General features: G+C 43.0%; 1 protein-coding gene across 1 annotated transcript; it reads right to left on the reverse strand.

The window, feature by feature from the left end:
- Window positions 1–52,372: 52,372 nt before the first annotated feature.
- Window positions 52,373–110,107, reverse strand: ELOVL4 (ELOVL fatty acid elongase 4). Its single transcript, XM_060236413.1, has 6 exons — window positions 109,739–110,107; window positions 81,881–82,068; window positions 78,016–78,096; window positions 61,106–61,277; window positions 54,408–54,535; window positions 52,373–52,713 (listed from the first exon to the last, which is right to left on the reverse strand). Exons 1-6 carry the CDS (start codon window positions 109,824–109,826, stop codon window positions 52,438–52,440), a joined length of 933 nt encoding a protein of 310 aa, XP_060092396.1. The 5' UTR covers window positions 109,827–110,107; the 3' UTR covers window positions 52,373–52,437.
- Window positions 110,108–144,179: the final 34,072 nt, after the last annotated feature.

The following is a 144,179-nucleotide window of genomic DNA, read 5'->3' on the forward strand; positions in this document are numbered from 1 at the left end:
TCACATGCTAGTGAGGTCATGCGCAAGATCCTACAAGCTAGGCTTCAGCAGTATGTGGATAGCAAACTACCAGAAGTACAAGCTGGGTTTTGAAGAGGAAGAGGAACTAGAGATCAGATTGTCAATATTCACTGGATTATGGAGAAAGCAAGGGAGTACCAGAAAAACATCTACTTCTGCTTCATTGATTGCACTAAAGCCTTCAATTGTGTGGATCACAACAAACTGTGGCAAGATGGGAGTACCAGACCATCTCACATGTCTCCTGAGAAACCTGTATAAGGGTCAAGAAATGACAGTTAGAACTGGATATGGAATAACTGATTGGTTTAGAATAGGGAAAGGAGTACAACAAGGATCATATTGTCAACCTGATTATTTAATTTATATGCAGAGTACATCATGTGAAATGCTGACTTGGATGAAGCACAAACTGGAATTAAGATTGCCAGAAAAAACATCAACAACCTCAGATATGCAGACAATACCACTCTAATGGTAGAAAGTGAAGAGGACCTCAAAAGCCTCTTGCTGAGGGTGAAAGAGGTGAGCGAAAAGGTTGGTTTGAAACTTAACATCAAAAAAACTAAGATCATAGCATCCAGACCTACCACTCCTTGGCAAATAGAAGGGGAAGACATGGAAGTAGTGACAGATTTCATATTCTTTGGATCCAATATCATTGTAGACAGTAACTGCAGTCATGAAATTAAAAGACACTGCTCTTTGGGAGAAAAGCTATGGCAAACCTAAGCAGCATAGTAAAAAGTAGAGACATCACATTGCTGACAAAAGTCCATATAGTCAAAGCAATGGTCTTCCCAATAGTAATGTATGGCTGTGAGAGTTGGACCATAAAGAAGACCGAACACCGAAGAATAGATGCTTTCAAATTGTGGTGCTGGAGAAGACTCTTGAGAGTCTCTTGGACGGCAAGGAGATCAGATTAGTCAATCCTAAAGGAAATCAACCCTGACCGTTCCCTGCAAGGTCATATACTGAAACTGAAGCACAAATACTTTGGCCACTAAATGAAGGGAGCACTCACTGGAGGGAGCACTCACTGGAGAAGACCCTGATGCTGGGAAAGACTGAAGGTAAAAGAAGAAGGGGATGGCAAAGGATGAGATGGTTAGACAGTGTCATTGATGCAACGAACATGACAACTCCTCCCTTCAATGGCCTTCAAAACAAACAGATAAACAGGTATAATTGATCTTCTTAAATCAACAAGACTGCTTAGTAGCTGAGGCTAGTGCACACATACTTAAGGAAAGAAAAGCAGAAAGGAAAAGAACATCAAGTATACTGGACTAGCTGGACTAGTTGGACTACTCCAGCTGCAATTAATCCCTATCTCAGTAGTCCTTTCTCTCCTTTCCCATACTGGTTTGTCCTCCTCCTTCTCCTGGAGCTATAGCAACATGTCTTCAAGGAATCATCAGGATTCCTTGAATGGTTTCCCACAAAACGTTTTTAAGCAATTTCTTTGGACTTTTAAAGAAGGTGGATGAAGCCAAACAGGAACTGATGGAGGATTTGTGAAAGAACAACATCTGATTTCTTGGGAATAACATCCGGTAGAACAGCTACAAATTTATCTACAGTCAAAATCTGTGATAAGGCTGTTTTGTTGACGCTGAGACAACTGAATCTTATGAAATATGACAGTGAAAGATCAATATAACATGATAGTCTGTAAAGTAGGATGTAAATACACCAGTAAGGTCAGCTTATTAATTGAGATCATGGTGCAATGGTATAGCATCTGTTTTACATACAGAAGATCCCAGGTTACATCCCCAGCATCTCTAGTTCAAAAAATGTCAGGTAGGAGGTGATGGAACAGACCTCTACCTGGAGATGTTCTACTGGTCAAAGTAGACAACAATGGTCTTTACAGACTAAGGGGAACTAACTGGACTAGTTGGACTACTCCAGCTGCAATTAATCCCTATCTCAGTAGTCCTTTCTCTCCTTTCCCATACTGGTTTGTCCTCCTCTTTCTCCTGGAGCTATAGCAATATGTCTTCAAGGAATCATCAGGATTCCTTGAATGGTTTCCCGATGTGGGGATTCAGGGGCTAGCCTTACAATGGCTTTCCTCTTTCCTTGAAGGTCGGGGACAAAGGGTGGCGATTGGGGGTGAACTGTCCCAGAGACACACGCTTGATTGCGGGGTGCCTCAGGGGGCGGTGCTCTCCCCGATGTTGTTCAACATCTATATGCGTCCCCTTGCCCAGATTGCCCGAAGGTATGGGCTGGGTTGCCATCAGTATGCTGATGACACCTAGCTCTATCTACTTATGGACGGCCAGCCTGCCTGTGTCCCAGAAAACTTCGACCTGGCGTTGCAAGCCGTGGCTAAATGGCTCAGACTGAGTGGATTGAAGCTAAACCCTGCCAAGACAGAGGTCCTTTGCCTGGGTCGTCGTGGCCCAGGAAGGGAAATCCCCTTATCAGCCTTTGACGGTGCGCTACTGACAACGGTGCACAAGGTCAGGAGCTTGGGGGTACTATTGGAGCCTTCCTTGACAATGGAGGCTCAAATAGCAGCCACTGCCAAGTCCACATTCTTTCATCTTAGGCGGGCGAGGCAGTTGGCCCCTTTCCTGGAGCATGACGATCTGGCAACGGTGATCCACGCAATGGCCACCTCAAGGTTGGACTATTTTAATGCCCTCTACATGGGGCTGCCCCTGTGCCGAACCCGGAAGTTGCAGCTAGTGCCCGGCTGCTTTGGGAGCTGGTTCAGTTTCGAATTGGGTCTGGCCTAACGGACAAGGTAATACCTGTGCTTATCCCAGCACAGAGCATCCTGGTTTGGCAGGTTCTTTTATGAGCACACCTTCCCCTTATGGGATGGTTCCTTTTACATCCTTGCCATTTGGGGATGTTGCCTTGCCGTTAGGGGACCACTTGCTTCCTGCAACAAGGGAGAAAATTCTGAAAGGGGAGTATGTGGACATTTTTTCTCTGCTCTTTTGAGAGTTGGAGAAAAAAGATAAAGAGGAGCTGGATGAGAAGGAGAAGGAGAAATTGAAAAAACGGAAAGTGGACAGGACCTGGGCGAATTGGCTGCCAGGGTTTTGCATTTATGCTGGGGTTATCGCCCGGGCACAGCCGTGGTGGGCAGCTGCCCTTTTTCAATATTTAGATATAATTTATAAGGGATACACGGCATTAGTGGCCCTGCCTGGTTGCAATATGATCAGGAGTTTCGGATGAGGGCTGCTTTGCATCCGTCACTTCCATGGGATCGTATTCATCAGCAGCTGTGGCTGCAGGTTATGTCCCCGGCTAGGCCTAATTTGGGTGATCGCTCTGATAGCGGTCATCTGGTAAATAGGTCAGCGGCATTGACTTTGGCTTCATCCAGCTCTCCCCACGGTTCAGCGGGGCAGGCGGTTCAACCCCACTTGCTCTGCTGGGAATTTGGCTCTTTGGGAGTGTGTAACAGGAAGGCTTGCCAGTTCAAGCATGAGTGCCCCATGTGTGGGGGGTCACACTCCTTTGATAACTGCCCCAGAGCGAGGAGACAAAAAAATGCAAAGAAGCCTGGTGGGGGTGGTGGATCCTATCCAGCTACTAAAGGGACCCAGCCCGATAAAGGTGGGGCCCCTTGAGCGTTGGCTGTCAAGGTATCCTTGAAGGGCTGACAGTTTGTATTTGTTAGAGGATTTTAAAGTTGGTTTTAGGATCCCTTTTCAGGGGCCTCGGGTTTCTTTTATGTCTGGGAACCTTAAGTCAGTTAAGGGTTTGGAACAAATTGTTAGGGACAAGATAGCCAAGGAGTTGGCGGAGGGTAGGATCTTGGGTCTTTTTCACATCCTCTGGTGGGTACTCTTAGGGTTTTGCTGTTAGGTGTGGTGCTGAAAAAGGCGCCTGGTGAATTTTGTTTGATTCACCATCTCTCCTTCCCTAGGGGAAAGTCTGTGAATGATGGGATTCCTGAGCATTTATGCTCAGTCAGGTATACTAGCTTTGACCAGGCGGTAGCCATGGTGAGACGCTGCGGGGTGGGCGCAGAGTTGGCAAAATGCGATATTAAATCTGCATTTTGCCTTCTACCAGTGCATCCTGATGATTTCGAGCTTTTGGGGTTTTCTTTTGAAGGCCAATTTTACATGGATAGAGCATTGCCAATGGGCTGCTCTGTGTCATGTTCCGCTTTTGAGCGCTTCAGCACATTTTTGGAATGGGCTGTGAAGGAGAAAGTAGGTTTACAGGATGTTGTTCATTATTTCGACAACTACCTTTTCGTGAGTCCCGAGGGGACGGAGCGTTGTGGGCAGTTCCTGTCAGGTTTTACTGAGCTGGTGGCAGAGCTTGGGGTCCCTTTGGGCCCTGAAAAAACGGAAGGTCCGGTCGAAAAACTGACCTTTTTAGGGATCAAGATGGATACTGTTGCACAGCTGTCTAGGGTACCTTTTCAGAAGATAGTTGAATTGAGGGCTAGGATTTTTCCCTTTCTTCTTAAAAAGAAGGTTACCTTGCTGGAGTTACAACAGCTGGTGGGGCACCTCAACTTTGCGTGCAAAGTGGTTGTTCCAGGGAGGGCCTTTCTTAGAAGGCTTTGTGATGCTATGGCAGGGTTATGCCTGCCTCAGCATAGAACTCGGGTTACCCGCAGCATGAGGGATGATTTGAAGGTTTGGCAGGAATTTTTGGAGTCCTTCAGTGGAGTCTCCTTTTGGAGAGCTGAGCTTCAAGTCATGTCTGATGCTGCTGGGTCTTTGGGTTTTGGAGTCTATTTCCGTGGACACTGGTGCGCAGATAGTTGGCCTGACTCCTGGGTAAAGGTTGGTGTGAACCGAGATCTTACGTTTCTCGAGTTCTTTCCCATTGTAGTTGCGGTTTGGCTGTGGGGGAAGGATATGGCCAATCACACTGTTCATTTTTGGTGTGATAATATGGCAGTAGTCCACGTCATTAATTCCCTTTCATCCAAATCTCAGCGGGTGATGAAGTTGGTGAGGGCCTTCACTCTGCGCTGTTTGCAGCTTAATATTTTGTTTTTAGCCAAGCATGTTCCTGGGGTGAGTAACTGGGTGGCTGACACTCTCTCTCGTAAACAGATGGAGAGGTTTTGTCAGCTGGCCCCAGATGCCGACAGAGAGCCGGTGCCAATGCCCCAGGAGCTATGGCTGATTGGAGAGCCGAGGCCTGCAGAGTGATAGGCCTAGCCACTGTGCCCAGCGCCAGGAAGTCTTATGAACGGGCTGTGCGGCAATTTGAAGACTTTAGGGCTGAGGTAGGGTATTGCATTGTTTGGCCCCTCCTGGTGGAGCAGTTGCTCCTCTACTGTGTTTTGCTTCAAAGTAAGGGATTGGCCATGCGATCCATTAGGGAGCGCCTGTCAGTATTGGTTTTTGCCAGTAAGGCACTGGGTTATAGGGAGGAGACAGCTGACTTTCGGCTTTGAAAGATGCTGGAGGGGTGGGCCAGAGAGGCCGGACCCAGAGTGGACACGCAGAATCCTATGTCTCCGTCGATTCTGCGGGGTTTGAGAGGGGTTTGGGACGTGGTGTGTGCTTCTGCTTTTGAAGCATGTTTGTTTCATGCTGTGTCCTTAGTGGCATTTTTTGGGGCCTTGAGAGTCAGTGAACTGGTGGCACAATCCAGAAATGATGTTTCTGGTAAGGCTCTATTATTGAGGGATCTGAGGCTATCTGAGGGTGAGGCGGTGATTACTGTCCGTCGCTTTAAGACGGATCAGTTGCAGAAAGGTGTTGTACTTGAGTTGGGTAGTTGCTCAGAGCTTGAGCTTTGTCTGGTTACTGCTTTGGCTGCTTATTTGGCAGCCTGGAGGCCCGATGAAGGGTTTTTGTTTTGTCATCACGATGGTAGCCCATTGACGAAACATCAGTTTTGGGCAGTGATGTCACGGGCTTTAGGTAAACTGGGTTTGACGGGAGTGCGGTTTGGGACCCACTCCTTTAGGATTGGGGCAGCCTCAACGGCTGCCACCATGGAGTATCCTTCCTCTTCTATTCAGTGCTTGGGCCGTTGGCGTTCATCGGCTTACTATTCTCATGTTCAACCGTTTCTTAGGCCTTAGGTAGCTTGTTTATTGGTTGCTACTGGTCATGTGCCTGTTTAACTGTTCTTTCTCTTTAGATGCTGTTGTTCCTGGCCAGAGGAGCCGAGTTCTCATCTTTGGCCATAGCCACGTGTTTTGGGCCGCTCATCAGGTGCGGAGAACTTTGGTCGGCTCTCAGCTGGGACTCAGCCAACATGTTTGTATTGGATGGTGGGGGCGCCGGGGCCTTCAGTGACCGGGCCTGCTGCCTTTGTTATTTCAAGATAGTGCGGGTCCTCCTCCTCAGGTTTTAATTGTTCACCTGGGAGGCAATGATCTAGGGCTTTTGAAGGGCAAGGCCTTGGTTTGGCAAGCCCGTGACGACTTTCAGCACATTAGGGAGCAAAGGCCTGGGACCATCATAATGTGGTCAGCCATGCTGCGCCACCGGGTTTGGCGTTGTGCTTGGGACCCTGCAGCGATTGAGAGGGCCAGGTATAAGGCTAATAAGGAAATTAAAAAGGTGTTAGAAGGGGGATTGGGCCACTATTTGCTCCATCCAGACATTTCATCAAAATTTCCTGACCTCTACAGAGGGGATGGAGTGCATCTCTCAGAAAAGGGTAATATGCTTTTCCTGAGAGATTTGCGGCAAGGGTTGCGGGTGGCTTTGGGCCTCCCGGTGGGCGCTAAGCCCTAAGTAGAGACTTGGCCTTAGTAGTGGCAGGTTTTTGGGGTTTAGGGCACTATGCAGCTAGGGGAGGACTGTGAAGCATCCCCCTTTTGGGGAATTAGGGGTCTGGCATGATCAACCTTGGGGTTTGATGACCCGGGGTGTGGAGAATGCAGACTGTCCTGGAAGCTCGGCTAGAAGGTGCCTTCCGTCGAGACGTGCATCTGGGTTTGGGCCTTCTGGTGTGCGCCTCCCTGCTGGGCCTGTCTGTCGGGAGGGGAGCGGTCCCGGTGACCCCTAGCCCTGGCCAGGCCGCTGGTGGGGTACCCTTGCCGTGGATTATGTTGTTTAATAAAAGTGGCCCAAGTTTATTCCAATACATTGTGTCCAACTCTTTATTCTGACCTCAGGGGGCAAAGCCTTATCTTGATTGCAGAGAGAGCTGAAGCTGTTCTGCCAGATGCTATTTTTAAGAAATCACCGGTCAGCAGGCACCAAAAAAGGTGTCAACACGCACCATATTGGGGACCTGGGCTTTAGACAATAGGCAGAACATTGTGAAACACTTATGACAGTAAGTGCATCTTGTGGATAACTCATGATGTGAAGATGGTTCTGAAGGGTATCTTCTCAAACAGTGAACAAGCAGAAATTATGAAAACTGAATATTGCCCATGTTATTTGTGCCTAGTTTACACTTTCAGCAAATGTCCAGAAACACAGCAATGTAATAATATTCCTATTTAGATGTCATTCAGGAGGTTGCACCATGCTGGAACAGTATGCTTGCTGTGAAAGAGAAAGTCTGTGAGCAGCTGGATGTGTGACTGAGATCAGTGCTGAAGTCAGTAATTACCATTACCTTATGCCATCACAGTTGTTCATGCTCAAGGACATAGTCAGTGTCCCTTTAAGGGAAAGAATCCAGTTAAAAGAATCAAGTTGTAAATGATGTGAAAGACCTTTAGTTAAGCTGCTGCATGTTTAAGCAAATCTAGACTGTGGTGGTATGATCTCACCCTCTTGCCTCTCTCACACACAAGATTTTCCCTTCGTTTCTTCTTTCTTTCTTGCTGCACAGCCCTTACATCTAATTTCCTCTTATTTGTTGGTCTATCACTGTCCCACCCTATCACATTATTATATATTTTGATGCTCCCTTTTCAGCTTCAATGGGATCTCCCATGATCCTCCCATTCCTTTTTCATACTCCTTCCCTCAGTCAATGCTAACCTCATCTTCTTCAGCTGTCAATTTCCAACTGTCATTTCTTAACTGATGCTCTCCACAGAAGCATTTGAATAACCTGTCATTCAAAGATTCTCTGACTCTGCTAGGCATTAATCCTTGACAGTCTGTCACAGATAGAATAAAAGTTTGATTCTATATAACAGATTCATATATATGTATTTAGTGGCACACTAGGGCTGCTTTTGTATGGTGATAATTCTCCATGCAGCTTTATTTACTACTGTGAATGCATCCATGCAGCAGTTTCCTTACACTGTCCTTACCACAGTAACATTCTCATGCCACCAGAGGGCTTTTTTTTTACAGGACAGTAGACATGCTGCTATAGCATTAAAACTATTATATCTAATAGTCAAGTGTAGCAACCCACCAAAAGTTGCTGGGGGTGGAGGGGTGGGTTTTCATGCTAGTGGAAAACAAGAAAGTTGGCAATCCTGCATGGAGTAAAACATGAATTAGTTTTTTTTATTAATTATTGTTATTTTCCAAAACATAATAAACAAAATCTGACAATGCCTTTTCTATATACAGCAAACTGATTCTACTAATACAGTTTGCATAGGCAATTTAAAATAAATGTTCAACTAAAATAATTAACAAAATTTTAGTTATCTTAAAAGTACATCATCTTTCTATATAGAGGATTACTTAGTATAATGTAATAAGACAAGCTGGAACATGTTCAGAGGAGGGCAACTAAGATGATGAGGGGGTCTGGAAACCAACTCCTATGAGGAAAGGTTGAAGAAGCTGGGTATGTTTAGAGGAGAGAGGAGATGACTGAGAGGTGATATGATCACTATCTTCAAGTACTTGAAGGGCTGTCATACAGAGGATGGCGCAGAATTGTTTTCTATTGTCCCAGAAGGTCAGACCAGAAGCAATGGGTTGAAATTAAATCAAATAGTTTCTGGCCAGACATTAGTAAGGACCTCCTGACAGAGTGGTTCCTCAGTGGAACAGGCTTCCTTGAGAGGTGGTGGGCTGTCCTTCTTTTGAGGTTATTAAACTGAGGCTAGATGGCCATTTGACAGCAATGCTGATTCTGTGAACTTAGGGGGAGGTATTTGAGAATTCCCTGCATTGTACAGGGGATTGGACTAGATGACCCCTGAGGTCCCTTCCAACTCCATGTTTCTATGAGTTATTAGGAGATACCATACAGATTCAATTTTTTTTTCTCATAAAGGCCTTTGGGTGCCCCTGAAATATTATATGCCATCTTACTCATGATGAACTGGTCCCCATCTATTTTGCCATTGCTCAATCATTGGTAAGTATTGTAGACCCATTTGGGTGCAATGGTCAATCTAGCAGTTGCTAGGATTGAAATTAGCTCTGCTTTATTCTTGTGAACTTTAAGGTCTTTCCAGTTGCTTATTAATAATTTGTCTGGTTCTAATGGAAGATTAATTGAATTAGTTTGGTTTGGTTGTTTTTTACATTATAAACTTTCCTAGCTAGAGCATAGTAAGTAGAGCAGGAATTCTAAAGAACATGGAAAAATTTATGTCATTTTGGTTGGTCCTATTAAAAGGTATTGTATGGATTGTGTTCTAGTTTTTGCATCTTACTTTGGGCCCACATAGTTGCCAACACTTCTGTATACTTTCTTTAGTCAATAAATATTTTAGAATGAGCACTAATTAAGCAATGTTGTGCTGTTCTCATAACATGCTAGCTGGTGAGTGATATTCCACCAATGATTTTGGTGCATAAAACATTACTTGCACAGTTGGAAACAATAGTATTATCCCTCACTGTCTGCTTGCACTGAGTGAAAGCAATTAGGGATGCTTGAACTCCTTCAGGTTTGGTTCATGTTTTGATTGTCACTCACAATTATTACCATCATTATTCTTTTTATCAGTTAAAAACATCTTCACCGTTTTGCATGCTAATTTACTACCCACCCTCTGTGGGTATGACTGATTTTCCTAATTCCATTTAAATGTATCTGAAGAAGCGTGCATGGACACAAAAACTCGAATAAAATGTTGTTGGTCTTAAAGGTACTACTGGACACTAACTTTGTTCTATCAGTTTATCAGTAACTGTATTGAGATCTCATCAAACTACTCACTGGAATTTGCTAGGTGGCTCCTCACTGGGGTTTTCATTGGAATTTGCTAGGTGGCTCCTCACTGGGGTTTTCATTGGAATTTGCTAGGTGGCTCCTCACTGGGGTTTTCACTGGAATTTGCTAGATGGTTTTCATGCATGCACATTATCTCTGTCAACCCAATGGCACTGGAAGACTTTTTTGCTCTGCAGCCAATTGTAAATGTATCACAAATGCATTAGACAATAAATTACTTTTGAAATAGAGTCTGCCCAATTAATAATTTTTGATTGCTTGCAGAGACCAACTCTAAGTGATTTGGTGGGGTTCTCATGGACACATGGCTTTGCTAAGGGCCATGGGAATGATTAGTTTCCTACCATGTGTGATGTTTGGATTTTTGACCTCCCCAACATCACTTTTTAAAGGTGCATCCCCTGTGCTTCTGCCCCTTGTTTGGTAGTTGCCACATGAACAGTTACAAAAATTATTTTTTAAATTTACCTTTGAAATAATTGGTTGGCTAAATGCACATATACAATTGATAACCGTACAAGCACAAAAGCAAGCAAAATGTCGACATATGTAAGTATTATAGTGCACGTGCACCAGGACACCCTAGTACACAAACAGACTGAAATTTTTGTCAAGCAAACAAGCAAATTGCAGAATTGACTTGCTGCATTTCTCATTCATGGAAAGTTGAACTGTTGAATTCACTCACAATGAAAACCGGAGCATCCCTAAAAGCAGTGGTAATCCCTACTGTCTTCTCCATGATAGAAAACATAGCACAAGATATTTCTTTGGATAGAATTTCAAAACTAAATCAAATGAAATCATGTGAACCATCTGTTGTACTTTCTATTTCTCCATATTTATATTATTTCATTATGAACTATCTTACATATGTTGTTGTAGCTGTTGCACGACTGCTTGCTCAAGTGGAATATCATTTGCTACATTTTTGTTTCCACTTATGCATGTTTCCAACCCTACATTTCTGCAAGACCAGCTTACCCATCCATCCACCCATATGATTCATTCAGTTCTTTCATCATCTGAATTCTGTGTTCCATCATGTGCTGTTCTCAGCTAGTTCTTTTTTTGAACAAAATATGAGGGCATTAAGGTGTTTTCTTCTTGTTTGTGTCTCATTCTTGTCAATGTGCCTTATGCTTATTCTAGGCAGCTACCATTCATCAACTGTCCTTATGCTAAACAATTAATATGGGCATTCCCACATTTTCTGCTAGTCACCACCAATCACAAATGGGCTGCATCAACATTTGCATTATGTCTATGTATGCACAACACCTTTACAAGAGTGCAGTGTGAAAATACGCATATACGTTATGATCTGTTTTTATAACCAATGCTGTGTGGGATAGAAGTTGAATCAAATAGACAAGCAAACAAGTCTTTGAACAACGTATTTGGAATGGTTTTAGAAATGGGTTTCACAATATCTGGGGGGAGAATGCAAAGCTATTATTTAACGTCCCTAGTTGCGTTGCTTTTGAATTATTTTATTTGTCCTGGCCTTTCTCTAAGGAGTTCAGGATTCTTTATGTCCCCATACCCCTCAAGTTTTTGCCTCAGATGACAATCTGTTTTGCAATTGTGATGGCCCTTTGATCTTATAGGCATATTTTAGTGAGACTCCTGGCTTGTTGTAATCTGTTTCTGATAAATTATTGTTTTTAACTGCTTGATTGTTTATAGGGTTTTATTTTTTTGCAAGGATTTTGTATGCTGCCTTGGGGGTTACTTTGATGTCCAAACAGACATAAGTATTTTAATCAATCAATAAAACCATTCTGTAAGATAGATGAATACCAGGTCACTTCATCTTGCCAGTGGGGGGATCTGGAGTGCATTCTGGGAGTGGGCAGAGATGTCCTCAATGCGCTGATGTCACCCAGAAGTGATATCATTGCACTTCCTACCAGGCTCCCACTCTTTCCTTTTCCCTCATAATACCCCACTTTCTCCTCAGACATTTTAAAAATCAATCTTGAGTAAGCAACCATAGCCGCTAAAGGAGCACTGAATGTCTTTTTTCCAAACATGGTAGCTTAAGTGGGGATGTATGAGAGGAAGTGCATGTGCTTTTCCCTCATAGGCAGACCAGCCAGAGTGCATTGCAGTCCCCAGTTACTCCAGCTCCACCCCTTCCATCAGCAGCCTTCCTGCTCCTCCCTTATGCCCGTTAATGTCGTGACAACACTGATGACCACGAAGCCTTCCTTTTAAATTATTTTTTTAGGGGTTAAGCACTAGGTGAGCACATACATGCAAAGAAGTACAATCCTAAACAGAGAGAGGAAAGCTACAGAGAAATCTGATGTCAGCACAATGAGGACATTGCTGTTTGGGGTGGGGATTCCCCTGCTGGCCAGCTGGCTGTGGTGGATAGAAGCCCCCCAAAACTCAGGATTCTCCATCCATACCTGGGAAATGGCAACCCAATGGTGAGGCTAAGAACTGATAGCTAGTCCTAGTCACCCAGTGAGCTTCTTGGCTGAGTGGGGACTTGAACCATGGTCTCTTCGAAAATACTAAAAGAGCCCCTTGGTGCAGAGTGGTAAAGTTGCAGCACTGCAGTCAGAACCCCTCTGCTCAGGACCTGAATTTGATTCCAGTGAAAGCTGGTTCAGGTAGCCGGCTCCAGGTTGACTCAGCCTTCCATCTTTCCAAGGTCAGTAAAATGAGTACCCAGGTTGGTGGGGAGAAAGTGTAGATGACTGGGGAAGGCAATGGCAAGCCACCCTGTAAAAAGTCTGCCATGAAAATGTTGTGAAAGCAGCATCACCCCAGAGTTGAAAACGACTAGTGCTTGCACAAGAGACCTTTCCTTTCCTCTTCAATACTGGTCTGAAATTCTAGCCATTCTAATTTTTTAGCATCAGACTTAACCTAATTTGATTTTTTAAAAATGTATATAGTTTTATTTAACACAATTCAACCAAGTAGGCTGCCCTCATGTATATTATTTTTGTTACTGTATGCAGAGCTTTTTTTGCAGCAGGAACTCCTTTGCATATTAGGCCACACACCCTTGATGTAGCCAATTCTCCTGAAGCTTACAGTAGGCCCTGTACTAAGAGCCCTGTAAGGTCTTGGAGGATTGACTATATCGGGGGCGGGGTGGTGGTGGCCTAATATGCATAGGAGTTCCTGCTACAAAAAAAGCTCTAACTGTATGACTATATATTATGAACTTTTAATGAGAAAATTTGTAACTTTTTAATATTAGCGTACTACTAGTGAAACCTGCAAGGACTTGTTAGAAGTATCTCATTTTCCTCTCACTCACTATTTCTTCTTTCCCCTTTGCCTTTCCTGAAAGCACCCATAGCCTCTCCCCTTTTCCTGTTTCCTTCTCTCCTTCCCACCCAACAGCCAACCTTCATTTTTCTGCCTTTCTGTCTTCAGCTTTCCCTCCTCACCCCAGCAATGTCTACTGAGGAAAACTATAGCACAGTTGTGTAGTGTTGGCTGCTAGGCCAGGCCCACTTGTATAGTAGGGAACCCTCAAAGAATTGTGAGGGGTACCTCACTTACCCAGAATCCCCCTCCTTGCACTATTTCCTCTTTCTCTCCTTATGCCAACCCCATATACTCTCCCCTTTCCATGTATCTTTCTCTCCTTCTCAACAATTCACTAACCTACTTTTTATCTGTCTCCCATCTTCAGCTATGCTTATTATTTATATACTTCATTTATACCCCACCTTTTTCCACAGTGGTGACCAAAGCACCTTACATTATTTTCTTCTCTGCCTTTTTCTCCTCACAACAATCCCAGGAAGCAAGTTAAGCTGAAAGTATGTGACTGGCCCAAAATTATCTGTGAGGTTCCACAGCAAGATGGGAATTCAGACCTGGGTCTCCCAGATCCTATTCTGGTTACACCATGCTTGGTGTCAGAGGATGTGGCCTAATATGCAAATAAGTTCCTACTGGAGTTTTTCTAAAAAAAAAAAAAAGCCCTGGATTCAAGTATCCCCAGACTTGGCTATTAGAATACATCTGGGGTGGTCAAATTACAACTTGGGAGCCACATGTGACTCTTTCACACATATTGTTTGGCTCTTAAGGCCCTCACTGTCCCATTGGCTGGCTTGGAAAAGGGATTTCTTTCTTTAAATCATTTATCCAATCCAAGCCATCTGGTGGCTTAAAGAATGTAATTAAAGTTGCTTTCTTCTACCTCTCCCTCCCTCCCTTCCACCTCTCCCTCCCCATATTTTTGTCTTCCTTCCATCTTGCAGCTCTCAAAATCTGATGTTTATTCTATGCGGCTCTTATGTTAAGCAAGTTTGGCCACCCCTGGACTATATGATGACATATGAAGGTGAAGATGATGATGATGATGATGATGATGATGATGATGATATTGGATTTATATCCTGCCCTCCACTCTGAATCTTAGAGTCTCAGAGCACCCTACAATCTCCTTTACCTTCCTCCCTCACAACTGACACCCTGTGAGGTGGGTGGAGCTGAGAGAGCTCTCACAGAAGCTGCCCTTTCAAGGACAACTCTGCGAAAGCTATGGTTTACCCAAGGTCATTCCAGCAGCTGCAAGTGGAGGAGTGGGGAATCAAACCACCAAACTGGCTCTCTATGATGGTCATTACTAGGTTTTTTTAACCATTGAATTAATACACCGGTCAATCTGTCAGCCATCCATTACGGCTACTCAGACTAATGTTGTACTCATTCCATGATGTATCACTAGATTCATCACTAGATTTAATATTATAACCCTAGTGGGGTCTGAAATATTGATCAAATATTTGTTGTGGATTCCAACATGTCAGCTATTAACGTGATATTTTCATGATACAGGTAGATCAGCTCTTGTCCCAAGTACCCATTTCCCTCTTGTGGCTTTTACAGTGCAGTCCTTAGCAGAGTTACACCTTCAAATGGACTTAGAAGGGTGTAACTCATTACTTTCCCAAGAACACTTTCTTTACAGTAAGTCCTGCTGAATAGACTGGAGTAGGATTCTTCGCAGACTTACTTAGGATTGCTATAATAATAATAATAATAATAATAATAATAATAATAATAATAATAATAATAATAATAATAATAATAATAATAATAATAATAATAATAAATTTATTTTTGTATCCCGCCCTCCCCCGCCCTCACCTTTGCCATACTTCTTCAGACAACTGATGTTTATAAATCTTTACCTTACTATGTACTTCCAACCTGGGTGTGTTCAGAACTTTCTGATACCCAAAATATATTTACTTCATACTTTGCATATGTTGGCTTTGACATCATCTTGCTGAGATAGATCTTATTCATTGCTACATAATCCAAGTCTAGGTTAGTAAGACCTATGTAATTATGATAACTGCACCCCACATTTATGATAAGCCTATCAGTGTTTCAATAAACAGCATACACTTGCTTAGGGGAAAAAAGGAATGTAGACTTGATATGCAGTCTGACTCATGGTAACTGTGTAGATAGATCCAAGTGGGCAGCTGTGTTGGTCCGAAGCAATAGAACAAAGTAGGACTCCAATAACACCCTTAAGACCAACAAAGTTTTAGTTATGGTGTTGATGTAGGACTTCCATTATAGAAGCTGCCACTGAAGAATGTTTGAGGGAAAATAGTTCAAAATACAGCAGCTAGACTACAGATTCTGTCTTCTTGATTGTAACCATGTTTACTTGTTGTTGTTCAGTCGCACAGTCGAGTCTGACTCTTTGCGACCCTATGGACAAAGTCACGCCAGGCCCTCCTGTCTTCCACCATCCTCCGAAGTCTGCTCAAATTCATGTTTGTTACATTAGTAACGCTGTCCAGCCATCTCATCTTTTGCTGTCCCCTTCTTCTTTTGCCTTCTGTCTTTCCCAGCATCAGGATCTTCTCCCGTGAGTGCTCCCTTCTCATTTGGCGGTCAAAGTATCTGAGCTTCAGCTTCAGCATCTGACTTTCCAGGGAACAGTCAGGGTTGATTTCTCTTAGGACTGTCTGATTGGATCTTCTTGCAGTCCAAGGAACTCTCAAGATTCTTCTCCAGCACCACAGCTCAAAAGCATCTATTCTTCTGCGCTCGGCCTTCCTTATGGTCCAGCTCTCACAGCCATACATTACTACTGGGAATACTATTGCTTTGACTATATGGATTTTTGTTTGCACGGTGATGTCTCTACTTTTTATTATACTGCCCAGGTTCACCACAGCTGTCCTTCCAAGGAGCAAACGTCTTTTAATTTCATGGCTACAGTCACCATCTGCAGTGATCTTGGATCCCAGAAATGTGAAGTCTGTCACTACTTCCATGTCTTCCCCTTCTATTTGCCACAGTGTGATAGTGCCGGATGCCATGATCTTAGTTTTTTTGATGTTGAGTTTCAAGCCTACTTTTGTTCTCTCCTCTTTCATCCTCAACAAGAGGTTCTTTAGGTCTTCCTCGCTTTCTGGCATTAGAGTGGTATCATCTGCATATCTGAGGTTATTGATGTTTTTCCCGGCAATCTTAATTCTGGCTTGTGCTTCATCCAGGCCAGCATTCCACATGATGTACTCTGCATATAAATTAAATAAGCAAGGTGACAATATACATCCTTGTTGAACTCCTTTTCCTATTCTAAGCCAATCAGTTCCATATCCCGTTCTGACTTGCTTCTTGACTCTTATACAGGTTTCTCAGGAGACATGTGAGGTGGTCTGGTACTCCCATCTCTTCAAGGACTTGCCACAGTTTGTTGTGATCTACACAATCAAAGGCTTTAGCATAGTTAATGAAACAGAAATAGAAGTTTTTTTATACTCCCGTGCTTTCTCCATAATCCATTGAATGTTGGCAATTGGATCTCTTGTTTCTCTACCAGTACTAAAAGCACTCCATTGGATTGCATTTGTTTCTGGGCACTATTCTGACCTTCAGAGTTATATAGGGCTTGAACCAGGGTATCTGAAGAACTGGGTTCTCCCATACAAAACTGTCTCCCAGTTAAGGATGTCCAATGATTCTCTCCTTTGTGTGCTCTTAGCTTCAGTAGGGAAGCTGAAGCTGGAAATACAAGCTTTTTCCAAGATGGCACCACATTTATGGAATTCCCTTTCTACAGATACCTGCTGACTTCTCTATTAGCATTTATGCACCAGATGCTGGATCTTTGAACAGATCAATCTATTTTTATTTTGTTGCTGTCTTAATTGTTGTTCATTGTATTGATTTAATTGTTCATACTCTTCTACGGATGATGCTGTTAAGGATGTTTGAATGTCCAGTGGTCCTGCTTACATGTTAACTATGTGTGAATAGGAATGGGTCTGACTAGACCCATTTATGGCTTGTTCAGCAAGGTGTTTCACTGTATTCCTTCCTAACAGTGCAGTAAAGTGCAAATGGCTTTTTTGCATGTGCATATTCTCACATGGCACAACTGAATTTTCTATCACCTATTGCTGTATGAATATTCTTTTTGGCAGACAATTGTTTAACTACACAGTTAAATTAGCCACAATTGTATAAACTAATCAGAAATAAATGCTGGGGGTTTTTTTGTTTTTGTTTTTAAAAACCCCTTACAATTCAATATTTATTTAAAAAGGTAAATGTAGTCCCCTGTGCAAGCACCAGTCATTTCCGACTCTGGGGTGATGTCACATCACAACGTTTTCACAGCAGACTTTTTATGGGGTGGTTTGCCATTGCATTCCCCGGTCATCTACACTTTCCCCCCAGCAAGCTGGGTACTCGTTTTACTGACCTCGGAAGAATGGAAGGCTGAGTCAACCTTGAGCCAGCTACCTGAACCCAGCTTCTGCCGGGATCAAACTCAGGTCATGAGCAGAGAGCTCGGACTGTAGTACTGCAGCTTTTCCACTCTGCACCATGGGGCTCCTCAATATTCATTTACATAGTCCTTATTTACAGCATTTTTACACATGCACAGATTTTTTTGGGGGGGTGGGGCTGATAAAATCCTGTTTGGCAGACATTCAAATCATTCAGCACAAACTTTTACAGATGATCAGCCTACATCTGACCCATTACATTTGAACCCAGTAAGTCTGACTGAAGTGGGCTCTCTGCCAGGTCCAGAACAGTCACACCAGAGTCCCTAGCAGTCCTGGCAACACCCATCAATCATGGAACAGCAGCCAGTGACTGTCAGGCAATAAGGTTTCAAATCAACCAGACCTTGAATTGTTGCAAAGTTAGGCTTTATTTGATACTCCATATGCACCAGAACGAAGAAGTTGAGACTGATACAATGTAACAGTGCAATGCATACTTAAGAGAACTACATCAAAGATTTCTAAACAAAAGCCACAATTCTAAACATTGCTGAGCCTAGGTGCAAAGGTTCACACAGTCCCTCTCTCTCTTATCTTATTCTTATGGCTCGTCTTCCTGGGATGGCCAAAAGGCTCATCCCTGGAGGCTCTTTATCTTCAAAGGGGAATTCTTGCTTTTGTTAGTACTAAGGAGAGAGAGGTTCACATCAAGCACTGGCAACAATCTACAACATTCTACTTTGATATGCAAGGTCTTTCTCATGGTTAGTCACAGCAGTTCAATATGGCAGCTATTAAGCTAAGCAGTTTACTTCAGGAAAAGCTAGATTTCCTGACAGTGACATTCCTCTGAGTGGAAGAAAGGGCACAGCCAACTAGCACCCACCAATGTAGTCATACCTCCTCAACATAACACCTCCCTACAGAGCACACAGATGAGTATCTGAATTGCAGTGTAGCCAGGCTACCAGCAAAACATAAGACAGAGGTGAGGCTGGAATCCACAGCCCTCAACTTGTTTATTTCTCATAGATTTGGAGTGGAATATAGGGAAGTCACCCCATTTTTCCCCTCACAACAACCTTGTGACCAAAGTTAGGCTGATGTTTTGCTAGTCACAAGAAGAGTTTATTACTGTACCTCCTCATTATTTTGCTGCTAAGAGTCAACACTTCAATCTGTTTTCAGCTTGCAGCACATCTTTAGACTATCAATATCAACTGCTTACATGGAGGAACACTGTTAGTATTATCCAACGGCAGTGTTTTATGGTGGCCCAAATAGCTAGCATGAAATCTAGTTCTGCAATAATGAAAGGATAATTCTGTTTATTTTTCATGCGGACAGGTTACACAGTTGCCAAATAATTGCCAAAGGGCAAAATTACTGCATTGATCTAACTGATGTGTGTTGACAGAGAGTGAAATTGAACATTGCATGTGGACGAGTGTACAAACCTAATAGCCACTTTTAACTGAATGTTCTTTGGGAAGAGGCCAGTGACAACAGAACAGCAGTGTGTGGGATGAAGTGGACTTAGGACACTTTCCTCATCAACAACTTTCAACCACAATCTCCTGGATCAGTTGCATGCGGCTTTTTGGTAAATGAAGTTGAAACTACACATGATACACAGTTGCATATATGTTTTCTCTGCTTTAAATAAAGCAGTTATGGCAGGGGGAGCAAAGGACTAGTAAAGGAAGGAAGAAAAGGCAATTACTAGTAGAAGAAACAGTATCATGCTCGCTCATCATTTGTAGTTTCAACTAACGTGCAGAACTGATCTGCACAACTGATGTGCACAAGGGGTACACATTTAGGCTCCATTCCTGAGCATGAGGATGGACCCTAAGGTTCCTTTACATGTGCTGGTGATGTGCCCATGTCAGGTGAGCAAATACATAGGAGGCCCATCAAGCATGTTCAGTCCTGTCTTGTTTTCAAGGTTACATTCAAATGCAAATCTGGCGATGCATCAGCAGTTGATACTGATGCCTCCTACTGTTGTGTGATTCAATGTTGCTTGATTCAGTGTTCATTGGATGACTGAATTGAGATGTTTGGGACTATCTGTACAATAAATGTATAGATGTTAATAATAATAATAATAAGTTTTTATTTATACCCCGCCCTCCCCGCCGAGGCAGGCTCAGGGTGGCTTACAGAGCATGATACAATATCATGGTACGACAATAACAGATAAAATCAATCAACAATATAAATACAAAATATAAATTGATTCTAAGAATAAGCTAAAACAATACAGTGGTGCTACAGTCTCTGTTTATCCCGGCAGCGTAATATTCGTTCTGGTTCACGTAACAGTTTTGATAGCTTCATACAAAACATTCCAGAAGTATAATTTGATTAGGGAACTAGAATTTCTTGGTTAAAGATCTGCCCTCCTTAAAGATGAAAAGTTTTTAGAATTCCAGCTCATTCATTTATTTTGAATTCCAACTTGTTTACATTTATTAGGCTATGCATATGTTGCTTTTCTCCCCAAAGCAGCTTAAAGAAATTTCTTAAATAACCAGTTTAAACAGTTTAATTAAAAACAACAACCAACAAGACAAAGAAACCAAACATATCCTGGGTGGATCCCTTATTCACTGGGCAGGCTATTGTAGGCCCCAAACAGCAAGCTATGGGCCAAGGACCAAGAACCCTTTGACTTTTGCCCTTAAACTCACCCCTAAGAGCCCTAACAGGCTTAAGTACTGGCAAGAAGAGGAGAGGAGGAAATAAAGTCAGTCTAAATGAGACTCAGCAGCTGCTAGCAGGCTCTTCCCAAATTTTTCCCAGCAGAGCTACTTCCCTTTTCAGCTCCCTCTGACATGATCTTAGGCTGTTATAGATTCTTGAGAGGTGGGTAGGAGGAAATCAGATTTATTTCAGAAATGACATCAAATGAATGTCAGCTGTCAGCCCTACCACTATAGTCCTCAATAGGGCAGTGGGAAGGAGGGGGGCAGAATCAGTCAAAAATCACCTTTGCATCAACAAGATGATGCCTTTTCTGGGGCGAAGCTGGAGATTACATCACATTGGGCGTTTTCGCACTGACCTTCAAGTAGCGCGACCACCCTCTTCACACCGGAGGATCTGCCCGGATTTCGCACAAGAAGCGCCGGCGCACCCAAAAGAGCCGGCTACTTCCGTCGCGAAACCCGCTCAAACGGAAACCGCCAAGAAGCAGGAAAACGTTTGAGCGGGTTTCGCGACGGAAGTAGCCGGCTCTTTTGGGTGCGCCGGCGCTTCTTGTGCGAAATACGGGCAGATCCTCCGGTGTGAAGAGGGTGGTCGTGCCACTTGAAGGTCAGTGCGAAAACGCCCATTGTCAACATGATGGTATCCCTGATGTGCCTGCTGTGGGTGCCAGACATCTCCAGTAAATTCCTTCACATCTTCCCCACATCCTTGGGCCCCGGATACTGGAAATCTTTCTGTTTGTCAGTGACACCCAAGTGGAAAGGGGCATAGCAGGTGAAAGCTACTCATCATGTGAGCCAATAGACAGTCACAATGCCATTGTTGTACTTTCCTGGAGTATCTGTGGTGAGTTTCCATAAGGTCAGAGTGTAATGTCCCTTTAGAATGCTACATTGTCAACATGGGGTCTTTGCCAAGAGTTTGCAGAAGCTTCCTGTGCTTGAAGTAGACCATTTAGAATGGAATTCATGCCTCATATGGTAGCCAATGGTTTTAATTGAAAAAGAAGAAGTAGCAGCTGAGAGAGATGGCTTGGCATTTTTCTCTCCACAGCTGTGGAGGCAGGAGATGAACCACTCATATGATGGTCAACTGTATCAATAAATGTTGGGTCTTCTCATACATGGATAAAAAACCAACACATGTAAGACTGTGGATGCCAATAAAGATGAAAACAAGAGGTCAGATGACAAATGATTATGATCAAAGTGCTGGACTTGCTGTTAGAGGAGGTTTGTGTAACTGGATAATTGTAGAGCAACATAATAGAGCATCACCATGCTGACTTCATAATGCAATTATTTTTTAATCTTGTGTTACTTGTAAAGTTGCAGCCAGTATATATTGCAAATGAGCTATCACCCAGCGTGATGGCATTGTCTACGTCTTTATTCACTTGTTTGTTTATATAATAAGATGGTGAAAGAAAAAAATGCATGACTTTGTATGACTTTGATGCCAAGCAGAATTTTAGTTTATGCTGTTCATTATAACTTGAAGCCCATTTGTTGTCAGTCAGGAGGCCAAGTCCTAAATATTCAGATGTAGTTGTGAAGTTTGTTTGTTTGTGTTCAAGCGGAAATAAATTTTCTTCCAAAATTGTCCTTTCACTTTTATGTGAATTTAAATGTTGAATATTCTACAGGTATTCTCCATTAAAACTTGAATTCTTGTGTGATGCTTTCAGTTGGTATTTGAACCCTTGCAGAATTTGATTTTAGCGTTTGACATCTGACGGTTGTTATTTGACAGTACTCAATCGTCATCACATAATAATATTTCATATTTGTTGATATTCAGTGATCTTTCTCAGTATTTTTCATACTTTCTGCCAGCACAGAATACTTTCCATTTAAATTGTCCACAAGCAACCAACCTAGAGGACATATTTTGCCACAAATCATTCTGGTTTCCTCAAGCAGACTCTGATTGTGTCTTAATCAGAAGACAAATTACTGGGAACTAAGTTCTTGAGTGCCACAGAGGCTCAATTTGGATTGGGATCATGGTAAAGGATGAAAAAAGGCTTCAGTCCTTTTCCCCGCCATCCTTTTACTGACCAGAACCCCCCTTTAAGTGCAGCTCCGAGAGTAGCAAATAACATGCCTGCTGGGGACATTTGGGGTTGAGAAAACAGCAAAGGGAGGAAAACTGAAGCCTCTCCCCTTGCCTTAGTCCCAATATGAATTGGTCCTCTGTGGTACTTAGAAACAGGATGATACTTGGAAAGTACGAACCGAATTATGAACTGATATTTGCAAATCTTGGTTTGTGCCACCCTAACCCTACAAAACTTCTTGGTGGCTTTGGGAGGCTCATGTGGTTCATGTCGGCAGACACACTGGCACTGGTGGCAGGGCTTGGAGTTTCGTGATTTGTGAGACCCCACAAAACTTCAGGAAACTCCGTTTTCCCAGTTTGTGTCCATCACTACTTGGAAACTTAGCTCTCAAAATCTGTGGCTGTAAAAAGGACATACCCCAGACATCAACCAAAAAAATAAAAAAGGAAAGAAGAAGAGTGGGTTTTTATACGCCTGCTTTTCTCTACCATAAGGAGTTCCAAATTGTTTTATAATCACATTCGCTTCTTCTCCAACAAGAGGCACCTTATGAGGTAGGTGGGGCTGAGAGAGAGTTCTGAGAGAATGGTGACTGGCCTGAGGTCACCTATCAAGCTTCATATGGAACAGTATGGAATTAAACCTGGTTCTCCAGACTAGAGAATGCTGCTTTTACCTACACCATGGTGGCTCTCAAAGATGCCCCGACCCTTCCTGGGGACTTGTCCTGCCTGCTTCCCTTTGCCCCAGAACTTCTATCCCACATGGGGGAAATGACCTTCTGACTTGTGTGATCCCCAAGAATTCTCTAAGTGTGTCATGTGACATCTTTGTGAATTCATCCCATTACCTTGAACTTGTACAAAAAGGTTTCACGTTTATGAAATCTCAGGTGGAAAGACTTTTTGATTGGTTGCTGTTTAATATTTCTTCCAGTGCTCCTTAAAAGTAGATACATTGGGAACATGTGATATTATTTGGATTTTCTGAATGTCTACAATGTAAGATGCAATTCTAATCATATTAAAACATTTCTCTCTCTCTTTTTGTCCTATAGAATAAACATCAAGTGCAACAAAGAGAAGGTGTTATTATTCACTGTTTCATTATCTTTCATGTAGCTTCTAGCTGCTTTAGTGTAGAGCTAAAATTGATCCTGTTCTTGTTGCCTTATTATATGTTGCCTTCTTCTCTATGGGCAGCAGTTTCCTTTGGAAACCGATTGTGGAGGATTCCTTTGCAGTTCTGTTTTTTTTTTTTTGCTATGCCTGTTTAAATGAAAAGTTACCTACCACAGAGAATTAAATCAACTTTATTTTTACACTTTCTTTTAAAATTGGCAAGGCAAAACTTTGAAGCCTACACTCATTTGGGAGTGTTTGAACAACAGGATATTTCCTGTTGGGTGGAAGTGGTGTGGATAAGTTCTTAGAGAACTCACATGAGTCCCTTAGAGACCTCTCAAAGGGGAGGAGAGGTGTAGTTTCATCTCAGAGCTCACCCAACATGCTGTGAACAAAACTGTTTTCTATTTGTCCAGGGCAATGAGATGAATTTTCAAAAGAGCTATATGAGCCTCTTAGAAGATCTCTGGTGTGTGTGTGTGGGGGGAAAGTAGTGCAGGGTAGTGCGGCTTGATCTCAAACCCCACCTGTGTGTCCACAAACTCAAAGCCTATCCAAGGCAAAGACATGCAGTCATGGAGTTGCATGAACCTCTTAAGAGGTCCCTTGTATGTCAGTATTGGAAATGGGATAGTTTGTCCAATGTGAAACCAGTTCCTTTTGGTCTAGGATGAATTGGCAAGTTATAGAGTGGGCATACACTGTGAACATGTTTACACCATTCTTTTGAGATCTCTTGCTCAATCTGTTGCTGTGCCAAGAGTATATGTGTGATATTTCCTGAGGGCTGCTCCTGAGCATTGGCAGAAGTACGGTGGAGCGAGCTGCTCTGGCATAGGAGGGGGGAGGAGTCGGGATCGAAGCCAGGCTTAGACAGCTCCCTAAGGACATTGGGCCATGACATACCCCCCCGAGAGGCGTAAAGTTATGTCCATGGAAATGGTGGCGTAACCCATAGGCACTCATTGAGACCAAAAACAAAGGTTGCCCCTGCTGCCGCGGGAGCTCGCAAACCCCTTAGGGAGCGGTGTAATTGCCTCACCAATCCCCTCATGCCCCCGGCTGATGAGCCCCCTTCCCAACAGCCAATCGCCATTCCCCCCTCTTAGAAATACTTCCGTTCTGGCCTCGCACAACTCAGTTGTTAGGGACAGGTACGGATGGTGGGAGGCTCTGCCGGGGAGCTCTCTGCCATGCAGCGAGGGACAGGCACGTTGGTGACAGGCTCTTCACTGTGCAATTGCTTTGACAGTATCTTTGACTTGGAAGGGGGAGAGCTAGGTCTCCCCTCTAGGGCTAACTGCTCTTTTTCCATGTCTCCACAGGTTCCCGGCTCCCGGAGGCTGAGCATGTGAGGACTGTTCCCCATGGCTGGGTAAGTGCAACTATGCACCCCCACTGTCCTCTCGCTCAAGACTGGGTGGTGTGCGAGCGTCTCCAGCACTTGAACCAGGCAGAGGGCTCAGGCAGGGGCCACTCCCTTGTGCTGCTGCCTGCTCCCTTCCCTTGGTCTGTCCTCTGCCGCGGTCCCACCCCTGGTAGGGCATGGGTAGGTGCCTTGATGCAGGGAGGTGGGTCAGAGACTGTCCCTTTAAGAGAGCGCCCGGTTGAAACGCAGTCTGCTCCTCCAGCTGCCACCCTTGCAGGTGTTCTTGACCTCTGTCTCTGTTTTGCAGGTGGGAATCCAACACAGAGGCTTCCTTGTGTGGCGCTCCACCCCCCCTCCTCCTCTCCCTCTGCTGTTTCTGCCCACTGTTCTGAATGGAGCCTCACCCTCGGTGAGACTGCCCAATGTGCACCAGGGAAACCATTGCACTCTTTTCCGGAAAAATAAAGTGTGAGCTGTGTCCTCCATTGTCTCTCCTGCTTGGCATCTGCTGCACATTCCCTGGGTGTCTCCCCCGCTGCCACTCTGTCAGTGGCGTCACTGAGGGAATTCCTGGGAGGGCAGGCACACTTGGTTCTTGGGGGTGGGCGGGGAGAGGGCTATGAGCCGCCATGCTGCCCCCGCAGGGGAGGAGGGATTGCCACCCCTCAGCCTGGCTGGGCTGACAGCCTACCCGACCCCACAGCACTGTTGTGTGTAGGGCACAAAGGGGCTGATGAAGTGGATGCTTGCCCAGCGGCTCTCTCTCTTGAGTTCTGTGGCTCTGGGGAAGGTGTTCCATGAACATAGCAGGGGGCATCCAGGTGACACAGGGGATCTCTGGGAGGGGGGGTGTCTGTTGGACTTGGTGGTCTGCTCACTCCCAGACACACATTCCAGCCACTGTCTGTGGCAGTGAACTCCTGTACTTCGTGCTTCCTGTGTATCTGCCTATCTGCCTGCCATTGGCAGAGTCTCTGACAGCAGAAGGGTGTGAGGGGATTGATGGCCTCTCAGGCACAGGCTTTCCACCCCCTCTCCCAGTCACATGCAACGGGCTGGCCAATCCTGTGGTCCCACATGACCCTGTCCCTCCCCCAGCCCCACCTCGGCAGCGGGCCAATGGCATGGCCATGGGCGGAATCACCATGGTAATAGTTTCTCTCTCACTCATCCACCCGCTTTCCTCCTCCCCACCTGGCGTAATGTCTCCTCTTTGGGAGCCGACTGTGGCTGCCTACGCTAGTTCTACACTCAAGCGCAGCTACATGGTGGTTCTCAGGATTAATAGGTATAGCTAAGATTGGATTAATGCCATTGATAAAACTTATGGATAGCAGAAAAATAGCATACAGATAATAAAAGAGTTAACAGATGTGAGAACTAAGTTCGAGTCCATATGTAATGCTTGAAGAATTTTGTTTTAGTGTATTTGAAGAAGTGTGCATCTGCACATGATAAGTCATTCAGTTCTCACTTATACCCAGTATTAAATTTTATTGGTCTTAAAGGTGCCACTGGACTCAAACTTAGTTCTCACATCTGTTTGTTACCTCTTGGTGGTGGGCTATCCTTCTTTGGAGGTTTTTAAACAGAGGCTGGATGGCCACCTGACAACAATGCAGATCCTGTGAATTTAGGTGGGTGGGAGTTGCAGTATTTGTGAATTTCCTGCATTTTGCAGGGGTTTGAACTAGATCAGGGGTGGCCAACGGTAGCTCTCCAGATGTTTTTCCCAGCATGGTCAATGGCTGGGGCTGATGGGAGTTGTAGGCAAAAAAATCTGGAGAGCTAATGTTGGCCACCCCTGGACTGGATGGACCTGGAGGTCCCTTCCAACTTTATGATTCTATGATTCTTTATTTGTATACTAATTTGCTACTATTCACAGGTCTTGCCAACTGCTTTAATCCAATTTTAGCAATCTTAATCCAATCTTATCATTCAGTTACATTATGCATCTTGGACTCTAGCCCTTCCTGGCAAATACCACCCCCCCCCCCAAAAAAAATCTCTCTCTACCTGTATGAAAGGCTTGAGGAAGTCTGTTTCAATGTTTCTGAAGAAATCTGCATTCACAAGGAAGCTTATACCCAAAATTCAACTTTGTTGGTCTTGAAGGTGCCACTAGACTTTCATTTATTGTTATTGTGGGCCTTGAATCCCAGCTTTTTTGGGGAAAGGTAGGTTTATACATATTTTTAAATAAATGGCTAAATTCTGTCCCCTTCCCTTGGTTCTTGTGTCTCTGGGTTTCCAGCCTCTTACTTACTTTCCTTGCTTTTGGGGAACAGAAGTGAAAAGAGAGTGACAACAAGGACTACTACTATTATTTTTATTACTAGCTTGTCCTGCTGCAAACTCCAAAAGAAGTCATTTGAGGATGCTGCTGCCATAATGCCTTTTGTTACTCAGCCAGTCTTTCCACTCCAGTGTGCCTCCTACTGCCCCTAGTGTGTCAGTTTCACTTCCCTTAAAGAGGCTGTCTGTTAACATTCCTTGCCGCCTGTATCATTCTCACAGCGCTTGGGAGTGTTTGAGAAAGTTCTAAGGGATCCCATCAGCTCACCCAAGGGAGCCTCCCTACCAGATTGCAGGCAGAAAAAGCATCTCTGATGGAGAGATGATAAAAATGTTTCTTACAGAATTGGGCACATGGAGGCATTATAGCATTGATGCATAGGTAAATTCAGTTGGGTAGCTGTATTGATATGAAGTGATACAAAACAACAAAACACAGCTACAATTACAGACTATTCCAATCCATTAAAGTGAATGATGATAGAAATTTATACAAATCCAACAGCATATACAAACAGTGTCATTCTCAAAGATTCACAAGGTGCAGCTCCACACTCATTCTATGCAAATTTGACTCGCCGAAGTCCTGTTGCAAGCAGAAGGATGTACACATTTGCAAAGATTTTACAAGAACCCCAACAGTCCAGGATGTCCTTGGAGGAGCCAGCATCCTCACTCATCATGTGACTCATGTCATATGAAGGATTGTAAGTGAGCACAGACTATACCCCAGTTTGAACATCTGAAGAAGCTTTCCTGTGAAATGGCCAGTTCCAGTCTGCGGTCCTGTTATTACACCAGCCCTGCCACCAACACCCTGCTTTTGTTGATGTGAATAGGAAGTTTCTTGTCTTTTCTCAATGGGACAAAATGTTTGTTTGTGCCTACCAGGGCTCATAGCATCTGAGAGGTCTCATTTGTATAGAGAAATTGTGTGGCTACTTGTTCTTATGCTTTTATATTAAAGTATAATTGAAAATAAGATCTCAAGAAACTGGTCTTCCTCACTCATCATTCAAGTAGAAAGAGAGATGCTTCTTCATCACCAGAGGCTTGTGTCAGGGAGTGTGGCCTAATATGCCAATGAGCACCTGCTGGGCTTTTTCTACAAAAAAGCCCAGCAGGTGCTCATTTGCATATTAGGCCACACTCCCTGACACAAGCCAGCCAGTGCATTCCTGCTAAAAAAAAAAAGCCCTGTTCATCACTAATGAGTTGGATCTGGTGATTCATCAGTAGAAGGCACTGATGGATTAGTGATCTTATGTTGCCCCAGCAGTCTTTTCTGGCCTCAGCAAGGTTGATTTCCAGAGTTGTGATACCCATGCTTGTTAGAGGACCGGAGCAGGTGGAGAGGACAGTTTCCCTCCTTCCCTTTCTTCCATGCAGCCCTCTGACCTTCATGCCTACTAGTTCATACAGATATCAGGAGTTTGGGAATAACCTTATCAGAAAGGACTACTGAGGAGGAGAGGAACAATGGAGAGATACATGATGATCCTTGTGCCCATAGATAGCTGGATTCAAACCAGTGATTTGTATCTGATCCCATTTGTCCCTGCCTTTCTTTGAGGAGAAATATTTGCCTCATCAACCCATCCTATTGTCATGTGTCCAAAGAAGAGAATGCAAGCAATGCCTTTGTCCCTCTGTCCCAGAGCCAGCACTGGGGCTTTTGCCTGGCAAGGCTCTGTCCCTTCAGTGGGGGAGGGCCACCAGCGCCCACCCAAATGTGAACCTGTTTGCATGGAGGTCTCCTCTGGTGGAGCCCTCCCTGCAAATGTCCACCTCCTGCTTGATCTCCCCACGGGGAAGCTGAGTGAGGCTGGATGGCTATTGAGGAGCCCTCTGTGCAAACAGGGCTATCTGGCTCCACTTGGCTTCCCTGAACTAAGGGAAGGTCGAGCGGGGGTATGGGCATGCAAATGACCAAACCCCCGCTCGACCTCCCCGCAGTGTGGGGAAGCCAAGCAGGGTCCTCCCTCCCTGCAAGGGAAGGCAGCCTGGGAGCAAGACCAAGCTGCCTCTTTCCTCTGCCTGAGTCTCAGGCAGAGGAAAGACGCTGCGGGTCAGCTGGTGTATGGGGAAGGGGTGCCTAGTGGCACCCTGTAGGCAACCTGGCACCCTAGGCGGCTGCCTACATGGCCTACTCCCACGCACCGGCCTTGCTCTGTCCTGCAAAGGCATTGCCATTTTTATGGGTGGGTAGATATAGTGTAGTTTGAATATTTCTCTACGACGTTCTCATCACTTGCCATAAAGTATAAGCAAGCAACATATTTGTTCTCTTGCTTGTCTAAGCTTGGGGGAGCGAAGCAGGGTGACCAGCCTCTGCCTTTACTTTTTCTTAGTTTGCAAACCACTGCTTCTATTATCCCCACCATAGTACAACTTTTCCTATGTGCCCAAGCCAGCAACAAACCAGGTAATGTGCAAAACAGGACCTGAGCCTCTATAGAATCAGAGTGCACACACTCAAAGTCAGTGAGGATACAATTGTTAGAAGAAAGTGATAATGCTGGACATAAAATCCTCAGCTGGAGCAATTCTCTTTTGTGGAAACATTAGCAAGTTGTTTTATCTGGATGATGTCACTGTTGTCCCTCAAAGGACTAGTCTGGGACCTTGGGCAAGGTGATGCAGGCAACCTCCTTTCTCAACATCTCACAGCTTCACTCCTCTAGACTTTTACCTGATCTGCAAATAGGATCAAAATAGGTCCTACAATCACATGGAATGTGTGTAATCAAATACTGGCCAGAGGCTTGTCTGGGAAAAGTGATCCTAGAGGTGCAAAGGTCTGGCTTTGGCAGTTCTCTTCCCTCTTTTAAATCCATCAGTCCCAAAGATTAATTTCCAGAAAAGGCAGTACAGCTAACCCATTTCCCCACCTTGCCTGACTTTTCCTTACCTGGTTCATCCTTTGTGAGACTATAGTCAAAACCATTTTAATCCCATAACACCACTTTGTAATAGTTTCTCTTATCCTGTCTATTAGAGGTCACCAAGCACATTAGAAATTTTCACATGAACATTACATTGCATTTACAACCCATGGGAAAGCTATGCAGCTTTCCTGGTTCAAATACATAGTTTCATTCACAGCATCACAGCATTGTTCTAGGAGCAATCACATTGTTGTTCAAAGTTATATCAACCACCCTCTGTCCAAGAGAGAGTCTGTGTGTTTGGACATCCACTGACTTACACCCCCAACCACAAGGCTGGGTACGCTTGAGTGGAATGCTGATTCGTTTTGCTCATCCTTCTACTTGGATCTATGTTTTCTGAATAGGTAATATAGTCCCCTAGGATAAGTTCCTTTTTGTCTCTATAAGCTACTATCTTTATTTTCTGAACTTGTATGTGTGTTTAGAGTGCTCTTCAAGTGATAGCATTTTATTTGTATTTCTTTAGCTTTTATTAATAAAAATCATTTCATTAATTAAGGCCTAGTTCATTTGAGAGTTCTATTGAGGGAAAAATTCCCATAAACATAGGTGGAGATCCTGCTTGTTGCCCCCACTCTCATTGTCTGGGTCTCCTAGCTAATTTCCCCAACAAACTCAGGAGACCCTCACAACCGCTTAGGGTAACATATCAGCCACTGCCCAGGAAACCAGGCTACAAGGCATCACAATAATGGTTGGATTGGAAGGTTTCCTACTTTTCAGAGGATCAGAAATCATTTCCAGATTCAAAGTACCATCAATATTTATGACTGGGGATGGTTAAGGTCATACCTTCATTCATAAAGTTGGTGAAATATACGTCCCTAATAAGTCCAGTGGTGCAGAGTGGTAAACTGCAGTACTGCAGTCCAAGTTCTGCTCATGAACTGAGCTTGATCCCAGCAGAAGCTGAGTTCAGGCAGCCGGCTCAAAGTAGACTGAGCCTTCCATCCTTTCGAGGTTGGTAAAATGAGTACCCAGCTTGCTGGGGGTAAAGCATAGATGACTGGGGAAGGCAAAGGCAAACCATCCCATAAATAGTCTGCCATGAAAACGTTGTGATGTGATGTCACCCCAGAGTCGGAAGTGACTGGAGCTTGCACAGAGGACTACCTTTACCTTTCAAAACCAGTCCTATGGACCAGAGTGGTAAGCTGCAGTACTGCAGTCCAAGCTCTGCTCACAACCTGAGTTCAATCCTGGCAGAAGCTGGGTTCAGGTAACTGGCTCAAGGTTGACTCAGCCTTCCATCCTTCCGAGGTCAGTAAAATGAGTACCCAGCTAGCTGAGGATAAAGTATTGTTGACTAGGGAAGGCAATGGAAAACCACCCTGTAAAAGTCTGCCAAGAAAACGTCCTGATGTGATGAAACCCCATGGGTCAGTAACAACCTGGTACTTACACAAGGGACTGCTTTTACCTTTTTAAACCAGTTACACTGTGTTGCATTGGATACTTGCTGAATATGTTGTATTGTTGCAGGACAAGAGGTGTCTGTCTGGATGATGAACTCAAACCCAGACTTATAACTGGGGGAGGAGGAAAGGAGAGTCAGAGAGAATGGGAGGGAGGGAATAGGAAGCCCAGAGCCATCTCTTGACATGATCAGAAGAAAGGTGGAAGAAAAGCAGGATGGGGAAGTAGCCAACACCAGGGTTGCCTCATTACTGAGCGAGGGCAGAGTTGAGCCAGGAAGGGAGGGAAAGTGTACCAGGGAGCTGACCGTAATCAGTCACAGCTGGAGGGGGGAGAAAGAGCCCGGGCTAACTGGGAGTGAAGGGAAGGTTTGGGAAGGGGGAGTCAGGTGTGGCACGTGGGCCATTAGAAGGTTCCAACACCATTGGTTCAGCTGAGGAGACCGGGGAAAAGACGGGGGAATAAAAGGGGGATTGCTGAGGGAACGTGAGGATTCGCTCTGCGGGAACGAGAGGGGACAAGCCTGTGCCAAAGGGGAGAGAGATAGACCCGGGTCAGGGGGTCTTTCCCCAGAGACTCTGACGCAGGGATAGCAGTGAAGTGTAACCGCCCTGTCAGAGAAGTCTGATTTCCCCAGACAGCAAACCACCTGGTTCCCCACCCTGAAGGTCCGCTTGGCTGACGAAGAACCTGACAGTGTCATGGGAAAAGGAAAGGATTCCACATCTAGGCTTCTTGTAATTGAATCATGGGTGTAGGGTGCTGGAAGGGAAATCCAAGAATATTGCTAGTATTAGGATTGGACCTTTCAGAGGTAAATGGGGCAGAAGCCATAAGAAACTAGGACAGGAATTGACTGCATTTCATGGGCCTCCAGCTGGCCTGATTTAAAGAGTGTATGTCATAAAAAGTATTAAAGCTTATTGCAATCCTGATTGTATACTACTAAACATCTCTTATTCTTATGAAAGAAATAATATCCTAGTAATTTAATTTAAGCTGTTCATAATTAATTTCCCATAACGCTCAATATTCATTTACATTGCAACAACTCAGCCATAAATCTATCCTTTGTTGTTAAAAGTATTTCATTATCATTATCAGTATGTAATGCTAATCCTTCGGTCTGATGCTAATCCTTCGCCGACACTAAAGTACATGTAGATAATTTCCACACAGGTTATTGACTCCTGGTTCAATGCTGTTGGGAAGTGGGTTTTCTCACGCAGATAGCATTGTGTTGTCTTAGTGTACTTCCCAGGGTTTCCCCAGTTGTTCTCCAGTCTTTCTCAAATCTCTATCACTCCAAAGTTTCTAAAGATTGCAGTTTGGAAAGACTGGTTGACTGCTATGTGGAAGGAAAAATCTAGATCTTCCTGCCCACACAGCAGCTATTTTCCCTGACACAGTCCCCATGGCTGCCATTTCCTCCTCCCACCATGGGGACTTTAATTTTTCTTTTTGAATTGGCAATTCAACACCATAATATTATATGTAAAAATTTGTATAACCTGTTAAAGTATTTTTATGATCAAAGATTTCAGGTTTTCACGGCTGGTAACATCATTAGGGTTTGTAGAATCTTTCGGGCTCAAGTGCCTTGTTCTACTGGAGAAAGTTTTCCTTCCAGACATTTTGTTCTCAGCTGCGGAGAACATCCTCAGTGGTGTTGCAGCCGGAGCAGGCGCTCTGACCTTCTTGGCTGCTGTGCATTGAGTGAGGCCGGGGCTGAAAATTCACCATATACTTCCACATGGTTGATCCTTTGAACATTTAATTAAAGATTTTTTAAGGTAATATATACAAAACTTTTAAAAAAAAACTATTTGCAGTGATCTATTTAAAAAAAACAACATCATTTAACAACGTGAAACCAACCCCCTGATGAATTTTGTCCTCTCAGGTTTTCAAACTGGCCAAGAAACACAGGTACATTTAAAAACCCTCTCCACCCTCACAGTATATTCTAACAATAACCCTATGAGGTAGGTTAGGCTGAGGGCTACAGGGCTAAGGGAAATTCTGAAGGAAACCCCATTAGACGAAAAGGAAGGAAGTATAGCTCAGTTAACACTGGCTAGATAGAAAATAAGAGAAAAGAAAGACATAAAAAGAGAATACTTAGATGGGAGGGAGAGGGGGGAGAGAAACAAAGAAAACAAACAGATGGAGGACAGAAGTAGGCTTCCCAAATCCCCCGCCTAGCTGGGGGACCCCCGATTTGGAGCTTTCTCCCGCCACTTGCCAAAACCCTGGAAAACAGGGGGGGGGGGGGATGGTGGCCCTTCCCACCCAGCCCCGATCCCAGCAGCTTCTCCTTGCCCTTCCCTTCCCACCCAGCCCCTATCGCAGCAGTCTTTCTTCAGTTTTCCCAGGCTGCTTCCCACCCCCAATCAGCTGGCTGGTGGGGGGGGGGGAGAGGGAGCCCCGCCCGCAAAGGACCATGTACACCTCTGGAGGCTTGACTTGAAAGGCTTCAATTTAGGATGGTGTGTCTGTGTTTCTGTGAAGAAGTTGGCAGCAACTGGTGAGTAGAGAGGCCGATCCGCTGCTTCAGACTTGCCAGAAAGGGGGGGGGGGAGAGAGAGGGAAACGTCTTCATTATTCCCTATGTGATCGATTTTCATAGGGTATAATGGGGAATTGTTCTGGAGGTTTCGGGGGCTCTGGGGAAGCTGTTTTTTGAGGTAGAGGCACCAAATTTTCAATATAGTATCTAGTGCCTCTCCCCAAAGTACCCCCCAAGTTTCAAAACGATTGGACCAGGGAGTCCAATTCTATGAGCCCCAAAAGAAGGTGCCCCTATCCTTCATTATTTCCTATGGAAGGAAGACATTTAAAAAGGTGTGCTGTCCCTTTAAATGTGATGGCCAGAACTCTCTTGGAGTTCAATTATGCTTGTCACACCCTTGTTCCTGGCTCCGCCCCCAGTTTCTCCTGGCTCCACCCCCAAAGTCTCCTGGCTCCACCCCCAAAGTCCCCAGATATTTCTTGAATTGGACTTGGCAACCCTAGACAAAAGAGAGGGGGAGAAATGTGAAAGAGAGAAGGAGGGGGAAGTAGACATGGATCCCCCACCTGAAGCACCCACCCAGTAGCCCCTGAGCACCCAAGCCACCATGACTGGACTCCACATGGTCTGTGGAGGCAGCAGCCCACCACTGAGACCATGTGGGCTCCACTGGTCTCAGCTTGGCTTCTTGGAGCTGCACCCTACCTGAAGAGGAGGCCCCCAGTAGCCTGGGAGCTGTCGAGTCATCACAGCTGAACTCCACATGGCCTGCAGAGGTGGAAGCCCACCCCAGGACCATGTGCAATCCACCAGGCCCAGCCACTTGGCACCGCACTGCCCCACCTGAATACTCCCACCCCCCATGAGAAAACTGGAAGCCACTCAGTGTGGCATTCAAACTTTCAGCAGCAGCAAGAGGCCGCAGCTGCACTCCCCCCCCCCCACAGCTGGTACTGGCCTGAATGAGGCCTGCTGGGAGCTGGGGGCAGGGCTTGGCTGCCAATTGACAGGGCTTCCTTACTGCCCACCCACCCACCTTTTTGCTGTGTCTGTGTGCAAGATGATGGATGTGAGTAATTGTCCGGGGGGGATTTATTTATTTATTTTATTCCATTTGTATCCCACCCTCCTTGCCCAGGCGGGCTCAGGGAGGCTCACATAGATATGCAGGTGCATGAGTAAATACAGTAATACATTAAAACCATAAACAGTAGAATAATATAAAAACATAAAATACAAAATATTTCGGTGCTATAATCTTAAATCATGGACCACTATGGGCCATGGACCACCAAATTTAGATCTCCTGGAGCACTGCTCTAGAGAGCTCTGTCTCAAAATGAGGCCTACTTGGAAATAAAAAATTGAACAGGACATAAAATGCCGCACACACTTCTCAGTTGTTACTCTGCCCTTGCAAATAAAAAAAAGACAATAAGCATATAATCTGTAGTGCATTTTTGACTGTAATTATAGATAGGAAAAGCAGCATCATTATAGTGGTCCATGACCAATCATCCTGTCCATACAATACTAATATATTATTATCAGTTCCATCAATTAATATGCACATTCAGAGTAGTTTTACAACCTTATTTACATAAAATCAGCATTTCAAACAACTGTTTAGTGGGCTGAAAGTGCTCAACCATTTTAAAGTACAAATCCTATTGATTCTTTTGGGATGTATGTATACATTATAAGACAATATCATGGCCTGCTTAAGATGTCATAGTACAGCCTAACCTCCTCCCAAGTCCTTGGATACTATTGTAACAATAAACCTCCTAAAATTTCAGTCGTATAAATTATACCCTTTAAAGTCCGTTAAGTAAATGGGTGTAGAACAGTGTAACTCTGTTTCAGATGTCAGTGTTTGAAGCTTAAAGGTCTCTGTGCAACATCAATATTTACAACAGGGTTTTTAAAGCAAGAATGAAACAACCGATTGACAGTTTCCCTTTGTACTCATGAGAAGATGAGGCCATTCGGGGCTTTTTTTGAGCAGGAATGCACAGGAACACAGATCCGGCTGGCTTAGTTTCAAGGGGTGTGGTCTAATATGCATATGAATCCCTGCTGGGCTTTTTTTTTACAAAAAAGCCCTGTGTGAAACAATGGTGATGTCGGGGATGTGGCCTAATATGCAGATGAGTTCCTGCTGGGCCTTTTCTACATAAAAAGCCCTGAGGGCCTCTGAGGCCATTTAATTTTTCAGGGCACATGCTACAAGACATAATGCTCTAATACTTAAGAAATATTCCATACATTTCTTTTAAGAAAGAAGGCCAACATCTTGCAACAGGCAATATTGGAGCCTAAACACATTCTTTAAAATACTTAAAGGCTTACATAACTGTGAAAGGGCAATGCCCTGATATCAGCTCCATTCACAATAGTGCTGTATCACAAAGTGGAAGGAGACTGTCAGCAAACGCAGATCCTTCATTTCCTGAGTCTGATCCAAATAGGCTTTAGGTCAGGTGCTCTGTAAGCAGATTTCAAGAGCTCTAAGATGCAGCTGAGTGCTATAAAATGCACAGGCCCATATTGCAAGGGACGCTTCAGGATACAAAATGCTGCATCCCTTTTGAATCTGTTACAGCCTGTATTACAACTGTAATGCATCTATTGATCCTGCTGACTTAGGAAGACAGCTGCAGTCTGGAAAGGAAAGCATGATGCATGTTATTCTTCAATGATCAGATCGTTTCCTTAGTAACTCCTGTGTGTCTAATTAATGCTGCCTTGCATTCTGCAGCACGTCCCTAGCATCTGGCGACTGGAGAGATGTGGCCTAGTTATTTATATATGGTATTATCTTCAAAAGTCAAGCATCAGTTGTTAAAACTGTACAAAATATTATACTTGTGAAGAAAGACATGGCTTTATTTAAAAAGCACCTTGATAAATTGGTGGGAAAATCTGTTAACTTTTAAAACTATTTTCATCTGCATTTTTATTTAGTTATTTATTTTCTTTTATTTATATCCTGCCCTTCCCGCCAGTAGACTCCCGCAAGCAGGTCACAACAATAAATTACAAAAGGCAAAACTGTAATTTTGCAGACCTTGTTAAACTGTAACAGGGCTGTGATCTCAATTGGGAGCATGTTCCACAGGGCCGGGGCCAGGGTGGAAAAGGCCCTGGCCCTGGCTGAGGCTAAGCCAACATCCTTCAGGCCAGGGACAATCAGTAAATGGTGGTCTGTGGAGCACAAAGCTCTCTGGGGCATATATGGTGAGAGGCGGTCCCTCGGATATGTCAGTCCCAGGCTGCATATGGCTTTAAGGGTCATCACCAGCACCTTGAAACAAATCTGGTACTCTGTTGGTAGCCAGTGCAACTGGCAGAGCACCTACTGGGTCACAAAGGCCTGTCAGCAGGCGCACTGCCACATTTTGCATCAGCTGGACTTTCCAGATCAATATCAAGAGTAAGCCCACATAAAGTGAGTTACAATAATCAAGCCTGGGAGTGACCATTGCATGGGTCACTGTAGCCTAGTCATGGGAGGAGAGATAGGGAACCAGCTGCCTGAGCTGCTGCAGATGATAAAAGGGAGACCTGGTGTCAAGATGAGCCTGACATGCTGTTTTGGTAATGTGTTATTCTGTGTGTGCTTTGACAGGCTCTCTGGTTCATGAGAAACCTGATTACAGTGCTTGTCTAACAGACCTCTGAACTCTACAACTTTAGCTCTGACCACTCATAACAGACATAACTATGTAACCACTAAAAATGTGCAGGTGGAAGAGGGAGGAAGATATGTGTGTAATCCATTGTCGTCTAGACAGAATTGGTACTTATCACAATGCTTGGTAGCACATAAGGGGTATTTGGCTGTTGACCTTGATCCTCCAAATAGCCCTATGCAATGCCATCCATGGGAACTAGCCCTAGGTTGGCAGGAGACTTTTTGCACATGGTTTTGACTATAACTGTACACTTTGTTCTTGCTGTTGTCATTTCAGGCTCTGGCTGTTTGCAGCACACAGCAAATGCTCTACATCTGAATCCAATAAACCTTTTTTACTCTTTTAATATGAGAATTGGTGAATTGGGTCAATAACTGGAAGAACCTTACACCTGGCCACTGTGGTGACCTGGGCCTCCATAGAAAGGCATCCAGAGTCACCCCCAGGCTCCTCGCCTTCTGGGCCAGCACCAATGGCACCCTGTCCAGGGTAGAGAGCCTGATTTCCAAAACTAGCCCTCCCCAGATCAGGCACAGGACCTCTGTCTTAATTGGATTTGGCTTCAACCAGCTCTGCCGTAACCACCCAGCCAGTCTCCAAAGCCCTGTTCAAGCTCTCTGGGGCAGAGTTAAGGTTGTCATCCAGCAACAGATTGAATTGGGTGTCATTGGCAACCCAACCCAAGCCCCTAAACCAAATGGACAAGGGGGCACATATAGATGTTAAACAACATTGGAAAGAGGATTGTCCCCTGCAGCACTCCACATTCTAGTGGGTATCACAGGGAGACTCTCTTGCTGAGCACCACCCTCTGTCCCTGACCATGGAGGAAGGAGGAAAGCCCTTGTAAAGCAATGACTATTGCAAAATAAAGAAAACTTCCAAAATATGAAACAAAAGTACTGAAAGGCGAAAAAGCTATTCCTTTTGAAACTTTCATACTGTGATTGATAGCAAGGACTTGAAGTCTACCATTTGGTCTGTTAGATATCGTGCTTCATGGTGAAGACCTGTACCTTCTTGAGGCAACTCTGCTACTTCCGTCAGAGTAGTATGAACTTCTTTGGTGTGATATCAGATAGATTTCACATTGTGCAGTGTTACTTTCCCAGTAGAGTATCAGTATCTGTCACAAAGATGCACTGCAGCACACCAACAAGAGAAGTCGATTCCTTTTTACAACAAATATATTTTATTAATTTTATTCTTTAAAAAAAGATAATACTATAATAATAACAAATAATAACAAATAATGGGTCTATTGTCACAGAATATTGATTAAGTTAGTTTGTACAATTTTAATATTAGCTTGAAGGGAATGCAATAAAACGTTATTTAAAGTAGCAGCCTTTATAGAAGTAATGTTAATATTAACAATGGATAATGTATACTACATTATTTAAAGTAGCAGCCTTTATAGAAGTAATGTAGAATACATTATCCATTGTTAATATTAACAGAAAAAAGGGAAGAAACCCTAAATTTTTATATATCAATACTGGTATACTTAAATAGTACTTTCTAATAGTTTTTCTTCTTGTATTGTGTATAGCTATATAATCTTTTTAAATAATAAAGTATATTAAATAATGAAGTATATTATAGGAATTAAATGAGGAGTATAGCCTATGCTACATCAGATAGCTAAGGAGTATTATCTTGGTCAGAGAAAAAGGTAACAAAAGGGAACCAGACTGACTCAAAATTAGATGCATAAGAACCTGTTTCAGCTTCATGTATATTGGATGCTATTTTAGCCATCATACAGATTTCATTAACTTTTAAAAACCATTTGGTTTTTGATGGTACCATGAACACACTGACTTCGCTGCAGTGCATAATATTGCTATTACTGCTCTCTTTTCTAAGAAATTTTAGTATCGTGCCATAAATCTAATAACATCAACTCCACTGAAATATATATGATATATGATGTTATATGATATGTTATATAGTTCCTCTTGGATTTTTTGCCAAAATTCTTTTATGTATCTACATGACCACCAACAGTGAAAATAGTTGCCTATTAGTCCACAATTTCCCCAACATTGCAGGGGTAATGAAGGATGGATATAACAAGTTTTGTGGTGTCAAATACTATCATGAGATGCATTTATAGAATTGAGTAACTATTGTTGGTGATTTAAAAATTTGAGATTGACATATTGTCTGCCATTGATCTTTGGATAGAACTTTGTTTAAATTCTTATGCCAAAGTTTAGCATAGGAGGATAATTTGTTGTCCCTGTGTCAACAAGACTTTAGCTTGCCATTTTAGAGACCAATAAATGTTCAGATTTTTGTCAAGTCTCTTTGAAGGTTTAATTTAATTTCAGAAGTCCCAATTAAATTATGTATTTATAAATACTGGTACCATTGGATTCTTTCACTCAATTTTGTCACAGTTTGGCTTTAAGTAAGTAAAGAACCTCTCAAAGTTATAGCTGAAATTCTAATTAGATTATGGTCCCTCAAATTTTTATAAGGATTTGGAGATAAGGCTTGCTGAAACCATTCAACAAAGTAAGATACACTGAAGGAGTTAATTTATTTTTGAGTTTATCCCAAAGAGATTTTTTTTCCAAAAAAGGATTATCTTTGATTGAAATTTGATGTTTGCCAGGTTTGTTTCAAATAGTTTCATAAAGACTTTTTGGGAACATAAAAGTATCTTCTATAATCTTCTATAATTTTCTATAAAGTATGTCCTATCTGTGCCATTCTAATTAGTGGTTCTTAAATAGGCTTCCCAACGCCCCCACCCTGCTGGGGGACCCCTGGATTAGCAGCCTAATCCCCCGCTCTCTAAAAATCTGGAAGCAGGGGTGGGGGGTGGAAGAGGGGGTGGAACAGCGCCGTGTCTCTTTCCCTGCCTGGCTTCAGGCTTCTCCCTTCCTCCGGGTCACAAAGACCCGCCCACCGCCGGCCTGCTATTTCCTCCCTTCGCGAAGTGCATGCTGGGACTCGTAGTCCTTGCATCCTCTCTGGCTGCCGGGTGGCATCTCCTCGGGGAGTCTGGCCGGCGGGGGGGGGAGCTCCGCCCCTGGAGGACCATGTGCATTTCTACCTCCAGAGGCTTCAGTCGCTGATTGAAAGGCTTCCTCTTGGGATGGTGTTTCTGTGTTACTTTGAAGAAGTTGGCAGCAACTCGTGAGTAGAGAGGCCAATCCTCCTTCAGAGTGGCCAGAAATGGGGGGGACACGTCTGCTGAGCATTATTCTCTATGTGGAGATTGATTCTCATAGGGTATAATGGGGAATTGATCTAGAGGTTTCGGAGGCTCTGGGGGAGCTGTTTTTTGAGGTAGAGGCACCAAATTTTCAGTATAGTATCTAGTGACACTCCCCAAAGTATCTCCCAAGTCTCAAAATGATTGGACCAGGGGGTCCCATTCTATGAGCCTCAAAAGAAGGTGCCCCTATCCTTCATTATTTCCTATGGAAGGAAGACGTTTAAAAAGGTGTGCGGTTCCTTTAAATGTGATGGCCAGAACTCCCTTGGAGTTCAATCATGCTTGTCACACCCTTGTTCCTGGCTCCTCCCCGATGTCTCCTGACCCCACCCCCAAAGTCTCCTGGCTCCACCCCCAAAGTCCCCAGATATTTCTTGAATTGGACTTGGCAACCCTATTCTTGAACCTACAGGAAAATTACTATCTGCAGGGATAGTGTATGACTCCTTTGCAACAAGACCACACATTCAGGGAGGTTGTTATGTATATGAACACATGTATGTGATGAGCTGGGGGACTGAGGAACAATGAACAGGAGGATCCAAATCCTAACTGCCCTGCTCCAATCGCAGGCCCCTGGCTGGTTTAAATGGCCCTATCCAAGACTAGCGCGGGGACACAGTACTGTATATAGTTGGCCCTACGGGCCTGTTCAGTCAGTTACAAAGTTAAGCCATTGGCATGCTGTATTCAATAAAGAGCTTGTTATCACTACTGCCTCGAGTCCTCAACGCCTAGAATTATATTATAGAGATTTTGTTTTCTAGCTTCCCCTGTGCTACCTTCAGTTCAAATAATACCTAGATAAAAAGCAACACATGGCTTATGGTCATGCATACTTATGTCACAGGCTTTGGCTGGATTTCTCGACCATTTCTGTGGAGATAGAATCAGATCAAACTTCTGTTTATTTCTTTAAAGTATCCTGGGCAACTTCAAGATTCAATCCTTGTAACAATAAACATCCTGATTCCAAATTTGATGCTATAAGGATTGCTTCTTGATGTATTTCTGTTATGTTGCTAGAAGTAGGCCATTTATACCTAAAATCAGCTCAAGTCAGTTTGGTAGAGATAGGTTTCAATAAATGTCTTTTACTTAAAGCCTGCACTGCAAGATCAGGAAATACTAAGATCTTTGAGACCTTGAAGGGTAAAAAACTTTTTCCTCTGGCAAATAGAATTCTATTTTTTGTTCTATTATCAGAAAATTCTGCCGCAATGTCTGTTGGTCCCTTAAATATAGGATGGTTTTTGGGACCTAGCCTATAGGGTGCCACTTCAGCCTCTAGATTCAACATTGATGCTAACCATGTGGCCACAAAAATAGGCAATTCTACATTATTTTCTTCACCTTCCTTTATGCCACAAAACTTCAAACATTGCTGTCAGGTGGTGTTTTCAAGGACAGAAGTTTTTTTTCATGTCCACATTTCAAAGCTTTGAAGTTGCATGATCACTTTCTGCACTGCAAAACTCTGCTGTTTCAGTTTGAGGCACCCTGGGGCATTCAGATAGCCAGGGCTGGTGTGTCCATTAGGCAACCTTAGGCACAACCTAGGGCACAACCCTACGGGGGTACCAAATTGAGTGTTTCCTACAACTGGCAGTGGCTCCTGCCACATCAGAACAAAGGCTGGGAGCCATCCTGTCCCCCTACCTCACTCACTTCCCCCACCACCGCAACAGTCTTTGCAAAGGGGAGCAAGCGAGCAAACGAGGAAGGGACTGAGCGGGCACTCTGGCTCCAAGTTCCTCAGACTATACATACTGCCCTACTAACATGGCTCAGCCTTCCTGGGACTGTGCTTAAGGTGCTATTTATCCTATGGATGGTCTTGGTTTGGGTCATTGCACTTGTGCCTGCTCTTCTTCTCTGTGTGAAATGAACACACGGGACTGTCATCTGTACCAAGCAAGAGAGATGGAAGGTAGAACTATATACTATTTTCACCAAGCCCTTTCAGAATTCCACAGAGGCTGGGTAGCTTCCACTATTTGCAGTTCCTAGACATGATTTAGGAAACAACAACATGTGACGTGCATAAAAATAAGTTGTGAAACTTATCAATTAAATAATTAACATTATTAGATATAAGACCCCCTTTGAGTGTGAGGCCTGGTCTAAGTGGCAGTCTGCCCACCCTGTGATTGCCCTTGGTTTCAGCTATGTTTGCTGGTAAAAGATGGATGGCATTTTCAGAAGATAGCTGGTGGGTAACTGGAAAGGGCACTAAACTTCTAGTATCAGAACCTGATTGAAGAAAGAAACAGACTAACAAAAGGGGCAGCAGGTGGGAACTCGTGAGCAGGGGGAAAGGTAAGCCCTCCTCTTCTTCCTGATAATCTGGAAAATGCTCTTGCACCCTGTGTGTGCCTTCTGAGTAGGGTTGCCAACTCTGGCTTGGGAAATTCCCAGCGATTTGGAGGTGGAATCTGGGTAGGGTGGAGTTTGGGTGAGGAACCTCAGCGGAGTAAAAAGTCATGGAGCCCGCCCTTCAAAGCCACCATTATCTCTAGGGGAACTGATCTTTGTCATCTGAAGATGTAATTCCAGGAGATCTACAGGTCCCACCTGGAGGTGGCAACTGTACTTCTGAAGGAAACACAAAGCTGAGAACTCAGCATTTCCATCTTAATGTGTCGCTTTATCTTTAAGCCTAGTTCATTTTAGTTGAGCGAGACCTGTGGTCTTCTCAATCAAACCATCTCTTAAATATATTGGGCTTTAATAGTTGGCTTTAAAGAATATAAAATAAAGCAATGTCTTCTAGGGTGAGTAAAAATATTTTCTGTGTATTAAAAAGAAATCATACCACAAAAGGGTTCCTGAAATGGAAGCAACAAGTTTAGAAGACTGATTTTCAATTTTGTCTTTATTGATAAGCTTAGACAGATCACACAATGGAATTTTTATAAATGCTACAATATCTTTAGTTAGCACTCCGTTCCACAGCCCTGTTCACTTTTGTGCGCACAAGTTGGCATGTTGATATCGCATAGTACAAACAGTTGTCTCATGTAGCACAATCTTTTAAAAAATAAATAAGGAAATTTACAAAATTTAACCCAAATCTTTATAAAATGACCTGTAAGGAATGTGTCTGCTTCATTATCAAGGGCAACTGCTTTGCATATTTAGATTCAATCCCCAAACACATAGAAAGTATGTTCCCTTAACCCACTCTAACTGTTTGGGTGCAAGCTATCAATGGGGGCTGAAAGACAACTCAGCACACGTAGATAGATTGTGACTATGTAGGAATTTCCCCTCAGAATGGTTTTTAAACTTTGAAAAATTAAGCAATTAAAAGGCAATGCTTCTTAGGTGTTCACACCATCACTCTAGAGAAGTCACACTCTGTTCTTAATTTAAGCAGTCTTGGCTCATAGACAGTTTATAAACTAAAGCAGGGGGCCTTATCTTCATATGGAGTTTTAAAAAGTGGCAAGTATATATACAATATACTCTCATAGTATACACATAAATAAATAAATATCAAAAATAACTGCCTGCATTGTTCTCAGACCCCTGAGATATCTATGAACAAGTTCAAAAATTAAGGAAAAAGTTAAAATACTGGCTTTTTTGCCCTGACTGATCACCTGTGTGCTGCAGATGTTCTTTTCACTATTTTGGTTTACAAAAGGAAGGAAGTACAGTTTGTTTATGGAACAAAGTCAGGGATAAATAAAATTAGAGAAGAGCCGTTAATGCCTCTAGCTGATCATGACCAGTGCCAGTAATTGGCTTGGTAGACCGTAATGACTCTGTCCACGGCAAAGCTATTTTATCATACAGAACTTAAATTAAAATTGCTTGTCTTCTTACTAAGACTAAGTAGGTTTCCAGTTATTATTCATTAATCACAGATACTTGAAACTGCCTATTGTTTCAATATGCATTATCCAGGTTCAATGGGCGCTGTGTTCAGCCAGATTAAAAACTGTGCTTCTCATGTCAGCAAATATTTTTTGTGGGCAAGCATATTATTCACTCATAAATATTCAACTATGTAGCCAGTAGGCCACTTTATAAAAGTGAATAAATAGTATTCAAAGGCACTAGTTCATACGAGAGAATAACATTTTGCTAAAAGAAAGTTAATTGAATTGTTTTCCATAAGCAGTGGGATCTCAAATTGTCAGCCACACTATAATCTATTTCGATATAGCATCATTGTTTGGAACCCGAAATTATCAGATATTCCTGCAACAGTATACTTTTCAGACATTCCTGATTTCAACCCAGCTTTGCATGCATATAGAAAATGTTATGTAATAGATATCATACATAGAGGAAGAATACTGTGGGTTCTTTCTCTGACTTGAAAGAGGTTTCATATATAACATTCAAGGGTTTTTGCATTTCCACAGCCTAAAATGAGCTCATAAAACATACTTTGTCGGGAATGCACTTTTGATGTAAAAACAGATTTGTTCTGTTCCACATTAATAGTTGCGCATGCACACAAACCCATGAGATGGAGTCCAGTGCTGACTTTTTAGAAAGCAGAGACACTTAAAAAAGGGGAAATCAGATAAGAGGACTGTCATGAGGAATGCTTTAACCCTTTCCTGCTCTTTCTCTAAATTCTGCTTTCTGTTCTAAGTATCTCTTCCCTTGCTTGGGTTTCAAATGTCCTTAACCTTTAATGAACTTCTATTTAACTGCGGCCAGACTACAGGCTTAGTGCAGTCTGGCTGCACCTCTAATTTAACCAGTTTACGTTGTAACAGGAAGTTTTGATAAAACAGCATACCCTGAGGTAGCTTCATTGCATGCTCACTCCATGTTCAATCATCCAGATTAGTGCTGTATGCCAACCACAGAGCAAACTGTCCAGCTGGTTTTCTTGAAACTGCCTATTGTTTAAATATTATATTGGTGTAAAAATGGCAGAGATGTTCACACTTCCCAGCTACACAACAGGAAAGTTCAGACATCCAGGAATGGGAGATGAAAATGCTGACATTAGTAAAGACCAGATTTTCCCAAGTGCCTAATAATTCTGCTTTGAAGGTGAGCCAGAATGAGGTACCAGTGATTAGGGAATGGGAAGCAGATGTTGCTGTCTGATTGTGCACTTTAAATCCACAAGGGAAAAGCACCATCGAATCAAACTGCTTATCTGATCAGAGTCTTTAAAAATATGCAACTATGGTACCTCTCATGTCTATTCAGTTGCCCAACAAGTAGCAATATGTTTTATGTATTTTCCCATGCAACCAATTAAGTACTCAGGTCTGTCCTAACTAGATGACAATGAGTCCACTACAGTGAAGAAATACAGATGGAATGTGATAAGAGAAATGGATTCCAATGGTAAAACAATTCTCCACAGTGTATTGGATTGTGTCAAGATAGTCTCATCTATACTTTTCCCCACAAACAAGAGTCTAGGTCATAAGTAACAGAGAGTTCTGTAATTTTTCATAGACTACCACTAATATTGTATGCTAGCTTTAAAAAAAATCTGATTTAACTTTTCCAAGTGTTCATGCCATGGACTCAAAAGACAATGATATAGCTTCTATAGTATGCTAGACAAGCATTAAAAGTTGGCCCTGCCTGAGAATAGAAGAGAAGCTTCAGTCTTTACTGTTCTCAAATATCTAGGGGCCTGGGACCCTGAAGTTCTGAAACTCTTCAACTCAAGAGTTTGTATGATACACAAACTGGATTTTCATCACTGAATGTATATGTCTTAATGCTCCATTTTATAGTAGCTGTTCTGGGGCTTTTTGGGGCAGTAGCAATTTACAGCCTGTTTTCTAAAAAAACACCCATGAAGAACTGCACATAGAATACCTGTGCTTTCTATCACTTCCACAGATATCGCCTATGTTGTGTTGGCAACTAAAAGTGATGCAAAACATGCTGTAAATCTGCAGAAACTACTGGAATCTGTTTTAAAAGCTATAGGTGGTATCCAAGGAGCACTGCAAGTGAAGTTTTAGAGACTTTTCTTTAAAACATGAAGAACTATAGCTGGAAAATGAAACTGCAGAAATTCTGCAACACACACAGATGTCTCTGCACCTGTAGAAAGAGCCTATGATCGATGCGGCACAACTGCAAAGCTGCCTAGTTCCATATAATTTACCTTACTATATAAACTCAGGTCACATTCACAAACAACCACAGCCTCATGGCAGCAGTAACCTGTGGGGTTCTTCCAATAGGCTTCAGGAAACCTCCTGCCCCATCTGCTCTTGCGTATTGAGCAGCAGGGCAAAAGGTACATGTTGGGGGAAGGTTGTGGATGTGACCAAGTTACTTTGGGTTGCCAAGTCAGTGACATTCTAGGAATTGCTCCAATCTCTAGGGTCTTTACCACAGAGATTTAGGGAAATTCATAGAGCATCACTGATGCAGTGATGTCACTTATGGCAAGCGATGTTGCCACATTAGTGACAATCCCTTGTTTTGCCCCCCAAAAGCTCCTGGGGTTTTCTAGCCCTGCATTATTTCCAAAGGGATTTGCATATGTATTTGAATACTGTACCATTGTTTGGAGGGAGTCTAGTGAGGATCTTTTTCATCTACTGTGCATGGAAGCATGAAAGAGCATTAGCCAAAAGGTTGTTCAAGCGGCTATTCCTATCAGATGTATATAATCTTCCATATATTCCAGCTCTTTCTCCAAAGCCTTCAAATGGAGGAATGTAGCTGGAAAAAAAGAATACAGCTGGGGAAAAAATCAGGGTACAGCAATACACTTTGATAGAATTGTAACTAGTTTACACAAAGCAAATAGATACAGATATAACAAAAGAAAAAAACAATGATTGAAAATCATTGATTTTTTAAAAAATCATATGCTCACAAACACAGCCCCATTTAGTTTTCTGTGTTTTATGGGAATGAACCAGCTGCCCTGCTAGTATCGTATAAACAGAGAGACATTGACCTGAAAGTCTTGCTTGAAAATCTGGGGCACATTTCACAATAGTAAAATTATGACTTCTTATTTTATACCTCACTCTGTTTTGAAAAGATTTTCTTAATGTTTGTACTTGCCACATGTTGAAAATGTGCTAAGCAAGTAGCCAGTATCAAATATCTCTTCAGACCAAAATGAAACATGCCAAATCACAATCACTAATCCCAGTAGTGCAAGCCCAAGATATAATTACTGGACTTTATCAAGACAGAATATTTCATTTGCAAAAAGAAGATAAAAGCCCACTGGAGAACTGCTGTGGTATTTGTCCTGCTCCCTTCCCCTCTCACCTATCAAAATAAAAAGTGATTGGACGAGATTCACCTCAGTGATGTCTACAGCCACAAGGCTGATGTTTTAAACAACGGTTCCAGGGTTTAAACCAGTGATGGGTAGTCAAAACACATAATTGCTATAGTCTTCTGAGAACTTTATGACTTTGCAGATAACTCAAAGTCATTCGTAGCTTGTAGCTCCTAAAGTTTTCTAGATTCCTTAGCCCAAAAATTTAACTTTAGGATCTCCAACTGTGCAATCCTAAACAGAGTTACACTCTTCTAAGCCCATTCAATTGATTTAGAGCAGTGTAGTTTGATTTAAGATTGCACTGCAAGGCTAATTAGGTGAGATGCTAAAATGAACATGATGTTACCATTTCCTTATCAATGAATGCTCTCTACCACTAGTTTAGCTATATTTAGGAGAAACCACTGATAGATTTACTTGCTAATGATCTCATCAAATTACATTTTATTCTTTGAGTAAATGTAACTTCCAATAAAAATTGAAGTTAGTGTACAAACTAAGTTATAGCTAAGTGTGGTCCATTTTTCTCCAAATCACAAAATAGTTTTTCATTTTTACTGTTTGGTAGTTGGGTTGCCAGGTCCATGTTGGAACATACCTGGAGACTTTGGGGGTGGATCAAGGAGAGTGCAGGGTTTGGGGAAGGGAGGGGTCTCAGCAGGGTACAATGCCATAGAGTTCACCCTTCAAATCAGCCATCTTCTCCAGGGGAGCAGATCTTTGCCAGCTGGAAATAAGTTATAAAAGCGGGAGATCTCCAGGCCCCACCTGGAGGCTGGCAACCCTATTTGGTTGTACACATTGCCAATAGTAAAATATTTGAAATAAAATCATTTCATTTCAAGATGCCCTCATTGTGTTTCTATTGAGATGGAATTCAAGTGACTTGTACATTTTAATAGCCTGGGACTGAATTCATACAATTCCCTCCAATACCAAAGTTGTAGATTCAGAGAGACAGCATAATGGAATGACCCACAGTTTATAACCATGTGACTTGCTCACAGTGCCAAAATAAAACCCACCAGTAACATACAATGTATCCATGCTCAAACTGCACTAACATTAATGGAACCAAAAGTCTAGAAAGAAGATGCTTTAGGAGATGATGCTCTATCACTAAAGACTAAAAACACATTTTTTTTTGACACAGAAATGAAAAAAAAACAAAACCCCAAACCTTACAGGTAGTATCAAGATAGCAGTATTAATATTGCTTTGGTCGCATTGATCAAAACACTAATAACTGCAGTGGGTTTCCTAGCTGTGTACAAAACACAGTTTTGCAACTGGCATATGTTGTAATGTAATTCATTTTCATGCAGAAATGTAGTGGGTGACATGTCCTTAAATCCCAGCCATTTACTGAAGAGCATCTGCTGCAAAGCCAGGCATGCCAAGGAAGATCTCTTGATCCAAATCTGTTTGTGGGTGCAATATACATTTTTTAAAAAAATAGTTGTAGATCAGTTGGGGCAGAATGGGCCTCACTGCCAACAAATGACTTGTTTACAAGCAGGAAATTGTCTAAAATTCTGGGAGAATGCTCTGGCTGACAAGCAACACAGGTTTACCCTGTATTCTTGGGGATATGAATCTTTAATAAACACAGTAAATGGGGACTTAGATAGCTAGAAATGTAAGATCTTATGAAACTGTATCAAAAGGTGTGGCAAATATCATGCTAACTTTGCAATGGAATATTTCTTAATAGTACTTTTTGAGTCACTAAATGCTTAGATCAACAGATGCATAATCTTAATTGTTTACTTGATCTGGATAATGGTAGAACATCCTACTGTCATGCTGAAATTTTAACATACTACAAACAGGGCAAATTATATGCAAACAAGTTTACTTCATTTTGTTCCTTTCCATACATTAAATGTACAATCCAGGCAAGGTCAATCACATGCAAGTCCTACTGAATTCAGCAGAAATATTAAGCACATGCTGGTTTCCCCCCCACTACTGAAACTGCTAGGACTTCAAACCACTTAACTTTGGTTGGATCATGCCATATCCTTTTTGCTACTTGTTCACTACCAATTTCTGTGCTTACTTTCAAAAAAGCACCCTGCCCACCAAGACTAGCAAGAAAAAAAATATCAGTGGTCCCAAACCAGTTAAGATATGCTGTGCAACCACAGGTAGAATTTTACTACCCAGTTTGGAGTGGACGATTTTGGAGGCCAGTCTTCCAAGTTAATCTATTTCTATGTTCAATGCCAAGGTATCTGTAACTTTTCTAATTACATTTTGGGATCAAATATTAGAGTTTGGATAAAACCATTAAATGAGAGACATTTCAGAAAAGATGTGGCTTTTGTTCTCTTGTTATTTATTACAGACAATACAAGATGGGTAAAAGTAAACAGAATGCTCTATGAACTTCTCTCTCTCAACTAAATATCTTTATTTTCATGATATAAAATACACAGCTAGTGAGAAGTCTGTTTTTTTTCATAAATATATGAGGATTGGCTCTTGTATGCAGAGCAGAGCAAATAGAAAGATCGCAGTTCTAGTTCCAGTTCTGCCTCAACTCACTCCAAGCTGGAGCAAATCATGACTTCTCTCTCCATCAATTTCCAAGTCTCTGTAAATGATAAATCCTTATTGTACTTTCTTCACAGTAATGCAGGATATGTAACCAGTTCATGGTGGAGAAGAGCTTGAGGTACTCTTGACACAAAGTATTAGAGAGAAGCCATAATGGCGCAGCAGAAGGAATGGTGAGCAGAACAGTCATAGAAATTAGACCTAGATCATATTAAACTGATCATATGAAGGAATGGAATCTCACCAGCTAATATTGCCCTTGCAGTGCCATGATTGCAGGAACAATCAGTGCATATGTAAAGTACCTGTTTAACAGATCACGAGTATTATAGTAGTGAGCAGCACAACCATCTTCTGAGTAAACAGTTCACATCAACGCTTTCGTACTACGTTTGCTTATGCCATTTAAACTCTTGGACCCAGCTAAAGTTAACCATGACTAAGTCCCATGAAAACCCAATGGGACAGCAGTCATGACTAACTTAAATGCCATTGCTGGAATAGGCATTGAACTGCAAGACACTCTGTTCTGATGAATTGCTTCTCCTTTTATTTATCATGACTGGTACTAAATAAGAACTGAATCCTGTACTTCTTTCTTCCCTCAGTACGACATCCAACCATTTTTATAAGCATTTAGCACCATGGATTTCATGCAACTGGAGACAATAAACAATAGCTTCATGACATCTTAGAAGTATAGATTGTCTTAGACCATGGTTTGTCCAGTGTTTCATATAAATACCTTTCAAATATGTTTTCCCCTTAGGGAAAGAGAAATATTATGACTCATTGAACAGGAAATAATACTTTTTGTTAATGGAAGCAAATCTTTTCTCTCTCATTAGCATAAAGTAGAATTTATAGTGGTGAACTCCTACAGAAACTGGGATTATCTAAGTTAAATGTTATTTTCATCAAATGAAGAGGTAGGTGTGTTTTCCACACATTAACAGAAGTTGTAACAGACATCAATAAAAAACTAGGACAACCTAATATGTCTGGGCTAAGTGAATACGAACAAAGTTGTTTCCAAGGGTAGGAACAATTCATATTCTAATTAGGTAATTATTAGGTCTAAAATTTGAGAGTATCAGAGGGATGTATAAACTACCTGTTTGTTCGAAGAAATGTTTCTCCAACAAGTCAACTATATCCTTGGTTAACTGTAATATTAACCACCGGAGCATACTATTTCAGCAATTCTTTCTTACATTACCAACACCAGCAGTCTAAAAGTTTACATAGAGATAACCAGGTTCTTAATAATTACATAATTACAACAAAAATTTATGTTGAAGGGTTGTTGTTAAAACAATCTTCATAAATAATGTGTTCTATCTCTTCAGTAACCTAAAGGTCAATTGGTATAGAGAAAATAACGTTTCTTTTTCTTTTACAACCAAACTGGAGATTCCTCACTGCCAACAATGGTTAAGGCCTGGATCAAGTTACTCTCCTTTTGCTTTTTCCTTTTGCTTTTTCTTTCCATTTTCCATAACTAGACCGTTTTCTTGTTTGCTTATACCATTTGCCATAACGCCATTGGTAATTTTGCCGTTCTTTACTGACTGCTTGGGCATCTTGTATGTCCGATAGTAGAAGTTACCAAAAAGGATAATGAAAGAGGTAGCATAGAAAATGACACTCCAATGCATCCATTTAGGAAAGGGACAATCAATATAAATAGAAAAAGCTGTGTGGCCAATAGTCACATGGAATTGTATCTGAAAGGTATAAAAAAGAATATCAAAGGTTCTCATTAATATGGTTTTATTAAGATTATATTTTATCATTTAAGATGAAAACATATCCAAATAGTAACGTCATGTGAAAAACAGAACAATCTGTGTCACAGATGCTAGCTACTTTCCAAAGTTTATGACGATATAGTAATTAAAATGATAATTGCTATTATGCCAAAAAAGATAAATTTCTACCATTTATAGAAATGGAACTGTTTTAATGTTCACTAATTAAACATGAGGATTTGGGAGAGCCAGTGTGGCTTGAGTATTAGACAAGGATCTTAGCGATTCAAATTCCCAATCTGCCATGGAATCTTGCTGGGTGACCTTGGGCTAGTCAGACACTCTCAACCTAACCTACCTCACAGGGTTGTTGTGAGGATAAAATGGAGGAGAAGAGAATTATGTATAAAACTTTGGGTTGCCATTGAGGAAAAATATGAGGTATAAATAAAGTAAACAAACAAGTAATCAGATACAGGAATGTCCACATTAAGACAGATCCCTATAAACCAAGCATTATCACTGAAACAGGAAATCTATCAATAACAACTACTACTAAACAACATCCCCATAGTTGCAGAAGGCAGGTTCTGACCTTGTCATTATTAGCCTGCATAGCTGAATTTAGATCCAATAGGCAAACACAAAACAGATTTTTTTTGTGTGCTAACCCCATTCTTCCTCTGAATGAATGACTTGTTCAATCAGTCAGGTTTTTTTCCTATACAAGTTATTTTAAGATTCATATGCATATAAGATGTACTTTTGGATCCAAACATTACTAGTTGTTTTGCTGGTACCAGGGGTGTGTGTTTGGTTTACCTGAACAACCCTGCTCCAATTTTTTTTCCAGGGGGGTTTAAGCCAAAAAGAAATTAGAGTTTCTTTTCAGCTACCGATGTAGTTGAGCCCAAATAAAAGCCTATATAATTCAGCTTTTATTTGGGCTCAGCTATGAGAAGGCATTTAAAGAGAGTGTGGTCTCTTTAAATGCCTTCTGAGTTCACTTGCCAAGTTGTGCCATGGCGGAACTGCAACTTGGAGAAAGCATTTAAAGATACCGTGGTCTCTTTAAATGCCTTTTTCCCCTTCACTGAAAGTAATGGAGGAAAGGGCATCTTCTTTGAGGGTCCACAGAACTGGATCCCCAATCCAGTCTTTTTAAAACTGAGTGGGGGGTGGGTTTGAGGCAAGGCACTAGCAGCTGTGCTGCAAATTGGGTGCTTCTACCTCAAAAGCAGCTCCCCAGAGACAAAACTATGTTTCCATTATACCCTATAAAAACAAAAATTGAGTTTCCTTAACATTTCCTGAATATGAATACCATACTGGTATTGGGATTCAGGAATATCAGGAAATACTCTTTTTTTCTTTTGGTTCAATATACCGAACCCCCAAAATACTGGTTTTGGGGGGAGGGTTGCATATCACTAGCTGGTATGTACTTCTTGAAGCTACATGTTTTCATATGTAATTCTATTCTTTGCTCTGGAAATTCCTCTGGCTCACAACATTATTATTACTTTTTATATTATGGGCTATTTGAGGGCCATAATATAATCCTTAAATAGAACTTCAGATATGAGTGTGTGAAATCAGTTCTAGCTGTACATTTGCAGGAAATTTAACTATCTATGTACATAACAGTTTTAGAAAGAAGAATTACTTACCAGCTGCATAATGGTCAAGTAACGTTTCCACCAAAGGTACTTGTGAAATTTTGGGCCACAAGCAGCTAGTCCGTAATACATATACATTATAACATGAATAAAAGAGTTAATTTGAGCTCCAAAAAAAGCTGTTGAGAAAAAGAAACAATAATAGATTTTTAAAAATTGCATAAATAACATTACCATCATATTCTCTTTATTTCTATGTCATGGTAACATAAAGTTAAAATCATTTGATATTCAAAGCTGATAATATTTGCATATAATATTATATTTCTATAAAATATATATTTGTAGCCAAAAATTCTTACTAGAAAACATGACTTTAGTCTCTAGAACTAAATAGCTCTATTTACAAGCAGTTGTAGATTGGGGTCCTTTATTTCACAGATGCACTTTTCACTTTTAATTCTAATTTTAAGAACACAATAAGCACAATCTCTCCTAAAGGTTGAGTTACACATTATAAAGATATGTTCTGAAGCTCCATGCCTCCAAAACATGTGGTTATCCAATTCAGATTGGGACCTTGACAAATGGGAGGAAGAAAGAAATATTAGGGGCCGAGCAAGCAACAGAAATAAACATTGTATGACATGTGACACCAAATCCAACTGAAATGTGATATGATGTAATGTAGGTGGATGTGATATAAGTACATCAGGGGACGCTCTGACTGCCCCTGAAAACTCCATGGTAAGCATCATGGAGTTTTTGGGGACAGCCAAAGCATCACCCAATGCACTTTTGCTACATAATATCTACCTCCAGACCTTTCTCCCAGTTCAGTGGGAGCTCTCCTGCCAGAAGTGGGCACATGGCAATCCTAGGGAAGATGCTTAATTAAGCTCCCCCCCCCACACACACACACCATTTTCATGATTTGAAACAGCTTCAAGGGAGCTGCTATTTGTTCCCCTGGGTGGGCCTGTAGCAACAGTGGCACCCCTGGGGTCCTGGCCCCTCTAATTAACCAACCATATAACATTTCTGGCCCCACCAATCAGTCCCCCATTTCTGGTAGGAAAAGGTTTCTAACTAAGGTTATAGACCTGCATCCTGGGACATTTTCCAAGATTGGTTGGTTTTCCCCAACCTCATCTGCCCCTCCTGGTCTTCCCTGATTTACACCCTTGAGCCTCTGTTCTCCAACCAGCTCAGCTTATATACCATAATTAGAGTTGCAGCTGTACAAAATGGTTCACAAAATTGCTTGAATAAATGATTAGGAATGGTGATCTATACTACTGTGTACAGTTTGCTGTGTACAGTTTGCTGTAGGTGGGATCCTGCTATGTCATTTTGTATCATTTAATGTGTCATACTTATACTCTGCTTCAGTAACTGTGGGGAGGACCAGATATTCCCCTTCACTCCCCCCTCCTGCTTCTCTTGTTGGCTTTTTTCTTATCCCAAGACACCCCTCACCCCCAAAAAGCTTATCTTCTGGTGGAGAAAGGGCAAGTAATGTTGGGTTCAATGCTGTCCCACCAGCTCCCAGCCAGGACTCACCATACAGCCCTCTCAGTCCCCAAGCAAGCCCACTGGTCCCAAAACAGATGTTCCCGCACCCCAAACACCTACCAGGACAAGAGACAGAACTCTCGCTGGGCACCAATAGTTATAAAGGGGGGAGGGGCCAAGCAGAAGAGCAAATGGAGGGAGGGCTAAGGAGCCAGGAGGGGTATAAAGGGGCAGCCAAGATAGGGGACTGATGAGGAGTAAATGGTAGAGCTGGAAACTGGTGGAGGGCTGACAGAGAGAGAGGAGCCAGTGGAAGTGCAGCCAGCTAAGAAGGTGGCAGACTGATGGTAACCCAGCCTTCCCACCCACTCTGAGGCCCCCTGGCTGCACCCCAAGGTGGGATAATAATCAATCATCATCATTATCTTTAATTTATATCCCGCCCTCCCCACCGGAGCAGGCTCAGGTAGGGCAGTGCAACAGCAGGGAGAGGCCACCTGAGGATGTGGAACTTGGGTGTGTTTATTTTGGCTCTGAAGTCCTTGACAATCTTCCTGCTGCTCATTTCTGAAATAGCTTCTCTTTAGGGAAGTGTGCCCCCCCCCCCAATGCTGATATGTGTGGCTCAAGACGTTTCCCACCAGCGAAGTGTCTCAGGAATCTTTTTCTATGCTTTCTTGATAACCACTGTGAAAGGTGAGTGCTGCATCATGCAGGCTTCCCTGCTATTGTTGGAGATGCCTATTGTGTAACTGCCTCAGCTGCACTGGTGGTTTAAAACAGGGGTCCCCAACCCCCAGGCCACAGACTGGTACTGGTCCGTGGCCTGTTAGAAACTGGGCCACGGAATGAGGCAGAGACCTTCGCCTACTCCTTTTTTAAAGACTCCCATGGGAGGCAGGGATGGAGTGTGGGCTTGGGGGCAGCCTGAGGCAGCAAAACCCCCACCCTACCCCCACCGGTCCATTGTAAAATTGTCTTCCACAAAACCAGTCCCTGGTGCCAAAAAGGTTGGGGGCCACTGATCTAAAGTAACAGAACAAAGTTTGAGCCCAGTTGCACCTTTAAGACCAATGAAGTTTTATTCAAGGTAGAGACTTTCATGTGCATGCATACAGAATTAAACTTTATTTAGTTTGGATTTTTATTCTGCCCTCTCTGCATTTTTTAGTGATAAATGATTTGTCTGCATTATTTATTTATTATTTTTAAGCATAATAATTAGGGCCCCCACAAAAATATGCCCCACAAAAAATGTGCCCTACCAAATGGAAAATCCTGGCTACCGGCCTAGCCTTGGGGAAACCTAGCACACATGGATGGGCCCACATGTACCTATGAGGCAAAGAATCCCCAAACACATCTTTGTAACAGCCTACAGCTATAGCACCCATAAACATTGGTATAAGTGCACTATCATGTGCAAGTGAGCATCAATTGTGTGCAAGCAAGAGTCAGTTTGGAGTAGTGGTTAAGTGTGTGGGCTGTTATCTGGGAGAACTGGGTTTGATTCCCCACACCTCCATGTGCAGCTGATGAGTGACCTTGTGTCAGTCATAGCTCTGTCAGAGCTTGTTCTCTCAAGACCAGTTTCTGTCAGAGTTTTCTCAGCCCCACCTACCTCGCAAGGTGTCTGTTGTGGGAGAGGGAAGGGAAAGGAGATTGTAAACTGCTCTGAGATTCCAAGTGAAGGGTGGGGTATAAATCCAATCCCCTCCTCCTCCTCTTCTTCCTTCATCACCCATTATAGAGACCTGGAGGTTAATGTGGACTTTCTTTATGTCCATCCAGCTCTTTTCTTTGCCTTAATGCAATAATGGAAGTGCTGTACAGGATATAAGATAGATGCACAGCCTTCCCACTCTCCATGATGGCCTAGCATTCATCTGTGACCATGTGTTTGCTGCAAGGAATTGGTAGGGGGCAAAAATATTTAGTAATCACTCTACATGTGGTCACTGAGCCCTTGCTAGGATGGATTGTGTTCTGTATTATTATTACTATTGTTATTAATATAACAAATGCAGAGACGTCTCTGTGGTGCCACCTTCTTTTCATTACTTGGCCTTTTAAGGTGACACAAGTTGCTGACTCACTGGAGCTCTCGGCTCTTCCACAGGTACCTGGCCTATTTAAACAGATGCTTGGGCTGAGGTGTCAGCCTCTGGCTGAAGGGTGAGAGTGAACGGGTTCTTCCCTTTGGTTCTTAGCTGATGGCTTGTAGCCTGTGATAGAACAAATGTCACATGCCTGTGATAGAACAAATGTCACATGCCTGTGATAAACTGCAGTGGATGAGAGAACCCCCCCACCCCCGCATGTAGAGAGAAGCTGAGCCTGAGATTCCATTTTTATACAGTAGGAAGGGTAAAGGTATGCCTTTATAATGTTTGTTATACTGAGTGATAGCTGGTTGTTTGTTTTATGTCCTGTCCAGAGCCAGCAGAAAAACAACAATACACACTGTGAAGAATGCATCTGCTATGTACTTCCAAAAGACACTTACAGTTCTAACATACATGCAATAATGATGATAACTAGGGCTTTTTTTGTAGCAGGAACTCCTTTGCATATTAGGCCACATACTCCTGATGAACTAGCCAATCCTCCTGGAGCTTACAAAAGGCCCTGTACTAAGAGCCCTGTAAGCTCTTGAAGGATTGGCTACATCAGGGTGTATGGCCTAATAAACAAAAACATTCCTGCTACAAAAAAAAAAGCCCTGATGATAACTATAAAGTTATTTGCCGCATGCAAAAAGTTGTCATAATATATATCTATTATGATATTAAAACTTTAATGAAAAGGAATATTAGCATGATATATATGGGGTATGTTTAAAGTGATAAGACACCCTCTAGTACCAACACTATAAACATACAAATGGTATCAGGAAGTGCCTCAGAGATCAGCATTGTTTGCAATGCCCTTGCCTCTAAATCCTGCCATACCTTCTCAATAGTTGGCAGCTTTTTTCTGTCTGAGAAGCTTTCAACCTCTGTTACAGGCTCCACTTCACCCAGCTCAGATTTCCTCCTTCTATATTCATCTTGATCTCTCTTATCAGCATCTTGTCCAGCTCAGGGGAGCCCCTTTGCCTTCCTTTCCCCTTGGATGAAGTGGAGTCCGTAAGTGGAATATGTAGGTCGGACACCTATCATCTGGAGTCTCTGGGGGTGATCCTTGATGCCTCACAGATAATGGAGGTCCAAATTTCCAATGCTGCCAGTCTGGCATCTACCAACTTTGCCAAGTCAGGAAGCTGCCCCCTACCTGTCTCACCCTGACCTAGCCACCATGCAATGGTCACCTCCAGACTGGATTACTGTAACTCACTCTATGTGGGCCTGCTCCTGAGGCTGACCTGGAAATTCCAGTTGGTGCAGAATGCAGCAGCCTCGGTCCTAATGGGGAGCCCGCACACAGTTCACATCTCTCCTGTGCTGCAGGAGCTGCATTGGCTTCCAGTGGAGTTCTGGATCAGGTTCAAGGTCCTGGTATTAACCTTTAAGGCCCTTAATGGCCAAGGATCCTCAAACCTTCAGGACTGCCAGTCCTGGTATACCCCCAAGAGAGCTTTATACTCTGGCAACCAACATCTGCTGAGGCTCCCCGGCCAGAGAGATATCCGGTTGTCTTTAACCAGGGCCAGGGCTTTTTTTGCCTTGGCCCCATCTGAAGAAACTTTCTGCCAAATTGCATCTGGGCCCTGCCAGCCATATTACCATTCCACAGGGCCTGTAAGGCAGAGATGTTTCACCAGGCATTTGGCTAAGGGCAGCTACTGTTTCATCTTGGCACTCCCACTTTCACTACCCCTGCAAGATAGCAGTGCCACCAGCATTCAGATGCCATCTTTTCAAGTACTGTAATGTGTTATTTTTCTATTTATTTTGGGTTTATTTATTTGTAGTCTATAATTTTGTTGTTAATCGCCCTGAGCCCAGCTAGTGGGAAAGCAGTCAAAAATCTAAACAAACAAACAAAATCTCTTGTATTCGTTTCAGTTTGGACTCTACATTATCAGAAGCTTGATCAGATGGTCCCAGGTTGCTGATTTGTCCAGTTGTGTGGGGAATTTTTCAGCTTGTGCAGTCTGAGGACATGAACAGGATTCTTGGAAGTTTGAGACAGCAGAAAGCACGTGTGTATATTGGTGTGGGAAGGCAGGGTAGGATGCAGCATCAGATGATCAAATCATGGAGCACAATTATATTTTAATAACACACCAGTGCTGATGACTGGATCCAGCTCACTGGATCCAGCTGCAACCCTTCTTAGACAGAAAAAATCTGGCCACTGTGGCACACATTTTTGGTAATATCTAGATTAGATTACTACAATGCACCCTTCTCAGAGAATCTGTTCTCTTATGCCAGCTCACTTATGTGCTGGATCCAGCTCAAACCTGTCTTTCTAAAACATCCATGCCAGTAAAGCAGCCCAGAAAACTGAATTAACAGAAAAAATCATAATTTATTTTCAAAGTGATTATCAGAATTTTAATTTTTAGAAGCACATCACAAGGGCTGCCAAGCTTGGTAAAACTTGCTGTGTTAACTAAAGTTCAGCTATTCTCAAGGATGCATATTGTATCTTGCAGTGTAATTCCCAAAGAGAATTACACCCTTTGAATGCAGTTGGCTTCAATGTACTTCAAAGAACAAACATTTGCTTAGGATTCTCCTGTCAACGACCAATTTCTTTTTATGCAGTATAGTGACTAGGCAGCAATCCTAAGCATACTTACCTAAAAGTAAGTAGCATTAATATCAGTGGGATTTTACTCAGAGTAAACATGGACAGGAACAGTCTGTGTATCACTTAATCACCATGGAAATAAGCAGAGTGCTATCTAACATATAATTAGAAATCCTATCTCTTTGTGGCTGAAGAGGTTTAGATTAAGCAAGGTAGACCTGTGTGTTGCTTCATATAACAAGTACCCTTAAAATACAAAAAGCAGAATCTGCATGCAAAATCTGAATCATACATTCATGCCCATGTGAAACGGGTTTCATAATCCCTGGGCCTACAGTCATATGCTTTTTTCCCTCCCCCTCATTTCCCAGAGAAGGAAGGATATAAGTGCCACGTTCCCAATCTGAGCAAACATCTATCTTATTACTTCAGTAGGAAATAATATTTACAAATCAACAGGAAACAGAATATTCATTTCCACTACAACTTCTTCTTTATGCTCTTTATGAGGGTAGAGAATAGAGATTACTCACACTGTCCTCCTGCAACCCACTTTATGCCAATCCACCACAAGGTAAACATAGTGAAATGGTGATAGACATGAAGGAAACTGATTTGGTTAAACTTCTTTCTTAGGATGAAAAATACTGTATCCAGATACTCAATTCCTTTTGATATGAAGTACCACCACAAAGCCCCAGCAATCTGGAATAGAGAAAGAAGAACACATTTATTGAGTGCAGCCAACATGATGTATAACTCAGTATCCTACATGAATAGACATGAAATGCTGTGGGGGAAGCCTATCAAAATAGGTCAGTTTAGAATAATATGTCCCACCTGCCAAAATTCAGAGCAGGAGAGACTTACTAGATGTGTTTACACTTCGATTTCCCCACACTACTTTATTTAAAGCATGTTAAAGAAGCTTACACATAAACAGAGTGGGTTTTTTAAAGAAAAGGCCCAGCAGGAACTCATTTGCATATTAGGCCACACCCCCGACACCAAGCCAGCCAAAACTATGTTCCTGTGCATTCCTGCTCAAAACTGCTCTGCATATAAATAAAAATGGAATGCAGGTAAGGAGACTCACTTCAGATGCTAGAGACAGGCCCGATGCTAGGGCCTCCAGTGCCCCAGGCCGGCACCTGCCTGGCGACCCCCACTCATGCATGCCCTGCCACCGCACCCCTGCCTGTGGGGAGAGCAGGCGAAGGCACAGAGTACCTCCAAGAGCACACTGTGGAGGTGTTCTCCTCTGAGTTTGGCTTCCCTTGCAAGGGATGCCCTGCTCGGAGAAGCTATGCCAATGGCCCGCCCGGCTGCTTTTGCCTTAAAGGTGAGAGCAGCTGGGTGGAGGGGGCATTCTCCTTCAAGTCAGGCTTCCCTTGTGAGGGAAGCCTGGCCTGGCTGCTTTCACTTTGAAGGTGAGAACAGTTGGGCGGAGTGCATTCTCCTCCAATCCAGGCATCCTTGTGAGGGAAGCCCGGCTTGGAGGAGAGCACACATCGACGTGCTATCCTGCCACTCTCAGCTTCCTGAGTCTCAGGGAAGCTGAGAGCAGCAGGGTTGGAGGAGGGGTGCTCATAGGTGTCCCGTAGGTGAGGAACGCCCCAGGCAACTGCCTAACTTGCCTACTCCCACACACTGGCCATGGTTACAGAACTCAAACTAGTTTTTGATTAAAGTAGGGCACCCAGTCCCAGAGCTCACTGCAATGTCTATTGGTCTATTAAAGTAATTTAAGACTTCTGAGCCTTCATCTGAGGCACAAGGAATACTTAACTGTCATGCACCACAGTGAGCAGTGACTCACAAAAGTTCATTCCCTCCCATAATTTTTTAAAGTATTTAAGGTGCTACTGGACTCTTGCTCTTTTGCACTGCAGAAAATGCAGGTTATTTCTAAATGGAAATTTTGTTGTGGGGGGTTCACTTTTTCCCACTTTAGAAATGAGTTGGATCCACTGTGATATTTTTCACCTTCCCTTACCTTCTGAAGTCTTCCAGCCCCAGCCCCAGCCCCCCGCCCCAAGTTGCCTGGACAGTAGGGTACTCTCGGAAACAGTGCACAATACAGTGTACACGGGACAAGTTGAGTAAAAAAATCAGTGGAAATCATAGCTCCCAATTGTGTGAATGTGTGTTTCTTCTGCTCATACAAGCAGGGCCGGCTCGCCCACTAGGCAAACTAGACAGTTCCTAGGGTGCCAGGAGGATTGGGGCACCGAATTGGGCTCCCCCCAGTGCCTCAGGCAAGCGCCTAGTTTGACTACCTCCTCCGCCCACTGTCACTGTGATCTCCACAGAACCCTCCTTTCCTTTCCCTTCCTGTCACCCCCCCCCCAGGCGCGGTGCCCACCTGCCTGCCCACTCCTTCCCTTCGCACCCCCCCCAGTGTGTTGCCCACTGCCCATGCCTCCTCCACCGCCCACCACCGCTACCAATGCCACCCGCCCTTCCTTTCCCTTCCCTTTGCACCCCCCCAGCACACCGCCTGCCCACTGCCCATGCCTCCTTCATTGGCCTGCTGCTACCGCCACCGCCTGCCCCTCCTTTCCCTTCTCTTCCTTCTTCTTTATCTTTTCTTCCTCCCCCTCTGCGAACACACAGCAAGCTGCGCCTGGACCCCGCTGGCCGCGGTACAGTTTGCAGTATGATCCCATGAGGGGGGGAGGTGACAGGAAGGAAGGGAAGGGAAAGGAGGGGTGGGTAGTGGCGGGCCAGCAAAGGAGGCACAGGTGGTGGACAGGTGGCGCGCTGGGGGGGGTGTAATGGAGCGCTTTGTTGCAGCTCTGGGGGGGGGGCAGCAGCAGGAGGTGCCTGCCTAGGGTGCCACACGCCCTTGGGCCGGTGCTGCATTCAAGGGCAACTTTAAATACAAGCCCAGTACCTCTGATATTTCCAATAAAGAGTGACACAAGGACTGCGCCTAAGTTCTGGCCATTTTGTAACATTAATTGATTGTATTGATAATTTTAAAAATTCAAATACATTCTGATAAATATAAAATGTATTTAAATTCCTACATAATAAGTATGTATAAATGAAGGACCCAGAAAGCCTTGCAAGGGGCATCTCAATCTCCCCCACTACATCCTCTTTCTATTCCTTGAAAGCCCCCATGGTTTCTCCTCTCTTCCTTTCCTGCTTCTTTCTGTCCTTCCCACTCCCAGTCAACCTATCATTATCTACCTACCCTTCTTCAGTTTTCCCTCCTTCCCTTCCCCAGATTCCTCTGTCCAGAAAACCTATGCCGCAGTTATGCAATGCTGGCTGGCAAGTTGGGTCCAGTTGCACAGTGGGGAACCTGCAAGGACGTCTAAGGAAGACCTTATTTTTCCCTGTAACCCCCTCCCCACCTTTTCTTGGTGACCTTTCTCTGCTTCCTTCTCTCCTTCCCAGTCACATAACCACCTACCTCTTATCTGTCCCTCATCTTAAGCTATATTTATTATTTTTTATTTCATTTATACCTCTATATTTTTCCAAAATGTGGATCCAAAGTACTTTACAGCATGTTCCTCTTCTTCATTTTAGCCTCACAATGACCCTGTGAGGTAGGTTAGGCTGAAAATGTGTGAGTGGCCTGAAGTTACCCTTCTGCAACAGAGCAGGGATTCAAACCTGCATTTCCCAAATCCTGTTCTGAAACTCTAAGCGCTACACCACACCAGCTTTTGTGGAGTGGTTGCTACTGAATAGTTGGTAAGTACCCAGGCCATGCAAATTGCATGGTATCAAGTTGTCCAGTGGTTGCTGCCGGGCCTGGTCCCCATGAGCCCTTCCTCAAAGGCCAAAACACCACTGAAAAGGGCCCGGCCCCTCTTCCTGCCTTCTACTGTCAAAAACTAAGGGCTGAAGGCTGACAGTACTGTTCTGGCTGCCCAGCATCCCACAACATCCACTGCAGAAGGTATTCATTTCTTAAAGCTACAGGTACTGATGCTTTTTTTTGGGGGGGGGGGTGGGGTGTAACTTCCCTGTTTTTTGAAAAAAAAATCATGGTTTTTTACAAAACTGGGGCTTTTTCATCTTTGTAGACAGTTCTCTTTTGTCTGTCCATGACTCTAGTATCCTACTTTAATTATTAACAGACTTGACCATGTTGAGAATTATTTATATTTATACCTACTGGTATTATAAAACCATCAGTATGACCATATGTACTGAAGAATAAAATTACATCTTTTGTTCATCATGGATAAACAGGATTATAAACAGTTACAGGCAGGGCTTTTCTTGTAGCAGGAACTCCTTTGCATATTAGGCCACACTCCCCTAATGTAGCCAATCCCGCTGGAGCTTACAGTAGGCCCTGTACTAACAGCCCTGTAAGCTCTTGAAAAATTGACTACATCAGGGGGTGTGGTCTAATATGCAAAGAAGTTCCTGCTACATAAAAATTCCTGGCTACAGGACTGAAGTGAATAGGTACATTTTTATGGTTTAATCTGGGTTTTTTTCAACATGGTTATACAGGAATGGTGTCAGCATGCTAGGGTTGCCCAATCCCCAACTTCCCAGAGTGGGGGACCGTCATGCATGCTTTGCGTGTGCGTGGCATGATGACGTCACCCGGAAGTGACATCATCAAAATGGCGGCACCCATGTACCATAGAGTTTCTCCTCCCAAATGGCTAGAGCGTCCGGGAAAACCATAGAGTTTTCCCAGAAATGCCTAGAGCAGCCCCGCACAGGCACCGCCATTTTGATGACATCACTTCCAGGTGATGTCTTCGCGCCAGTGATGCATGGGGAGGTTCTCTCCATCAGCCCTGGAATCATTCCTGCCATTATACCAAGTACATCACATTATCCTATGTAATTCAACGTGCTGTAGTCCTATAGTAAATGCTTATAAACAGATTCTTATTTCTGGTCCTTTGCACCAGGATCAGGCTACAAAACCTATTCCAGATTATTTGGAATCTGGATCTTGTAGACTAGATTCAAACAGCAGCACTGTCAAAACTTTTTTGAGCTGAAATTGTTTTGTTCTACCCATCTCTATGTTTTACACAGTATTTCAAAGGATTAGTATTGCAGTTTTCCAGGTGTAGGAAGAGTCACAGTTTATTTTTCTTTTCATAAATTGATGCTTGCCTGGCCATTTCTGCCTTAGGGATTGATAAAAATATCTGAATTAAGTTTTGGAGATGAAGACCATGTCAAATAAGCATCAATATATTTCTGAAATTCTACACTGGAAATTTAATAAATTGGCAGAAACTACTTCTCCTGTTGCTCAAATAAATTCTTTATCAAATTCTAAATGTGTGCCTCTTTCTTAAGAAACTTTTTATATCAGTTCCCATTGCAACCAGTGTGTTGGCTTCCTTTTCAGGCTATTACGTCCCCGTATGCTGTTTTGTATCTAGTACTAGCGTTAACAGACACACACACCCAGTAGAAGCAGGGGTTCCCCCACCCCGTGCCAGGCCCTACTTCTTCACTGCTGATCAGCTGGCTGGCAGGGAAAGACTTACCCCCCAAAGAGGGAAAATCTTCCCATGTGCAGCAATGTGTCTACATAACTGCCCACATAACCCAGAAGTGATGCTCAATTTACCACAGAAGTTTTGCCCAAATACCAGCATCACCCTGGTGTCCCAGAAGTGGGAGTGTCACTTCTGGGTTATGTGGGCAGTGAAGTGATGGAGACACATCACTGTAGTTGGATGGGCCTCCCTGCTGCTCCTGGTAAGTCCCCTCCCCATCCTCCAGTACTGAGACTTGTCAGCCTTGTGCCCTATCACCTAGAATGGATTTAGTGTGTTAGAACTCATTTGAATGCTATGAAAGTAAGGCAGAGAATGTGGGCCATATAAATGGGTGAAAAAGGTATAACACTTGGTGTAATGGGATGCTGAAGAGGGAAAAGACAAAAGAGACTCCTACAGAATTAGGAGTTCCCAGGTATAAAGGTTGTCCAAAGTAGTATTAAAATACATATTGCTCAATCTGTAGCTCTATTTGGCTCTAGGCTAGACAGTCATGTATTTAACTCCCACATCAAGGTCTCTTCTTCAATCCAGTAATAACAGCTATAGTAAAGTAAGTACTGAAAAAAATGCTGTACTGATGAAAGCTACACTTTTTGGAAAGAGATAAAAAACAGCATGTTGTATTCATTTTCATTAATCCAGGTGAGCAACCATGTTGGTATAAAGCAATAGAATAAAAACTCTGTTGGCCTTAAAGGTGCCACTGGACTCATATTTTGTTCATTTTCATTAAATTATCAAATGCCACTTAAAACGTTTCAGAATTACAAAATGTGTAAAAATTAATTTAAATTTATATATTTAATAAGGGTTTATTGACGTTAGCATGCTGCTTTTCAAAATTTTTAACAGATTTTTATTAACAGATTTTCAGTTTGCAATAAGTGCGCTGCTGTTCTTACAAAAATGTTGATGTCACAAGCTAGGCTTCCAAGAGGAATGTATACAGAACAGTTTAGAAGAGAAATCTTCTCTGCCACTGCAAGCCAGTGTAGCTTTTATATTGCCAGGTGTAAATGCACCTCCTCATAATATCTCTTAAGAAGAGTTACGGTCACATGAACTTTTATGGAAATTTTACAGAACATTTTTTTTAATTAAGCCTTGACTTTTCATTCTCTGTTACATTCTGACAATCCCTTAACTAAGGAGTCCCCCCCTGCAACCCTGCTACCTTAAACAATTTCATTTAGACAAAATCAGGCTGTGGTCACACATGCTAAATAATGTAGTTGCAATCCACTTGCAATGCACTTTCAAACTGGATTTTGCCAGTTCACAGTAAAATCCAATGGGAAAATGCATTGAGAGTGAATTGAAACTGCATTATTTAACATGTGTGATCACAGCTTCACAGTGCTTTCCTGATCTATCAAGCTAAGTTTTTTTTAAAAAATCTAGTGGTAGTTGTGGTACCACTGTGCACTTTGTAGCAGGCAGTTCTGCACTCCCAAAGAAAGATAATGATGGGAATGATTAAGAGACCTTCAGGAAATGGGAGCCCAAAGATCCTTGATTAGATCACATCAACAAAAACTATTCATTGCTGTATATGACCTAGGCAATTGCTGGGAAGTAAGCCCCCTGGTAGGATTGCCAGTCCCCTGCTTCCCAGAGTGCACAAAGCACAAACACAATGCAATGACATCACCCGGAAGTGACGTTATCGCACCGGTGACACTGCGTGTGGCCGCTCTAGACATTTCTGGGAAACCTCTATGGTTTTCCTGGACGCTCTAACCATTTGGGAAGGGAAAAACTCTATGGTACCTATTGTTTTCCCTCCCAATGTTGGCCAGTGGGTTGAGAATCCCTGCCTGGACCGGGGGCTTGGCAGCCCTACCCCCTGGAGATCACTGGGACTGATATGAGCATATACAGAATCAGACTGCATACTTCTTTCCAAGTGAGGGAGCTCAAGTACACAGTTTACTGATTCACAGTGCAGTCCTAAAAAGAGTTACATCTTTTAATTCCATTGACTTCAACTGCTATAGAGAGTAGAACTGCTTAAGTGTCCTACATATCTGTCATCATTTCTCCCTGGGTAATGTGAAACAACATCAAGATGTTAGTAATTCTGCTTATAAAATTTTTTGGAGAAATATATCATTTTCCTAAAATAAAACTTCACTAAAGGCTGCATTTATCTGGGATTTTTACTGTGACCAGAATGAAATGACAGCCCAGAATGAAAGCCCAGTCCTTCACAGTAGTACAATGAAGTGGCTAGAAGGAAATGAGATACAGGACACCCTACCTGTCTCTATTGCATTACACCAGAATTCAGCACAAGAAGTTGTAACAAAAATCCAAGAGGCAATGTTCTGAAAGAGGTTCCTAATAATAAAAACAGAGACCATTGCCAATAGCTGTGAATAACTGTGAGCTGCAGGAAAGCTCCTTCCTTTTAATGAAGACTTTTAAAAATAAAGAACTACTTGTAGCTATAGAAAGATATTAAATACTACCAGCTGCAAAAGATCTTTCTGCCTAAGAGTGGTAAAGAAATGCTCAGCTTTCTTCCATTTCCAGTTGTAAGATTTACTAGCTATTGAGAAAATATTCAGAGTTCAAAGTGAAATACAAAGTTGTCGTTGACTATTACAGATATGGGTATATATCCATTTACCTAAGGATATATGCACCTGTTTTTCTTCTAGTTCTCATACAGTAAAATAAAATAACTCAAACAGTTTGCCTAAGGTCACAAAGACAATCCCCTCCCCAGACAGAGATAGGTTCAGGGAGTAGCCAGAATGGTCTGAATGGTCTGAATGGTCTGAAGCAACAGAAAGTTTTAGTCCAGTGGCACCTTTAAGACCAACAACATTTTATTCTGGGTACACGCTTTTGTGTGTATCACTATATGTGCATAGAAGACTACGCACAGAATTAAACTTTGCTGGTCTTAAACTTTATTCAGTGACAGAGATGGTAACAGAATGGTTTGCATCTGTTTATGTTATGAGGTAATTGTTCATGGACTGACAGGTTGCATTGTTAGTGACAGCAGCAAAAATGTAGAACATAATTTAAAATTGTACTCTTCAGAAAATAGTTTCATAGATGGGGATACTACTGTAACTTCCTAAAATGCTTAATTTAAAAGTTGCTAAATATAACAGAGTGGTATCAGAAATATGTATGACTATTTCCATTTCAGCAACCTGAAACGTCTAAGTCTGTTAAGAGACCAGATGGCACAGAAAGATTACATTAACAACTATGATTAAAGGGTCAGTGAGAGGTCCAGTTCTGATCGTTGCACACTGTGCTTTAAAGCCAATGTTACATTTATAGTAACTTTTTAAAAATGAAAGGAACTTTTATTGTTGGTCTTTGTTTCCTTTGATCTAGAATAATTGTGCTGCCATTAGACTATTACCATGGGTGCTACCTTGTTTCTGTGCTGGGGCTAATCCGCATGTAGTTAAAAAAACCAACCACAATTGCCATGACACACAACATTCCCACACCCAACACAAGCATGGAATGAGTGTGAACCTAATGTCTAGTGTTCAATTTCATTTTATTTTTACACAGTTGTTATTGATTCGATTTTTTGCGTACAAAAGGTCTCCACTTGTTCTGCTGGGAAGACTCAGTCTTCAATGACGACCCGTGTTAACTAGCTTCCAGCACTAAAATGACTGGATGAGCCTTCCTAGGAAGGATGGAACTTGCTGCTGCTGATGTACTAAAATACCCACATTACCTATATGGCTGACTGATAAAGAATTACAAAAAAAAAAAGTTTGTATATAGTGTTACCTTTTTTTGGTTTCTTCTTTCAAAGTTTGTAAACAAAAATCCTACTAGCTATAGGAAATTTCTTTATAGGTCATACTTGATATTAAAACGTAACTATGTATAATATAAAGATACTGATGTGCAGGGATTACAAATCTTAGCCCTGGTATTTTGCCGGCACGGAATATTATCCCCCAGTTAATATTTTAACCAAAAGATCTCATAAAAATTAAATTCTGATTAACATCCCTGTTTCTTAATCCATAAAAAAGAGCAGTCTTTTATGAACAGTTTTCATGGGTAGTACTGTTGTTTACTCTGACTGCCAGCAGCTCTCTTGGTTCTCAGGTAGTGGTTTCACATCATCTGCTACCTGATCCTTCAGTGGGGTGGGTGTTAAGGATCTGAGATTTTCTGCATGCAAAGCTACTACTGAGCTACAGCCTGACCCCCAAAGCAGGAAGTGGACTATTGATGAAGCATACCTCACCTCACATTTAGTTATGAGTCATCTCCAGTACAATTGCTGGTGTTTTAACCCTATGTGAATAGAAGTTGCACAGTGACAATGGCGACTTGATAACCCCATCGTCTTTCTTGAAGATAAGTATCTTTGAGTATAGGTGAAATTTTGCTGCTTTGTGTGATGTGTTAGAATTAACTACAGAAGGTGCTCCTAGTCATTAGTTTAGTTCAGGGAGGGAACTGAATACATGTTGCTAAATCTCATGATTTTATCACTAGTGTCACGTTACGGCAATTAGAGTTAAGCTTCATCAAAACACCCTGAAGCAAAATACAAGTGGTTCCTCCCTTGGTATAACACAATGCAATGAAAACGCACTGATATGGTTGTCATCTGTTCTGATAACTTACTGCACTACCCACATCCTTAAAAAAATATCATTGCTTTGAACCCGTGTTATCTAAACTTCAGCCCACATGAATTCTCACAAATAATGGAAACCATAACATACCTGGCTGTGAAACATGCACAAAAATTATGGATACGCATCTATTTCATAAATATGATAGCTTCCTATTGCTACACATTCTTTTGAAATCTTTTTTAACGTAATGACATACTTATGTCTGATTCACATATGTACTCTGTGACTTACAGCAAAACTACGCATTAGGTTTAGACCCAAGATAATTTTTAAAAGGCATTTTTTTCTTTTCAAATTCAGCTGCTAGAATTGCGTTTTGCAAGGAATAATGGCATAAGGTGAGTTCTCTAAACCTTGCCTTTTTCCCATTGAAAAATACCAACACCAGGGCTTTTTTTGAGCATGAATGCACAGGAACATAGTTCTGGCTGGCTTGGTGTCAGGGTGTATGGCCTAATATGCAAATGAGTTCCTGCTGGGCTTTTTCTACCACAAAAACCCTGATAACCACCAAGTCACTTTTATTCCTCTAGGGAACAATCAGGGGTATTGCTTAGCTAAAACAGAAAAAAATGCTAAGGCCGAGGGAAAATATTATTGCAGAAGGTATGAAGAGAACTGTCATGAGCCCTGACGAAGAGGAGCTGGAAGGGTTAACAGACGTGGAAGAGTTGCCAGCCAGTTCCTCAACTGAACAAACAGCAGCTGGCCCATCAATCACTCTCCAGGCACCAGTGTCAGCTGTTGACGATCAATCTCCTTCATGCACTCCTCCTCCCATCTCAAGAGTTCAAAGCAGGCTCCAGAAAGAACTTTCAGAGCAAAGACATGAGGCATGCCGATGCTTCAGATCTCTCAGCCCTGAGTTCTAGCAGAGTCACTGCCACCCAGGGAGCAGGCTGATTGAGACTCCCATATAGCTCCCACCCAGGACCTGGTAACCTTGTGGAAACAATAAGTCTATTCTTTGGCTTGCATCCATGCTCCTTCCTGATCCTGACCTGCTTGATTTCCTTGGCACCCTGACCTTCTGGCTTTTGGACATTGACTTCTGATTCCGATTTGTGATTCTGCATTGGTGATTTGACTCCTGCTTGACTTCCTGGACTTTGACCTTGGACTAGCTTTGGACTCCTGCCTGCCTGCACCCTGAGAATGTGACAGATTGCTTCCACCCACACACTCACTCCACAAGATGGATGAGGAGGCAAGTGGAGGCTCTGGGCAGCTAGCAGCCTTGCTCACTCAGGTACAGCACCTCACTCAAATGGTGGCTCACCTGCAACAGCAGCAGCAAGCCATTGTCACTGCCCTACCCAAGTGCCTCAGAGAAGTTCACTGGGAAGGTGGAGGAGTTTCCTGCATTCCTGGCACAGTGCAAACTGTATATTGAATTACGTGCCAGAGACTTCCCCAACAACAAGACCAAGGTATGCTTCATTGTAAGCCTCTTAAAGGGGCAGGCAGTTAAACGGGCTACTCCCTTGCTTCTAGCCCCATCGCCCCTGCTGACTGACTACCAGGGCTTTCTGGATCATATGGCGGTAAACTTTGCTAACCCCCAGCAAGCAGCCACTGCCAATTGGAAGATCCGGACCCTGAAGCAGGGTAGGGACTCGGTTTCCCAGTACTCCACCAAGTTCAAACTTCTGGCCCAAGACCTCGCCTGGAATGAGGCTGCCCTCATGGACCAGTATATGGAGGGGCTGGTGACAAAGTCCTTGATGAGATGGCATAAGTAGACCGACCAGCCACGCTGCAAGGCCTAATCAAGCTGTGTCTCTGCATCAATGGCCGCCTGGAAAACCGCCGCCAAGCGCGAAGCAGCACCTGTCCCTCTCAGCTGCCCCACCGCCTAGCGACAGTGACAAACCTGATGCACAGCAGTCCCAAGACTGATGCCCCGAGCCCATGCAACTTGGGGCTGCACGGCTGTGGCTCACCCCTGAGGAAAAAGCACGGCACCACTCACAGAATCTCTGTCTGTATTGTGGATGGGCGGGGCACTTCTCCCTTGGCTGCTCCGCCAAGTGCACCCAGCCCAGTACCGTGCCACCGCTGCCAGTAAAAGACCAGCCCCAAGTCTGAGTGGACCCCCCGACTTGGGGCACCTAGCCGGGTCCCCTGAACCCTATGTTACCTGCCAGGGCCCATTCCTCGTACTGGTCACACTCGGCTTGCCGGACGGGCGCTGGCTGTTTGTCTACACCATGATTGACTCCTGGGCCACCCGCTGCTTCGTTGACATGGCCTTTGTGAAGCAACACCAGATCCCGGTGCAGGACAAAGACACCCCGACCCTGGTCGAAGCCATCGACGGGCGCCTCCTCTGCTCCGGTCCAGTGACCCAGGAGACCCACCCGGTCATGCTCCAGATCTAACACCATCACAAGCAAGTACAATTTGATGTTGCTCGCATGCCCCGCTTTCCCCTCATTCTGGGACTCTCCTGGCTTGTAAAGCACAACCCCCTTGTGGACTAGGCACAGGGGAAGTTGAGCTTCAAGGACCCTTGTCCTCATCAGGTCTGATCGGCCACCCTGGCTGCTGCCGCAGCTGCTGGTCCTCTACTTTCCCCAGCCTACACAGACTTTGCTGATGTCTTTGAAGAAAAGGGGGCCGACCAGCTCCCCCCGCATCAGCCTTATGACTACGCCATCAATTTGGTACCAGGGGCACCCCTGCCTATGGGGCGGCTCTGCCCCATGTCCAAACCGGAGCTAGCAGCCCTGCAGGGCTTCCTCGCCAAAAACCTAGAACGGGGTTTCATCCGGCCATCCATGTCCCTGCTGTCCACCCCTGTTCTCTTTGTCAAGAAAAAAGGTGGCGAGCTCCGGCCCTGCAATGCCTACCGGGCCCTGAACAAAATCACCGTCCGGGACCGCTACCCTTTGGCACTGATCCTAGAACTACTGGATTGCCTTAAGGGGGCCCAGGTCTATACCAAGCTGGACCTTTGAGGCGTGTACAACTTGGTGCAGATCCGCACAGGAGAGGAATGGAAGACGGCTTTCAGGACCTGCTATGGCCAGTACGAGGATCTTGTGATGCCCTTCAGCCTGACCAACGCCCTCGCTGTCTTCCAAAGGCTGATGAACGACATCTTCTGCGACCTGCTCGACCGCTTTATGATCATTTATTTAGATGACATTTTAATTTATTCCCAAAGCCCTGCCCAGCATGCAGGGCACGTCCACCAGGTCCTGCAACGCCTGCGTGAGCATGGTCTCTATGCCAAGCTAGGGAAGTGTACCTTCGACTTAACAGCATTCGAGTTTCTTGGCCACATCGTCTCACCCCATGGGACTTGGATGGACCCGAACAAAGTCAAGGCGGTCCTGACCTGGCAGACGCTGTGGAACCGCAAGGACATACAGAGGTTCCTTGGCTTTTCCAGTTATTACCTCCAGTTCATCCCTGCCTATGCCGACGTTCCATGCCACTGACCCAGCTCCTCCGGCCCAAAGACCCATTTCACTGGACTCTAGAGGCGGACCATACCTTCACCACCCTGAAAACCTGCTTCACTACTGGGCCGCTCCTGCGTTACCCAGACCTGCAGCTGCCGTTCACAGTAGAGAACAACGCCTCCAGCGTGGCCTTCGGTGCAGTGTTATCCCAGCAGGAGGACCCCTTGCAGCCGCTACAACCCTACGCATACTACTCGCAGCAGCTTACACCCGCAGAGTGCAACTACACCATCTGGGAGTGGAAACTCCTGGCCATCAAGACCGCCTTTGAGGTTTGGAGGCATCACATTGAAGGGGCCCGCCACCCCGTCCAGGTCCTGACTGACCACCGGAACCTGGAGTATCTACAGACTGCTCGACACCTCACCCAGCATCAGATTCGGTGCTTCCTCTTCTTTTCCCGGTTTGACTTCCGGATCATTCCGGGAACCAGAACTACATTCCGCAGAACCAGAACTGGAAAGCGGACGTCCTCTCCCAAAAACCGGAGTACACTGTGCCTCTAACGGAGGAGAACCCAACTGGGCTCATCCTTGCACCCTCGGTCTTTGCTGCCACCACGACTTGCCCAACCTTGGCTGCAGACATCCAGGCCAGCCAAGCCCAAGACCCCTGGGCTCAGCAACGCCTCCTGGAAGTGCAAGATGGCCTGGTCGGGGACATCTCTACCCGCCAAGGTCTCCTCCTGCACCGTGGGTGCCTCTACATGCCTCCGGGGCCCATCTGTGCCGACGTGCTCCGCCTGACCCACGACTCTCCTCCTGCAGGACACTTCGGCCAACACAAGACCCTGCACCTGCGGGAGTTCTGGTGGCCTCGCGTCCGTGCCGACGTGGTCCGCTATGTTGGTTCCTGTGAGGTCTGCCGGTGGGCCAAGGATGTACCAGCCAAGCCCCCAGGGCTTTTGCATCCCCTAGCCACACCTGCAGGACCCTGGGACACCGTCTCCCTGGACTTTATCATCGAGCTCCCCAGGTCCAAGGGGCACACTTGCATCCTGGTGATGGTGGACCTCTTCACCAAGATGGTTCACCTTGTTCCATGTCCCAAGCCGCCCAAGGTTCCTGAAACAGCCCAGCTCTACCTCCAGCAAGTCTTTCGCCTGCACGGGCTCCCGGCACACTTGATCTCAGACCGAAGCCCCCAGTTCACCTCCTGATTCTGGCAAGCCCTGCACTCCAGCTTAGGCACCCAGGTGCATTTGTCCTCAGTGTACCATCCCAAAACAGATGGGCAGACCGAACACACCAACGCCATGCTGGAACAATACCTGCGTTGTTACACCAGCTACCAGCAGGATGACTGGGCCACCTTGCTACCCTTGGCCGTACATGTGTCCACGCAACAGACCCCATTTGCAGCCACCTATGGGTACCACCCTCGCTTCTTCCCCACAGTCCTGCCTCCCACAGCAGTCCCTGCTGCAGATGTGCACCTGCAGGAACTTCGGGCTCTCCAGGACTTGCTCTGAGAGCAGCTCCAACAGGCTAAAGAGACCTACAAGACAGCCACTGACCGAAAGCAACAAGTGGGGCCCCCACTGAAGCCCAGGGACCACGTCTGGCTCTCCACCCATTACCTGCATCGGCCTGGCCAGTCTCGCAAGCTGGACCCTTGCTTCACGGCACCTTACCTGATCATGAACCAAATCAACCCCGTTGCTTTCCGGCTACAGCTGCCGGCCACCCTCCGCATCTACCCAGTCTTCCACCAGTCCCTCCTTGTTCCTGCTACACCACCGGATCCCATCTGGCCGCCACCTCCAGTGCTGCCACCTCCTGTCCTGGTCGATGACAAGGAGGAATACGAGGTCCACCAGCTCCTGGACTCCTGAATCCACCGCAGGGACCTCCAGTACCTCATGGACTGGGAAGGCTATGGCCCTGAGGACCATTCATGGGAATCCGCGGACAACCTACACTCTCCTGATCTCGTGCAGCAGTTCCACACAGCCTACCCTGGCCCGTCTGTGGGGGGGGGGGTCTTGCGTGGGGGATAGTGTCATGAGTTCTGATGAGGAGGAGCTGGAAGAGTTAACAGACCTGGAAGAGTTGCCAACCAGTTCCTCAGCTGAACAAACAGCAGCTGGCCCATCAATCACTCTCCAGGCACCAGTGTCAGCTGTTGACAATCTCCTCCAAGCTCTTCTCCCATGTCAAGAGTTTGAAGCAGGCTTCGGAAAGAACTTTCAGAGCGAAGACATGAGGCACGCCGATGCTTCAGATCTCTCAGCCCTGAGTTCTAGTAGAGTCACTGCAACTCAGGGAGCAAGCTGATTGAAACTCCCATATAGCTCCCACCCAAGACCTGGTAATCTTGTGGAAGCAACAAGTCTATTTTCTGGCTTGCATCCACGCTCCTTCCTGATCCTGACCTGCTTGATTTCCTTGGCACCCTGACCTTCTGGCTTTTGGACACTGACTTCTGATTCCGGTTTGTGATTCTGCATTGGTGACTTGCCTCCTGCTTGACTTCCTGGACTTTGTCCTTGGACTGGATTTGGACTCCTGCCTGCCTGCACCCTGAGAATGTGACAAGAGCACTCAAGAAGCAACTACTCACATAGCAAAGTCTGAGTCCAGCGCGGCTTTAAGACTGACAAGGTTTAATTCTATGTATAAGCTTTCATGTGCATGCATACATCATCAAATATATTGGAAATGTTTTCTTCAAGACTTACATATAGGTGGTGGTGGGGTTAGTTGCCAGGAAGTGTCAAGATTAAGTTATAGGTCTCCTGTGATTGCTCTAGGGCAAGGGTGGGGAACAGTGGCTCTCCAGATGTTTTTTGCCTACAACTCCCATCAGCCCGAGCCAGCATGGCCAATGTCTGAGGCTGATGGGAGTTGTAGGCAAAAAACATCTGGAGAGCAACTGTTCCCCACCCCTGCTCTAGAGATTTACAGGACCACTGGCTATTATTAACTGGTCTCAGTAACAAATCATATATTTCAGACAGGAATTTAATTGTGAATGGTTAACTGATACAAATTTCTATCAAGGATTTGGTATAATGATGAGTAGTTTCATGATTTTATTCTAGAGTAGATAATTTGAGGACTGTGGTTTATGTACTTTCACATTTAATTATATATATTTATATTTATATAATGCTACTGATAAAATGAGAAGTGTTATAATAACTAAGAGACCGAGCTACAAATTACCAAGTCAGCATTATAACATAATAACTATGAGACCTAGCTACAAATTATCAAGTCCCTGTTAGTATCTTGTGTCTGGTAAGTATTCACTGTGTCAGACAAGCTTCAGAACTCCATTTGTAAAGTGGGCACAATAATAATGATGTACTTTACAAAGCTGATGAAAGGATTACAGGCAAATGGATGCAAAGTAGAGTTATCAGGCAATGGGAGACCAGGGTGGTGACATGGCTATCAGTACTCTCTTGATCACACCTCTCTTGATATCGCTAGAAACACTACATTATATTTCTGGCAATTGCTAGGGAGAAATGATATCACTTCTATGTTTCCCCCAGAAGTGATGACACATCTTTGGTTCAATGGCTTTTAAAAAATTTTCTCCAGCTGCCACTCCAAGTGGGGACAGAAGAGCCAAGGGTGGGAAATCCTCCAACCTTGCAGGAGTTTGCCAACTCAGATGTAAAATGCTTCAAACATTGAGACTATTATAGAAATTATAAGTACTATATTTACTCAAAAAGAACACAAATCTGAACGTAGGATGACCAGTCCTTTATATGTGAAAGACACCCCCCCCCCCATTACTGGCATAGTATATTCATCAGTCAATCAAAGGACCAACCAATGGATAGACAACAGGCGTTACTACTCACCCTGACTTCGTATTCATTATCTGAGTAATCCACAGTCTGGCAGATATAGCTGTATCCTCGAGCTTTGGATGCCATAAATAACTGAAAACATTAAGTTCACAAATCAATCTTCCACAAACACTGTAACTATGATTCCTGAAAGCAATTGCATGTAAAGCAGTATTTACTAAAATGCTGCATTTGCAGAGAAGTATGTTTTCAAACAGAACTGCAATTTCACTCTTCCCCCCCGCCCACCTTGTTATACTACATGGGGTATTGCAGAGCAGGCCAGTCACTTCAAATGGTGATCTTCCCATGCATGAATTAAATTTATTAATTTAGAGTCGCCAGAAGCATATGTCTTCCCCATGCTCCTGACACTCAGTTATTCTTAGCAGTAGCAGGAATGGAGCAGTGTACAGCATCTTGGACAAGATGGGCTACTGGATGTTACAAACTAAGATTTACCAAGTTATAGTATGCCGAGCATGGCAAATCCAACTTGAGAAAAAAGATGACAATACAGGAGTGTGTGTGTAGGTTATAGTAGAATCCTTTGAGAAGCGTACTCTCTGTATTAAAATTATGTTATTTGCCTGCAACTAAAATATACTAATTAACAACAGATCTATTTAGAGCTGCCACAGGCCTTGAAAAAAAAAATACCCCATCCCTTTAACAGAGGTTTAATGTGTGGAAATGGGCAGCTGAAGCTTTTTGGCATGGAGGTAAATAACATCACTGATAAGTAACATCCCATTAAGCTTCTGTTAATGGGGCAGGGCATTTTTCTTTGAGCCTGTTAGCAACCCCTAGATCTATCACTTCCTAGCATTCAAATCTAAACCTAAGATACAGTCAGCTGCAGTTCTGTAAATATAAGGAAGATATATATTGCCCATTATTGGCTTAACTGTTAAACAGTTCTGCTGGGCCTTTCACAAGTATATGACCACATATAATGTAAGAGTGTTCCCATATAGAATGGAATCTTAAGTAAAATGGACAATACAATTTGGTTATCCTGTTGGGGATATGTAGTACTTAAAATTATATTCATTATTTGAGACCATTACATTGCTTCACTATTGCATACAATTTATACAGATACTACATCCATATTTTTTTAAAATCTCCAGGATTGAAATATCAGTTTAAGAGCAGTATGTCATTCAGACTATTTCTCATACAACAGATAATTATTAACAAAAGAAGCTAAGTTCAGATAGAAGCTTCTGAAATTGCAGACTGAGCACTGTACGAATAACATGAGTCGGTGGGCTCCCTGATCTGAGAGTTCAGCCTTCAAGATGTATCAGTCTTCACATAGTAAATCATTATTTATACAAAGTCTCTTGTAATATGTTTTAAAAATGCACCAGAACACATTCAAGTTATGAACACAGTTTACACCTAGAATTCTTCAGAGGAATACGCAGTCCATGCAGTGGCTAGGATCCAAGGGAAATTTTCTGAGAGTTGAAAACTTTTCTTGTTGTGTGAAAAAAAGGAGAAAGTTTGGCAATTTTACCGAATTTTCCACTCTTGATGCCTATCTCCCATATTTAATGCAATGTCATTTTAGAGGATCTTCAAACCAGGGAAGCCTATTTGTGAGGTCCAGGATATAACGTTAAAGCCCTTTCTTCTGTTTCTATTTAGCCACAGTCAAAAGGTTGTTTTAGAGATTCAGTATCAGGATCCTGGGGCTTGTCCTATGGAATACTGTAGGGCTTTGTGTCATCCCACATGTTATTTAATACATAAGATTTTATTTAATATATAAGGTTGTCCATTGTTTTGACATTGGATATGCTGATGACATCCAGTTACACATTTAACGGTATACATTTCTAAGCCTCCAGAACCAGCCATCTCTGTCCTGAGCCAATGTCTGTCTGCTGTGGTTAAATAGCTATGTGAGAAAAGTCTGAAGCTTAACCCAGAGAAGACAGAGAACATGCAGGTTGGAAAAGCTGGACTTTGGAGGGAGTTGTGCTGATGGGGTGAGTTTGTCCCTGTTGGACTCAGTCATGAGCTAGAGAAGGGTGGTTTAGATCCAGATCTTTTACTAGAAAAAACAGATCTTTTACTAGAAAAAACAGGATGAGAAGGGAGCAAGTAGTGCCCTTTATAAGTTACATTTAACTCAGAAGATGTTCCCCTTCTTGGAGCTATGAATCTGGCCACACTGTGGCCTCAAGGCTACACAGTTGTAATGTGCTATACATAGGGCTGCCCATGATGACAATTCAGAAACTTCAGCTAGGGGTATGCACTAAAATATTCCCAGACTGAATATATATCAGGTTGTTTCAGGTTGGCTTGGTTTATCCAAAATTATCCCAAACTCTTCTGAAATGCTAAAAGTGCTGAAAACTTTGGGGTTTGGGGTAGGCTGGGAGTAGGGAGGGAGAACAGAGATAGCTGGCCCCAATAGGCAGCTGATAGTCAGTGTCTCTGGTCCCTTTAAATTTTCATATTTTTATATTCTAAGAGAAGACCTGGTCTACTAAAAGGAAAGGAAGGACTGAACTGGCACCAGACTTTCCTGACCAGCATTAGCTCTGCTTGAAGTTTCAGAGGAGGACATGCAATGTGGCCTCTGGAGGCTAGGTCTATCCTCTTTATGAAATAATGACCAACCATCATTCCCAATCATCAGCTTTTAGACAACTCAGCTGTTAGTGGGCATCTCTGAATCCTTTAAATTGTCATTATTGTCTCTGTTCCCTTTAATTTGTAATTTTTTTAAAGTGTCATTATGTTCTATGGGAGCCTAGAACTCCGGAGGCCAAGTCTTCCCATAAAATAGGAGCCTAGAACGCCGGAGGCCAGATCTTCCCATAAAATAGCCCTCTGCAGTCTTCTCTCTCCCCCTCTCTCAAGTAGAAGGAAAACCTAACCCAGGAGATTCTGATGCTTCTTGCATTAGTGGAAAGATCTTTACTCATGAGGAGACCTCTGGTTTTAACAGAAGGCAGCTGTAGAATCCAATTCACTGTAGATGATTGCCATTCACCGAAAGTCAATGGGAAAATAATTGTTTATGATCAACCACTGTAAATATAAACTGCTTGGAAAACAAATTTTAACCAACATTAATTAAAAATATGTTTCAAAAAGCAATTACAACATTAAAAGACTCTCAACTTAAGCCTCAGTATTCCAGTTTACTGTTCTGCAGAGAACAATAATCTTAGTGATTAAAGTATTTTATTCTTAACTATTTCTGGTGGGAACCAGGATTAAGCCTGAATTGTTTAAAATACTTTCAACAGTGCATCTTGTTCTCGCTTTGCCTGGGGCACAGTGGTTAGAAATGCTGAGACAGCTGTACAGTTCTTGGTTGGCTGGCTGGCTCAAGGCATAGTCTGATTGGTTCCTGGTGTTCAGAAAAAGACTTTCTGGGTAACAGTTGTGCTGTGAACTCAGTGTAAGGTGCAGACATTTTATACTCTTTATGGAAATTAAAATAATAAGTTATATGCAGTATAATATGGAGCCAGTTCATAGTTAAGAACAGAATAGTTTGCCACTCATTTCTTTAGATGCAATGAAAACTAAACCTAAAATATAGGTTTTGAATTGTTTTGGTGTTACATTACACTAATTTCTGCTTTAAATAATTCTCTTAAAAGTACATTACTGTAAATATGCTAACATAGCTTTTTCCTTTTTCAATTAAGATATTTAGCACTAATAAAAACAAATGTATAGCATAAATACAACATACTAGTTTCAATTACAATTCAACAGACATAAATATGCATCCTCAGAATATAAAAGAGAATTGTATGATTAATATAAGTGATGCAACTGGAATTCTGAATCATAAGCAGTCACTTAATATAGCTATATATATAAAACAAAACAATGGTACCTCTTTGAAAATATAGAAGTTGAGTAGAACCATTCCAAAGTTGTAAATAATCAACAATGATCGCAACTGGAAAGGTTCCCTTGTCTTCATCCATTTGGGGCCCAGCCAAACAATGAGGAGGTAAATGGTGCTTATCGTCAGTGTTGGAAACGGAGAATGCATCAGGGGCCAGTTGTCAACCCGTTTGTCTAGGAGAAAGCAAGAAGCAGAAAATGACTCAACAAATATTCTCACAACATCTTCATTTAAATAACTTTGCACGGCACTATGAGAACTGCTGTAATGAGTAATATAACTAAATTGTTCTTTGTTTTACTGATTATTCTATATTTTTCTTAACTGTAATGAAAATTACATTACTGAAATTCTAAATTAATTTTTATTTACATTTTTATTGAAAGGTTTTTTTAAAAAGACAAAAAAGTAAAGAAATTACAGAAAAAAAAGAGGAAAGGGAAAAAGAAATAATAATAATAATAATAATAATAATAATAATAATAATAATAATAATAATAATAATAATAATAATAATAATAATAATAATAATAATACATTTTCATTTATACCCCGGCCTCCCTGCCGAAGCAGGCTCAGGGTGGTTTCCAATTTTCTCTGCTGCAAATACAAGTATAATTACAAAATTAACTCTTTATCTATAGTTACTGAAAATTCTAAATTAGTAATATCAGTCTTGCATATCTGATAGTAAGAATAAATGACAAGCATATTCAAAATAGTAAACAGATAATGGCTCCATTTTGGGGAAATTCCAGATGCCCTTGGGTGATCACCAAACACACTGCTACTGCCAGTGCCTTGTTGAACTTCACGTTTGCCTAGAGTGTCATATTCATGATCCCCAGGATCTGCATAATCTCATCTGCATATTATTAATTTCCCCCCTTCCTGATAAGTATCACAAAAAAGGCTGGGGAAGGATTATAAAAAAATCTTTGCTCACACCTGAGACAATAACAAAGTTGCTTGTGAGAGAGAAAAAAGGATCAAGACTCTGTGCCCTCTAGTCTCTGGTTCTGTACCTACAGCGACACAGAGATCTGCTTCTATTAAATGAAAGTGCAAACAGAAGTTCCATCACTGGGAGGATCATGTTTGTTTTCCTCATATTTAGTGCTTGACAAATATGAACTAGGTACATCCACACACCTGCAGTGTTTAGCCTGCATAGAAGTGGACAGTCCTTCCAGTCAGCTGAACTAAAGGCCAAGCTAGACATGACAATATCCTTGTGGTTGCTGCAGCAATGCTAAGGCCACTTGAAAGTGATTTTAAAATGCTGTGAAGGTCTGATCTTGATCAGGCTGAGGTGCTCTTGCCCCCCCCCCCCCTTCAAGTGCTGAAATGGTCATAGACACAGAGCTATGATTGTTTCAGCAATTTAAAAGGTGCAGCGTGTATGAGTAACAGCACTGAGTGGTGGAACTGATCCTGACTGGCATTTTAAAATAACTTTTGAATGGTCATGGTGTCTTCCTTTCATTGGCTTCAACAAAACTGACCATCAGTGAAGTGTGAAAAGGACCACAGCACAGGCTTATAGTTTTATCCTAGCTTATCCAAAAGTAAATCCTATCCATTTAAATGGGACTAGTATCCCTATAAGCATGCATAGTACTGCATCCTTAAATCTCAAGTATCTCCCAGCAATACATAGTTTTTCTGTACAAAAATTTTAAGAAACTGACTACAAAACTAAATACAACTATCAAGGGTTACCATTCCCCAGGTGGGGGTGAGGGATTCCCTGCTTTTGTGGGCTCATGACCGCTGGCCAGTGGGAGGATATTTCCTCCACCCCCACAAAACAGTGACTTGTGTGCAACATGCTGACATCACTGAAAAGTTATGTAGAGTCATTGGTGACATTGGGAGAGGTTGATGCTCTGGTTTTTGGGCAAAACTCTATGGTTTTAGGGCGATTTTATCATCGAGTTTGCCCAAAAACCAGAGCATTATCTCCAATGTCACCAGGTGCCTATGTCACTTCCAGGTGATGTATGGACTTCACGCCATGTCCCTGCCCACTCCCAGAATGCCCCCCAATCCCACCACCAGCATGATGATGGGACTTTGCAACCCTGCAACTATCTTTTGTCACTTCTAGGTAGCTCTAGGAATCAACAGGAACTCTATGGTAAGAACTTCCTGTAAATAGACAAGGCTTTGTTTCTTCTTTTAATTTTTCTCCTTGGATGCTGCCCACCCACAACTCTCCCACCAGTTGTCAGGCAGTGTCTGGCAACTCTACCTGACAAAGGGTATGTTTAGAGAGCAAACCTAAGTAAGTCTACACAGAATCCTACTCAGATCTATTCAATGGGTAGTACCAGCAGAAGAAAATCATGCCAGTGCTTCATGTGAGTCCACCATTAAGGTGTAGAGGGAATGCCAAGCAGCACAAAATGATGTAAAAGGAGTCAGAAAGGTAAAGTAATGTTATATCATAAGAAGAAACAACAGCATTTGCCTATATCTGCAGTCTTGCCAGATCTTTTTCATTACTGCCCTAGATCTAATTAATGTTCACACATTTCTGATATGTGTGCTTCCTTTTCCATGGTCACATTCTGGAGTTATTTTCTTTATTCTTGGATTTGAACAATTTCACATGTATCCATCACAATAAATGTACTTCAAAAACAGTAGATGGAATTCAGGTTTTTTTGTGGGAGGAACATGGGAGAGTACTTATGTATTTATACTAAATCTACAACATTCCTTGGTGGAAAAGGTTCAATTGCAGGAATTCAGAGAGGGGAAATCATTTTTTAAAAACCTCTGATAATGAAGTTGGGAGTGGGGTGAGAATAGGAAAGCCTTCAGTCCAGACCAATAATTCCCTCCACCCCCCTTTTACTACTTGCACTACTTTAGTGACAGCAAATTTTTGTACAAAAAAGCCAGGAAATGTAGTGCAAATAGTGATAGAACAAAAATGCACTATTGACACAACCCAAACATACAATCAGTAGAGGCTAACTGTGCAACCAATGGCTGGTCTGGATGCACTCTAGACTGCAAACCAGTCAGTATATTTGGAAATGCAAAAGGAATTGGCCACATTTAATGAATGTACAGATATCGTCAACTAACTATTCACCGTGTACTTGACAAACAAAAGACAGAAACTCTACAAATCGATGATCAACACTTTAAGCACATCTAGGATTCTGCATTACACAGAATCAAGACACTGTACCAAACAACAATGCTATCTGTCTGAACAAATTATAAAACAGTGTCACGACAGATTGTTAAAGTTATGCATGGTGTAGGGAAAATGAATTGGTATGACTTTTTCTTTTTCTTTTGTTTAATAGTAGAATTCAGGGTAAACTAATGGGCAATAGATTCAGGGCAGACGGAATTCACTATCACAAGATGTAGTTATGGTTACTAGCTTAGCTGGCTTTAAAAGGGGTTAAACAGATTTATGGAAAATACGTATATCAATAAGCAAATTAAGCTCACACTTTTGAATGATAGTTACTGAGAGTGAGAGCTGCTTGTTCTGTTAAAGAGCTTCCTAGAGAACTTTTTTTGAACCATGGGGCAAACATGATGTTGGTCTGATCCAATACAAGTCATTATTCATTCCTATATATTCTTGAAAGAGATATCTATCTTTTTTCTGATTTGGCAAAATAGCTGTAGAAATTATGGCATGGCCTAAATTAAGGTTTCTTTCTATAATTGCTTCAATTACTGAAAAGTCTCATAACAGCCACTCTCAAACATAGTCCAAAAATTCTTCCAATATTCCTACACACATCTTTTTAAGAAGAAGATTTCTCATTTAAGAAACAGAACAGGATTTTTTTTTATTTGGAGATCTCTGAGAATTATAACTGATATCCAGACTACAGTTCCCCTGGATAAACAGGTTATTTGGAGAGTGAATCCTATGCCATTATAACCTGTTGAGATCCCTGCCACCCCCAAAGTGCACACTTCCCAGGCTCCAACTCCAAATCACCAGGAATTTCCCAACTTGGAGCTGACAACCTAGGGATGGGGGGAGTATATCAGGTTTAAACTGCAATTGTTCTTCATTAAAACATATTGCAGCAATTTATCAGTCTGCTTTTCTTCCACACAGGTAACCGAGGCAGGTAACAAACTAAAAATAACACTGAAATGCAAAGTAAAACTAAATGCAAAGAATAAGATAGGCTGTTGCCAACTGCTACATTTCATATATGACAGAAATATCCTATACAGTTAACAAGGAATAAGATAGCCTTCTAGTAAGTAAAGTTGAGCAGCTCCATACAAAGGCTTTGTTACACAACAACAGTGCTGAGTGCAGCACAGTATGCAGTAAAAGGGACAAACTAAGGACAAGATGGGAACATTATTTATTTCATTAGATTTATATCCTTCTCTACCCCACAAGTGGGCTCAGGGTGGTTACAACATATAAGAAAATATAATAAATGCTAAAACATATAATCTAAAAAAACAACAGCGTTAAAACATTTAAAACAAGATGGCAACTAAACAAGCAACTTTAGGTAGTCCATAGTGTCTCCTGCAAGATGTTAGTAAGATGAGCATTAATAGCACATTATTTCTACTGTGCCCTAAGTATGACTTAAGTTTACCAATTCCTCAACAACAACTGAAGTTGCCAGACTCCTTTGGTGAAGGTGGGGGTCCCAGACCACCAGGCCCAATCAGCTGGCTGGCAAGCTGACTTAACAGGAGAAAGAAGAAGTCCCAGGCCACTTTGCCAGTGTCTCATAGGAAGTAATGTCATCACACCAGTGACTTTTGGGGGATGCTCTACTACTGGGCAAAAACTCTATGGTAGAAGCCATTTTTACCATAGAGTTTTTGACCAACTACCACAGCATCACCCAGGAGTTGCTGGTGTGATGACATCACTTTCTTTTGATTTGTATCCCACTCTCCCCCACTAATGTGGGGCTCAGAGCAGGTTCCAACATATAATAAAAAATATATGTCAGGTTAAAACATTTTAATTCAAACAATTCCAACAATGACAACCCTAGGTTTTACAAACTGATTTACAGAAAGAAATATAAATCAAGGTGCTCAGATACCATGAGAACCAATGTAGTTAGAAAGAATGTTATATTAGAGCCTAAAAGTGTCAAGTTTAAATCTACATGCTGCCAAGAAATTCACAGGATGACCTTGGGACAGTCATACACTCAGACTGACTTACCTCACAAAGTTATTGTAAGAATAAAATGGGGAAGGGAGAACCACTGTGCACCCCTCAACACTCCACAGAGCTGGAACAATGTTTCAGACAGATATAAGTATTAAATTCTAGTAAAGAAGCATAAAACTGTGCCTCCCCTGTTTCTATCACAGGCACTACAGAACTGTCTTCTGGTCAAAATAGACAACTGTAGTATGATGCAGACCTCAAAAGACTTATCTCACTATTTTCATTTTCTTATAACAATTTTATGTTACAGCAGCATGTCAGAGGAAGAGAGACTCTGTATATACATCAGATGTAGGGTTGCCAACCTCTGGGTGGGGCCTGGAGATCTTCTGCTTTTACAACACATCCCCAGCTGGCAGAGATCTGCCCGCTGGAGAAAATGGCTGCTTAGAAGGATGGGCTCTATGGTATTGTACCATACTGAGACCCCTCCCCTCCCCAAATCCCACCCTCTCCTGGATCCACCCCCCCAAGTCTCCAAGTATTTTCTAATACAGACCTGGCAACCGTAGTCAGATATCACAACATATACAGCTAAAGTTATGCATTCCTGTCTTTTAACAAAACATTTGTAAACAAAAGTTTATTAAAAATAACCCACATTGACTAGTAGGCTTCCCAGCCTCCTGCAGGTGGTGAGTTTCCCCCCAATTTCAGAGCTGGCCACTGGGGGTGCTCCACCCCAAAGACCACTGGTGCACTGCAATGTGCCTGGTCAATGATGCCACCTGGAAGCAACGTTATCATGCTGGGCACGTTGTTGCCTGTGGGACGCTCCCATCACTTGGGAAAAAACTCTATGATTATCTATGGGATTTAGTTTTAGAAAAGCCCAACACCAATGAACAAGCACAAACCTATATGGTAATGTCTAATTATGCATTTAAGAGGCCAACATGCATTAGTACAATCACTGTAACATAAAAGTATATCATGGAGGCAAAAGTACACCACGCAACGATGTCTTGGTTTTTTCTCTTCAGCCCCACAACCTGTTCTGAGGATAAAACAGAATAGAATTGCATGCTGAGTCTACAGGCATCATACAGACTATGCAAAGAGCAGACTTGCTCTCCATTTGCTGCTTTCATGTTTCGAAGCCTTAAAATGTGAACATGTGATATAAACAAGTTGAAACCCAGGATGAACAACCAAAAAGAACGTGGCAGAGGAGAAAGAGATCTGTTGCAGCCCACTTTGTAGCTCCTTGATACTGCCCAGTCCCTTACAATTGCTTTAACAGGAACATATTCAGGAATCCATACAATCTGAAAAGTTTCTTCTGTGTGCTTGGCATGTTTTATGAACTGACCAAAGACTGATGGCTAACAGGCATGTTGACCTCTAAAGTTACCTTTAAGGTAATGATGAATCCAGGATGGTCTCATTGTGTTCATACTGCTGTATCATATACCTCAATTAGACCAACAACAACCATTCCCACTGCTGCCATTCTTTACCAGCTGAGCTTGTATTCTCCTAGTTCTCTTTTAGGGTTAGGTGTATTCACACTACGCTAAATAATGTGTTTTTCAAGTGGATTTTTGCTGTTCTTATACAGTAAAAATCCAGTTGCGAAATGCATTATTTAATGTAGTGTGAACACATTCTATTGCTTCAGACTAGCATGGCTACCCACCTGAATCTGTCTTCACAGAACAACTCAGATTATCATTACAACAAAAAGCTAACCTCTATCCCTAAATAAACTTTGTGCTTCTACTGAGAATCCTCATGAGACACTTACAATAAATGACTACTGAAAATACTAGACACCACAAGGAAATTTCTAGGTGTCATGGTGCCCTGCCCTGCCCCAAATAGCCCAGGATAGCTTGATCTCATAACATCTCAGAAACTAAGTGGGGTTGGCCCTGGTTAGTACTTGAATGGGAGACCTCTAAGGAACACCAGGGGTGTGACACAGAGGCAGGTCACCTCTGAATGTCTTTCCTTGAAAATCCTATAGAGTTGCCATAAACTAGCTGTGACTTGATGGCACTTTCCACCATGATGGTGGCCCTGGTGCATGGATCTGTTAAATCCTGTCTCAATCATTAATTCTTTTATCCCCAAGAAGTTTTCTGAAGCATTTTTTTCTTACAGATTCCTACCTAGATCAATATTTTTACATAACCAAGATTAATTAACTGATATTTAACTGACATTCAATGTAATTTCCCTGAGGACCACAGGTTAAAAGGAAGGGTGTGCATTCAGCTAAATCCAAGCTGGGAAAAAAATCTGAAAAATATCTTTTTGGTATTTTCCAGATATTCTTTCATAGATAGATTTGGCTATTTTCTGGTTATCCAAAATAGCCAAATCCCCAAAATCCCGAAACTATTTGGAATATAAAATACTGATGATTTTTTTTTTGCACACCCCTAGTTAAAAGTGTATTACTATCACATTTTTTGGCAGGAGCTGTTACTTTATTAACATAAAAAGATTCCTGCTGGATCAGACCAGTGGCCCATCTAGTCCAACATCCTGTTTTACACAAAAGCAAACCAGCTGACCTGGAGGGCCCACAAACAAAGTATAGAGGTGACGACCTGTCCTGATTTTGCCTCCTGGCATTGGTATTGAGATCTTAGTGCCTCTGAATGTGGAGATTGCCTTTAGTCACTAGGGCTAATGTGTATATCCACTGACATTATGATGTGCTTTATTGTATGTCTGTTTCTTGTCTGCTGTCTGCTTATGCTTCTTTCATTTAAAGAGAAATTCAACTTATAGCAAGGACTTTGGTGTGGATTACACCAGGCTAGCTGACCAACTAAAAAAACCAGGGTGATCCACGGAGGATTATTGACAATGCCAGAGAGCATGCCCAACCAGGGCTTTTTTTGAGCAGCAACGCAGTTCCGGCTGGCTTGGCATCAGGGGGTGTGGCCTATTATGCAGATGAACTCCTGATGGGCATTTTCTACAAAAAAGCCCTTTGTGGAACAATGGTGACATCAGGGGATGTGGCCTAATATGCAAATGAGTTCCTGCTGGGCTTTTTCTACAAACAAAGCCCTGTGCCCAACAGATAGGCTTCAACCATCTTTTAAAAGATAGATCATGGACCCATAAAATAACATAACATACATATTCAATTTCACGCTTTTAGCCAGTTCCATTAAACAAATTATTTTAAAGCACTGATGCATTGTTACTGAGATCCCTGGATATGACAATAAAGCTTTCATTGGTTTTAGAAGAACAAAAAGTCTTAGAAACATTCTGGTCAGAGCAGACATTATGGTTCCATTTAAGAATAGGATTTCTGCATCTGGTCACCACTGATGCAGTTCTTGTTCAATATGTCCTCAAGTTTGGGAGACTAAAAGATTGATCTTTTCTGAACTTAATTTAAAAAAAAGAACTCTTACATTTTAACCAACTGTGTTACTAAATGAGTTGTATATTTACTCAAATGTTCCTTTCCACAATTATATGTGGTTCTTTTACAGATGTAGTCTGGACATGGATTATAAAACATAGATCTTGCATTAGAAACAGAGTGACAGAAGCACCTTTGGTGCAACATTTTTTGGACATGGAACATAACCCTGATGACTTTGAAAAATCTGAGGCATGGCTACATGATAAGTGTAATATGTAAAGAAGCCTTTTGGATCCATAGACTAAGAACTTATACTTCATACGTTCTTAAACAATTTTGGAGCTTTTTTTGTTTCTTGTAAAACCGTCACTTTAATTAGTTGGATGCTGGAATACACAGCTGCAGTACTTCAGATTGCAATGGCTTTATAATCGGTTCTTTCACAGGGCAACACCAACTTTAAACGTTTTGAAAGCTGTTTATTGTAAAGAGTGTTGGATTTATGCTCAACAATTGTTACAAATAACTAGAAAGGAGGAGGTGAGTTAGCATGCTCCATTTGATCTGAGTGTTAGGTAAACAGGATTGTGGATATTTTTGATCTTTTCTAGACATCCCTTGGACTGAATTGAAAATATAATGTCAAGAGGCTTCACCATTGCTATTAAAAATGAATATTTTTGTTCTGAAAATGTTGTTGATTTATGCCATATAATGCTTTGAAATTTACTATGTGGAATTTGGTAAGTAAAAGAACTATGGGTGATCTAATCATTATAGAACTGTCATGGTTGATTTAGTAGTAGACTCATCTATGATCTTTTTCAGACTTCCATCATTTTTCAAGCCTTTACCTGAAGAAGACTTCAAAACAAGTGTCTTATCTGGAAACCTCGACTTGGACTATGGAATTTCAAAAAGCTTAATATATGTATTTTTGAGTATGGACTTTGTGTACCTACTATATGAATTTTTTGTACTGTGAACCACTTATGAATGATTTGTAGTAAGAGTATTTATGAGCAGGTAAAGTTATTTGTATTGCAGCTTATTATATTCCTTTCACTGGAACTTACAAGACAAAGTTTAATAGATTTTCACAATATACATTTATTGGTATTTAGTATTTGTAGTGCCTCTTTTTCACAGTAGATTTTTCTTTACGTATACTGCTTCTGCATGAAGACTGAGGGCAGTTTTCTCACTGTAGCAGGACAGGGACTTCCTGCCTCCAGTTTCCTACTGCTGCTTGGTGCAACAGAAACAAAAATTTGAGGGAGAAAAGTGATGTTGTGGCAATGTCACAACGTTACTTTCCAGTTATGATTTCATATGTCACTATGATGTTCATGCAATTCCTCAAAACTCTATGCTAGAGACTGTGGCAACACCATGATGCCACTGATAATGTGATATCATGTAACACTGGCTCTGTCCCCAAAGTCCTCTAGTAATTGCTATCAGGGCTGCCAGATCCATCCCCCCAGCTATCTGTTGGAGATGGGGGGTAGGGTTTCCAGCTCCAGGTTGGGGAACTCCTGGAGCTTTGGGGGTGGAGTCCGAGGTAGACAGGGACCTCAGTGAGGTACAGTATCAGAGTCCACCCTCCAAAGTAGCCATTTTCTCCAAGGGAATATACCTCTGTAGTCAGGAGATAAGTTGTAATTCTGGGAAACACCAAAGTATGGTTGTCAATCCCCAGGTGCGGTGGGCAAACAAAGATGTGCTTCTGTGTAAAGAAGTACTTCTTAAAGCTACAGGTATTCACAAACACTTTAAGCTTAAAAATATATATCTTTAACAAATTACCTAGCACAAGAGTGTTGAACTCATTTGTTATGAGGTCTGGGTCTGACATAAATGAGACCTTGTTGGGCTGGGCCATGTGGGGTTGGGCCAGGTCATATGTATACCTATTTAAGATTAGGTAGCAGAGATAAACTTTATAAAGGACACAAACACCATTAAATATATTTTTTTTAAAACGTAACCGTGCTTAAAATGTTAGCACTCATTGGTCTTAAAGGTGCTTTCTTTGTATTTCTCCCATGGGATCCAGGGAGCTGGGCAAAGGAAGCTGTGGCTCTTTCCTTCCTTCCCCAGGGGACCGGGAGGGGAAGGAGTCTCAGTCAATAGAAGGAAGAAAGGCTTGGCTCAGTAACTCTGCTGTGCAATTGAGCAAGCCTTGCAAAGTAAGCTATTATGTAGAAGTAAGCAAGATATAGGGAGAAGGAAGCAGTTGACAGCCAGTTGCTTGGGGGGTCTGATAAGAGCCCTCTGGGTGCCTGATTCGGCCCCTGGACTACATGTTTGACACCCCTGACTGAGCTTCAAAAGGTAACATATACTTTACAAAACAGAACAATAATCAAGAGAGGGACAATTCACCTATGCCAATATTTCTACATACATAAACAGGTAAGTCCTTTGTAATTTTCTTTTCATTTGAGCTCTAGGTGAAAGTCCAAACTCCCGCAGCTCAAGCAGTGGTGAAGACAGACTTCTGCACGCTGAAGTGAAGAGGCTGACTTCATCCTGAGATTAGGCAATCCTTGGATGCACAGTCATATATTTCAAAAATATTTCATAGGAGCTAAATGACACTATCCAGAACATTCAGACCTTGTTTTCACCCAAAGGCTTTCTCTAAGCATCAATTCACAGCAGGGCACTTCAAAAACGATCCACAACTTCAAACTCTTACAAACCAGTCAGAATATATATATATATATATATATATATATATATATATATATATATATATATATATATATATATATATATATATATATATATATATATATATATATATATATATATATATATATATATATATATAAAATATAAGCTTATAGTGTTTGTGAATACCTGTAGCTTTAAGAAGTACCAACTAGATTTCTTTACACAGAAGTGCAGCTTTGTTTCTCCACCACTTCTATCCATGAGACTCACTCTGGTTGCCAAATCCCCAGGTGCGTGCAGAGGATCCCCCAGTTTGGAGACCCTCCCGCACCTCAGGGTCATCAGAAAGTGGGGGGGGTGGAATTCTGTTGGGCACTCTATTATTCCCTATGGAGACCAATTCCAGTAGGGTATAATGGAAGATTGATCTGTGGGTATCTTGGGGGGGGGGGTTGTTTTTTGAGACAGAGGCACCAAATACAGCATAGCATCCAATGCCTCTCCTCAAAATACTCTCCAAGTTTCAGAAAGATTGGACCAAGGAGTCCAATTCTATGAGCTCCCAAAGAAGGTGCCCCTATCCATTATTTCCAATGGAGGGAAGGCATTTAAAAGGTGTGTAGTCCCTTTAAATGTGGTGGCCAGAACTCCCTTTGGAGTTCAATTATGCTAGTCACAACCTTGCTCTTGGTCCCACCCCAGTGTCTCCTGGCTCCACCCCCAAAGTCCCCAGATATGTACTGAATTGGACATGGCAACCCTATACCAAAGTCCTATCTGATACTGGCATCCCTATTACTATCACCCTTACAAAACATTACAGTGCTTCAAGAAGCAAACATTAGTTATTATTTTTTTTTTACTGCTGTTATGTCCATACAAATTATTTCATAGATCAACTACATTTGTGTCCAAGTAGCACCTTAGAGTCACTTAGTCAGATTCTTTTCAGAATCTAGCTGTTCTACTGCAGACCTACACAGTTACCTTTTGAAACTATCTTCTGTAGATTAATTTACAACTGCTGCCATCAAATAAGATGGTTTGATATAAAACAGACTTAGGGAAAAACAGATTTAGGGAAAATCATGTAAGGGGTTGGACGAGATGACCCTTGAGGTTACTTCCAGCTCTATGTTTGTGAGCAAAATTCATATGATCAAAGCCTACAGTGATCATAAAAACAAACACACACGTATACACACACACATATACATATATATTTATGTATATGCATGTGTGTGTGTCTGTCTTTGATATTATTTCTATATTTCTCCTTAGAAATCAAACATTAATCTCTTTAGCTGATTTCTAACTTCTATTTTATAACATAAAATCAGAACTGATCTTACATTAATTCAACTGCTGCTTAATGGGCAGTACTGGTGACCATCCATTACAGCTGACGAGACTGACAGAATAACTATATATATATATATATATATATATATATATATATATATATATATATATATATATACACCCACAGATACAACACACAAAGAAATTAGCCTTCTCTGAGGTCAAATGTATACAGCTTCTTCATTTCAGAATTACCAGTGTCTTTACCTGATTAGAACTGACAGAGTGACTGAGTGGTTCAGTGGATTAGAGTATTTGTCTTTCAAATCCTAAAACCCAGATTCTAATTTGATCACAAACAAAATGTCCGTATGCTAGGAAACGGCTCAAAAACAAATCTATACCTGGTGACATAAGTTTGCTGAATAATTACAGCCCAGACATTTGCATGTATACTCAGAAGTATGTTCTACCAAGTTCAAAAGGACTTACTCTCAGGTAAGTGTGCACTGGATTGCAATCTACGTTTTGCAATAATACTGACTTCCATAAAATTGAGATGAAGAAATGAACCTTCATTAAGACTGATGGAGGTCAATAGATTTTAAGTTATGAGCCATTCCTTTTAATAATTAAAAACACTAAAACCGTGATGAAATGCTTTAGAAACTTCTACCACTATTTTCAATGTGCTAACCGAGCATTGTAACTTCTTTTTTTACCATCAAGTTGCAGCCAACCTATGGTGACCCCACAGGGTTTTCTGCGCAAGAGACATTCAGAGGTGGTTTGCAATTGCCTTGCTCTGTGTAGTAACCCTGATATTCCTTGGTGGACTCCCATCTGAATGCTAACTAGGGCTGACCCTGCTTAGCTTCTGAGATCTAATGAGATCGAGATAGCCTGGGCTATTCAGGTCATGGTGATTGTAACACAGACTATGAGTAAACAGCATTTTATCTTTTACTATTCAGTGTGTGGAGGGAAAATCAATGATTGCAATCCAGTCAAAGTTTAAGCCCCAATTATTTCAGTGTAAGAGACTAAGCATGCATATGACTCTGCCACTGAAAACCAATGGGATTTAAAAGTGCTACATTTTGGCTGGATGATCATTGTGAATTGCATCCTGTCTTTTTCATCTGTACTGGCTTTGGAAAGCATTTGTTTGCTTTTGTTTTTAAGTTTAAAAATCTTGGTATATGTTCCTTTTATAATCTGAAATCAACATTCGGTTGAATTTTCATGTAAAAAGCAAATTAATTCCTTGGGCATAAATCACTACTCATTAATTCTTCTGGAGAGTGTTACCAAGTATTAATAGCTACACCTGCTATTTTCAGCACAAAGGCACTTACAGGGCCAATGTAGCACATCTCTCTGGCCAATCAGCATCTTGTCTTCTGATGCCTGCAACTGCATTACAGAGGGGGAAATCTTCCCTGTGAATAAATCTTAATAGCCCTTCCCAAGAATAGTTTTCTCTATGATTGCTCTCAACAGTCTTGCATATGCCATTGGAAAGTTTTATATTTGTACATCAACAAAAGCTCTTACATCACTTTAACAGATCACCTCTAGTTTACCTTAAATTTAATGAGGCTTATACACTGCTCAGTTTCAGAACTCAAGGGCAGGACTTTATGTACAAAAACAGTGACAAGATAGTCATTATATTTAGTCTATTCTGAACTGAATAACGCACTATGGAAAATAGTCTGTCATAAAACATCTGAGAGACTGATCTCTCAGATATCAATTATAACTCATTTGATTACCTGCAAACTTGTAGGAATTTTCCTCCTGTTACAAAGTCCATGAGACTCCTGAACAGCTGTTTCAAAGTGCATGTGTGCTGAAAATAAATTCAGATTTTTGTGCTTATTTTTCTTACAAAAACGTTCACAAATATACTCAAAAAGATGTAGATTACTGTTTGCCAGCTATATTATACGACTAGTGTGTAAGGGGTATAAAGACTTGAGACCTATTAGAATTGCAGTTGCCAGTGTGGAAAGTGAAAGAATAGATAATACAATTATTCCAAAACAGCTCTGGATTCATCAGCATACCAGCACCAGAGAAACTCATGTTGCTATTGTTCAAGAATCCACTTATAATTACAGACAAGGAACAGCATAGCCAACAAAAATTGTGACAGGGCTAGCAGAAAACTGTAGTGATACAAACTGTAGAATTTTGCTGCCATCTGAAGGGCTGTAATGGCAATACCTAAAATGCAATGAGCAATTCCAGTTCAAAACTGAAACAAAAAATATTTCAGCTGGCACTCAAGAGAGACCAAACTTATAGTGTCATCCTAAGCAGAGTTGCACTATTCTAACTCTATTGAAGCCAGTGAGCTTAGAAGAGTGTGATGGACTATAAGTCCTGGAGGGTGGTCTCCTTTCCCACTGCAAATATCTGGCCTCCTTACGTACAGTAACACACATATGCATTATGTCCAGCCCTTTCCTCCACCCACATCTTTTCATGAACACTCACATAATGTTGATAGTCAAAACAGATTTTCTAAAGATAAGACACTTGAAGTGATATAGATTCTCTATATAGTAACCATGGTCCTGTTGTAATCCTCTTGCAAATGTAAATTAGGTAGCCTACAACTAGGAAATATACCGGTATGTCCTTCTGTGATTTGCAAAAACACCAATTGGCAGGGAACTTTATTACCTCTTATGGCTATCCAGACCAAATGGCCGAGCCACACTGTTTTATCACCGTCAGTTTGCACTCTTAAACAACAAACTGCATGTATTTCAGCCCACAATACCTGATCCCTTCATCTGATGAAGAGTGCTTATAGAGCACTCGAAAGCTTACGTTCTCAATAAAACTTGGTTGGTCTTAAAGGTGCAAATTGACTCTTGGTTTGTTCAGCTGCTTCAGACCAACACGGCTGCCCTCTTAGATCTATCTACACGATCCTGTTGGTTAATGTAGGCTAATATTTAAACAACAGGAAAGCAAGATGACTGAACCATCCATTACATATATTTTGTGGGTTGACAGCTACACCTGGTTGTTGTGAAATAATTAAATAAGGATTAGATAGAGCTGTGACAAATAGTTCTGCACCAGTGTGGCACAGTCAGTGTTTCCACCAAGGTTGGAATTTGGAACAGAAGTCCAGGGCTCTGGCTCACCAATATATCAGAGGGAGGATACAAAAGCAGACTCATCCATCCATCCACTCACACACTTATGCAAGGGCTTCTAAAAGCACATAACTACAGAACAAAGTTTGAGTCCAGTGGCACCTTTAAGACCAATGAAGTTTTATTCATGGTATAAGCTTTTGTGTACAAGCACACTTTGTCAGGTACCAGTACCTAACTACATCACTGAGCGCAGTAGCTGCTACAGTTGTCAGTTGGGATACTGGAAAATCCAAATCCAAAATTCTCCTTAGCTGTAAAGAAAACTAGAATGCCTCACAGAGTTCCTACAAGGCTAAAATGTATTTTGTGCTCCTTGGAGAAAGGATAAGGAACCCATGTAACAAAGTGAATGCACTGAGCACTACAACTCCCATGCTGTATAGTGATCAATGCATTGATTCCAAGTCAAACAGCATTTTTTTTTAGAAAAAGATATGTAAATATTTAAAAAAAGATAAAATACAGCACACCATATTTTTTTAAAAGTTCCATTTCTCCAAATTAAAGTGTCTATTTCACCCTAAAATCAAACTTGTCAGCATGTGGGATATATGTCCGTATGGTATGTATGTGCTTATGCATGTGAATGCTGCTTACCTTCCAGTAGCAGCTCAACACAGTACAGCCAAGCATTTGCTTCTGGAGAAGTTCTTCTCCCAGCCACATTCTACATTGATAGAATGTGGGTAAAGTACCATCAAGTCACAGCAGACGTATTGCAATGCTATAGGTTTTAAATGCAAGAGACATTCAATGGTGGTTCATCATTGCCTTCATCGGAATTAAAACTCTGCAATTCCCTTTTGGCACTGGTCTCCCAGCCAAATACTAACCAGGGCCAACCTTACTTAGCTTCTGAGATCTGACAAAATAGGCTAGCCTGGGAAATCCAGGTCAGGGCTTATAGTTACCAACTACTCATGCATAATTTGAATGAATAAAAACTGGACTGGGGTAAAAGTCTTGCTGGCAGGCAATGAACTCATGGATGAGGCAAGATAGGGAATGCTGACCCAGTTACCTGGACAATAGGGATGTGTCTCTATATTTATGCTATTGTCATGACTGAGATCACACAGCAAGCAAATCCTTTCAAGTTAGAAGAAAAATGCACAACAGCAATCTGAGGAAACTGATTACAAATATGCAAGGAAAATGCACAAAATAAAGGAAAGCTGTTTTTTCACAGACATACATTAGCCCTCTAGAAAGGAAACTTTTGCATGTGAAATCATAACTATGAAAATCTGATGCAGCATTACTTTGTATAATTATATACATCTGAGAAGAAACAAACAGCAATTGCTGCTTCTAATAAGCACCACTACCAAGTTATAGCCTTTCTCAGAAAAAAAACAGCCAACTAAAAATACAGAAATTTATTCTAGAAATGAATGAAAGTATAAGCACAACTCATTTTTATACATGGAGTTCATTCAAGAAAAATTCCAGGTTCTTGGAGAATTCCCATTCATCTTATTGGAAATTTGCCCCAGGCTACAGTTGTATCTACAACTGGTGGAATAAGAAAATATCTGCAGGAAAGTACCTCAAAAAATCATGAATGTCAACATCTAAAATGCTATATTTTTACTATTTAAACAAAAGCAGTCGTCAGAGATATAGGCATTCTTCCATGAACTTGCTGATGTCTCATATAGTCATTAAAGTCATTCTGTAGTGATACTGTCTTTCCTATAGACAACACATTGGTTTTGACTTCCTTGTTGGGTGGTAAGAAAGCCCCATCTATTGGGAATGTGGAGTATTTTAAAGGACTTCAGAACTCACATGAACTCACATTCCACAAAGAGAGTTTCAGGTGGGTGCTGGTCAACAGTAAAAGAGCTAGATTCAAGTCCAGTGGCACCTTAAAAAGAGCTGTCCACAAAGAGCAGTCCTTTGACATTACAGCAGGTACTTCAATATGACTGGAGCAGTATATTTGCCCATGGGATTTGGTAAAAACTTCTGCTTGGCTGTGTGAGAACAATGCAATGTGTTAATTTTTGAATATTTTAAAGTTATAAATTGCTCAAATCCTGGAAGTAAAAGTCATTATCACCTCATCTCCTTGCAGGATGCTCTAAGCTATTTGTATGAAAACATACTGTTGCAGTGAAAGTTAACAATTTGCAGAACAGCAATCAAAATGATTGCATGCAGGATTGATCCTGCAAAAGCAGAAGTCGCATTTTCATTCAAATGGTTGTGCTTAGAACATGTGGTAAGAAGATGAGTGACCTTCCTGGACTTATGCTTGCCTTGAGCCTTCTAGCAAGAGAGGCAAAGTTGAATCCAGAAGACAGGAATATCTAGGAAAATATACAACTCATTTCAATTCACATTGCTCCCACATGCGGATTTCAGCCCATTTGCAATCATGCCTTCTAACTTCCACTTGTCACAATGTGGCTGTCTTTGAAGTATTATATGTCCAGAACTACAGCCTATGCATTCACAGGGACTTGAATGCAGAATTACCTGCTGTAACATCAGGTAACTATGTATGCTTTAAATGTAGATTCATTCCACTCCAAGTGCTATTGTGATCCTTTAAAATTCTCCACAGCTCACAACAGACAGGTGTATTCTTATCATACAGTGGGGAAGTAGTAACCAATGTCCTAGTAGTAGGAAACAAGGAATGGGCAAAAACTATTCTGTGTTTGAGACACTAGCAAATTAAAAACAACGGCTCTCTTATCTCTCTAATTATATAATTTGCACTTTCAGTCTACAGAACGCTGATCTCATCTTTAACCAGTACAGTTAACATTTTCAGTTAGTTTATTCTGTTGAACTGGCCTTGTGAGTGCTCAGTTAAAGTTGCCAGCTTTGGGTTGAGAAATACCAGGAGATTTTGTAGGTGGAGCCTGAAGAAGGCAGGTTTGGGGAAGGGAAGGACTTCAATGGGATATAATGCCATATAAGCACAATAGGAAGTCCGGCACTAAGTAGACCCAATCAAAACCTTGTCAAGGCAATGATACTAGCGGGGAAGGCGGTTATCGCTTTGGGGTGGAAAGATAAAAGTAAATGGTCAATAGAAATCTGGCACAGCTATTTGTTTGATTACATACAGTCTGACATCGTGGCAACAATCAACAAGGATTCCACGTGGGAAGATAAAGTCAAGGAAATCGAGACCAGATGGAATCCTTATTTAGAGTGGATCTCAGGAGAAACAAGGAAGGACATTCAGTGGAAGATCAGGACTTTGTGCCCTTGGCTGAGGGGAAGACTAAGAGAAGATGGGGAGGGTTGGGGGGGGGTTATTTGTAATTCCAACATTCATATGCTGTAATGGCCAATTGTACAAGAGTCAATAAAACATAAAAATATTTATTTAAAAAAAATAATAATGCCATATAGGGCACCTTTCAAAGTGACCATTTTCTCCAGGAAAGCTGATATCTGCCCCCCATAAATGAATCATAATCCCAGGAGATCTTCAGCCAGCACCTGGAAGTTGGCAATCCTACATGCCCAAATCAGAATTAATTTGAAAAACTTCTACTGGCCATTACTTCAAGTGCATGCAGAGACAGCACAAAGGCAATGGTGAGAAGGCCCAGAATAGGGCTTGGGAAGCAAAAGGCCTTCTTGTGTTTTAACTCACAGCAGCCAAAGTTCTGCAATACTGGTACTTCTGCTAGTCGTGGCTTACACTGCGCACTCTCCAATCTTACAAACCTTCAAATGTACATTCTGCCTTCACCGAAACAGTATATCAACATATCTAATTATTAATGTTACCTTATCTGTAGATACTTTAGATTTAAGAGATTGAGGTCACGAATAGACAAGACAGATCTTTCTACAAAGAAAAGCCTCAAGCTTAGGGTTGCCAGGTCTGTGTTAGGGGTATGCATTCGGTTCGGCCGAACCGAATCAACCGCTGAATCACCCCTGATTCAGCTGTATACGGAATCGCATACAGCCGAATCCAATTGGGGCCCATTATGCAGGAGCCGAGTATGGCTCCCCGTATACTTCCGTATAGATATTCGGAAGTATACGGAAATCCATGGAAAAGGCGGGAAAGGGGCTTCTGCAGCCTCAGAGGAGCTGCTTGCCTCCTTTCCCGCCTTTGGTAGCCTTTTCCCGCCTCTCCCATAGCCTCCCTGGGATCAGGGAGGGGGGAGGGGGAAGAGGAGCCCCAGCAGCCAATCCAAAGTATGCATTTGCAAAATGCATTGCGAATGCATGCTTTGCAGGGCTGTTGTGTAGCTGATCCCCCAGCCATCAGCAACATTGTTGTTCTTTTGATCTTTTGCTTACTTGGGTATCCAAGTAAGCACTGTTGTCTGGCCAATCACAGAGCAGTGCTATTTTTTGAAACTGCTCTCTGTAGGGCCAGAGAACCTTTTTAAGGAGTCTGCCTGGCTGGACTCCTCCATTGCTGCTGTGTTGGTGTGAGAGAGAGATTGTGCTGTGCTGGCCCTTGGCCTCAGTTGCTGCTGCTCTCTCTCAGCCTTACCAGACTAGCCTGGAGTAGAGAAGACGTCTAAGGTAAGACAGTCTTGGGGTTATTGTTTTTATTTTAGTTGGTAAAAGGACTTTTTAAGACTCAGAGTCCCTTTACTTATCCAGATTTGGGTGTTGGGTAGCTTATTTGGGGTTAGGGGGTTCTGCTGGGGCAGGGGCCTGGGGTAGCGGGATTTGCCAATTTGTCCATATCTTACTTTAGTGAGAGGACTTTTAAAAGTGCAGTGTCCTTTTACTTTTCCTGATTTGGGTGGCTTGTATTTCTTGGGGTTAGGGTGAAGTGTTTTTTTTTTGGGGGGGAGGGGTTGGTAAAGTTCCTGTATTGTTAAAAGTTAAGTTTTTTACTGTTTTAAAAGGATTCTGTGTTTGATTTGTTGCTGCTGTGTTGTGCTGCTGTTGTTCCTTTTCTCTTCTGGTTCTAGTTCTTGGGGGGGGGGGCTGTTTGTCCTAATTTTCATTGTTTAAAAACCACTTTTTTAACAGTTGAGTTTCTTGGCCTTCTCCTGTTGCCCCTTTTCCTGGTTCTGTTTTTTTTTGGGGGGGGGAAGCTGGCACCTGGGTGAGAGACCCAGAACCAGCAGGCTTGTTGTGCTTAGCCAGCTCTCCCCATGTTGTTTGGGGTAGGGCTGGAGAGCTGGCATCTGTAGACTGTGTGTTCTGTGGCAGGGAAGCTGGCACCTGGGTGAGACACCCAGAGCCAGCATGCTTGTTGTGCTTGGCCAGCTCTCCCTGCGTTCTTTGGGGCAGGCTGTAGAGCTGGCAGCTGTAGATTGTGTGTTCTGTGGCCGGGAAGCTGCCACCTGGGTGAGAGACCCAGAGCCAGCATGCTTGTTGTGCTTGGCCAGTTCTTCCTGCATGCTTTGGGGCAGGGCTGGAGAGCTGGCATCTGGGTTTGCTGCAGCCAGGTCTGCAGAGCAGACCTTGAGCAGGTTGTGTTTTGTGTGGCAGGGTTCATAGAGTAGATAGATGTATATAGTGCATTTGGGTCCTATAGAGATTCTCTGGTGTGAAGTTAGGTTTGGCTTTGGGTGCCCCAGAAATTGGACCCCCTGGCCCAATCTTTTTGGGACTTGGAGGGTTTGTAGGGGAGAGTCCTCTGCAGGTCTCCTGCAAATTTGGGGGCTCTCCCTCAAACCCCCTCCCCTCCAGGCAGCTTCAAATATACCCTATTTGCCATTGATTTCAATGGCCCATAGGGTATAATGAGGCCGTATATTCGGTAATAGCTGCGCATCTACCGTATATGCGGCTATTCCGACTATGGAATTCAGAAATATACGGGATTCCGTATTCCCCCTCCCCCCCGTATATTTCCGAATCCGTGTACTACCGATTTTTTTTTTTTGTACATCCCTAGTCTGTGTTAGAAAATACTTGGAGACCTTAGGAGCCTCCATTTGTTATTATATTCCAGTGATACAAAGATAGCAAAGACTTGGGGAGGGGATGAGCCTCAGCATGGTACAATGCCACCGAGTCCACCCTTCAAAGCAGCCATTTTCTCCAGTGGTGCTGATCTCTGCCAGCTGGGGATCAGTTGTAAAAGTAGGAGATCTCCAGGCCCCATGTGAAAGCTAGCAACCCTAATCAAGCTGCAGAAAAATATGAAATCTAAACAAACAAACAAACAACTGGGAATTTAAAACCCCCAAAATAACAGAAACATCTGTCATTTTAAGAAACCCATGCTCTCAGTGACTGTTGCTGAGCAACCACAACATTATTTCCAGCCTTCAAGTCTTGGTTTCTGTTAGTAAAAGGCACAGGGGAGGGGCCAAGGCCCTTTCCAGAATTATTTGAGGGATGACTAATTGGAGCCAAGCCCACCAGTGACCACCAGGCTAGCTGTTGTCATGACTAGGACCTGGCTGCTTGCTAGTGCTCAACAGCAGCTGTCCCATAAAAAGTGTGGCACAGTAATTCCAGACTATGTTCTAGGAGACCAAAGTTCCAATCTCCATTTGGCTATGGAAGCTCACTGTGACCTTTGGCAAGACACACTCTCAGCTTAACCTACTTCAAAGGGTTGTTGTAAGGAAAAATGGAGAGAAGGAGAAACATGTAAGCTTCTTTAGTTCCCTAGTAGAAAGGAAGGTGGCACTCAACCTCACTCAACCATGGAAACCTGCCAGGTGACCTTGGGTCTGTCAAAATCTCTCAGCCTAACCTACCCTCATAAGGTTGTTGCTATGAGGATTAGGTGGAGGAGGGGAGAATAGTGAGAAAAGCTGCTTTGGTCCCCAGTCAGGGAGAAAAGCAGGATATAAATAAAAAATAAGCAAATAAATAAGTATATGTGAAGTAAAATATATAGAATAAAAAAATATAACTATGTAAAAGCAGGTTGGACGGAGAGAAGAAAACAGAGAAGTTGCCAGGAGTGGGGAAAGAGAAAATAGTGTGGAGAGGGGAACACAGTAGAAAGTAAGGTAACGCTCTTCAAGTCCTCACAGGCTACCATGCAACTGGGCCCAGCTTAGCCAGCACCACACAACTCTGCCCAGCCCAGCTGCTGGAACCATGCAACTAGGCCAGACTTTTCCCAGGGAGATGGAAGGAGGGAAAGCTGAAGACGGGGATGGGGTGGGTGGCAGATACAGGTAGGTTTGCTGGTGGATGGGAAGAAGAGAAGGAAGGAGGAAAAGGGCTATGTTAGCTTTCAGAGAAGGGACAGAAGAAATAGTGGGGGGAGAGGAAAATGAGATGCCCCCTGCAAATCCTCCATTTGTTATTATATTCCAGTGATACAAAGATAGCAAAGACTCTGTTCTGTCATTTGTTTAATTCAAGCAACAGCTTCCACACCACAATGAAATATAAAATAGCTGTTTGCTGAACAGTCTTGAGGATCACTTACAGCTAGATTCTGCCACTTCTGCTGTCTTTACAAACTCCCTAGTTTCTCATCATGCCAGCTGGACCAGCACAGAGGACTAGAAATTCAACCAGAGGCTCGAACACTACAATCCTAAACAGAGTTACACCCTTCTAAATCCAGTGAAGTTAATCAGCTTAGAAGGGTGTAACTTTGTTTAGGATTTCATTGCTAATCCCATAAACTGTGAATTTAAGGGCTGCCTCATACATTTTTTGCTACAGTACCTCACCTTCTCTCCCCCTTCCACTGCTTGCTATAGAGGGTCATGAAATTTTCTGGAATAGTATACTACACCTCATGAGTGAAAAATGGTTTACGTGCCTCATGCATGCATATAAGTGCGTTCTGCTCTTTCTTGGGGATCTCTGTGGGCAATAGCAAGGAACCTACAGTACTGTTATACTGTATTCCAGAGTGTAAAATTATCATTTTGAACCTAAACCTAAAGACATACTCATTTTTTTTAACAGTCAACACAATATCTGTCCTTATGAATGCCCCATTGCTTTACAACTATGTGCATAAGCAAACCTAACATTCAAGTCTACCTAGGTAGAAATAGATATGCGTGAAGGACCCATGGGAGGAGAAACAGAAGGACAAATGGAATCTCTGACAAAAAGTCACTACCAAGAAATCACATCACATCAAGGTGATAACAGATGTGTGTGAACTGGGAGTTTCTTACATGATTTGAGTTATGAAGAAAGAATACCAAAAAATTTGAGAATCTGCTTTCAGATACATGGGAGTGCTGGAAACAATGAAGGGAAACTGTGTAGGTGTCATAGCGAGAATAAAATTACTTCATGCATTGAGCAATGTTGCCATGTAGTGATGTTTCAATATGGCGAAATGTCATTCATTGAGCAATATGAGCACTCGGCAAAGACTTTATGATACGATTGCTGGGCAAGGCCACAGCACAGTATAATTTCAAGATGAAATGGATTGAGTAATGATGCTGCAGAGCAATGGAAGTTCTGATTTATCTGTGGAGTGGCATCATCTGTGGAATCAAAACCACACCAATATTTGCATACATATTTTGATTGCAAAAGCTTTGGAAAAACGGGTATGGTGTTTTGCCCCATTATTTTAAAAGGGAAAAGAGGAATCAGTAATGAATAAAGCAGTACCATTTCCTGACCTGTGAAAGACTCATCCAGACCCCTGTTGATTTCTAGAACTTTTCAGTAAAGCAGATAACATAACAAGCATATACTGTGAAGCAACATTAGGTTAGAGAGAATGGATTGTCTTATTCTAGTCTTTTTCCTACTCAAAGTTTAAGCAGAGTTAAAAGAAGAACTGGCACAACAGAGTAAGAGCAACATCTGTGAGCCAGAAGTCCCTGGTTTAATTTTCTGCAAAGTCACGAAATGTTACCAGGTGATGTTAAGCATAGTGTTCAGTCTTACTCCTTTGTAACACTGGTGATAATAATATTGACAGAAATAACTTAAAGAGAGCTGTTGTAATGGTTACATAGATAATGAATGTGAAGGACACTGAATGCCCATGAAAAAATCTATAGGACTGCATCTGAAGGTGCTGTTCTGCTGGCAGACTTCCACTTCCAGGCAGAGAAAGGGAAGCTAATTTTTGCCAATGCCTCCTGCCACTAAAGACCCCCATTGTGCCCCCTACACTATTCCTGAAAGTCTCTTGAGCCAGCCACCACACAAGCAGAATTTTGGGACACTCAGTGGGGGAGGTGCAGAAGTCCCACTCCATATATCAAATCCAAAGCATAACTGGACACAGTGGTAATATTTCAGAAAATTAAGTGAGAAAATTGCATTGTGATGTGGTTATTTGAAGTGATGGGAAACAACAAAGCATTGCCATAGCATAACATCCGTTTTAAATAGGGCTTGGGTGGTGATTCCATAATTTCAGCAGCCAATCAAATGAATGGAGTTATGCAACTAGTGTGTTTGAAGGACTCCTCCCAAGGCATTTATGAGGTGATGATATTGTCATGACATTGCATCACACTAACCTAGTGCCACCGATATAAGTAATTATAAAAAGTTATATACACACCTAAATCACTGAATAAACTCAAGCACCCTAACAGCCTGAGCCTAGCCATATTTACTTGCAAGTAATCCCCATTAATTTAGATATCTAAAGAATACAACGGAAGACTTACATTTCTATCCCCACAACTTGCCCTTACCATGCTCACTGAACGATCTGAAACACTTTAGAGTTACATGAAAAATCCTGCTTGAATTTTTATAAATAAAAAAGAATACTTTGCAATTACAGAAACTCAGCCCATATCATGTGGTTGATAACAGGCTACATAGAGAAGCATTTAAGGGAAAAGAAATTAGGAACAGTTTTCTTAGCAATCAAGATGGCATCTGGTAATCCCTCAGAAAACATCTAAGTGACTTCTGTTAAAAGCACTTACTGTAGAAGTCTTGCTGACAATTTACTCCATGCTACTGGGATGGATTCTCCTCATCTTTCAGAAACTATATTTTGTCTGGTACTATTTATTGTACAGTGAAGTACACAGTAGCAGATCAGATATAAATAACAACTATCAAAACACTTCATCATTGAAATCTTTTCTGGGTTTTTTTTTTAAACCTGTTTGGATGTGACTAGTTTAGCAGTTTGGCATTATCTACATGGGAACAGATAAATTGGGGGGGGGGCCTAGTACCAAAGTAATACTGAACATGTACCAAACTAACATTGAACATGTACTTCTTCTGTATCTTACTCCCCCTTTGGAAGAAGGTACATGTTGCATTCATATATCTGAGATGGTGAAATTGCAAAAGGAGGCAGATATGGGTCTCCCTGAACATGAGATTAAGTTACAACTGAAGAAACAGCAGAAAGAGGTGGTGACAGGAAAGACAAGGAAGCTCATGCAGCCAAGGGTCCTAGAGTCCATAGTCAAGGATGCATCCATCCCATCATTCCACACCATGAAAGTGATTCTGTATCGCAGAATCATGTTGGTTTTTGAAAGAACTGGTTGGTTATCGTTATAACTGGATAAAGTCATCTTCACATACAGGTTTTAATGCACACATGAAACATTTTATGGATTTGGCAAGCATGCATTGATAGCTTTCTCTACAGCACAGTTATAATCCTTGGAGCCAGGCTTGGATTTAGTGAAAAACAAGTTTCCACTGCATAACCTGTCAAGCAACCCTAAGTTGCTGCCCAAGTGTCTCTATTATCAACCTTCATCTGTAATCTGTCTGCAACTATGAAGTTGTTCCACTAATGCCAATCTTAAATGCCACCATTCTGAACTATTTCACAATTCATGATCTGAGTCCATGCCTTCCTGGTTACTGCACCTCCAGCTTCTTCGTGATAGTGTTAATCCCACAATTACTGGATCTCAGCTCAAAAATGAAAGAGAAAAAGCCTGATCGTCGACACCATGAAACTGAAATGAGATCAGGCCCTGCAGTATATTTTGCTTAATACTAAAAAAAAAAGCAGATATATTACATAGCATAGAAGAACAAGAGTCCAGTAACACCCTAAAGACTAACACAATTTGTGGCAGGATATAAGCTTTCATGAGTCAGTGCTCACTTCTTCAGATATCTTTAAAGTACTACTGGACTCTTGCTCTTTTCTACTGCTACAGACAGACTAACAATGCTATTGAGCTATTCTGTACAGCATAAGAGAGGAAAATGGCTCACAACATTTAGTTTGCTTAGGGGGAAAAAAAAAACCAGAATGCACCTGTAACCAGTATTCATCCAACATGCTAAGCAAATGCATTGCCTCAGGGCAATGAAAAAATAAATTTGCAGGATGGCCTCCACATGTGCGGTTGAATCAATGGAAGATAGTATGCGAGTCTGCGGATATGCGAAAATCGCACAATTCTCCTTTTCAATGGCACTTATCTCCCGCTACTGTGAGAAACTGCCCCTGTCCAGCGAGCCAGGTGCTGAGAGTTAAAAAGTGGCTGTCAGGAAGTGAGCAGCCAAGCGAAAACCAACACCTATAAGTGATCCATGTTGCTGCAATTTAGCATCCTTTACAATGCATAAAAAAAAAAAATGTTCAGAATTAGTGGCAGGGATCATAGCATTCCTACCTGACAGGTGGACTAAGCCCAGGGCTCAAATGCTCCCCTGCTGTCAAATTTACCGACCTGGGTATTCTTCCTCAACCTAAACTACCTGGAGGGGGGGGAGCATGAAATGGAGAAGGGGCGCTCGCTCCATGCCAAATAAGCGTGAAAGGCAGACAATGGACGGGAACTTCAGCTTCTCCCTGCCGCTGGAAATGATAAGACTCTGGGGTCTCCCCTTCAGGCAAGAGTCACCGCGATGGCTAGCTCCGTCCGAGGAGAGGCGGTGGCGAAAACCAGGCCCCAAGCGGCCCGCTGGCTTTCAGCCCTGCTGCCTCCGAGAGGCCAACCGGCTTTAGACAAGAAGCACCACGGGGCCATTTTGACCGCTGTGTGACAGTGACAGCAGCAGCAGCAGGGGGGGGGGGGGGCACACAAGCAGGCAGGCGGGCGAGACTCGTCCTTCGGTGGGGAACGACGCAGCCTAAAGACATGGTGGGGTGGGGAGGGGGTGGGAGGTGGCGGCAGCTAGCTGTAGACAGTGGAGAAGAGCTGGCAGGTGCAGCCTAGCATGAAGAAGGCAGGCGGGCGGGCTGCAGCGAGCGGGCTCGGAGGAGACTGCCTGCGGGGAGCTCAGCGCCGCCAAGCCTGGCTGCAGGCGACGCGTCGCCGGCCGGCGCTCTTGGTTACCTCGGATGCTCCAGGACCAGCGGTAGAGCTCGAACGTTTCATTGACCACGTTGGCGAAAAGGCCCGGCCCTCCAACGAAGCGATCCATGGCTGGCTGGCTGGCTGGCGAGCGAGCAGCAGCAGCGGCGGTGGACGAGGAGGGCAGACTCCGCAGGGGTGGGGGGGAGGGCGCGTGAGGTCTGTGGCTCTGCTGCGGGGCTGCTGCTGCTGCCGCTGCTACTCCCCTTCTCGACCTCAGAATGAAATTTAAATCTCTGTCACCGGGTGTCTATCTCCAGGCTCCTCCTCGCATCAGCCGACTCCCGTGCCCAAGGGCAGGGAGGGGACGGAGAGGCAAAAGAACAGGCGCCGAGGCTGCTGCTGCTGCTGCTGTGGCACCTGGGATGGTCCGCAACGCTTAGCTCGGCTTGCGTCACGTGGTCCACGCAGACCATTCTCTTTCTTTGCCCCCCCCCTCCCTTCCCTGTGGCATCCCATAGACCAGGGCGCTTGCCGGGCCGCGCAGGCGCGTGGAAGGGCAATTCGCCGGCTGCGTTGCCAAATGAGGGCGTTCCTGCAACCTTCCCTTCCTTGGTCCTGCACAAGGTTGCGGGTTAGGAGGTTACGCTATTTCGTGCTTTCGCATGGAGAGCTGCCACATCGTGCCTGTGTGTGAATTCTTCCGGCAGTACTCGGAAGCTTCAACCTTACAGAACGTTTCTGTTCTGTAATTTTTTTAAAAAAAATTCATAATCCCTTAACGCCGCCCCCCCCCCTCCATCCTTCTGCTTTCCCTTCGGGCTGCTTTCCTCTGCTCCCCCTTCTATCTTAAGAACAAGAGAAGGCCTGCTGGATCAGGTCAATAACTCCCCTGGTCCAAAAACTTATTTCCAGTTGGTTTCCAATTTGGAGTTTTGTTGGGTGATGCGATATATGTGAATAACTGATACTTTGAATATGTTGTAACATTAAATAAACATAAAAATAGAACTGGGGGGAATCTTATTTCCAGCAATGGTGCAAAGGCTGTTGGTGTCCCCAGACGATTGGAATTGTGCATACTACCACTGAAGGTGGAGGATCCAGTTAGCTAGTAGGTCTACTGCTTGCTAATACACCTGTCCATTAGGAATGTGGCTTATCCTTTAAAGACCTTTGGACAAATGGCCATCCATGATACCTTGTGGCTGCAAATTCTGTAGGTTTAATTACACATTGCTTTAAGTGTTTTCTCTTCCTAGTCTTGAATCTACTGCCAAATCAATTTAATTGTGTGATCCCAAGTTATAATACAGAAGAATGAGGAAATCATTTTCTCCACTTTTTGCACACCATTCATGGTTTTATCAACCTCTTTCCAGGAAACAAGATGGCTCTTGCAGGAAGGTTGCCCAGTTTCTGTGCAGCCTGATGAACTTCTTGTCTTTTCTTCCTCACTTTTCCAGTTCAGCTTTGGAGAAGGAACACATAGCATGGGAAGCAGGGGTCCACCATTCCATCCTCGGCTGGTAAATTTATCAGATATGTGTTGGCACATCCCAAAAGTTTAGCTTGCAAAATTAGAAATGTTGAAACTTTAAGTCTGTCTTGAATCTGTGACTCATAATTCAAGATATGTTGTGACTATTGAGTGTGGTTAGAGTCATTTTATACACTGTACAATTATTATTATTATATTATTAATAAGGTTACATCATAATCATCATCATTGTCATCGTCATCATCAAGTTACAAAAACCAAAGAAGATTACAAAAAGATTGGAATCAAAATTAACTTCGACAATTGGTAACAAAAGCACTTGCATGGGCAATATTTGAAAGATATAGAGAATAACATTGATAATGAAAACTCCTGGAAGTGACTCTAAAATGGCACTTGAAGAAAGAAACAGAAGAACTCATTCTAGTTGCACAAGAACAGGCACTTGAAACAAAAAGTATGAAAGCCAAGATTCAGAAGACCATTGTTGACTTTGCAAGACAAAGGATGAACCAGTTGACCTCATGGTCAGTGCCTGCTGTACAATTGCTCAAACGAACTATAAAAAGTATCATGATAGAGTTGCCGCTGTGTTGCACTGGAATCTTTACAAGAAGTATGGCTTACCACCAGCAAGAAATTCATGGGAACACAAACTAGACAAGAAAATGATGAAACAAAGATTCTTTGGGACTTCTGACTGCAAACAGATAAACACTTGGAAGATAACACCCCTGATATCACAGTGGTAGAAAAACTGAGAACTAGGGTTTGGATCATGAACATTGCAATCCCAGGAGACAGCATACTAGAAAACAACAAAGAAAGAACAGGAGAAGATCGTGAAACACCAAGATCTATAAACAGAGTTAGAGAACCTCTGGGAGAAGAAGGTCACCATCATGCCAGTTGTCATTGGAGCACTGCCTAGAAGTCTCAAGAAATGCCTGGACATCAGCTGAGCAAATAACATCAGCTCAGCTCCAGAAGACAATGTTGCTTGGAACAGCAAGAATCCTATGAAGATACATCTGCAGTACCCAAGAACTTGGCTAGATCTCAAATTGCAAAACACCATCCACTAGTCACATTTGACTGTGACAATTCATCATCATTAATTGTTTATATGGTTCCATAGCCATGTTTTTGTGGCAGTCTACAGAAAATTAGAACAATTTTAAAAGGTAAAGCCATACTTTAAAACATCATAAAACCAAAATGAAAACAGCATCAACATCACAGCAATCCACAGTAAATTGGTGTAGCTTTCATAATATAATCTCAAAAAAAATTCAATGTAGAAAAGGCTAAATCTGCCTTTGAATGAAGCCAAGCTATAGGATAGGGGCATATCACTGTAGCAGATAAAATAGGCATCTTTGTAAAACAGAAAGCAAACAATGGATAAGACATAGTGCACAATGGAACAAGGAAACAAAGAGAACAACTGTGTAAAAAGAAATTATACAATTGTACAAACATTTCACACCTTTTTGAACAATAAAATCAGTATATTTTGAATGTCAACATGTGGGCAACGCTTATTTTCACAATGCTTACTGTAGCATGCAGTCTTATAAACAATAGCACCATGACTTCATCAGTACTAACAATTAAACTGCAATGTTTTAAGCATTCATTCACAAAGTCCAAAAGTTTCAATATTCAAATACATCAACTTGATTCTTGGAGCTGGTCCTTGTGTTTCAATAGCAGTCTTCAGATCTCACTACAAGTTGGTGCACTTATCAGTGCATATGCCGTCAAAGAGTACAATCAGTCAAAACAAGTAGAGGATATATAAAGTGTTTTCAAGGTCAATATGATCCAAACCTAATACAGAGAATCACCACTCTGCAAGGTGCATGTGATACTCAGCCTTCAGCACTTTCCATTGTTGGCGTAGATTCTTGCTAATTACCTCTGTCTTTTACCACAGCTCACTTCAAACTCACTTTCCACTTTGAGTGAATTTACCACTAAGATAAGCATCATAGTATCAAATGGGATAAAGTTCACCTACAGAGCTGATGTTGCCTATGTATTTCTACGTAACTATTTGCAAAAGGCAAAAACAAACAAAATGTCCAAGAGATACAGAAGTTGATTTTGGACCAACAATTGCACAAAACTGGCTTGGTTTATGCATGTCTACCAGATAGAAGATTTCACTGTCCTCTGCGACAATTACACAAGAACACAGGATGTCTCTCCTCTCAGCACATCACAGACCAATGAATACTAATGTCTTCTATAATAATAATAATAATAATTTTTTATTTATATCCCGCCCTTCCTGCCGAGGCAGGCTCAGGGCGGCTCACAGGACATGGCACATACCATGATTACAATAAAATACAGTTAAAATACAGTTAAATTACACATTCATAAATTAAGTAAATAAATTAAAACCAGTATAAATTGAAGGTGCTACAGTTCAATACATATATATAAAGATGGCTAGATGTCATTACCAGGATTCCACCTTGAAAGCAAGTTGGAAGAGGACGGTTTTACAAGCCATGCGGAACTGATTGAGGTCCCACAAGGCTTGCACCGCCTCTGGCAGCTGATTCCACCATTGGGGAGCCATTATCGAGAAGGCCTGCTCCCTCGTTGTTTTTAGCTTGGCCTCCCTTGGTCCAGGGATTTTTAGAAGATTTTGAGAACTAGATCTCAGTGCTCTCTGGGGAACATATGGAGAGAGGCGGTCTCTAAGGTAGGCAGGTCCTCAGCCATATAGGGCTTTAAAGGTAATAACCAGCACTTTGTAACGAACTCGGTACACAATTGGCAGCCAATGCAGTTCCCGCAGCCTAGGCCGTACATGTTCCCACCGAGGTAGTCCCACTAACAGCCTGGCTGCCGCATTCTGATTTGGGAAATAATCTGGAAAATGACATTTGGGCTGTGATCACACACACTAAATAATGCACTTTCAATCCACTTTCCAACTATGTGAACTGGCAAAATCCAGTTGGAAAGTGGATTGAAAGTGCATTATTTAGTGTGTGTGATTGCAGCCTTGAAGCCAGGTGCGGGTCACAAACAATTGAGACCTTAATTGCCTAGTGTTGCCCTTTCACCAGCCCCAGACACATAGAAACCCCAGCCTTTTCTCATTCTCTTTATACTTGCTGGGGGTGTTTTTGGTTAAAACACTGTTTTCATTATGCTTTAAATTTTTAGAAAAAGAGATACATTCATCTGAAATATAGATTATACAAAAGGTAGGCATTCACCAAGGTACCATCAGGTAAGAGCTCTATATTACCAGCTCACATGGGTCCTTATGCTGCAAAAATAATCAGCAAGTTATGTCAGTAACTGCAAGTCAAGCCATATCTTGCAAAAGCCATCCGTCACAGGACACATTTTCAAAGAAGTCGGCGTTCATAAATTGGTGTTGTCACCGTTGTTCAATTATTGTGACATCTTATAGTACCATGTGCAGTACCAATAGGTTGTTTTCTCCTCTTAATTCTGTGTTTATGTTGCCATTTGGCACATCCTCTTGACACGAGCAGGAGTGTTAGGTGCTCTACATGTAAATCAACTATTTTAGCTGCAGTAACATTTTAAGAGTCTTATCTGTGAGGCTTTTCTAGGGGAGTTATTCCAGAATCCACTGTGTCCAAAATAACCTGCATAATGGAGAATTGATTACTTGTATCATGAAACATGCTCCTAATTCCTCCACCAACATTTAGCAATTTTTAATGATGTAGGAGGATGTTCTAGATTTCTTCTGTCACCACAGTGATCATTACTGTAGTATTACCATCTATTGATATTGCTTAATGTCAGCTCTGTAAAATCTCACTTATTCATCTCTTGGTTTCTGACCTGACCTGGCCAGTGTTTCCAGGGCCTAGCTAGATGTGAACACTGAATTAGGTGCTGGGGTTTTTGGGGTTTGTGTGTGTGTGTGTGTGTGTGCTTTAGGACCTCACTGGTTCATATAGGAGGGGCAGGAAGCACAGAAAAATGCATTTATTTTGCTGGCTGCCCAGTGATTGCATTTGTAGTGGCTGAATGGTGTTGTGTGGTGTTTATAGTGTTGGGAAAGCCTAAACTGGGCTTAGCAGTGATTACTTGCATCAAGAGCCTAGCACATCCTTGGGCTGAGACTGATACTTATGAGGGAGGCCACGGGTTGAAGCATGGGCAAACAATTCCTTGTTAAATCCAAAACCAAAAATCCTGTAATACCTTAATGAGGTCCTAATATTCCCTCTAAGCTGCAGGGTTTTGTGAGCAAAAATTCTACTTTATCAGCTACTGGCATTAAGGTTGTGAGCTACTGGCATTAAAGGTGTGAGCTACTGTATAAATTAGTTTGCTCTAGGGCCATTTTTCCTGAGCTGAGACAAAAATATGTGAGTTGGAGGCTAAAAATCGGTGAGCTAACTCACGCTAACTCAGTTTAGAGGGAACAGTGTCCAACCAAAATAACAGAGGCTGATTCCACATGATGAGAATTCTCTGCATTGCTTTCATTGCTGCTGTGAAGGCATATTGGTGACAGAGCTTCCATATGTGGGAAGTGTCTGTGTACTTTTGTCTTTTTATAACTTTCCCCCACAGATGCAACAGTGATCCTGTATTGGCTTTGTAGGGTAGTACCCATGGCTACAGCAGTCACAGCTACAGCATTGCCCTTCTTGTGTTCGTTTCTTCATGCATGCACTGCAGTGTTATAATGGTTCTATTAAAATTAAAGATAAATAAGTGGCATTGATTGCTGCTTACCTACTTTGAATTTTCATAGAACCATTATAGAAATAGATCATTATAATGCTATAGTGCTACATGTGCTATATTGTGGTTACAATCTATTGCCACTTCCATTTCAAGCTTTAATAGAACTGTTATAATGTTATAAATATGTTATAATGCTGTAGCAATTACTGATTTTGAAAAAAAAATCTCAAAACAAAAATACTTGGACAATGCCACTTACGAGGGAGTGACAGTAGGAAAGCAGCACCAACCTGGGCAGAACTTTGCAGGGCAACAAAATTGACACCATTCCTTCCTTCTAGATCAGGAGTGGGGAACAGTGGCTCTCCAGATTTCTTTTGCCTACAACTCCCATCAGCCCCAGCCAGCATGGCCAATGGCTGGGGCTGATGGGAGTTGTAGGCAAAAAACATCTGGAGAGCAACTGTTCCCCACCCCTGTTCTAGATGATGTGTTAGGATGCTTGCACTCAATCTTTTCCAAAAAGCAGGCTTGAGAAAGAATGTGTTGAGGAAAGGGAAATCTAGGAACAGGGTGATTACATCACAATATCATGTGCAAGAGCTAAAAACAGTGTTCCAGATTGGAAGTCAAAGTGGAGAAAAACATCCAAGTGGAAACAGTCACAAAACACTATTTTGTGTTATCTCAGTTGGTTCTAATAAAAAATATTGCAATGCAAAGTCTTTTTTTTTTGCATTGGACTAGCTTGGTTACTGAAACCACAACCTCTTGTTAAGTAAGTCCCCTTTTCTCAGTTGGAGGGAGGTGGGAATGGGGATTCTGTATCACCAGGACTGGATCTACATGTTTTTTGAGGGGAGGCAAAATTAAAAAATGGCACCCTCGTTATGGGCCATTCTATCTTATGGTCCCATAGAATATAATGGACTCCATACCCAATTTGGTGTCCCCCCTCTGCTGGCACCTGGGGTAAGCACTCCTCTTTGCCCCCCTCCCCCCAGATCTGGCCCTGTGTATCACCAGCCCCACTGCCAAACTGACTCCTTGGATAAGCTCACAGATTATGAGGCTTTTTAGATTTTGAAGGCCCAAACTGGGACTAGAGTATTAAGTGCTGTTCCCATTACATCTGTGTGATTTTCCCAGTATATCATTAGACCAACGGATATGAGAAGTGACATATTTGAGCCTGGGCTCAAATAGCAAAAGATGTTCTTTTGGGATGGATAGATTGTTTCCTGGTACAGTAGGAGGTTGATTCTGCTGTATCCCTCAGTGGCTTTTGAAGAGATGGACAGTAAGATCCTTCTGTACTTGCTTGGGCATGTTTGCTTTTCATATGTCTCCCCATACATGAATATTGAGACTGTGCTTTGATCCTCTGCTTCTTGGGGAAGGGGTGCCCCCTAAGAAATTTAAAAGTCCCACAAAATGTGACGTTCTAGCTACAGGCCTAAATGTATAATGTGGTTATATATGTCTAATTTTTACAATTAATGATGCAAATGAATGAGAGGACTGACTTTCTCCTTCACCACCACAGTCTTTTGCTGCTTACACTTTTCTTTCAGTTTGCGTCTGTTATAAACCAGATAAGAAGAAAAATGTCTGATGTTACAGAATACACCAAGTTAAGGTGGGAGGGTTTCACTCCTCTCACCTTTTGTTTTCTATATAACTTCCCACACATCATGCTTTCTACATCAGTGTTTCCCAACCACTGGGTTAAGATACATGTCAATTGCAAAGCCTATGAAGGTGCGTTGCAGGCTCCTGTAGGCTTATGGCAGCTGTTCCCTCCCCCTCCTTGCCTGGTGCCCAGCTGAACTCACACTGAATCTCTGAGGTAAAAGAGAGGGGGGTGTAGCCAGCCTGTTACACCTCAAACAACTTTTTATTGGGGAATATTTCTTAGCTCAAAATGGTAGGCCTACGAGAGGTGAGGTGCATAAGATCTATGTCTTTGTATACGGAGATAGACCACTGAAAATCCTTTGGTTAATAATGGATTTTATTATAGCATAAGTTTTCAAATAGTTACATCGCAGTCAAACAATTTCAAGCATACAAGAGGAATTACAAAGAGTTTAGCTGAATAAGCAGGATGGGGGAAGGTGATACAATACCTAGATCTTTGCAGGGTAGACTCAGTCAGAGGAAATGCAAGGCCTCTGGAGGGAGATTTCTCTTGAGAGGAAGGGGGTGAGGGTAGGAAGGGGGTGGAGGAAGAAGAGGATGAAGGGATTCCCTTTTTCCTTCCTTTTTCTTCTTCTGCAACCAGCTTCCCCTGAACCCGTTCTCCTTCTCTAACCTGACAGGTTGGGTTGTCTGTTTTCTAGGGTAAATTACGTCACATCACTCAATTAACCTACCCAATGAGGGGGTAGAGTGTCACACCAATGGAAAATCGGGGTGTCATATGTGTAATATCCAATCAGAGACCATTCGTATCATAGATCCATACCCCAACCTAGGCATTTTAATTACACTGGCCAAATGACTTTATGGCCTTGTTTTTCCCAAAACTGGTTCCTTTGAAGCTCCCCAAAAGTGATAGATTTCTCCCTTAGTGTCAACCATGGATGGGCATCCATCACGTGGTCAGGGGACTGGCTGACTTTGATGGCCTTAGCAATTAATTAAAGAAAAACAGAAACTTTGTTAAAAGTCAAAATTGTGAGATCAGTTTACAGGTTATACCACACATTCACAACAAGAGGAGTTAGCCTCTAACCTTCGTGTTCCTGCTGTCTTGCTGAGGAATAACAGACGCCATTTATTTGTGTTGGAGGTTTCCTGGGTCAATCTTATTTCCTTATGCTTTGATAACAGGACTTTTAAAGGTTGCCAAAAGTGAAGGAATTTTTATGGCACTGCCCACCAGTCTCTCTGGGCCCAGAACATTTTCATTCCCAGGAGCAGAAAGATGGACGCTTCTCAACCTTTCAGCTGGCCACATGTTTGTCTGGCTTGTGGACCAGAACCACACTATAGACCTGCTTTGGGTCAAGAAGGAACTGGATTTGTCTCCCTTATGTGCAAGAAAGACCATTCCAATTCAAATGGGCATTGCTGTATCCAATTAATATTCTAGTGCTACATTACAATATCACATTCCAGCGGTGCATGGCTTGGGAATAAGTACAGGGGTGTCTTCCTGGATATCAAACCAGTCAGCAGTCTAGTAAGGATGAAGTTGCAGCTATGCAGGAAAGGAGCACACTGACCTTCCTGCCTAGCACAGAAATAGCTACTCTTTTCCCTCTTTGGTATGTAGCTGAGGTGAACTTTGGGGTGTGTTAAATAGTGGTTTTGATGCATGAGGAGACTTGGTTGTGGCCAATCAAAGCTATTTATTGTGATTACAGTATGGCAATGGTTAAACTAAGACTGGTTTACTGGGCCAACTATATACATATCAAAGTTCCCGCGTTAGAACATCATTGGGTCATTTGAACCAGCTGTGGCCAAGAAGTGCTGCCTGTCTATACAGGAACACCCCAAGAACAAGAGAGAGTGGGGCTCCTAGTTCTGAAAACAAAATGGAGTCTGATCACAAACAGGCCAAGGAAATATTCCATTCAAAATGGAGTAGAACCAGCAGTGAGCTCTTGACATGGCCATCTCCCCCACCCAAATGGAATGCATATGGACAATGGGGTCTGCCAGTAAGTATTACTCATGACTTACCGTATTTTTCGGTCCATAAGGCGCTCCGGACCATAGGACGCACCTTCCTCTTGGGGGGCGATCCGCTGCCTCCGCCTCCGATCCCAGTGCTTCCCCCGTGCCTGCCTGGCTCCAGCTTCTTCCAGCAAGCGCTGGGATTGCTCCACGCTGCCCTCACCGCAAACCCAGCGCTTTGCGAGCGCCAGCTGCAGAGGGGGTAGCGTGCTTCCTCCATGCCTGTCTGCCTGGCTCCAGCTCTGACGCTTACAGCAAGTGCCAGGATCGCTCCCTCCGATCCCAGTGCTTGCTTTAAGCATCAGAGCTAGAGCCAGGCAGACAGGCACAGAGGAAGCACGCTGCCCCCTCCACAGCCGGTGCTCGCGAAGCACTGGGTTTGCGGAGGGGGTGGGTGCTTCCTCCGTGCCTGTCTGCCTGGCTCCAGCTCTGATGCTTAAAGCAAGCACCGGGATTGGAGGGCGGAGGGAGCAATCCTGGCGCTTGCTGTAAGCATCAGAGCTGGAGCCAGGCAGACAGGCACGGAGGAAGCACGCCACCCCCTCCACAGCCGGCGCTTGCGAAGCGCTGGGTTTGCGGAAGGGGTGGGTGCTTCCTCCGTGCCTGTCTGCCTGGCTCCAGTTCTGATGCTTAAAGCAAGCGCCGGGATCGGAGGGCAGAGGGAGCGATCCTGGCGCTTGCTGTAAGCATCAGAGCTAGAGCCAGGCAGACAGGCACGGAGGAAGCACGCTGCCCCCTCCGCAGCCGGTGCTCGTGAAGCGCTGGGTTTGCGGTGGGGGCAGCGTGGAGCGATCCCAGCGCTTGCTGGAAGAAGCTGGAGCCAGGCAGGCAGGCGCGGGGGAAGCGCCGAGATCAGAGGCGGAGGCAGCGGATCACCCCCCCCCCCGAGGAAGGTACCTTCACTCCATAAGACACACACACTTCCCCCCACACACTTTTTTTTGGGGGGGGGGAAGTGCATCTTATGGTCCGAAAAATATGGTAATTCTCAACTACTGATCAATGGTCCATCCCTCAGGCTCATTACTTCTACTCAGCTTTTTCTATTTACTTCTATGTTAATGCCTATCACGTTACTCAAGGTCTTTGTCTACTACACTAATTTCCTTCCTGGGTATCAAAACAAAATCAATTTAAACCCATCATCCTGGCCCATCCTCCCAGTGAACACTGTGTAAACGCAATCTATTGTTTTCAACTGGGAATCCATTCAGGTGTCCCATTAAGATCCATAATGGGCCATTCAGGTCCCCATAGTTACTAAAGGGTCTCCACCCCTCAGAACTCTGTATAAATTAGGTAAAAATTCCATTATGGTGTGCATTTTGTAGGATGCCATTTGCAGCCTGTACCCTTCGTTACTCTTTGTAATTAGGTCTATAGGGCATGTCACACTGGTCGTGCATGCCCTTCTCTTATATTTGCCTGCTGAACAAAAGTCTTCTCTTCTGGACCAGGTAGTATCACACCCTTCAATGATCCCATAACCTCTCTATTGATCAACCCTACCCTTCCTAGCCTCTGGATTTCCTGTATTGTGTAGTGTGTGTGCCTTTTTACATATTTTTAAGTAAACATTATAAAAATATATTTGCTCGGAGTCTTCTTTCCTGAAAACTCAACCTCTATATCATTGGAGAAAAGATCTTGCTTACAATTTGCTCTACCTTTATTTTATTTTTTTATTTATTTATTTATTCGGGATTTGTATCCCGCCCTTCCCAGGAGTGGCTCAGGGCGGCTTCCAACAATAACAATTTAACAATTTAAATATAAACAATTAAATACTTCACATTTAAACATTAAAACCAATACATTTCAATTCATAAAAACAATGCAGCTTAAAACCAATAACATATCATTTTATATAAACAGATGGCAGGCCAGTTACGTCAAATTCCATCCCGGCTAGGTGTAAGCTAGCCGGAAGAGGGTCGTCTTACAGGCCCTGCGGAATTGAGCCAAGTCCCGCAGGGCCCTCACCTCTTCCGGCAGCTGATTCCACCAAGTGGGGGCCATAACGGAGAAAGCCCTATCTCGAGTGACTTTCAGGCGGGCTTCTTTTGGCCCGGGGATAGAGAGGAGATTTTGTGTTCCTGACCTCAGTGCTCTCTGGGGAACGTATGGGGAGAGACGGTCCCTCAGGTAGGCAGGTCCCAGGCCATATAGGGCTTTAAAGGTAATAACCAGCACCTTGTACCGGACTCGATACATCACTGGAAGCCAGTGCAGAGTCCGAAGACCCGGCCGAATGTGTCCCCACTTTGGGAGACCCAATAACAGCCGGGCCGCGGCATTCTGCACCAGCTGCAGCTTTCGAGTCCGGGACAGGGGCAGCCCCATGTAGAGGGCATTGCAGTAGTCCAACCTCGAGGTGACCGTAGCATGGATCACTGTTGCTAGGTCGTCGCGCTCCAGGAAGGGGGCCAGCTGCCTTGCCTGCCTAAGATGAAAAAATGCGGACTTGGCAGCGGCTGCTATCTGAGCCTCCATCTTTAAGGAAGGCTCCAACAGCACCCCCAAGCTCCTGACTCTGTCCGCCGCCATCAGCGGCGCACCGTCAAAAGCTGGCAGGGGGATCCCCCCCCCCGGGCCGCGGCGACCCAAGCAAAGGACCTCTGTCTTCGTAGGATTTAGCTTCAGCCCACTCAGTCTGAGCCACTCAGCCACGGCCTGTAATGCCCGGTCCAGATTTTCCGGGGCGCAGACCGGCCGGCCGTCCATCAGTAGATAGAGCTGGGTGTCATCAGCATACTGGTGACACCCCAGCCCATACCTTCGGGCTATCTGGGCAAGAGGCCGCATATAGATATTGAATAACATCGGGGAGAGAACCGCCCCCTGGGGCACACCACAATCAAGTGTGCGCCTCTGGGATAGCTCCCCCCCTACTGCGACCTTTTGTCCCCGACCTTCCAGGAAAGAGGAAAGCCACTGTAAGGCCAACCCCTGAATCCCCGCGTCGGCGAGGCGGCACGTCAGTACCTTAAGTCTCCATCTTGCTAATTTCCCATTTGAAAGAGGAGACATAAGCATTTCTGGTAACACAGTAGGGGGCTGGTGACTGGTCCAGGGAAGCAGAGATTTGGATCCTGCTTCCCATTGTTCCCATGTCCCCAAGCTCAGTCCTAAAGGCTCCAATGAGCCAGGCAGGAACTAACAATCCACATGAAAAACAGAGTCACACATATACAACACGGTGATTATGAAACACATTAAGCAGCAGTTTCTGCTGCAGCAAAACTGTTTTCTATGTCCCCCTTCATTTCACAACTGATAGGAAGAGGCAGAGAGAGAAAGAAAGATGCTGGATGCTGCACTAAGGGCAAGAGTGAGTGGGATATAGTGAACTGCTTGAACCTGGGTTAGGGAAGCTTAGTTATTGTTTTGAAGCCCCTTTCCTATTTTTAAAATATAATTAACTTTGCTCTGTTGATTTATGAGCTATTGACTAGCAACATTAGCTTTTTAAATTGTGTGGAGTTTGTGATCAGTGCAGTGGAGGAATGAAATGATCTTCTGCCTTCTGCTCTCATTAGTATATATTATTTTTCAGTCTAAAAAGTATTTCTTTGATGTGCTCCCCAAGCCTGTACCTCACAGCTTAATATGCCAGCTTCATTTCCTCATTCACACCAGCCACTGACGGAGACAGAATGTATTGCAGACTGCGTCAAGGTTGGAGGGGATCCTCATGGAAAAGAATTAACTTACTGTTGGGGGGCGGGGAGCACCACAATCCTGAAAGAAAGCACATCTCTCTCCACTCACTCCTTCTCCCCCCTGCTCTGCTCTGAAATGGGATCCAGCCCACTGTCTTTCACCAAGGCTCAATCACTTGGCAAAAGCAATGTGGGGGAGGATTCAATCAGCCTCTGGAATGGGGGATGCAGCCCTGAGACCATCAAGCCAAGCTGGGGAAAGCAGAGCTCTTGTGGGTTTCTTCTGACCTGGCTTCCCCACTGGAGAGTCCCACTGCTGCATAGGGCTTGCAGCAGGACTGAGCTCCAGCAGACTGAGGAGGGACCAGAGTCACTTGCTTCAGCCCCATGCTAGGCACAAGCAGGAGCTGCCAGCATGCTCTTCCAAAGCCAGGAGGGAACCCCTTCGCCCATGTGGGCTGGCAGACAGGCTGGGCAGTCCCTTGGTGCCTGATGGCAGAGCCACAGTGTCTCCTCCTTGCCTCAGAAGAGGCCAACTCTTTCCTGTTCCCCCACCAAGAAGCCACAGGCCAGCTGCCCCTGCCTCCCAGAGCCACTTCCCAAGCCAGAGGAGGAGATACCACTGTCAAAGTCCAAACAGAGGCCCACTTGCTTGGTTGACAGCGTTCCCCATCCCTGGATCTTCTAGCCCAGTGGCAGCAGCCTGGCTTGTGCTCGGCTGACCACACAGACGGCGCCTGCCCGCTCCCTCACTGCTAGACTCACCTAGGTCAGAGAAGGCGGTGCAGCTGCTGCTGTTGATATTCGGTGTCCCCCGCACTGCTCCTGCGCCACCCCAGCCTCTGTGAGTTATGTGGGGGACACCCGATTTGGTGCTCCCTCAGGTCGGTACCCTAGGCAAATGCCTAATTTGCCTAGTAGAATTTAATTTGATTTGATTTAATTTAATTTTTCAATTTATACCCTGCCCTATCCCGCAAGTGGGCTCTGGGCGGCTTACAACATTAAAAAACTTTACAAAACAAAACAAACTACATCCAAACTAAATAATCTCATAATTACAGAATTAACAGAAACCGTGATCCACATCATTGGCAACAAGTCATAAACCACACATAGGCTGGTAGTGTTCAGCATAACATAAGCATCTAGATGGTAAGGTGCTGGGGGGAGCGATGATTTCAGGGGACACCCACAGGATCAATTAAAAGCCTGGTGGAAGAGCTCCATCTTACAGGCCCTGTGAAATTTAGATAAGTCCCAAAGGGCTCAGATCTCCAGTGGGAGCTCATTCCATGAGGTGGGGGCAGGGACCGAAAAGGCCCTGGCCATTGTTGAAGCCAGTTGGGTGTCCTTAGGACCAAAGACCACAAGAAGATGTTGTGCAGCTGACCTCAGAACCTGGGGGGGCTTATATGAGGAAAGGCTTTCCTGAAGATATGCAGGCCCAGGCTGTAAAGGGACTTAAAGGTAGGAACCAACACCTTGAAACAGATCTGATACTCAAGGGGTAGCCAGTGCAGTTTGCGCAGAACTGGATGCATCTGCGCCCGTAAAGGCCTCGATGCTAATAACTGGGCTGCCACATTCTGCACTTGCTGGAGTTTCTGGAGCAGAGTCAAGGGTAGCCCCACATAGAGAGAGTTACAATAGTCCAATCTGGAGGTGACCGTTGCATTAATCACTGTGGCTAGATCACGGGGGGATAAGGTAGGGGGCCAACTGTCGGGCCTGCCTCAGATGGAAAAAGTGACCCTTAATGTGGTGGCAACCTGGGCCTCCATAGATAGAGGTATCCAGGAATGCCCCCAAGCTCTTTACCTCTGTCGACGGCACTAATTGAGTACCATCAAAGGGTGGGAGCCTGATCTCATTTCCTGCCCCTCCCCCACACCAATTAAGACACAGTACTTCAGTCTTAGATGGATTTAACTTCAGTCAGCTCTGGTGCAACTAACCAGCCATGACTTGCAGGTCCTCACCCAGTTCATCAGGGGCAGAGTCCATAAATAGATAGAGTTGGGTGCCATCAGCATACTGGTGACAACCCAGCCCATATCTCCGGACCATCCGGGCGCATATAGATATTAAATAGCATCGGGAAAAAGATTTCCCCCTGCAGCACACCACATTCAAGTGAGTGTCGCTGGGACAATTACCCCCCCACCGAGGGCCACCCTCTGTCCCCAACCATGGAGAAAGGTGGTCAGCCACTGTAGGGCTATCCCCGAATCCCCGTGTCAGCGAGGCAGTGGACTAACAACTCATGGTCGACAATATGAAATGCTGCCAATAGATCTAGAAGTATCAGCAGCACTGATCTACCATGATCCAGATGTCTCCAGAGATCATCCATCAGGGCGACGAGCACCATCTCTGTTCCATGGGCAGGGCGGAAGCCAGACTGGAAGGGGTCCAGGATGTCAGTTTCCTTCCAGAAGGCCCGGAAGGTTGCTACCGCCTTTTCCACCATCTTGCCTAGGAATGGTAAATTCGATACTGGCTGGTAGTTAGTAAGGATTATTGAGTCCAAAGATTTTTTTTTTCAGAAGCAGGCGAACCACTGCCTCCTTCAAAGCCCCTGGGAACACCCCTGATAACAGGGATGCGTTAACAATCTCACGCAGGGGAGTCCCAACTTCATCACAACTGGCTTTTACCAGCCATGATGGGCATCAAGGGGGCAAGTGGTTGTTTTCACAGCCACCAGGATCTTGTCAACTTCCTCCTGAGAGAGTGGGCTGAAGTGGTTCAAGACCGGACCCATGGATGAACAAGAGGCCTCCAGTTCACATATTGTATCAAACATGGCTGGGAGGTCGTGGCGGAGCACCAAGATTTTATCTGCAATATGGATCACAAAATGGCTGGCCCTGGGGATTCTAGATAGGGTTTACTAGTCTAAGTTAATCATCACAAGGAAACAGAAGGTGTTTAATGTTCAGAAGCAGATGTGTTTCCCAGAAGGATAAATGCTCCATTGGCATTAAATGGAATAGGGGGGTGGAAAAATCCTTCATTTCTAAAACAGAGGAGCTTCCGGTACTTGCAGCTAAATAGGAAGCAACCCAAGTAAACCCAACTTCTTTCTAATGTGGTTTTTTTTTTTTTTTTTGCTATCTCAGTCTCTGCTTTAGAGAAGTAACTGAGTTGACTGGGGATGGAACTCTGGCTCTGAATGCCCAGGTGAGGCCAAGTCCCTACTGCTTCTATGTGTTTTCTCTGAAGTAAATCCCAGTACTGGGTCTGATGCTTTTTAACTTGTTCATTAATTATTTGGAATTGGGAATAAGCAGTGAAGTGGCTAAATTTGCAGATGTTCAGGGTGGTGAAAACCAGAGAGGATTGTGAGGCACTCCAAAGGAATCTGTTGAGGCTGGGTGAATGGGCATCAACATGGCAAATGAGGTTCAACATGGCCAAGTGCAAAGTAATGCACATTGGAGTCAAAAATTCTAACTATAAATACAAGTTGATCAGGTGTGAACTGGCAGAGACTTACCAAGAGAGAGATCTTGGGTTGTGGTAGATAAGTCACTGAAAATGTCGAGTCAGTGTGCAACTGCAATAAAAAGGCCAACGCCATACTGGGAATTATTAGGAAGGGAATTGAAAACAAATCAGCCAGTATCATAATGCCCCTGTATAAATTGAAGGTGCAGCCTCATTTGGTGAACTGTGTACAGTTCTAATCACTGCACCTCGAAAAAGATATTAAAGCAGGGGTGGCCAACAATAGCTCTCCAAATGTTTTTTGCCTGCAACTCCCATCAGCCCCAGTCACCATGGCCAATGGCTGGGGCTGATGGGAGTTGTATGCAAAAAACATCTGGAGAGTTACCATTGGCCACCCCTGTATTATAGCATTGGAAAAAGTGCAGAAAAGGGCAACTAGAATGATTAAAGAGTTGGAACACTTTCCCTGTGAAGAAAACTTAAAACACTTGGGGCTCTTTAGCTTGGAGAAACATCAACTGAGGGGTGACATTGTAGAGGTTTACAAGATTATACATGGAATAGAGAAAGTAGAGAAAGAAGTACTTTTCTCCCTTTCTCACAATACGAGAACTCATGGACATTCAATGAAATTGCTGAGCAGTCAGGTTAGAATGGATAAAAGGAAGTACTTCTTCACCCAAAAGGTGATTAACACATGGAATTCACTGCCACAGAAGGTGGTGATGGTTGCTAGCATAGACAGCTTAAAGAGGGGACTGGATAAACATATGGAGCAGTGGCTATTAGCCACAGCATAATGATGGAACTCTCTGGGGCAATGATGCTCTTTATTCTTGGTGCTGGGGGGGGGGGCAACAGTGGGAGGGCTTCTAGTGTCCTGGCCCCACTGATGGACCTCCTGATGGCACCTGGGTTTTTTCGGCCACTGTGTGACACAGAGTGTTGGACTGGATGGGCCATTGGCCTAATCCAACATGGCTTCTCTTATGTTTTTATGTTTTTGTGTATTATTAAATATAAATGCAAAAATATTTGTAAGTATATAAATTAAGTTTGGGTTGGAGCATTGGGCATAATGAGGACAGAGGGTTGTGTCTCCCCCTTATAGCCTCTCAAACAGGAGGAAGGGCAATCCCCCCTCTGCCGAGTTCTCTCAGCTCCTAGAAATGATAGGAAGCCATTTGGTTTTCTTTTACTTTTAATCTTGGTGAAGCTGACTTCTTGGAAGGCAAATAGATGGGGAAAGTGTGATAATAGACAGTGAAGGAAAGTTTAATCTAGAAGATACGAAGGTAATCAGGTTGATATGAGTACTGTTATTACGGTGAATACGATAAAAAGAAATTGGGAAACTGAATGGAATAGAGGAAACGGGTGATATAAGATAATAAGATTCAGAATAGAAAATGATTCTTAGCTAGTAAATAGGTGTATTAAGTTCTTGTGGACTGATTGGAGAATGTTTTCTATTGTAAAAATGGGAATGAACATATAGCAGATTGATGGAATATTGAGGTTGATAATTTCTATTAATGTTCACTGTAGAATTTATTAAATTGGGAATGGGAATGGGGGCAGGAAGTAAGAGGAGGGTCAGTCTGAGGAAGAGGGATCTAATCCCTTAGAAAGGACACTTTCCTTGGGTGACAGACTAATATCTTTTCATACTGAGGATACCCCAGGGTAGGGATGTGCCTATTCAGATTTGGGTGCTTGGGACCTGAATATTCCTGAATACCAGTATCAGTATTGTACTGATATTTGGGAAACCCGAATAAATTCAGCTTCATTATACCTCTTGGGGATCCTTCTCATAGGGTATAATGGATAATTTCACTTGCCATGTTATGCAGAGCTGACTCAGCAAGTCAAGTCATTTAAACTTTAAACCCCCTCCCTTCCTGGAGTCAGGGCACAACTGCAGCATGACTCCAGAAAGAAGGGATGGGGTTTACAGTTTAAACCCCTCCTTTCCTGGAGTTGGGCCACAGCTGCAGTGTGACTCCATAGAGAAGGAAAGAGGTTTAAAGTATAAACCCCCTCTCCTCCAGAAGTAGGGCTGCAGTTGTGGTGCAATGCCAGAAAAAAACAGAAGGGGGTTAAACTTTAAACCCCCTCCCCTCCTGGATTCAAGCCACAGCTGTGGTGTGACTCCAGATATAAGGAAAGGGATGTCCTGTCATCATGGCTTCTGCAAAGGGAAGGCACCTTACAGTAACTAACATTGAACTTGAAGCCATGCTGATTTTCTCCCAGGACTAGACTTCTAGTCTAGTTTTGTTTTGATGTGCAAACTATACTTTTGATAAGAGGTTACAATTAGGACAGAATATGGAGAAACAACAGTTTCCAACTGGCAAATGTGTCAGACAAGAATGTATTTTATCTCCGTTCATTCAATCTATATGCAGAGCATATAATAAAGAAGGCTGGCTTGGGTGGAGAAGGAATATTAACAATTTGAGATATGCAGATGATATCACATCAATGGCAGAAAATAGTAAAGACTTGAAACAACTGCTGCTGATGGTTAAAGCAGAAAGTGCCAAAGCAGGATTACAGCTGAACATCAAGAAGACAAATGCAGTGACTACTGGGGAATTTCATAACAGTCAAGATGATGAAATTGAAATTGTTTAATCAAAATGCAGACAGCAGCCAAGAAATCAGGAGGAGCTTGACACTGGGAAGGGCAACCATGAAGGAGTTAGAAAAGATTCTTAAATGTACGGATGTGTCACTAGTGACCAAGATCAAGATAATTCATGCCATAGTATTCCCCATTACTACATATAGGTATTGGACAGTGAAGAAAGCTGACAGGAAGAAAGCTGATTCTTTTGAAATGTGGTGGTGGAGGAATATTTTGTGAATAGACTGCCAAAAAGGCATACCAGTGAGTTCTAGATCAATTCAAGCCTGAGTTTTCCTTAGAAACAGTTACTTTACTTTATTGTTACAATCTTAGATCAGAATAACATAAGAATGCCAGTAGCAAAAAGTTAAAATACAGTAAAACATGTTGGTACAAAACCAGAGTAGTAATACATCCTTATATAAATTAATCAACTTGTTGCTATAAAATTCTTACATATTTGGTAAGCAGCTGTAAGAAATTTTGCACAATTAGTAGTTAGTTGAGAATTGTTCCCTTTCGGTAAACTCTCTGTAATTACTTTGTCTGAGCATCTAGGATAAAATTGTTGGTTATAATAAACTTCTCATGAACATCTACATACATATTGCAGCATAATAGAATATGATCAATGGATTCAATCTCATTAGATCTGCACATACATAATCTTTTATCCAGGCTAAAATGACTAAACTTAAGGTACCATACCTTGATTAGTAAACGACAATATTGATGCTGATGAACTGCTGACCTCTTTAAGGAAGCATAGGCAACTTTACGCAATTAGAGTCTCTGCTTATTATAGCATTACTCTCTGGAAAGAGTCTAGTTTTAAAAAGGGATCTTTCAAGAATTGTTCCTATTTCTGATTGGGTGCATATAGTGAAAACAATGTGTATTTTGTACCATTTAGCATACCTTTCAAGAAAAGCTGGCGACCGTTTGGATCAATTATTTTGTTATGACATTGAAAGCAAACATTTTTGGAGAAAATGACTGCTACACCTTGGGGTTTTGAGGTGCCTGCCACTTGGTATTGGTCAGAGAACCATTTTGTTTTAAAAATTAAATGATCTGTGTTCTTGACGTGCATTTCCTATAAAAATAGTATATTTGGTTGTAACCTAGATAAGGAGGTAGCCGTTTTTTTTAGTCTTAATCCTATTTTGTAAACCTCCACAGTTCAAATAAATTACTTTGATTTTATTTCCCATTACTAAGTAAGGAAAACAATGTTTGCAAGAAAATATTCATTTTCATATCTAGAGTATATCCTTGTACTTTAAGATCAAAGGTACAGAGAATGGAATGACAAAAGTAAAATATACCAAAGGACATATATCTGTCAAGGAAAAGTTGATTTCCTTATTGCCCCCCCAGTCGGAAGAAACGAGACAACACGGTATAATGGGTAATAAAACAGGGCAACTTTATTGAACAAAACAGCCTGGGGCAAACTAAACTCCCGGACAGGCGAAGGAAAACCGTACGGATAGGGCGAGCCACCCAGCCCCCAGCAGTAGCCAGTTTAAACCGGCTGCTGCCAGGCCGGCAAAGGCCTGGTATACCCCCCAGTGGCAACGCCGCCCACCCAGGAATGGCCCGCCAAAGGAGGGAACCCTGTAGCGGGCAACACAGCAGAGAGCCGTGCAGCCCAGCTGCCATCCCATCCCACTACTTCCCTTGAAACAGGAAAGCCGAGGGTGCTCACCATATACCTAAATACCTAACTAAACTCCAGCCACCACAATGCCAAGCCTCAGCTTAGGCACTTGGGCTCACCGGCTGGCCTAAAGCCAGCCAAAGCCCCAGCTGCAGTTCAAATAAGAAAGCCCTGTTACCAGTCACGGACAGGTGGACACCGTCCTGCCGATACAGGTCCGCCATATCCGACCTTATGGCTGGGTGAGGCAAATATACGCCAAGGCCACCACCGAGCACCTTCTTAATTGCCCTGTTGGCCTTGCATCGAGCCCTCTCGATCCCCGCAGGATCCCAAGCCGCTCTCCAAACCATTGATAAAATACGTCTAAGATACTCAGCAAAGAGATGTCAGAAAGATAAGTTAGCAACCTACAACTGAATGATTCGGCGGCAGCAACAGTTGAATATGTGCTTGCTGTGGTGTTTCCATCATGACTTACGCTGCTACATTCTGGACCTGCTGGAGTTTCTGGGTCAGTCTCAAGGGAAGGCCAGTTTAGAGTGAGTTACAGTTGTCTAATCTAGATTACTGTGGCCAGGTCAGAACATGATAGGAGATGAGCCAATATGTTTCTATTGAATTGCTTAAATATTTTATATATACCTTATGTTAAATATCTTTAATATTTTATTATATATTTATATATACCTTATACTAAGTGCTGCTTTAATGTTTTAAACATTTTAATGTTTTGATGTTCACCATCTTGGGTGGAAATGCAGCATAGAAATATTTTAAATAAATAAAATATAGTTTCAGGCCTCTTTACTGAACATCCTTATTCCATCCAACAGTTGGCAAAAGCTATTGGCTCCCCCCCTTCACTTCACCTTAACTCTCATCTGAAATAGCTGCATTTAGAAGTCACTGGAGTTCAATCTCTCATATGCAGGTTGGGATAGACATTATACTACCTTTTTTAAAACATCATTTAAGACCCCAACCTTCACACTGCCGCTATCCTTATGAAGTTACCATGACACCAGGGAACATAGCTCATCAAGGAAGTGTGCTTCTAAGCAGTGCAGGCTGTAAGGGCTAGTGGGCAGGGACACTCAGTCAAACCAAATGGCATATGCTTCGCAGTTCTTCTCTTGGTGGTGAAGAGAGATGCTGGACAAAAAAAAAGCAAACACTAAATAGAATTCTGATCTGGACAGCACAGGCCTACATCATAGGTTACTTGAATACAGTAGTACAGCTGTAGGAAGAACCACTATAGCTTTTAATGAGAAGACATTTGAGAACCAGATTCCTTATCTCATTGCCATTGTTGCAACTCATGTGGTAAGAAGAGGGAGACACACACACACACTTGAAGCTGAGACTAGAGAAATGGAGACATGATTATGACCTTTATCTCCATTTTATGCGGGAGACCCAGATACCATTTACTGAAATTAAATGTGGAACTTGCAAAAGTGTCCAGCATATGACTCTAGGACCAGTTCAGACTTATGATACAGCTATCTACAGGAGCAAACAGAACAAATCTGCTTGGCACTAACAGAATCATCCTAAGCAGAGGTACACCCTTCTAAGTCCTTTGAAGTCAATGGCCTTCAAAAGGTGCTACTGTGCTTAGGAGGCACTGTGAAACCAATGCTGGCTGGAACTACTAACTGGCAAAGCAGATCCATTTACAAAATAACTAAGGTTTCAAGTCAGAAGAATCTAGGGTTGCCAAGTCCAATTTAAGAAATATCTGGGGACTTTGGGGGTAGAGGCAGGAGACTTTGGGGGTGCAGCCAGGAGACATTAGGGGTGGAGCCAAGGTCAAGGCTGTGAAAAGCATAATTGAACTCCAAAGAGAGCTCTGGCCATCACATTTAAAGGGATGGCAAACCTTTTCAATGCCTTCCTTCCATAGGAAATAATGAAGGATAGGGGCACCTTCTAGAGCCCAACTATGGATCAAGCTAGGTTACCTGGGAATGGACCCTCGTTTGCTGTTTCTCCTGAGGAAACTTCATTCTAATACCTTTTGCCAAGTGAAATTTTCTTCTAGCGGTGACTTGACTAGTAAAATCCCAGTGTTAAAGGGGGTAAAACAAGGTTGTGTGCTGGCCCCACATCTTTTTAATTTATTTTTAACTGACCTGGCACAATTTTTGACCCCTATCAATGGTCATCCGCCTAAACTTGCAGGCCGAGCGGTCCCCTTATTACTTTATGCCGATGACACTACCATCCTCTCTTGTACAAGAGTGGGCCTGCAAAGGTATTTGAACGCCTTTTATGACTACTGTAATTGTAATTCACTTACTATCAATTATACCAAATCTAAAGTAGTTGTCTTTTCAAATTGCTGGGGCCCACAGAGATGGTTTATTGGCAATTCAACAATCGAGCAAACAAAAAATTTTAAATACTTGGGGATCACTTTTAACCACAAGTTAAGCTGGGTTTCACATCGTAACAACACCATCAACTTGGCTAAGTGTTCAGCTGCTCAAATTAAACAGTTTTTCTTTGCAAGGGGCAACCAATTATTTCCAGCAGCTATTAAAGTATTCAAAGCCAAAACGCTTGCCCAAATCCTCTATGGTATCCCTATATGGATCTCAGCTTTTACCAGGAAAGTGGAGGGCATTCAAGCCTCATTCTTTAGACAAATTCTTGGTTTGCCAAAATGTGTGTCCTACTTTGCTCTCTGCTCTGAAGTGGGTCAGTCTTTGGTGGAGACAAAAGCCTGGATTGCAGTGTTTAAATTCTGGCTCAAAATTCATTTTAGAACAGATCCCAACAGCCTTCTTGATTGTATGAAAAGAGACCCATATATTTCGTCCTGGACAGCAGTGCTTCTGTCTAAACTCAATCAATTGGGGTTAGAGGTAGATGATTTTTCTACCTCTGAAGAGTCATATATCTTCAGATGTATTAAACTGAGACTGTGGGAATTGGAGGAAACGAAATTACGGCCAACTCTCCCTTATACTTGCTCTCCAGCTTCCTTAGGTCTTTATGCTTTTTGTGGCAAAATGCCCAATTATCTATCAGACCTAACCACTCCAAGTCATCGCAGGGCATTTATGTTGGCCAGACTAAATGCGTTTCCCTCCAAAGTTTTACAAGGGAGATATCAGCGAGTCCCTTTAGCCGACAGACTTTGCTCCTGTGGAGCGAATACCCCTGACTCAATCCAGCATATATTGCTTGACTGTTCTTTTTACCATAACCTCCGTAAAGATTTATTTGGCAAGCTTTCTTTTTCTCCAGATTTGTCTATTCTGCCACCCTGTTATTATTTATTGAGTGATACTGAGGGGGTGGTTAGTGAGGCTGTGGCAAAATTTCTGGCTGACATCCTTAAATTTAATTCTGACCATGTTTGAATGTATCTGTAAGCTCGGTTTTATTTTGATTTTATCTCCAATGTTTAAATTTTTATATTCTGTGTAATTTTATCTGAATCTATTATGCCATTAAAGGTTTGGTATGGTATGGTATGGATAGGGGCACTTTTTGGGGGCTCATAGAATTGGACTGTTAGGAAATTAATAATGTTCGTTTGAATGTTCATTTATTCAATCATGGTCTCTGACATTTGTTCAATCATTTATTCAACATAGGATGAGACTTGGAAGAGGCCAGGCCCCCACACTTTCTCAGCGCAGCGCACCTGTTTGATAGTTGGGTTGGTGTTTAGCATGGATAGTTGAATGGAGCATAAAACAGGCACTTGGTTAAGTTCTGAGTGTTTTTCTCTGCTACTGGTTTCCTGCCTTCTTCGAAAATGCTTCTTTCTTTTTATATGTGGCTTGGTGGTCAGCCTATTTCCTATTGAAGCTTCTCAAAAGCTTGCTAGTATTGCCACTCCCCCTCCCTGCTAGTTTTCCTATACATCAGCCTCTTAAGCCTGCAAAAGTAAAATGCTTCTTTCTTTTTATATATGCTAACAAGACAACTGTTATAAGTATAGTGATTTATAATATTCAGCATAAATAGTGAGTAGAGTGCACAACAAAGAATTAATCAATCATAAGGGCAAAATTGGTTTCATAAGAGATGTCAGAACTGGAAATTTCAAAGGAGCATCTGCAGATGTTTGCGAGTGGTTATCTGTCACCTTTCAGTGGTTAGTGGTTGTTTGAAATGCAGAATCACAGGGTTAATGAAGTTCACAAATATGGAGTCTGTTGTGCTAACTACCATTATAGCTAAGCATATAGATAAAGAAGTTACAAGTTCTGACAAGAGGAAGTGTTGCTGGGCGGAGATATTTATAACTTTTACCTTATATGGCTAAGCCCTCAGCCTAAATCGGCCAGTTAAGGTAGACTGTGAGCTCTGACCAATGGCAAACAGCCACAGGGCAAGAGAGGGATGTGACGTCCGGGAGGTTTTATAAGGCAAGGGGCTTGGCTGATTCAGGTAGAGAGGCGGTCTCATGGCTGGCCTCTCTCCACTCTCTGCAGAAGTGAAAATAAAATGGTTTTCTCTGAACAACATGTCTCTGCCTGTAATTGGTATCTGGAAGAAGGGGCAATGCCCCCAAAACCGGTTGACAATTTCTGGTGTCAGAAGTGGGATAAATATAGGCCCCTTTTGGGGTTGGGCCTCTGGTCCATTGGAGAGCAGGGCGAACACTCCTCTCCTGTGATTTTGGAGGGCGCCCCAGCTAAGTTCAGCTGCCAACTCACTGTTTGAGGCGTGGCACTCTGCTCCCCAAGAACCCACAACGAGACGTTCAGTTGAAAACAGCCCACCGGAGGAGTCTGCTGTGTGGAACCGGTGAGTAGAAAATAAAATTGGGCAGAAGAAATTAAAATTAGTTTTGGGTATTGAAAGTGTTTGTTGGTGTGAATGGTGTGTGTGAATGGGATGGACAATAAGACGTCACAGGTGAAAAAGGTACCAAAGGTAGGGAATTCCGTTGGGGACGCCCAGATCTCAGGAAAGGAATGGCCGAGATCAGGAATTTCCGGAAACAGCCCACCAGGGAGGCTGATTTCCCATTGGGTTAGGGTCTCTACAGGACATGAGACAAAGGAGCAGGAGCCCTCGGGAGCCCTGTGAAACTCCGCCAGATAGATACATCGCCTGTATCAGGAACAGGAGCCCAGTCCTATAGTGGGCAAGGAGGCACTTAACACTTCGTTATGGGTGTACTTCATAGGGAAGAGAATTGATATTCCCCCATTTAAAGGCAGTTAGACAAAAAGAAACCTATGAGAAGTATACCCGTAGAGGACAGAATGTCTGTCCACTTTTGGTCCTCTATGCTGTGTCATTTTCACTGCTCCCCCCCCTTACCAACCTGGCCAACCTGGGGAAGGTCAGGTGCGAGAGGGTCAGAGGGACCCGTCGCCCCTGGTACTACCTGACCGACCTGGGGAGGGTCAGGTGCGAGAGGGTCAGAGGGACCCGTCGCCCCTGGAAAAAGGAAGGAATGGGGAGAGCAGTGAGGAGGACATAGAGGAGGATTCACAGAAGGTACTCCCCTCCAGCAAATTGGAGAGAGAGGTGAATAGACTAAACACAACACTTAAAAATTGGACCCCCCCCCCTTCGCTCTCCTGTGGGCGAGATAGTGGCCGCCTTAAGTGGAGAAAGGCAGAGTCATCGCCTCTCTTACAAAGAGGCGGAGACTGAAAAGAGTTAAAAATTATTTTTTTTACAAAAGGAGAGAAAGCCCCGGCAATCATTGAAGCCGGAGGGAAAAAAAAAATATTAAGAATTAAAGGCCCCCTTGGGTAAGTGCCTATGGGAGAAATCTGGAGGGAGAGAGATCAATAGAACAGCGGCAGAGGCAGAAGCCGCTTTCCCAGATGCAACACCGGCTGACTGGGATTTACAAACACCCCAGGGAGGGAAGGGTGTGAAACTTTCTCGTAGTTTATGTTGCAGAGGTTTGAGTGGAGAATCATCTTTAGGAACGTAAACACTTAAAGGGTTTTTGAGTATGGTAAGAGAAAGACAAGGGAGAGGTAGAGAAAGATAAGAAAGAAATTAGTGAAGAAAAATCAGAAGTTAAGCAGAAGACTGATAGTGGTGTAGAAACTGCAAGTCAGGAGGAAGAGGGGGTGTGTGTGAAAAGACAGCCCTCTTACAGCTTGCAGTTTGTGAACGGTGGGTGTGAGAGTACATTCAGGAATGCAAATGCTGTCTTGGCATAAAAATCTGACTGGAGATAGAAAGAAAAAAAAAAGAGGCTGCAAGAATCATTACTTTATATAGAGGTAATTTTTTGTTGATATTAGTGGTTGCTTAAAAGGATTAGACAAAATTTGGGAGGATAATTATATTTATGGCTTGAATTCAGTGCAGAATTTCAGCTGCACTGGGTCTCTGTGTCATTTTATTGATTACATTGGTTTCCACTGTGTAATCTTAAGAAAGATGAACTTAAATATATATATATTAGTAGTTATTGAGTCATGCTTGTGGCATCCTCACTTGAGTTTTTGATTGCACAGGGTCTTGTACAATCAATTTCTGGTTATTGTAATTATGTGCTTTGCTGGATCAAAGCCAAGGTTTGTTGGGTTTAGTTAATAGGTAGATTTCTATTGTGTATTAGAAGCATCTGTTTGACCAGTGTTGGAGAGCAGATGCCCGAATACACCAACTCTCTTGCCATTAAATAATGTTATTAAAAACTAAAGCTGACACTTTTAGTGTCTGAAAGGGGTTTTGATATGAGGAGGTTTAAATGCGTGTCAGAGTTTGATATGAAGGGCTTTTGAATGTAGTCATGAGACAGGGGTTGCAAAACCCAGGTTTGCAGAGATAAAATGAGAGAAGAGAGAGGGGTGAATCGTGAAGAGGGGAGCAAGGACGGGGTTGAAACAGAAGAATTGGTGAGGCAGGCAAGGTGTTATGAGGATTTGGCATGGAGGGGGTTCAGAGTTGTCTGGTATTTAGCCCCCCCCCCTCCCTTAATTGAGCCTGTGTTAACTTTAAGGATGGGCGAGTTAGGTATAGATGTGGAATTTTTGGTGGATTCAGGAGTAAGGAGTGGAGAATGTATAAGGAATGTTGGGGGCAGGGAAATTTGAAACTCTGGAAAATTGTGTGGGAAGGCATTGTAGAATTGTGAAAATAGAAAATTGTGAGGGCTCAGTGCCCATTTTAAAACCCCTTCAAGTTCAATGCAAGGGGAGGGCAGGTGTGTGGAGCTGCGTGGTTCTTTTGGATGTTTAAAACAGGCATTTGCCTGTTGGGAGTTAAAGATGTAATGTGCAAATTGGGTCTGTGCAGTCAGGATGGCTGTGCTGAAAGAAGTGCATGAAACATAAAAAAATTGACCCCAAGGTTTGGGCGTGCCCAGACAATTTAGGACTGTTACAGAAGTCCCCCAGTAAAATAAGTGTATACTGTGATTGATTTGAAACTTTTTTTTGTGTTCCCCTGGCCAGTGAGTGGCCTTATACTGACACTGGCCATTTGACCAGGTTTCAATGGAAAGTACTGCCCCAGGGGTACACAGAATCCCCCACAATTTTGGAGAAAGCATTGGCTTTTGTATTACAAGAATAAAAAAATGTAGATGACTTGTTGATAAGTGGGGTTGTACATGTGTTTGGGGAACTATGGTGTGAAAAAGGTCTGCTAACATCCCAGGGAAAGAACCTTGCCCACCATAATCTAGTTAAGAAGACCCTGCAGACCCTGTCATTGCCTGCACAGGTTGCTGTCATACATGTACAAGGGCATCAGAAAAACGGGGGGGGGGGGGGTTTCCCTGGGCATAGGGCCCTCCCCTCCATTTACTTATCAGAAAAAGGAAATGAAAATAGCAAAAAGCAGGGGGGCAGACTTAAAACAGGGAGTGTTAATTCTGCTAGACGGCTGGCAATGCTTGCCAGAAGGACTTGTCAGAGAGGTTTTAAAAGCTTTGCATGAGGACCTTTCTAGAAAAATTTGTGGGACTATGGGTGTGGTCCCAGGCCAATGCTCTGGTGGCCAGATGTACTCCTTGCCAGCGGGCAAACAAAACATTACTTTTAGAAAATTGAGATGGGTGGGAGACAGTTGGCAGTGCATCCCTTTGAATGTCATTAATTTGCCTCAGGTGGGAAGGGTTAAACACTGCCTGGTCCTCACTGACTAATTGACTGGGTGAGTAGAAGCTTTCCCCACAACCAGAGCAACTTTTAATGTGGTGACTAAAATATTATTGGAACAGATTATCCCACGTTTTGGTCTTTTTTCAAAATTTTAAATTCTGGTAGTGGCTCTCCATTCTCCCAGAAGGTTCTGCACCAAGTTATGGAGGCTCTGGGAGTAAAATGGAAGCTCCAACCCCCTGGCAACCCCAGAATTCAGGAAAAAACCAAATGTATGAACCAGAATGTAAAATGTTATTTTTAGTATTATTTGATATCCAGACAAGGCCTCATCAGTTTACTGGCCTTTCACCATTTGAGTGTTTGTATGGCATGGAAGTTTGGGACGTGATCCCTGGAAATCCCAACTTGCACCTTCTTAAGGATGCCTATTTAAGAAAACATTTGCTGGCACCGTTTCTCATTCTCTCTTGCAACAGGGAGGCTGGCGTGACCGTTCAGAGGGCACCACTTGAGACCCCGGTCCATTCCTATCTGCCAGGCCAATGGGCATACATCAAGGCGTGGAAGAGTCCCTGGTTCCGCCAAATCCTTCTAATTACGGAGACAGCAATCCGGACGAAAGAAGCAGGGTGGAACTCAGTACACCAGGGCAAAGCACGCGGTTTCCCCAGAGGCTGAGTGGGAATCGAATCCAGTACCTGGAAAAGACTTAAAAATTACTTTCAAACGGCGAGCAGATAAATAAATCCCCGGACAAGTATTTGTTTTGTAAACCTGTGGGTGGACCGGGTCCTGTGGGAGATCATTGGCAGTTTAAACTCGTGTACTTTCCTACAGAAAAGAAGGGTGAAAAGGAAAGGTGGGAGGTTTGGGTAAATTTAATTGAAATAACGCTGTGGAAAGGAAAGTGGTGTGCACCTTTAGATTTACTTTTTATTGGACAGGCATCCCCAGAACCATTTACTGCAGGATTTAAGGATTTCATAGCTGGTGTTTTATGAATAAGAAACCCTATCTTGAAGAAGTATAGAAAGAAGGTCCAATTTGTAAAAGGGGTCGCTAGAGGAGAAACCACAAGACTGGAAGGAGTGGGAGGCCAGTAAGTGGGACCCAGAGAGAACATTGGACATAGATTCAGAAGTATACTACAAAGAAATGGCCCAATAAGGTTTTTTTATTATTTATTTGATGCCTGTAAAGCAATTAATGCCAAAGGAAATAGATGTGGGGGATGTAAATGGAAGAATGAGAAACTTGGCCTATATTCCTGTTCAGAAATGGAAAAGAATTCTAGATTTTGGGGGATGGTTGGGAGGTGTGTTTTTTTTAAATGGAAGCAAAGTCTGTTCTTCCTGGGGATACTACTACTGGGTATGATAACACTCCCTTGCATAATACCACTTATCAGAGGGCTAGTAAATTCTGCAGTGTAGGGTGACCATAATGTCTGAAGGCCAGCCAGGGACATGTTGGGGGGGGGGGAGGTAGGGGTGCGCGCGCGCCGCCGGAAACAGGAAGTGACGTCACTTCCGGTGACGTCACTTCCGGTGACGGCATGCCACCACAGGAAACAGGAAGTGACATCACTTCCTGTGACATCATTTCCCCGCGTCACCTGCCGGAAATGGGAAGTGACATCACTTCCTGTGACATCATTTCCCCCAAATGACATCATTTCCCCCAAATGCCACTGTCGGAAACAGGAAGTGACTTCACAGCACTTCCTGTGACATCCCCAAAAATCCCCCAAATATCACCGCCGAAAACAATTTTGTTCTGAAATCCTGTATATACTTCATCAGTATATGGGATAAGGCACTTTCTCAACTGTGCTGCATAATGCAGCCTATTTATTTTGTCCTGTTTGCTCTGTTGGCTCTATCTGCGCCACCTTCATCACTTTCGGGGTGTGGATCCCCCAGTGGGGTGCTCTCCCGACTCCCTCCGCCGGCTGTTTCTGATAGCCCTGCGCCCCCTCTTTCATTTGATATGTGTCCCGTGCGGGTGCCACCCTCCCGCCGGGAGATGCCGCAAAATGAGCCCCCTTGAGGCTTATGGCGGCAGGGCTCGGGGGAAGCGAGCTAGACTGCTGTTCTTTTGAGGGGTTATAGAGTGTTTCGAGCCCGTCCCTGTGGCATCGGTCCCATCGTTGTGGGGCCCAGGGGGCCGGCGCAGCGGCACGCCGAAGCAGCCTGTCACTAATAACACAGGTCGAGATGCAGGACAGGAACCCGGAAGTGACCGACAGCCCTACCCCACCTTCCTGAGTAGTTATAAAATATTTGCCTACCATCTTCTTCTCACTTCTCACAGAGAGAACTCTAGCCTTCTGTGTTATACTTCTGAAGATGCCAGTCACAGATGCTGGCAAAACATCAGGTTCTACAATGCCAAGACCACAGCCATACAGCCTGAAAAATCTACAACTAAAGACAATAATGCTGGGAAAAGATGAAGACCAAGCATGTGATGGGTTGATTCAATGAAGAAACCCATGGCCCTCAGCTTGCAAGACCTGAGCAAGGTTGTTAACAATAGGAAGTTCTTAGGGTTGCCGTAAGTGGGAAGTAACTTAATGGAAGTTAACACAGAGACAGAAATATCTGGCAGGGAAGCCAACTCAGCCTAGCCAACTCTTGAATCAGCATTTTATGCCATTAAAGGTTTTTTGAATTTGAATCAGCTCATCTGGCCATGCCACAGTGACACTGAGACTAGACTACTGTAGTGCACTGTGCATTGCTCTCCCCACCAAACCAATTCAGAAATCCAGCTGGTGCAGAGTGCCATGTCGTGGCTCTTATAGGCAGCTAGATGGGGCATGCATATTACTGCCATTCTGCAGTCCTTCCAATGGCTGGCCTGTACGTGTGCCTTCTCCATTCTGGACCCTGCATATGGTGTGCCTGAGGTCAGAAGGCACCTACACTCCTGGCTTTCCACAAGCTAAGCTAAACTAAATTATTCCAGAGGGCTTTTCTATGCAAGCAATAGAATAGCACAGTTCAAAAGGCTTCACAAAGATACTTTGAAAAAGATTCCTTCCCTTCCCAGAACAAAATAGGGGTCAATTACACCTTTAAGATCAACTTAATTTTATTCAGAACGTAACATAGTAAAATTTCACTATTCTGCTATTGGGTTTTAATTTTGTACCACCTGGCATTCCAAACCCCACCAGCTATATGTGTCTGCTTACTGCACCTCATTCCGCGTCTGAAGAAGTGTGCATGCACACGAAAGCTTACGTTCTGAATAAAACGAAGTTGGTCTTAAAGGTGGAATTGACTCCTATTTTGTTCCACTACTTCAGACCAACACTGCTGCCTGTATGGATCTGCCCTTCCCAGAAAGAGCGGTGTCCAGACCTAACCGGGCTGGACTTCAGCCGGGCTGCAGTTAGTGACGTCCTGTAATGCAGCTCGACAGGGCTTCTCTGGAGTAACTCCGAGCAGGGCTGTACTCCCACTGGGAGGAGAGGCAAACTGCTCTGGCTGGTCTCCAGAAAGCATTCTTCCTGATCGATTTGGAGTTCCCCATGAAGATAGCAACAGCAAGCCTTACCTCTGCCTGAAACAGCACCTGTGCTGAAAAGTCTGCTTTGCTCCCTCTCGGGTGAGGCTGATTCTAAGGTCGACTCGCTACTTTTCCGCCACGCTCATTCGCTGCAGCCCCTCCCGGAAGACGCGAGGAAACTCGAGGTGCTGGGCCTTACACTGGGGCCTAGGGTTGCCAAGTCCAATTCAAGAAATATCTGGGGACTTTGGGGTGGAGCCAGGAGACATTAGGGGTGGAGCCAAGATCAAGGCTGTGACAAGCATAATTGAACTCCAAAGGGAGTTCTGGTCATCACATTTAAAGGGACGGCACTCTTTTTAACTGCCTTCCTTCCATTTTAAGTAATGGAGAATGGAAGCACCTTCTTTTAGGGCTCTTAGAATTGGACCCCTTGGTTCAATCTTTTTGAAACTGGGAGGTGTTTAAGGAGAGACACCAGCTGCTATGCCAAAAATTTGGTGCATCTACCTCAAAAAACAGGTGCCCCCAAGCCCCAGATACCCATAGATCGATTCTCCATTATACTCATTATACTCCATTATGGGAACCAGTGTCCACAGGGCATAATACAATGCCCAGCAGACATTTCCCTCCTCCCCCCTTTCTCATAGCCCTGAAGCAGGGGATGGTCCTCAAACCAGGAGATCCCCTGCCCTCAACTGGGGATTGGCAACCCTACATTTCTTCCAGGGGAAACCAATCTCTATAGTTTGGAGATGGGAGCTCTCCAGGCCACACCTGGAGTTAGGCAACTCTATAAGAACCATACCACTGCAGTCTTGTTCCACCTATACTGGCTCTCAGTTTCCTTCCAGGGCCAATCAAATGCGCTGGTATTGATCTTTAAAGCCCTATATGACATGAGGCTGGTATGCCTTAAGGACTGTTTATTCCCACGCAAATCCCACACAAGTTGAATAATCACACAAGTAGCTGTGTCTCTCTTATTTAAGGGGAAAGGGTACTGACTTAGCCTCTGTTTTGTTAAAATATGTAACTTTGGAAAAATTATTACAGTTGGTTATACAGCATGTGCTTATGCAGTAGCAGGAGAATAAGTTAGCAGGATGCAGCCTGTGAAAAAACAATAGTCTGTGGGTCATGGGTGGAAAACTAATCCTTTCATAGAAATCAAACAAGAACAAACAAATATGCTACACCTTCATTCTCTGACATGAATATATCTAGAGTATACTATGCCCTAAGTATTTGCTTCACTTAGACACCCCTCCCCCCAAAAAAAGGGGGGGAGATTTGCATCTAAAGGCTGTGGAAACATAACTGATAATTGATGGCCTCACTCACCTCACCTATGCTAAGTGCTTGACTGCACAAATTCTATTTAAGCCAATTGGGGGGAAAAGAAAAAGAAAACAGCTTATTTACCTCATTACCTTTCTCTTTTAAGTTCCAGAACACAAGGGACAGCTCCAGGAAGCTGCCCTCAGAAGGTGGCACCAAAGGGAATGCAAACATTTTAAATGGACAGCTAGATCACCAAGGAGGTGGAAAGGATAAGAAAAAGCTGGGGGAGGGGGTGGTCAGCTAGGGAATCCG

Source organism: Heteronotia binoei, chromosome 1, assembly GCF_032191835.1.
Source record: "Heteronotia binoei isolate CCM8104 ecotype False Entrance Well chromosome 1, APGP_CSIRO_Hbin_v1, whole genome shotgun sequence".
NCBI lineage: Eukaryota > Metazoa > Chordata > Lepidosauria > Squamata > Gekkonidae > Heteronotia > Heteronotia binoei.

Bases quoted from the DNA above. Each gene is read 5' to 3' on its own strand.
- ELOVL4 (XM_060236413.1), bottom strand. From the start codon at position 109,826: ATGGATCGCTTCGTTGGAGGGCCGGGCCTTTTCGCCAACGTGGTCAAT. The intron at 78,097-81,880 runs GTACCATTGTTT...TAATGTTTTCAG, and splicing joins ACTTCTATATTTTCAAAGAG to TTATTTATGGCATCCAAAGC. The intron at 61,278-78,015 runs GTGAGTAGTAAC...TCTCTATTCCAG, and splicing joins ATAATGAATACGAAGTCAGG to ATTGCTGGGGCTTTGTGGTG.